The sequence below is a fragment of the Schistocerca gregaria genome, chromosome 4 (assembly GCF_023897955.1).
Source record: "Schistocerca gregaria isolate iqSchGreg1 chromosome 4, iqSchGreg1.2, whole genome shotgun sequence".
Classification (NCBI taxonomy): Eukaryota; Metazoa; Arthropoda; class Insecta; order Orthoptera; family Acrididae; genus Schistocerca; species Schistocerca gregaria.
The window spans coordinates 312,598,338-312,732,893 of record NC_064923.1 but is presented as its reverse complement, the minus strand read 5'-3'; the positions used below and the strand labels follow the sequence as shown (position 1 = coordinate 312,732,893).

General features: G+C 42.6%; 1 protein-coding gene across 1 annotated transcript; it reads left to right on the top strand.

Annotated features, from left to right (window-relative positions):
• The first annotated feature begins 79,187 nt into the window (after positions 1-79,187).
• LOC126267059 (odorant receptor Or2-like) lies at positions 79,188-129,225 on the top strand. Its single transcript, XM_049971898.1, has 5 exons — positions 79,188-79,978; positions 97,830-97,929; positions 104,398-104,499; positions 115,155-115,310; positions 129,142-129,225. The coding sequence occupies exons 1-5, from the start codon at positions 79,188-79,190 to the stop codon at positions 129,196-129,198; spliced, it is 1,206 nt and encodes a 401-aa protein (XP_049827855.1). The 3' UTR covers positions 129,199-129,225.
• Positions 129,226-134,556: the final 5,331 nt, after the last annotated feature.

The following is a 134,556-nucleotide window of genomic DNA, read 5'->3' as shown; positions in this document are numbered from 1 at the left end:
ATATTCACCTTAATCTTTTAATGTTAGAAAGAGTGATTCGCGGTCACATGAGTCATAGGTTTTATTGAAATTAATAGATGTGCGAACTTAATTTTTCTCAGAAATTTGTGATGTCTTATGATTAGCTTTAGGTTCAAGATTTGCTATGGAAACGAACATCCTGATCTTAATCCTGCCTGATATTCTCCAATTTTTGGTTCAAGTTGTTTATGTGTATGCAGCTAATATTAGCGAGACTCCCCTGCGATTATTTACAACTGTTCCTTCTCCCTTCTTGTGTAATGGTTGAAGTAACTCATTTTCGCAATCTCCTGGAATGTGTTTTATTAATTAATTATTATTATTAGGTTTGGTCCTCTAAAGAGCAGGCAGATTCATTAGCTAGCTATTGTTTCCTTGTCCTTATCTTCCCAAATGTGCTTCATCCCGTCACTGTGGATCTGTCATCTTTCCAGCATACATAAAGTGTTAAGTGTCATACTTCTTTCCCTTAGTTGTTTCGACGTGAGCTTATGAGAATCCATTGTCTATTCCTATGTCGTCCTTCTAGTTGCCACTGGGTCAACATCAACTTAATTCAGGTCATTGTCCGTGTCAGCAATATTACGTTGTTTATCGCGAGTTCTGTTGTGAAACATAGGCGCGAGAAGTGTCTGCATCTACATTTACAAAGTTGTTTGCAATCTACTGTGTAGTGCATGGCAGAGGATGCTTAGTGAGGTACTAAATGTTGGCGTTTTTCTCGTTCCCGTCGTGTATGATGTGTGCAAAGAATGTTCAACGCCTCTGTGCGTGCTGTAGTTAATCCGACCCATAAATTGTTACATATCGTACCAACACAGCCTGATGCCTTTTTCTTCCTCCTTGGAACAGGAGAAGTTTACACAAAATTCGTTTTCCATTCTAATCATTTACACTAACATTGTCTAACACTGTTTATCCGTTTATACTACATTTTATGTAAATGCACAAAGAATTGTAAGATCAAACTAATGAAGCATTTGATGACGTGCGTCTTGATTTTTTTCTTTCTTCTAAATCACATTAAATTGGGTCCTGATGAGGTAAGATGCATCACGGTGACCGTTGTCAGATCTTCTGAACAAAGCTGAAAAATTTCAGTAATTGTCTAATGATAACCAAAAGTAATTATTTTCATTTGAAACTAAATATTAATGACGTACAGATCGCCACTTATCCTTCAAGTATTTTCATTGGTTCATATCTGTATCATAATGCAAATAATTCGTATATTTGTTGTATCCCACCAATTTTGAATATATAAACGTATGCTTTCTCTCGTAGAGCAGCTTAAACAAGTTGATGTATCCCCTTAGAAAAATTATACATAACTGTGCTTAAACTGACACATATTATTTTTAGCGCAACGCAATCTGACTTTCAAAAATCCCTACGAAAGAATGGCCCTGACTAACATTAACCTATACCTTTCACAAATCACTTGCCTCACAAAAATCTTGGTTACTCGAACTACTGCAATACAGTGAGCGCCACTAATGCCAGCTAAATAAAAGATTCAAACTACGGAAGGCACTAACAACTGATAGGAATAGTTAGCAAATAAAAGATTTTAATAGAGAACGAACAATGTATTTACCTTAATAGTGTTCAAAAGTCATAATATATATAGCAGTTCTTGACATCCAGTCTTACAAATTTCAAAACTCCGCCATCTGTCTCCCCACATCGACCACTGCTGGCGGCTCACCTCCAACTGCGCAACGCTACGCGCTGTTAACATCCATCTGCCCAACACTACAATGGCAGACAACAATGCAAACTAGCCACAGACTGCGCAAATCACAGCCAGTGATTTTTCATATAGAGCGCTATGTGGCGTTACCAATGAGAAAACCTAAACAGCCTACTTACAAAGTTACCTGTGTGTAATAGCAAGATACTTGCGTATCAATTCTTTTTTGCTTTTTTCCACTGGAAATGTCATGTTCTTTTCAATTTAACTGACAAAGTAAATTAAACTAACTAAATCAAAAAGCTAGCGTGCTGGTCATTTGTGATTTCATACACTTCTGCATATGATAGGAAATCTTTACTGACTACATGATGGAAATATCCTATCGTGAAGCTAGGTATGTGCATGGGACAAGAAGAGAAGCATGCTACGGAGGTGGTATAGTTCTTCACAGGTACATTGTGGTGTGATTGCTGTTGACACATTCTACGATTGTGCAGTATTGAAAAGCACAAAAATGTATATTTCAGTGGGGTAGCAAAGTTTCAGTTTCACGTATTTGCAAACATCCCTCATCTGCATTACATCTGTAAATAAGATTTGAAGAATTAACAGTGTACTGTAACAAATGTTTCTCTGAAACTTGATTATGTTGTTTTTTGTTTTTGCATGTGCTTAGATTCGGTGTGAGTTATGTTGCCATGTGTATTCGTATTGGTCGCAAACGAGAAAACGCTTTAGTTATCAACTGAAGAGAAGCTCCGCCGCAGCCTAGTTGACATTCAGGAACAGGAACATCGCTACCTGTGAGTGCATCTTACTGTGTCTTGAAAATTTAGAAGCAGATAAAACTGAAGAAGACAAAAAAATTTTGCAGCGCTACTTGCAATTAAGAGTACTCTATACGTTGTTTTAAAAGATGTAAAACTTTCTGACTTTTCGTGACAGCGATAAATTTTTACCTCTAATATATGAAGGGCTTATTTCAATAGTAGTACAAGTTCATTTTTGTTCGATTGAGATACAGAGTCCTAAAGTTGAATGAGCGCTGAAAAATCTGTAGTTGAGATACTAGAAATATTCAAGCATATGGCCTCTTGCTAGGGATGAACCTTTCTTTCTGTTTGTTTGGATCATTAATGTCAGAAGCATTATAGACAGAAAAGGGGAGGTAATGAACTTGTACCACTGTTGAAATAAGTCCTTCACAGGCACCTTGTGAATATTGTTTAAGACTTTTTTAAGGAACTTTCTCGCAGCCGTTGTTGTAGTCTGGCGAAATTGGTACGTGATGTCATAATTGCAACAGGGACTGATGACGGCCTCCCCTTCTCATTTTGTATACGTACCGTGAAACGGGATCTTTGAAAGTGATCTGATCTTCCAGTTTATTTTATACTCACACCATACATGCGTCTCTTGCTAAAACTTTAGGCCTGTCTACTACAACGTCAAGAAGAGTGTAATAGTATTACGAAACAACCTGTATCACATTAATATAAATTTCTCTAATGACGATTGTCACAACCCCAAAACAGGTAGTCATCAGTACAATTAAAACTCATGCGATTTGGACTGATACTTTTTATTTATAATAGAGCTATAAAGAAGTGTACAGTCTTAGTGCATCTACAGCCATCGTCACGTTCAGTTACCATGCGTCACACTACTTCAGAAGTATCTACATTAACATGTACATGCAAACACTATAGGCACGATGAAGTGCGAAGAAGTGTGTACGTCCTACGCCCTACGTTACCATACGCTAAGGTTTCTTCCAATTCCAAATGCTCACGGAGCGCCTTAAGAATGACTGCTTTAATGCCTCTTTGTTTGTGTTAATTGGTTTACTCTTCTCTTCACCATCACTATGGAAGCCATATATAGGGGGATGGATAATATCTCTAGAACCTTCACTGGTTCTTTAAACTTTGTAAGTAGGATTTCACGGAGTGACTGGCGTCTGTGCCCAAGCGACTCACAATTCAGGTTTTTCAGCGTTTCGCACGCTCACCCGTGAATTAAACGTGTCACCAATGTTGCTGGCATTCTTTTTAAATCTTCAATATCCCCTTTTAGATCTGTTTGCTACGGGTAATGCTCCTACTTGCTTATTAACCTCATCTACTCATCTTCTGTTAGGTGCCGGCCGCAGTGGCACAGCGGTTCTAGGTGCTGCAGTCCGGAACCGCGCGACTGCTACGGTCGCAGGTTCGAATCCTGCCTCGGGCATGGATGTGTGTGATGTTCTTAGGTTAGTTAGGTTTCAGTAGTTCTAAGTTCTAAGGGACTGATGGCCTCAGATGTTAAGTCCCATAGTGCTCAGAGCCATTTGAACCATGCAACCAGTTATTCGAGTTGGCACTGATTGACGGAGTTGCTGGATGTTCTCCTGAGGGATATAGCGCCAAATTCTGTCCAATTGGCGCTTTAGGTAGTCAAAATTCAGGAAAGGTTGGAGGGGCCTTCCCATAACGTTCCAAACGTTTTCAGTTGGGGACAGATCCAGAGACCTTGCTGACCAAGGTAGCGTTCGACAAGGATGAATACAAGCAGTAGAGACTCTCGCCGTGTCCGGGCTGGCATTATATAGCTGAAAAGTAAGTACAGGATGGTTTGCCTTGAAGGACAACAAAACGGGGCGCATAATATAGTGCCATCCATAGTGATGTAATGTGCAGCGTATGACAACTGAAGGAGTCCTGCTCTAAAATGAAATGGCGACCAGACCATCACTCTTGATTGTTTGGCAGGCGACAGAGAAGTTGGTGTCTCGCAGTCGGGGCATCTCCAGACAAGGCTTCGGCCTGGAATCTCATTGAGTGGAGTAGAATTTTCTTCAGTGATGAATTCCACTCTCAATTATGCCCTGATGACCAGGGAAGACGTGTCTGGAGACGCCCCGGACAGTGATGAGATACCAACCTGACTACCGCTGCCATACTGCCGGACAACGAGGAGTAATGATCCGGGGTGCTATTTCTTTTCACACCAGAGGGCTCTGCTCTCACCCGCAGCACCCCTCACAGCACAGCGATACGTCAGGGACTTCTACGTCGCGTTTTGTTGCCATTCATCGCAATCTATCATTTCAACGAGATGCCCGCCCACACAAGGCGAGAGTTTCTGTTGCTTGTCTCCTTGCTTGTCAAACTGTAGCTTGGCCAGCAAATTCTCCGGATCTAACGAGCAACTTCAACAAAATTTGTCACGATATCCCTCAGGAGAGCAGCAATCCTGTCAATGGATGCCAAGCGGAACAATTCTTTGCTTAAGGGCCAAATGTCGACGAAGGCGTTATTGATTTCCCCTATTTGTGCAACTCTTTCTCTTGGATAAATCATCCAATTTTTATGAAACTGTGATTCAAATAGCGTCCAAGCGTCCGGAGTAAATTACGAGGAAGGACTGGACTGGATTCAGGTAAACATCATTTACCATTTTTAAAACATTTATTGCCAAATATTACAAAGTGAAAAATGATTATAAAGCGCAAATTTGCAGTTTCACATAAAGCAAACTTTCATCATATACCCACCAGCTACTAACACTTGATAAATTCAAAATAGAATGAATCCAAAAAATTCCTTAACAGTATAAGAACAACCCCACAGGACGCTTAAATAAAACTTGAAATGATAGAATGTAGCCTAATTTTGAATTTTTCGCATTAAAGAAAAGAAAAAAGCTGTCGTTTCTGAAATGAGGAATAATTATTCTAATAAAGACGACCAGCTAGGTTCTAGTATATTGTACCAAAATTCCAATTTGCAAACGATATACCGACTAATTTGAAACCTAGAACACGATGAGTAATAAAAGAAATGTATCCCCATTAACATACTTCCTCTACATCTGAAAATCCATTTAAATAAAATCATGGTCAGCGTCAGATAACGAAACTTTAAAAAAATTAACAAATCAAGAAACGGCCAATCACGGCTCTTCAGAAATTTAAACCTGGCCAGCGCCAGGTGATGAAATTTATGGAGATGTAACACTCCCGGCAACGGCCGGACTCTGCAGAACATTGACCCAACTGAGTGACGGTCTTAATCTCACGTTAATTAAAACACGAGATAAAATGATGTCACTTTTAGAAAAAGGAGAATAAAACAAGATATTACTATTAATGTGGCAGAAGCCAGTAACAAAGTTATGTAAATTCCTTGCGGCGTGAGTTGGTTCAGGAGACGGTAGTTTCGGCGAAGACGGTGTCGGCAACCAATGTATACAGGCTGTGGGCCGACAAGAGAACTATGGGGCCAATGGGTTAGATGTCCTCTGCGTGTGTCACAACAGCAGTGAGACTGGAACAAACCAAGGTGACGTATAATTTGCGGTTTGCGGCACCCTTTTCACAATCTCCGGTATTCGAGTGTTCAATTAAGAAAGGTACCAGGGACGATCCCCACCAAAGTCAACAGTTCTCCACACTCGGAATCAACAATCATTTACACAATTTTAAACACTTTTACGCTGTCAGATTTACTGCGGAGCGTATGTTTACTACAACCATATCTCCGGCAGTGCAGCCCCTGATTCTACTCAGCACCGGGAGGCAAGATACCGGAACAGGAAACAAATCCAATACCAGCAATAACATCTTCTTGTGACGTAGGCCTTCTAACATGCTTAACCAGATGGGCTCGAAGCTCACTGGGTCGACGAACAGCACAATGATCTCGTAATTCAAAGGCCGAAGCACCTAATGTATCAGACCCTCTAAAACACCAGACTCTCCGTACACTACTTCATGCAAACTGAATCCTCATATCAGAGAAAATGACTTAAAGGTACAAGTGAAACAAATTTTGGCGCTCAAGGAATGCTACAATAATGCGCAATGGGGAATAATGTCGGAGAACAGCGTTGTCAACAGGACTCGCACCGAATCCAAAAAGCCAACGTGACCAATCCTGGGTTCCGCGCAACTGTCCGACCAGACGCCACAGACCGCGCTGCCGCTGACTGCAGCCGCCGGGCCGCTCTCGGCGGTACGGCAGCGTCCCCTTATCGGAAGGCGCTCACTGTGGCGAGGAACCGCCAGTTCTCTGGTGCGCACCCTGTCAGATCTGAAAGAAGGAAGTCACCACGGCTTAGTCATCATTAGTTTACATCTGTCGTACTGCGGCTATGTTACAGTTACAAACCAGAGCTGTCGCCCAAGCAAGTTGTGCCACTGGATTAATGCCTTTTGCAAAAGATGGTAATTACACTGAAATAAATACTCAGCTAATGGCATCATTTGTATGTGCACCGTTCGGATTTTGTGTGAAAATACTTACTAAAAGCACGACTTCCTAGGAGTTTTAGAAGAATGTCACTTCTACGAATCGGTTGAAACTTTACTCTAAGGTAGATAAACGGATAAAGTCAAAACGAATACTTTTAATCTTTATCCGTTGTCGAAATACGACGGTGTAAAGCGGAGATAAATGTAAGACATAAAAATTCTCTCGTGAACTGAATGCACAGAAACGGTTTAAAGTGAAATAAATAAAAAATTGATTCTTACTATAAAACTAGAAATTTGCTTTCCAGAACCTAGCTTTATCCGGATTTTACGTTCAAAACACGTTTTTCATAGTTTTTTTATTCGCCCCAGTTACATGTTTCCGACATGCGCGATTCGATTCAAATTTTGTAAGAGGGTAGACAAACACGTGGGGTTTTTTTCTTCTTCATTTTGTTCCGTATTGTTAGTTGCGTTTGGTCTTGACGGAAGTCACATGACATCTGTTCAAGTTGATCGTTGATTCCTTTACTCAGTTTTTTTTATTACAGTGGGCGAGCAGCCCTCTGACCGAACACGCTGAGCTACCTTGCCTGCTTGTTGTTTACGAAACTTCCTGGGAGATTAAAACTGTGTGCCGGACCGAGACTAGAACTCGAGACCTTTCCCTTTCGTGGGATAGTGCCCTACCATCTGAGCTACCCAAGCACGGCTCACGCCGCGTCCTCACAGATTTAGTTCCACCAGTACCTGGTAGAGCACTTTCCCGCGAAAGGCAAAGGTCCCGAGTTCGAGTCTCGGTCCGGCACACAGTTTTAATCTGTCAGGAAGTTTCGTATCAGCATACACTCCGCTGCAAAGTGACAATCTCACTTGTGGTTAATGGTTGTCGTACTGTTTTGTGAAAGCTTTTTCTTTACCACGATAGAAGCAACATAATTCGACAGACAATTAAAAAAAACCCATATCGGATCAGTCGTCGGCCGAGTTAACAAAAATCTACATCGGTTGCCAAACTATGGCAATCTAATGTCAAAATTATGGTAAAATAAAACTTGAGAAGCAGAATGAAAAATACCACTACCATAGCACAATAAGAGGCTAATTTTTTTTACAAGTAATCCTACTTCCTCAGCGCAGTGAGTTATCTTAGCTGTAAGGTGTTGGAACATCTGCATCTCGAAATTTATAAGCTAAACTTCCTGATCTTGTGCCCAAAATCCAGAAGACTAGCTAGCCATACTAAACAATATATAATATCAATGTCTGAAGAGTATAAATGTAATAGCTAAAAAAGATTTTCTGAGGGGATAAATTTTCTGGAGGTGGATTTGCTCGACATCACATATCGTGTTGCTTTACTTGACACAATGCATTATATTACAGGACATGGCTACTAATATTAACAAGTAAAAAATCGGTAATGTGTTAAGATGTTTTTATTTAAATGTCTGTGAAGTTGCCAGATAATTCGGAAAGCTAGTTCCCTTCTTTTACATCCCCAGTTCTGCCCAGTAAATTTTCGTCTTTTTTTGTGCTACGATAGATGCATTTTTCATTCTGGGTCATAGATGGTCACTTTGAACTGTATTAATGTGGGATCAAGGCAGAAGACAACTTTGAGGAAGTGTGACTATTGTTTATTATTAATTATAGAGTGTCTATGTGTAGAGCATCGTTTTCGTAACAGAGTATGGTTCTCCTCCTTCTTCGAAACAAAATTCTCCTCAACACTGCTGGCGTGATACAAGTAAATGCATCCAGAAGTTCGTCAACTGTCTCGTAACGTGTGGCAGCAACCTCCTGTTTAATGAGTCCCCATAATGGATTTTCACATGATGACAGATCAAGACTTGCCACACCAAAGGTGCAGGCAAATGGACAGAACCACATGTAACCCATTTATTAGGAAACATCTCACTGAGCTGTTATCTAACTGCAGTAGTATTGTATAGTGGGCTGGTGCTCCATTCTGTTGGAACCATACACGACCGAGCAGTTCCAGATATTTCAGAGGTGGAATAAACCAAACACATTACATGGTGAGTTACGTGAGATTCACAATGTGATTTACAGCATCGTCAAAGAAATCTTGATGTACCAAGCGAATTGCAGACATTGCAGCCCAGAACATAACACGTGGTTCAAATGGTTCAAATGGCTCTGAGCACTATGGGACTTAACATCTATGGTCATCAGTCCCCTAGAACTTAGAACTACTTAAACCTAACTAACTTAAGGACAGCACACAACACCCAGCCATCACGAAGCAGAGAAAATCCCTGACTCCGTCGGGAGTCGGACCCGGGAACCCGGGCGTGGGATGCGAGAACGCTACCGCACGATAACACGTGTTTCAAATGTGGGTTTTCTATACTCCAGAATGGTTTCTCGCTTTTCCACTACGATGTGCTACACATTCGCCTGAAGGAAAAGAAAATTTTCCCCCTTGAAGGAAGAGCAGTAAAGACATAGAGCATTCGTTCATAATCCTGATGACGCTTTTGTATGTCATTATTATTCAGTTAATTTACAAACGAAGGTTTAATTGTCTTTAACTTCAAATCACTCCTCACATGTTTTTGTAATGTCGTGAATGGGACTCCTAGTTCCTGTGACCGCTTACGAATAGGCTTCTTCGGAGAACATTCTACAGACGCTGCAGCCGCCACACGTTTCCAGTCGTGTTGGCGTTTGTCCTGGGCGGAGCTTATTTTTTATGCAATGTGTTGCGAGGTCCTTGATTTTGGTGGGAGAAGTTTCTGAAACCCTACAGTGAAATCACACCGAATATCTCTCATTGCTTTTCCGGTACGGGGTCGTTCGTGAGCCCACGTGCTCATTACGGTCTGCTCCTCCATAATGTAAGTGGGCTCAGTCACTATTTAGATGTGTATCAGCACCTGCAACAATACGAAAAACAGTTCATTAACATGTGTGTTGAGCATAGGGGGTAATGGGACTTCGTGATCACTCTGCTTATCGTCTGTAAAAGTGAACAGGTATTGTTAGTTTGAAAAAGCTACAGTTAAGGCCATGCGCGTTAATTGAGAGTCGGGTGCGGAACACTGAACTGTACGGTTCGCTCGTGTTGAAAGAGAAGTGGCGGCGCTTGTCGTTATGCGTCTTTAATTTGTCGTAGACCGAAGCTGCGATGATCACATGTAACTGACCTCTGATATGAGCAAAGGGTACAGCTAGATAAGACGTGCTGTAGATGTAAATGAGATGAAGTGTGCTCAAAACACAAGGCAGTGTTCACGTACTGTAACTACATCACCACATGGTTCCGATAGTGCACCGCTTAAAAACAAATTCCACGTCAAGGATTAAATCTCAACTGCAAACTGGCCATCTATTTCATTTCAAGAGATTAAAATTAGTAAATGGAACGTTAATAATAAAAACTTTAAAACTTGCTTTCCAGTGGAATGATTTACCGATTACAAGAAATACAGTAAAACCTCGCTAACCCGATCTCGCATGGTCCGAATGCTCTCTTAGTCCAACCATCCAATGTTCATGAAGATAGTAACTGTTCTCAAGGAACAGATACCATTGATGACCGTGAAGCTTCTCTAGAATAAATGATAATTAATTGAAACCCTCAGCTGCCAACCGGTGTTGTTGATATACTTCGATGGGGACAGCTGAAAATGTGTGCCTCATCCAGGACTCGAGCGCGGGATCTCTGCGTACATGGCCGACGCTCTATTCATCTGAGCCATCGAGGACACAGATGAATAGCGCGACTGTATGGACGTATCCCCTGCACGCTTCCCGCGAGACAGACATTTACAACTGTCCACAATCTACATACGTAGTGTTCCTAATAGGTATTTATCCACCCACTCATTACTCGCGCCAACTAAGGTGACGATTCCCGTAAAAGTTCGGGCAACCTGTGCGTATTCTCACAGACGAAGGTCAATGGCCGGGTAGCCTTTAACTATATATGAAGACAGTAACTGTTCTGAAAGAAAAGATACCATTGATGACCGTGCAGCATCTCTCGTGGAAAGCGTGCAAGGGATAAGTCCCTGCAGTCGCGCTGTTCATCTGTGTCTTCGGTGGCTCAGATGGATAAAGCATCTGCATTTAAGCAGGCGATCCCGCTTTTGAGTCCCGGTTGGGACACACATTTTCAGCTGTCCCCATTGAGGTATATCAACGACACCCGTCGGGTGCTGAGGGTTTCAATTAATTATCATTCATCCCATGTTCGGTGTTTGTTTAGGCACACGGGCCTCTGCTACAGTCTATCATCAGCGACGTGTATCAGTCAGCAGTTGACCATTGAGGTATGTGATAGTTCGGTCAGTTTTAGTATGAAAGAACTTGTTTTCAACTCGATCAACAAGTGTTACTGTGCACTCATTTGTTTTACAAATGTGTAAGTAGGCTGTTTAGGTTCTTATATTGGTAACGCCGCCGCCACGTAGCGCTCTGTATGAAAATCACTGGCTGTGCTGTGTGCAGTCTGTGGCTGGTTTGCATTGTTGTCTGCCAATGCAGTGTTGGGCAGCGGCAGCTGGATGTTAACAGCGCGTAGCGTTGCGCAATTGGAGGCGAGCCGCCAGCAGTGGTGGGTGTGAGGAGAGAAATGGCGGAGTTTTGAAATTTTGAACACTATTAAGGTAAATACATTGTTTGTTCTCTATCAAAATCTCTCATTTGCTAACTATGCCTGTTAGTAGTTAGTGCCTTCAGAAGTTTGAATCTTTTATTTAGCTGGCAGTAGTGGCGCTCGCTGTATTGCAGTAGTTCGAGTAACCAAGATTTTTGTGAGGTAAGCGATTTGTGAAACGTATAGGTTAATGTTAGTCAGGGCCATTTTTTTGTAGGGATTTTTGAAAGTCAGATTGCGTTGCGCCAAAATTATTGTGTGTCAGTTTAAGCACAGTCTTGTATAATTATTCGAAGGGGACGTTTCAAATGAGTGACAGTGTTCTTCATACATATTAAAGTGTGTAAAACTAAATTATGGCACCAACTAGACGAAAACATGTGACGCTGTATTTACAGCCGGACGTTGAGCCCAGTGACGTGAGTCACAGCCGACGTTGACTGCACAACCGAAGAGGAATTAACTGAGCACCAACTCAATGAAGCCGTAACTCGAACAATACATGAAAACCAGAAAGGTGATGACGACTACTAGGAGAATGAACCTTTGGTTCGAGGCTCCCATACAACCGCTAAAAATGGATTTTATACAGTCCTCCCTTCAGTACATCGAACAAAACTCTACATCTACCCCAACAGACATTTTGTGCATTGGGAAACGTCGGAACATCGCTGCAAAATCAAGATTGTAATCTGCTAACCAAAAGAATACTAAACATTTTTCGTCATTATTTACCGTGTGATATATCAGTATTTAAACAGTTAAGTGAAGCTCAGTTGCTTGTCAATGCAATACTGTAGTTAAGTATATACAGATGTCAAGCTTTCACTCAAAGTAACAACAACTTGCAGTATGATAGAGATGTATTTTACAGCACAGACATTACCGTACATTACCCTTTGGTATACGATTTTTTAGTGTGTGAACGTTTTCATTTCGTTTTGTTACTGTTTAACCCGGAACAATATTTCAGACAGTACTTCTAGCCGAAAATTAATGTTGTAATGCACTGAACTGTGATGTTACGGGTCAATTAAAATGGTACTCTGATAATCTCACCTTTTTTGCGTTCCAACTTTTTTTCAAATCCTGTAGGGGACGGATTAGCGAGGTTCTGCTGTAATTTCTTCGTCCTTGAGAATCATTGTTATAAAAATACACGTAGTTCCTAAATTCATTAGTAAAATTGCTAAAGATATTTTGTGCTGTGTATCATTGGGCAAACAAATTAGATAGGAAGAGTAACTAAGAGCAACTGCAGTACTGCGCTATTGCTGTAATTATTGTTGTTCAAGTACCTACAGGGTGTTTCAAGAATGACCGGTGTATTTGAAACGGCAATACAAACAAAACGAGCAGCGATAGAAATACACCGTTTGTTGCAATATGCCTGGGACAACAGTACATTTTCAGGCAGACAAACTATCGAAATTACAGTAGTTACAAATGTCAACAACAGATGGCGCTGCGGTCTGGGAAACTCTATAGTACGATATTTTCCACATATCCACCATGCGTAGCAATAATATGGCGTAGTCTCTGAATGAAATTACCCGAAACCTTTGACAACGTGTATGGCGGAATGGCTTCACATGCAGATGAGATGTACTGCTTCAGCTGTTCAATTGCTTCTGGATTCTGGCGGTACACCTGGTCTTTCAAGTGTCCCAACAGAAAGAAGTCACAGGGGTTCATGTCTGGTGAATAGGGAGGCCAATCCACGCCGCCTCCTGTATGTTTCGGATAGCCCAAAGCAGTCACACGATCATCGAAATATTCATTCAGGAAATTAAAGACGTCGGCCGTGCGATGTGGCCGGGCACCATCTTGCATATACCATGAGGTGTTCGCAGTGTCGTCTAAGGCAGTTTGTACCGCCACAAATTCACGATGAATGTCCAGATAGCGTCATGCAGTAATCGTTTCGGATCTGAGAAATGGGTCAATGATTCCTTTGGAAGAAATGGCGGCCCAGACCAGTACTTTTTGAGGATGCAGGGACGATGGGACTGCAACATGGGGCTTAAAAATAAGCTTCGTCAGTAAACCAAATGCTGCCCACATGCATATCGCCGTCATCAATCCTGTGCACTATATCGTTAGCGAATGTCTCCCGTGCAGCATGGTAGCGACGCTGAGGGGTTGCCGCGTTTGAATTTTGTATGGATAGAGGTCATTTGGACTGCAGCTGCAACACGGCGAACGGAAACCCGAGGCTGCTGTTGGATCACCTGCTGCACTAGCTGTGCGTTGCCCTCTGTGGTTGCCATATGTGGTCGCCCTACCTTTCCAGCACGTTCATCCGTCACATTCCCAGTCCGTTGAAATTTTTCAAACAGATCCTTTATTGTATCGCTTTTCGGTCCTTTGGTTACATTAAACCTCCGTTGAAAACTTGGTCTTGTTGCAACAACACTGTGTTCTAGGCGGTGGAATTCCAACACCAGAAAAATCCTCTGTTCTAAGGAATAAACCATGTTGTCCACAGCACACTTGCACGTTGTGAACAGCACACGCTTACAGCAGAAAGACGACGTACTGAATGGCACACCCACAGACTGCGTTGTCTTCTATATCTTTCACATCACTTGCAGCGCCATCTGTTGTTGAAAATTGTAACTACTGTAATTTCGAAAGTTTGTCCGCCTGAAAATGTACTGTTGTCCCAAGCATATTGCAACAAACGGTGTATTTCTATCGCTGCTCGTTTAGTTTTTATTGCCGTTTCAAATATACCGGTCATTTTTGAAACACCCTGTATATTCAAATTATGAGTTGTAAATTCCGTATGTGTGTGTGTGTGTGTGTGTGTATTAGTATGAATGACGCGTAACTGTAGTTACATAAACGCCTAAATATATGGCTCACGTTCCGTTATGGTTGTAAATCCTACTTTATTTGGAACTGGTGTTTCGATCGAAGTGATTTCGGCAACGTAACTGATATATACGGACTTGCGACCGGTGTTGACATTTAAATTAGTTATGTCGTGCATTCCTGAGCATAAAAGTTTTAGTTGCGGTTATCCTCTATTGTTTTGGTGTTACATTGACTGACAGGAAAGGTGAAGCACGCAGAAACCATGGTCGAACCTTTCTGTAACTTGATACACGTACACAATATCGGCGGGTATGTAAATGGCAAGGCTACAGACCCATATGCGTTTATCCACCGGGATCTGAGGTAGAAAATCGCGTGTAATAGGGGCTGACCTCACAGCGCTGGAATAGGGTATTCGACTGGCTCCCGGAAATCGTGTTAAATTGTTAATTATGTCATTTTATGCTTATAGCAAACTTTTTTCCTTGTTTTAATTTCAGTAGTCTTTTATAAAAACGGAAATGAAATTCAAATAATTTGAAAGCCCGCTAAAACCATACTCTATTCGAGTCATGTGATGCCTGTGACGTCACTGGCTAGCTCGCTGCTCCTACTGTCATAATACTAATTCACAATGATGTCTCGTTTTGGTATTACCTTTCAGAAAATGGTTTAGAAATGGTGTGTAGTACCAGTCCATACAAACACATTCGTATAAACTCTTAAAAATATGTTTAGAATGTTCCAGCAAATGACAAGGACAGTGAAAAGTGATTGCACTGAACCAGTAAGATGCTACCACATCGATTCTCTATAACACATGTGAGACTGGTTCTGATCTGTCTTCCTACCAGAGTTGTGCAAGGACGCTCTGTGAGTGTTTTAGGAATTTGGTGTTGAGCCTATGGCCTACAAGGTAGGAAGATACCATCTCACCCATGCAGAGTTCAGAAGAGTGTAGCAGTACGGACAGTGATGTAATCACGCAATGATCTCAATGTCGGTTCCCATACACTCCCTATAAAGGAAACGTTATTGCTAACAGATATTAGTGTACAAGTTCAGACGTAACTATATGTTAGCAATAATAAACATCTGAGATAAGGTTTATTTTTACTCTAAGTATGATTTTATGACATAGCAATGTTATCAAAATTACATATAATATGGTAAAATATTGTTACTAGGTGTTCAAAACTGTGAAGCGAAATTTCTATTATAAGGTTCTTTAATGGTAAGATCGTTCATGACCATGTCTGGGGGTCGATATAAATACAAACAATTTGAATACAATTGGGGCAGAGATATCAGTTACGCTAAAATGCTCAATGAATATACGCAAATTGAATGGGGGTCGGTAAAGAGAAATAAAAAAGAAATACTCAATTAAAACAATTTCACAATCCATAGTATAGTGCAGTTCTAGGTGTTAATTGAATATCACTTGCTGGCGTTGCTCAAGTTCGCATTTGTTTACCGTAAGTCAGCAGTGGCAGTGACCTTGTTACATGCTATTTGGCTGGAATAGCGCGTATGTCATTGCCCTCGAATCGCTCACAAGCATTAACTCTGTGTGGTCGGTGCGATTTTCCGTACTAGGAGCCTCTGCAGTTTAACTTCGTATACATTGAGAAGAACCTGTGAACAGTTGTTCACATAATGGCATTCGCAATCGCCTCACTTCAGCGAGAGTCGTCCTGCTCAAACACTCAATGATTTTCTGCAAGAGAAGAGCGATTACTCTGTCTGGAATTTGCCTGTATCAAAGCTGGTGGCCACGCGTTATCTTTCTGGCCAACCAGAGCGTTCGTACTTGTTATAACTACACCAACTAGAGTTTTTGTAGCTTATCACAGGTGTCGTTTCCTTTGTAGGGCAGAGTTTAACTTTTGCTATGTAATACTGAGATAAACAGCTTTTCCTTTCATGTGTGATTTTAACCCAGGTGGGTACAATGAATTAGTTTTGAGTTGGGTTTCTCCGGAAGTTTTATCTGGCCCCTCCCGCCATGTTCCTGTAGAAGGGCTCTCTGAAAGGTCGTCTTTAAAAGTAGCGACAAGGGGTGACTGCGGTGTCTCATTGTGTCCGCTAGGTGCCCAACGGCGAAGGTTCGGCCTACATGGGACTTGCATTGCTATCGTAAAATTCACCTTTCCCTCTGAACTCCGTCTCTTAGGTTGTATTGCGGAAATTACTTGCATGCAGTTACTAGTGTGAGGGTTAGTGGTTTATATTTACGAAGTGATCGCTAATTTATTACACCTGCATATTAATAAAATACGTACAGTTTGTGTAGTGTGACGTATCGAGTTAACCAGACTTGTTTCAAGAATTCAATGTAACGTGTGTTATTTGTTTGACACCTTACATATCACCACCCTCCTGCGATAATTTTTGTACTGAAGTTAGAGAGTGGTTGAGGTGCTGTCTAAGTAAGTCAAAAATTATACTTTTTCTCTAGCATAGAATATTGTTTAGTCACTTGGCCTAGTCCTTATTGTATTTAATTCTGTTGGTTTGTATGCTTTAATTGTTAACATGGTTAACATCGTTACTGATTTAATTGACTTCCTTAAGTGAAGACTATAAATTTTTATGATGATGTCAATTTCCTTTTCTTATTTATTTAAATGAGTTGTGTGTGTTTTAGATGTTATATCAAAGATGAGAAGACTCTCACATCGATCTTTTAATACTATTTTCTCAACCACTTGCTGTTTAAATCAGCTTAAAAAGTTAAATACTTTTTACATACCGAAAAATGCAGTGTTTGCATTCTCATGTTTGTTTTCACAAAAATTATGATCCTAACAACTAATATAAGCAGTGTGCAAATTTATATCAAAAATATAATATAATTAATTAAACAAATTGATTTTTTTGCACAATTTATCATTTTGATTCCTTATAGATTTTTAAGCGAACGCAATGTCTTTCACTTTTAACATACATTGAGTCCTGTATTCGCTTTGCTGTTGAGATTTACACAAGTTGATTAAATGGTTCTCCTTCCGCCATAATTACTTCTCATTCTTGACTGTGTGAACAATATTGATTCTTAATTGGAATTCTTCTTCTGATACAGACAGCTGCAGTGACATAACATTGGGATAATGCGTAGAAGAGAAGAAAAGTTTCGTAGTTTTGCACAAAAACGAACTCTCAGACTTCATATTTTTATATAATTATTATTGAGACAAGATACTGTATCGCAAGAAATATGTCTTCTCACCACGAGAACTTAAGACATTGTCACTCTAATAATAGTCAAAAAAATGAAAAAAGATTCCATCATTTGTCTTTCGCCTTCCAGCATAGCAAAATATCTCTTTGCTGATGCTTACAGTGGCCGCACTAGTGTTTATTGTCACTGGTAATAACTTTTATCGTAGCGTGTCGGGGCTTTTCCTAATGTACCTGTACAATTGCCCCCACACTGTGTGGTGACATGCAATGGAGGCGCACTGTGTTTTCTATACACCTGTACAGCTTAAATCTAAATTTTTGCCGCAGGGGTACAATGACCTTTATTTGTTGGCGTATTTTTGTTTGTATTTTGGGTTGGAGAGTCAGCTTGTCTTGCTTACACATTATCTTACAGGAAATACACAATTTACATACGGAATGAAAATTCACTAAGTATTTACATGAGAGCGCTGCGATAGCAGGTACTTCTCCTTTTGGCAACAATGCCAGTCTCTGTGCGCAATGCGCACGAAATGTGTTTGTTGGCTGTGCAAGAGCCGTTAATACTCCATGCGTAATTGTGTACGGTCGTTCGCGCTTCCACTCCCGCTTTAGTGTCACTTTCACACTGAGTGCCGTACTATCCGTCAAATAATTTGCTGTGGCGTTGTCTTCAATTGTGAGTGTGGTGCATGTGCGTTTACTCTTCAAGAACTGATGCTGTGGCAGATAATTTACGTTTGATATGGCCTGGGAAGGATCTTCTCCATTGTATCCACATTTTCAATGGACTGAATACTTCACATCAACTCCCGACGTCAAGGTAAGTGATGTTTGCACAATTGTAGTTTGCTGTTTGATATATCAGACATTGCGTAGCATGAAATTACTACAACTGATTCGTTGCACTATTGCACATGCATTTGGATACGACCGTGTATTTCGTCGTTCATATTGGCTTGAGAATTGTTTTTAGTCCTTGAGGTTTTCTCCTTTTTTGTTAGTTTTTCAAGTTAATCTTTTACATATGGCTCGATATACATTCAAAATTCACATAACCATTTTAACGTTACAATGCATATTACAATGGCTTATATCTAAGACTGACACTCCACTCATTATTTCTATCAAACGTAGAAAATTCTCAAGGACTAATAACAATTCTGATGCCAAAGTTAACGACGAAATAGATGGTGGTATCCAATCGCGTGTGCAGTAGTGCAACGAATCAATTGTGGTAATGTCATGCTACGCAATGTCTCATATATTAATCAGCAAACTACAATTGTGCAAGCATCACTTACCTTGACATCAGGTGTTGATGTGCAGTATTCCTTCTTCAGTTACAGTTACTGGTTAGTATAGTTTGTTTGTTTAGCTACAAAAAAATTCCATTGTACATAAATACAAATAACTTATTTACAAATCCATTACATCATGTTACCATATATGTCTTTAATGCATCCACATTTTACTTTACAGTCATGCATACATCAGTTATGAGAGTTTAATATTTGTCTAGCGAGAAACTGAGAAAAACATATACATCAGGATTCTACATTACGTGTTGCTGTCTTAATTACCCTTTGGCGCCGCCTCCTGCGTTGGAGAGGGAATAAGGAATACTATTCTACTGGTTTATGATTACTAAGGAAATGATATTCGTCCTTTCTTAAATAACTTATCAGGAAACTCCTTTTTCATGGAACCGAAAATTATTAACGACTCATGCACTACACTCATGCTCATGAATTAAGGAGAAACAACGCTTTGGTGGGTGATTTGCTGGTTTAAATCACCTTGGGGTATGACCACGCTGTGCAGTTGACCTGCGATCTTCGCACAGTGGCGCAGGCAGCAATCCACGTACGCAAAAGTGTGTTGGTGCATGTCAGAGTACAGTGCAGCGAGTAAGTGTGCAGACGTTTTCAGACATGCTAATGGTGACCGTGTGTTGAAAATGGTTCAAAGGACACATAAACTGTAACAGGTCAGGTGTATCGGGACGTCATTTTGCACCAGTATGTCCGCCTTTTCAGTGGTGCATTGGGCCCACCTTCCTCCTGATGGATGATAACGCACGACCCCACCGAGCTGCCATCGTGGAGGAGTACCTTGAAACAGAAGATACCAGGCGAATGGAACGGCCTGCCTGTTCTCCAGACCTAAACCCCATCGAGCACGTCTGGGATGCTCCGAGTCGACGTACCGCTGCACGTTTTCACACCCCAATTACACTTCAGGCACTGCTGCAAGAATGGGAGGCTATACCCCAGCATCTGCTCGACCACCTTATCCAGAGTATGCCAACCCGCTGTGCGGTCTGTGTACGTGTGCATGGTGGTCATATCCCATATTGATGTTGGGGCACATGCGCAGGAGACAGTAGTGTTTTGTTGCACATGTGTTTCGGGACGGTTTTCTCAACTTATCACCAATACTGTAGACTTACAGATATGTGTCGTGTGTGTTCCCTATGTGCCTATGCTATTAGCGCCAGTGCCACGTTGTCTGGCACCACATTCTGCTATTATTCTTAATTTGTGAGCATGAGTGTATATACAATTGTGTTGTTTACAATTATTTACGTGTAGCTTTGTGTTCGTAACGAAGAAGTTTTTGCATTACCTCATGCTTACCTCTTTACGATTACGTGGAAATGTCGTCGTTTATACATTCGCCGTCTGTGATGCGATATGAATTGATTAGTTTTATTTGAGGTCACATGCCTCCGTGTTTGTGTGTACTTTGTAGTCAGTAGGTACGGGTAAATGTTTTGTAGTTGCACTGCGACGATGTATATTCTTATTCTTCATTTGTCTGATGACCAAAATATATACATAGCCATACTAATAACTAAATCATTTTTTTGGTACCTATAACACCCGTCGTAAATCTCTTCTTCTGCTCCGTGTCGATGCACTGGTCGCGGCAATGTAAAAAACTTAGAACTAACTTAAAAACTGATTGTGTTTCGTAGCTCATAGGCCACGCATATACTCGGTCATCACATTCATTCGCACTCTTTTTCATATTTCATTCTTATTTGTTTATATATTTATTTACTTGCATTTGTATTCCTTTTATTCTTTTACTGCAAAGCAAGTTACGTTGGTATCTTCTACGGTATCTGATCATTTATTAGACGTTTGTATTCCCTTTCACCCGCTTCAGTAGCAGATTTTTATATTTTCTCCATGCATCAATTAAATTCAATTTCTCCTGTGTTATTCAAGGATTTCTACTAGGCCTTTCATTTCACTTATTTGATCCTCTGCTGTCTTTACTGTTTCATCGTTTAAAGCTACTCAGTCGTCTTCTATTGTATTTCTTTCCCCCTTTGTAGTCAATCGTTTCCCAATGCTCACTCTGAAACTGACAGCAACCTCTGGTTCTTTTCGACCTATTAAAATCCCACCTCATTAATTTCCTACTTTTTGCGATTTATTTAGTTTTAGTCTACATTTCATAATCAACAAATTGTAGTCAGTCTACAGCTGCCCCTGGCAATTTAAAATCTGGTTCCTAAACCTAAGCCTTACTATTACGTAATCAGTCTGAAATCTTGTGGTGTCTCCATGTCTGTGCCTCATATATATCCTTCTTACATGATTCTTAAACCAAGTGTTAGCTGTGTAAAATTCTGCCAGGTGACTTCCTCTTCCATTCCTTTTCCCCAGTCCATATTCATCTACAATTTGCCCTTCTCTTTCTTTTCCTACTCTCGAATTCTAGCTCCAATCAAAATTACATTTTCGTCTCCCTTAAACTATCTGAATAATTCCTTTTATCTCGTCATACATTTCTTCAATCTCTTCCTGATCTGCAGAGCTAGTAGGCTATCTTGGCTGCAATAATGCGTTCACTATGGTGTTCATAAGAGCTTACCTGCATTCCTGTTTTCTTATTCATTATCAAACATATTCTTGTATTACCGCTATTTCACTTTGTACTCGTAACACAGTATTCACCTAACCAGAAGATATAAATTTAACTTATCCATTTCCCTTTATAAATGTCCTAACCCACGTGCACTATTAAGGTATCTAACATTCCATTCTCCGGTCTGTAGAACATCAGTTTTGTTTTTCATTATGGCGACATCCTCGTGAGCAGTCCTGGCCCAGAGATCTGAATGGAAGACTATTTTTACCTCCAGAATATTTTACCCAAGAGAATGCCATCATCATTTTCTCATAGAGCAACATGCTCAGCTGTAGCTTCCCCTTGCTTTCAGCCATTAGCAAAACCAGCACAGTAAGGCCAGATCGGTCAATCATCCAGACTATTGTCTCTGAATCTACTGAAAAGGCTGCTTCCCTTCTTCAGGAACCACACGTTTTTCTGGCGTCTCAACAGATAACCCCCCCCCCCCCTCCCCCGTTGTGGTTGCACCTGCGGTACGGTTACCTGTACCTCTGAGTCATGCAGGGCATCCCACCAACGGCAAGCTCCGTGGTTCATGGATTTATTCTATCATTTTAGCGACGAACGCGTCATCACAGCCCGTGTTGCGTGTCTTGTAATTGTTTTTTTTTTTAGCTTCAGAAACTGTTTTCAACTTACATGATGTTAATAATGCTGTAAACAGTTTCCACGATACTGATTTTAGGGACACAGCCTCGTGGCAGTATTGACTGCATTCGTAGACGCTGCATCATCATTCCCAACAGTTGTTTCGTCTGTCCGTATACTGCGAGACGACTCATCCGATTCTGGACAATCTAATAGGCACAGAACTAACTTTATCGGCTTGTCAAATTGTCACTTATATTTCTTAATTCAAAAAACAGCTTAGTCACGGGCAGCATGACGTTTGCTGCCAAAATGCTATGTGGCTTCCACACACCACTGACGCCTGCTGACTGTCTCCGATTGTGTTGTCACTCATCCCAACTAAAAGCAGCTTCCCCGTAAGAGAATGCCATTCCATTTTCTGCACTATATGTTCTCCCTTATTGGCTCTCATAGATTACATTTAATTAATACATGTAATTTTTAGATTCAAACTGTTCATTAACGTGATCAGTTATTTACAATACTTCTTATTGGCTTTCACAGTTGCTCATTTGTTTTATATTTCAATTTCCACTGAACCCTATTTCAAAATTAATAGCCTCTGCACTGTGTCTGCCAGTCATCAAGTTGTCCGACAATTGACCTGATACGGGCACAAGAAAGGTAACACAACATAATTCAGTCAAGGCGGGAAGATTCCATTTTACTTCGACAGTGAATATGTCGCAAAAAATATTAAATTTCTCGATATAGAGAAATCGTTACGAAATGATCCAGTAATATTTGGGAGAACGTGCCCACTTAATATCTCAGAAACTTATGTGCTCTATGTGTTTTCCTTGTCTATTTTTTCTATTTTACAACAGTCCATTTTTTGTGGTTGAAAAGAACGTCCTTAACGGACATTTTATCTGAACAATCTTGCAGAATTTTTCAGTCAGTTTCATATGTTAGATGTATGGGTACACACTATCATCATCATCATTTAGGACTGATTATGCCTTTCAGCGTTCAGTTTGGAGCATAGTCCCCGTTATAAAATTCCTCCATGATCCCCTATTCTGATGTTAAGCCTATTACTTCAAAATCAGTCTTAACTGAATCCAGGTACCTTCTTCTTGGTCTACCCCGACTCCTCCTACCCTCTACTGCTGAACCGATGAGTCTTTTGGGTAACCTTGCTTCTCCCATGCGTGTAACATGACCCCGCCTGTTCGTCCTGACTGCTACATCTATAGGGTTCATTTCCAGTTTTTCTTTGATTTCCTCGTTGTGCACACCCTCCTGCCATTGTTCCCATCTACTAGTACCTGCAATCATCCTAGCTACTTTCATATCCGTAACCTCAACCTTATTGATAAGGTAACCTGAATCCATCCAACTTTCGCTCCCATAAATCAAAGTTGGTCGAAAGATTGGATGGTGCACGGATAACTTAGTCTTGGTACTGGCTTCCTTCTTGCAGAAGAGGGTAGATCGTAGCTGAGCGCTCACTGCATTAGCTTTGCTACACCTCGCTTCCAGTTCGTTCACTATGTTGCCATCCTGTGACAATATGCATCCTAAGTACTTGAAACCGTCCACCTGTTCTAACTTTGTTCCTCCTATTTTGCTCTCAATCCGTTTATATCTGTTTCCCACTGTCATTACTTTCGTTTTGGAGATGCTAATTTTCATACCATAGTTCTTACATTTCTGATCTAGGACTGAAATATTACTTTGCAAACTTTCAATCGAATCTGCCATCACAACTAAGTCATCCGCATATGCGAGCCTGCTTATTTTGTGTTCACATATCTTAATCTCAGCCAGCCAGTCTATTGTTTTCAATATATGATCCATAAATAATATGAAAAACAGTGGAGACAGGTTACAGTCTCGTCTTACCCCTGAAACTACTCTGAACCATGAACTCAATTTACCGTCAACTCTAACTGCTGCCTGACTGTCTATGTAAAGACCTTTAATTGCTTGCAAAAGTTTGCCTCCTATTCGATAATCTCGTAGAACAGACAATAACTTCCTCCTAGGAAACCGGTCATATACCTGTTCTAGATCTCTAAAGCATATATACAATTCCCTGTTCCACTCGTAACACTTCTCCATTATTTGCCGTAAGCTAAAGATCTGGTCCTGAAAACCTCTAAGAGGCCTAAACCCACACTGATTTTCATCCAATTTGTTCTCAACTAATACTCGCACTTTCTTTTCAACAATACCTGAGAAGATTTTACCCACAACGCTGATTAAAGAGATACCTCTGTAGTTGTTACAATCTTTTCTGTTTCCATGTTTAAAGATTAGTGTGATTACTGCTTTCGTCCAGTCTGATGTAACCTGTCCCGACTCCCACGCCATTTCAGTTATCCTGTGTAGCCATTTAAGACCTGACATTCCACTGTATTTGATGAGTTCCGACTTAATTTCATCCACCCCAGCCGCTTTATTGCACTGCAATCTATTTACGATTTTCTCCACTTCCTGAAATGTGATCCTATTTCCATCATCATTCCTATCCCATTGTACATGGATATCTGAAACATTACTGATCGTATTTTCACCTACATTGAGCAACTCTTCAAAATATTCCCTTCATCTGCCCAAGGCATCAACAGGATTCACCAGCAGTTTTCCTGACCTGTCCAAAATACTTGTCATTTCCTTCTTACCTCCGTTTCGAAGACTGCTAATTACACTCCAGAATGGTTTTCCAGCAGCTTGACCCAAAGTCTCCAACCTGTTTCCAAAGTCTTCCCAAGATTTCTTCTTGGATGTTGCAATTATCTGTTTGGTTTTGTTTCTTTCTTCAACATAACTTTCTCTGTCTACCTGAGTTCTAGTATGTAGACATTTTTGATACGCCTTCTTTTCCCTTTTACAAGGTACCTTGACTGTGTCATTCCACCAAGCTGTTTGCTTCATCCTACCTTTACACACTACTGTTCCAAGACACTCTGTAGCCACTTCTAGTACTGTGTCCCTGTTATTTGTTATTACTGATCTTTCCTTGACTAAATCTTTTTCGGTGCCCATATGCTCCCAGTAACCAGTCACTTCTGATATTATCTTGTTCATTCATTGTGGTTTTAGGCCCTCGGGTAAAGGACTTGATGAAAACCCATGAACGAAGGTTCATTAACGTGATCAGTTACTTACAGTCCTTTTTATTGGCTTTCAAAGCTGCTTATTTATTTTATATTTAAATTTACACTGAACACACTCACGCCTTCTTTGACAGGCTCACGGAGAAATAATCAAGAACATACTAACGTCAGAGATGCTGTCAGCGATACACATCGCTACTGCTCGTGGACTACTATGGTGATAAGAGCTTTTGTACACTGAGCACTTGTGACAGATTGTGAAGTAGCTTTTGATTATATTTGTTATTACTGATCTTTTCTTGACTATGTCTTTTTCGGTACCCATATGCCCCCAGTAACCGGTCACTTTGCCTTGTAGTGTTTTATTATCATGTATTCCTCACGTAATTATGATATTTCGTAGATTTGGATCCCAAGATGTTGATTGGAGTTTCTAGCCTTTATGTGAATTCATATGCTATTACTGTGAGCTCTTTCCAGCAGAATATTTCCTAACTGTTTCGGCACTGATTACGATGAAATGTGTGGTGTGCTCGTAATTTGTTGGAAATTTTCTTAGTTTTGCGTAGGCTGTTGAGCACAAGCCTTTTTTCTAACAGGTTGTGACTTGTAGTGAACAAAATCGTCAGTTACCTTCAGATGCTGTATTTAAGCGAGCTTTAAAAAGAGTTCGCGATCCAGTCGTCAGAGGTGGTTGGTTATTGCCTGTTCTCTGTTTGCATTTCGTCGTTCTATGAATGTTATATAGGACGACTTTTTCTTGCAATTGACAGAGTTTTGTCAAGTTCTATTCCAACGCTTACTAGTCTCAACTATTACCAAGCATCTTTCCACTGTTTATTGGTAAATAAATATTGGTTACACGTTCCTGCTACATTGACGTTCATATTTCGTACACCTGGCTGAGTATTTCGAACGCGCAGTTACAGATGTTTGGACGGATAACCCATGACTGCGCCGACAGACTAATGAACCCAGGATCTGTGCGGCTTTTATGAAATAAGGATGCTGTATGATATTGTGTAGAAATGTATAGCTCCTTGAGGCAGTTTCGAGTGGTGTTATTTTGCTGATTGGGGGAAATCGTAACCGTCATACCGAGTACGTATGTAGAAAACGACAGAACTTCTAGAACGACTGTTTGTAGTACAACGTGTATATTGTATTTCACATAACGTCTTTCTCATGTTGTTTCACAATACTTACATGAAAGTGGGCTTCCCGAGATTTGCCAGCCGGAGTGGCCGTGCGCCTCTAGGCGCTACAGTCTGGAACCGAGCGACCGCTATGGTCGCAGGTTCGAATCCTGCCTCGGGCATGGATGTGTGTGATGTCCTTAGGTTAGTTAGGTTTAATTAGTTCTAAGTTCTAGGCGACTCATGACCTCAGAAGTTAAGTCGCATAGTGCTAAGAGCCATTTTTTTCCCGAGATTTTTCTAGAATGAGACTCCCTTTTCTCCTGAATGACTTGTCCTGTGGCGAACTATATGTAAAGTGTGATGAACATGTTTGCATTTACTTAAGAGTAATTAGGGTATAAATATTTCTATTTATAGTGTCTTATTAATTAGGATTCAAGTTTCTTTTAGCACTTATTCATCTCATTCCGTCTATGTCCGCATCCATTGCTTTTCGTAGAACATTCGAGTGAAGATTAAACATCTACTTTAGCAGTAGATTAGCAAAACATTCAGATACAAAATGCGTAAGTTTTGATAGCCGTATAGTCAGTCCGTTGGCACAGTTACTAGCTGCAAAGCACAATAAAACGTCGCTTTCTTCCCGCTATCTCAACAGGGCAGCTACATTGTTAAAAGTGTGGTTAGAGACAATAGAGAACATGGTATATTTGTCATGTGCAATCAACCACGTTATCTACATCTATGTTTTTGTTATAATAATAGTAAATTAATTCCGTCGCGTCTGGATATTCACTATAAGCCCGTTGTCCTTGTACATTCATTATCAGTCTATTGTGTAAGTGTATTTAACATCAGTCAATGTGCTTACGTAATCATTCTTCTTCAGAAGTTCATAAAAATCAATGTTGATCAGCTGCACTTGTCTACCTGGTTTAAATTATAATAAATCAATTCCATTCACTCATTGACTCCGGATTCAATTAGTGAAACATTCAACAGTATACTTTGGGATGAACGGCACCTACTTTGTACCTTTATCGAAAATTCTGTGTGTACTGTATACAGCCGGGTATCGGGTTCTTCAGTAGTGGACTGCTGCGGTGTCTCAATTCAGATAGTAAGTATCATAGCGTATCTACACCATTCGCCCAAAAAGGCTGATTTTATTCCCGGGGTAAAAGCGACCTTTGGCGACGATTATGCTCACCCTCACGTTCCCACTCAGTTCGACAATGAGACACTCATATCCGAATGCAGGCAGAACTGGATAGGCATGATTCGCCTTTTTTTTTGTTCATCAGTCTACTGACTGGTTTGATACGGCCCGCCACGAATTCCTTTCCTGTGCTAACCTCTTCATCTCAGAGTAGCACTTGCAACCTACGTCCTCAATTATTTGCTTGACGTATTCCAATCTCTGTCTTCCTCTACAGTTTTTGCACTCTACAGCTCCCTCTAGTACCATGGAAGTCATTCCCTCATATCTTAGCAGTTGTCCTATCATCCTGTCCCTTCTCCTTATCAGTGTTTTCCACATATTCCTTTCCTCTCCGATTCTGCGTAGAACCTCCTCATTCCTTACCTTATCAGCCCACCTAATTTTCAACATTCGTCTATAGCACCACATCTCAAATGCTTCGATTCTCTTCTGTTCCGGTATTCCCACAGTCTATGTTTCACTACCATACAATGCTGTACTCCAGACGTACATCCTCAGAAATTTCTTCCTCAAATTAAGGCCGGCATTTGATATTAGTAGACTTCTCTTGTCCAGAAATGCCTCTTTTGCCATAGCGAGTCTGCTTTTGATGTCCTCCTTGCTCCGTCCGTCATTGGTTATTTTACTGTCTAGGTAGCAGAATTCCTTAACTTCGTTGGCTTCATGACCATCAATCCTAATGTTAAGTTTCTCGCTGTTCTCATTTCTACTACTTCACCTTCTCCTTCACCTTCACCTTCGTCTTTCTCCGATTTACTCTCAAACCATACTGTGTACTCATTAGACTGTTCATTCCGCTCAGCAGATCATTTAATTCTTCTTCACTTTCACTCAGGATAGCAATGTCATCAGCGAATCGTATCATTTATATCCTTTCACCTTGCATTTTAATTCCACTCCTGAACCCTTCTTTTATTTCCATCATTGCTTCCTCGATGTACAGATTGAAGAGTAGGGGCGAAAGGTTACAGCCTTGTCTTACTCCCTTCTTAATACGAGCACTTCGTTCTTGATCGTCCACTCTCATTATTCCCTCTTGGTTGTTGTACATATTGTATATGACCCGTCTCTCCCTATAGCTTACCCCTACTTTTTTCAGAATCTTGAACAGCTTGCACCATTTTATATTGTCGAACGCTTTTTCCAGGTCGACAAATCCTATGAACATGTCTTGATTTTTCTTTAGCCTTGCTTCTATTATTAGCCGTAACGTCAGAATTGCCTCTTTCGTGCCTTTACTTTTCCTAAAGCCAAACTGATCGTCACCTAGCGCATTCTCAATTTTCTTTTCCATTCTTCTGTATATTATTCTTGTAAGCAGCTTCGATGCATGAGCTGTTAAGCTGATTGTGCGATAATTCTCGCACTTGTCAGCTCTTGCCGTCTTCGGAATTGTGTGGATGATGCTTTTCCGAAAGTCATATGGTATGTCGTTTTGTTGCGACTTCCCCTAATGATTTTAGAAATTCTGATGGAATGTTATCTATCGCTTCTGCCTTATTTGACCGCAATTCCTCCAAAGCTCTTTTAAATTCCGATTCTAATACTGGATCCCCTATCTCTTCTAAATCGAATCCTGTTTCTTCTTCTGTCACATCAGACAAATCTTCACCCTCATAGAGGCTTTCAATGTATTCTTTCCACCTATCTGCTCTCTCCTCTGCATTTAACATTGGAATTCCCGTTGCACTCTTAATGTTACCACCGTTGATTTTTTTAACGTCACCAAAGGTTGTTTTGACTTTCCTGTTTGCTGAGTCTGTCCTTCCGACAATCTTTTTCGATGTCTTCACATTTTTCCTGCAGCCATTTCGCCTTAGCTTCCCTGCACTTCCTATTTATTTCATTCCTCAGCGACTTGTATTCCTGTATTCCTGATTTTCCCGGAACATGTTTGTACTTCCTCCTTTCATCAATCAACTGAAGTATTTCTTCTGTTACCCATGGTTTCTTCGCAGCTACCTTCTTTGTACCTATGTTTTCCTTCCCAACTTCTGTGATGGCCCTGTTTAGAGACGTCCATTCCTCTTCAACTGTGTTGCCTACTGCGCTATTCCTTATTGCTGTATCTATAGCGTTAGAGAACTTCAAACGTATCTCGTCATTCATTAGAACTTCCCTATCCCACTTCATTGCGTATTGATTCTTCCTGACTAATGTCTACATCTACATGACTACTCTGCAATTCACATTTAAGTGCTTGGCAGAGGGTTCATCGAACCACAATCATACTATCTCTCTACTATTCCACTCCCGAACAGCGAGCGGGAAAAACGAACACCTAAACCTTTCTGTTCGAGCTCTGATTTCTCTTCTTTTATTTTGATGATCATTCCTACCTATGTAGGTTGGGCTCAACAAAATATTTTCGCATTCGGAAGAGAAAGTTGGTGACTGAAATTTCGTAAAAAGGTCTCGCCGCGACGAAAAACGTCTATGCTCTAATGACTTCCATCCCAACTCGTGTATCATATCTGCCACACTCTCTCCCCTATAACGCGATAATACAAAACGAGCTGCCCTTCTTTGCACCCTCTCGATGTCCTCCGTCAATCCCACCTGGTAAGGATCCCACACCGCGCAGCAATATTCTAACAGAGGACGAACGAGTGTAGTGTAAGCTGTCTCTTTAGTGGACTTGTTGCATCTTCTAAGTGTCCTGCCAATGAAACGCAACCTTTGGCTCGCCTTCCCGACAATATTATCTATGTGGTCCTTCCAACTGAAGTTGTTTGTAATTTTAACACCCAGGTACTTAGTTGAATTGACAGCCTTGAGAATTGTACTATTTATCGAGTAATCGAATTCCAACGGATTTCTTTTGGAACTCATGTGGATCATCTCACACTTTTCGTTATTTAGCGTCAACTGCCACCTGACACACCATACAGCAATCTTTTCTAAATCGCTTTGCAGCTGATACTGGTCTTCGGATGACCTTACTAGACGGTAAATTACAGCATCATCTGCGAACAACCTAAGAGAACTGCTCAGATTGTCACCCAGGTCATTTATATAGATCAGGAACAGTAGAGGTCCCAGGACGCTTCCCTGGGGAACACCTGATATCACTTCAGTTTTACTCGATGATTTGCCGTCTATTACTACGAACTGCGACCTTCCTGACAGGAAATCACGAATCCAGTCGCACAACTGAGACGATACCCCATAGCTCCGCAGCTTGATTAGAAGTCGCTTGTGAGGAACGGTGTCAAAAGCTTTCCGGAAATCTAGAAATACGGAATCAACTTGAGATCCCCTGTCGATAGCGGCCATTACTTCGTGCGAATAAAGAGCTAGCTGCGTTGCACAAGAGCGATGTTTTCTGAAGCCATGCTGATTACGTGTCAATAGATCGTTCCCTTCGAGGTGATTCATAATGTTTGAATACAGTATATGCTCCAAAACCCTACTGCAAACCGACGTCAATGATATAGGTCTGTAGTTAAATGGATTACTCCTACTACCCTTCTTGAACACTGGTGCGACCTGCGCAATTTTCCAATCTGTAGGTACAGATCTATCGGTGAGCGAGCGGTTGTATATGAGTGCTAAGTAGGGAGCTATAGTATCAGCGTAATCTGAAAGGAACCTAATCGGTATACAATCTGGACCTGAAGACTTGCCCGTATCAAGCGATTTGAGTTGCTTCGCAACCCCTAAGGTATCTACTTCTAAGAAACTCATGCTAGCAGATGTTCGTGTTTCAAACTCTGGAATATTCCATTCGTCTTCCCTGGTGAAGGAATTTCGGAAAACTGCGTTCAATAACTCCGCTTTAGCGGCACAGTCGTCGATAACAGTACCATCGGCACTGCGCAGCGAAGGTATTGACTGCGTCTTGCCGCTTGTGTACTTTACATACGACCAGAATTTCTTTGGATTTTCTACCAAATTTCGAGACAATGTTTCGTTGTGGAACCTATTAAAGGCATCTCGCATCGAAGTACGTGCCAAATTTCGCGCGTCTGTTAATTTTAGCCCATCTTCAGGATTTCGCGTTCTTCTGAACTTCGCATGCTTTTTCCGTTGCCTCTGCAACAGCGTTCGGACCTTTTTTGTGTACCACGGGGGATCCGTTCCATCTCTTACCAATTTATGAGGTACGAATATCTCAATTGCTGTTGCTACTATATCTTTGAATTTGAGCCACATCTCGTCTACATTCGCATAGTCAGTTCGGAAGGAATGGAAATTGTCATTTAGGAAGGCTTCTAGTGGTACTTTATCCGCTTTTTTAAATAAAATTATTTTGCGTTTGTTTCTGATGGATTTGGAAGAAATGGTATTGAGCCTAGCTACAATGACCTTGTGATCACTAATCCCTGTATCAGTCATGATGCTCTCTATCAGCTCTGGATTGTTTGTGGCCAAGATGTCAAGTGTGTTTTCGCAACCATTTACAATTCGCGTGGGTTCGTGGACTAACTGTTCTAAATAATTTTCGGAGAATGCATTTAGGACAATCTCGGAAGACGTTTTCTGCCTACCACCGGTTTTGAACAAGTATTTTTGCCAACATACCGAGGGTAGGTTGAAGTCCCCACCAACTATAACCGTATGAGTGGGGTATTTATTTGTTACGAGACTCAAACTTTCTCTGAACTGTTCCGCAACTGTATAATCGGAGTCTGGGGGTCGGTAGAAGGAGCCAATTATTAACTTAATTCGGCTGTTAAGTATAACCTCCACCCACACCAATTCGCACAGAGTATCTACTTCGACTTCACTACAAGATAAACCACTACTGACAGACACCAACACTCCACCACCAATTCTGCCTAATCTATCTTTCCTGAACACCGTCTGAGACTTCGTAAAAATTTCTGCAGAACTTATTTCAGGCTTTAGCCAGCTTTCTGTACCTATAACGATATCAGCTTCTGTGCTTTCTATTAGCGCTTGAAGCTCAGGGACTTTTCCAGCGCAACTACAACAGTTTACAACTATAATTCCGACTGTTCCTTGATCCAAGCACGTCCTGTAATTGCCAAGCACCCTTTGACATTGCAGCCCATCCCGCACTTTCCCGAGGCCTTCTAACCTAAAAAACCGCCCAGTCCACGCCACACAGCCTCCGCTACCCGTGTAGCCGCCAGCTGAGTGTAGTGAACTCCTGACCTATTCAGCGGAACCCGAAACCCCACCACCCTATGGCGCAAGTCAAGGAATCTGCAGCCAATACGGTCGCAAAACCGTCTGAGCCTCTGATTCAGACCCTCCACCCGGCTCTGCACCAAAGGTCCGCAGTCGGTTCTGTCAACGATGCTGCAGATGGTGAGCTCTGCCTTCATCTCGTAAGCAAGACCGGCAGCCTTCACCAAATCAGATAGCCGCTGGAATCCAGAGAGAATTTCCTCAGATCCAAAGCGACACACGTCATTAGTGCCGACATGTGCCACCACCTGCAGCTGGCTGCACCCTGTGCTCTTCATGGCATCCGGAAGGACCCTTTCCACATCAGGAATGACTCCTCCCGGAATGCACACGGAGTGCACACTGGATTTCTTCCCCTCCTTAGCCGCCATATCCCTAAGGGGCCCCATTACGCGCCTAACATTGGAGCTCCCAACTACCAGTAAGCCCAACCTCTGCGATTGCCCGGACCTTGAAGGCTGAGAATGGTCCTCTGAAACAGGGCAGGCAGCTGCATCTGGCTCAGCCAGAGACAGTGCCTGAAACCGGTTTGTCAGACGCACCGGGGAGGCTTTCTGGTCAGCTTCCGGGGACGCCTTTCGCTGCCTGCCACGCCTTGGAACGACCTCCCAATCAACCACAGGCGAGGGCTCAGCCCCACTGCGGGCAGCAACCGGGGCAACCACAGCGGCAGACCGATCTGGGGACAGACGGGATGAGGTTGACATCCCCGTGATACCCGAGTCCGGCTCCCCACAGTGGTGCCCATTGGCAACAGCCTCAAGCTGCGCGACCGAAGTCAGCGCCGATTGCAGCTGTGAGCGAAGGGATGCCAAGTCAGCCCTCATCCGAACACAGCAATCGCAGTCCCTGTCCATTCTAATCGATGTTTAACAACAGTTACTGAAACACGAGTCGGTGCCTAGATAACGCAAGCGGAACACGCAAAGAATGTATCAACTAACCTGTACAAATGCCTAACGACTGCGCTACAATCTGCTGAATTTACGATTACAGTAACTAAAACTCGAAATTGCACCTCCTATACGAAACTCACACGTAATTTAAATAAGAATCTACGAAGTAAACACTAAAGCGCGATGCTACAACTGTCAAATACTATAATACGCCCGAAATATATGAATTAAACAATGCAAGTACCCAAAAACACGCAAAGAAATTAATTAAACTATGTAACAAATAAGTAAGCTAGGGTTATACGACTTGCTGCTGCAGCTGTTTATCCAACGGCGGCAGGGAGCACACAGTCTTGAACTTCAGCCTACTCTTCATCACTACTATATTGTGATCTGAGTCTATATCTGCTCCTGGGTACCCCTTAGAATCCAGTATCTGATTTCGGATTCTCTGTCTGACCATGATGTAATCTAATTGAAATCTTCCCGTATCTCCCGGCCTTTTCCAAGTATACCTCCTCCTCTTGTGATTCTTGAACAGGGTATTCGCTATTACTAGCTGAAACTTGTTACAGAACTCAGCTAGTCTTTCTCCTCTTTCATTCCTTGTCCCAAGCCCATATTCTCCTGTAACCTTTTCTTCTAGTCCTTCCCCTAGAACTGCATTCCAGTCACCCATGACTATTAGATTTTCGTCCCCCTTTACATATTGCATTACCCTTTCAATATCCTCATACACTTTCTCTATCTGTTCATCTTCAGCTTGCGACGTCGGCATGTATACCTGAAGTATCGTTGTCGGTTGTCGGTGTTGGTCTGCTGTCGATTCTGATTAGAACAACCCGGTCACTGAACTGTTCACAGTAACACACCCTCTGCCCTACCTTCCTATTCATAACGAATCCTACATCTGTTATACCATTTTCTGCTGCTGTTGATATTACCCGACACTCATCTTACCAGAAATCCTTGTCTTCCTTCCACTTCACTTCACTGACCCCTACTATATCTAGATTGAGCCTTTGCATTTCCCTTTTCAGATTTTCTAGTTTCCCTACCACGTTCAGGCTTCTGACATTCCACGCCCCGACTCGTAGAACATTATCCTTTCGTTGATTATTCAATCTTTTTCTCATGGATCCCCTCCCGGAGATCCGAATGGGGGACTATTCCGGAATCTTTTGCCAATGGAGAGATCATCATGACACTTCAACTAAGGGCCACATGTCCTGTGGATACAAGTTACGTGTCTTTAATGCAGTGGTTTCCATTGCCTTCTGCATCCTCATGTCGTTGATCATTGCTGATTCTTCCGCATTTAGGGGCAATTTCCCACCCCTAGGACAAGAGACTGCCCTGAACCTCTATCCGCTCCTCCGCCCTCTTTGACAAGGCCGTTGGCACAATGAGGCTGACTTCTTATGCCGGAAGTCTTCGGCCGCCAATGCTGATTATTTATCAAAATTTAGGCAGTGGCGGGGATCGAACCCGGTACCGAAGACGTTTTGATTATGAATCAAAGACGCTACCCCCCCTTTTTTTAAAATCTTATTTTGTTCGGTTTTGTTCGTTGTGTCTGCTTTGGGGGGACGTCGTAAGAGATCCGTTTAAGTTCGTTGATGATCGATTAACTCAGTTTTTTTATTACAGAGGGCGCGTAACCTTATTACCGACACGCTGAGCTACCGTGCCGCCTCCCCTAGACCATGGGTGCTACTAGCTTGCTAAAAGGAGACTAACAATCAGGCCCCTTTCGAAAATTGTTATGTGGTGACAAAGCTGTTTCACAGAAATACGAGGCATCTCCCTGTCGCTCACAGTAAACACTCAACGTTTTGTGTTGTTCAACCCCCTTATATACCGCACCAGGCCTCCTAACCGTGATAATCATAAACAACACTAACGCTTTCTGGTGGCCGTTCTACCCGTCGTAGAGCAAACAACTCTAATCATTTACATGCTTGACGATGGTGTGTACATGTTCGAAGCTGACGTCTGACTATGTCGTCTGAGTGTTTCACTTCTAGTCAGGCAGTGCACGAGTTGTGTGAGAAAAGTAATGAGACCGACAACACTACGAGCGATCTGGTAACGCTGTGTTGTTCTACTTATTTATGTCAATGTGTTCTTCCCTTCCAGATGCTGAGTCAGAGTTTCACCTCCACTCAATCAGCACGTTATTTTTGAGAGCGCCATGAGTGAAGTTTAGAGCAACGTTATGACATCAAATTTTGTGTTAACTTGGAGAATCTGGGAGTGTGACCTTTCAAAAGTTGAAACAGACCTACGGAGAATATACCCCATCAAGACCACAGGTTTTTCGCCTGCACAAATTATTTTTGGGAGGTCGAGAACACGTTGGAGATGAACCTCGCTCAAGGAGACCTTCAACTTCAAAAACCGACGAAAACGTCGAACGTTTGGTTGATCTTATGACATTGATCCTCGAACACAGACTGTCAAAGTGTGTCAGAAAGACGTCCATGAACGGCTCAGACAAAGGATGGATCGAGTGTTTAGAGGACGTGGCAGACAAGTGGATGCTATCCATGACAACGCTTCATGTCACATTACTACTTCCATCACGGAATTTTTAATCTCAAAAGGCATCCCTGATATGACTTCTTTTGACCTATCTTTTCCTGAAATTGAAAAAAATCTTAAAAGGACATAATTTTGACACTCTGGAGATCATTTGTAGGAAAGTGACAGACATTTTAAAAGCCCTGTGTACATGTAGAAGGGAACTATAAGGGGTGTTCAAAAAGAAACGAGCCGGAGGCAAAATTACAGAAACCAGTACCTGTATGTTAGAAGTATTGACCCTGGCTGTTGAGACACTTGTCCCACTGTGACACAAGGCGGTGAATCGCTGTATTATAAAATTCCCGGGGCTGCAGTTTTAACCAGTTCCGTACGTACAGCTGGACGTCATGGGCCGAGGTGAATCGTTTACCCCCTAGAGCCTTTTTAGGGGGACCAAAAATGGCGTAATCACAGGGAGAGAGGTCCGGACTTATAGAGGGTGGCCAAGAACCTCCCATTTGAATTTTTGGAGGAGTGCCGCGACTGTGTTGGTCGTATGACGCTTCGCATTGCCGTGGAGTGGAATGACCCCATGGGTGAGACTGCCTGGTCGTTTTGGTTTGATCGCTTAGGCGAAGGGTGTTCTAGGTTTGCGAGTAATGCTGGGCATTCACTGTTGTCTCGTGGTGCAGGAAGGGGCTATCTTGGTCAAAAGAAGAACGTCAGCATAGGGACAACGATTCACCTCGGACGACGATCTCCAGCTACACGTGCGGAACTGGTTAACATCGCAGCCTTGGTAAATTTATGAGACAGCCTTTCATCGCCTTGTGTCACATTGGGACAAGTGTCGCAACAGCCAGGGTCAATACTTCTAACATACAAGTATTGGTTTACGTAATTTTGCCTCCGGTTCGTTTCTTATACTTTGAAGGGGTTAATATTGTTTGAAAAAAAAAAAAAAAACTTTGGTAGATAAAAAAAACCAGTCTCATTACTTTTCTCACACATCTCGTAGATTAAATCGTTAATGAGGAGCTTCGCTGCCTTCGGTATGGAAGAACCTGGATTCAAAAAATGGTTCAAATGGCTCTGAGCACTATGGGACTTAACATCTGAGGTCATTAGTCCCCTAGAACTTAGAAATACTTAAACCTAACGAACCTAAGGACATCACACACATCCATGCCCGAGACAGGATTCGAACCTGCGACCGTATCGGTTCCAGACTCAAGCGCCCTAGAACCGCTCGGTCACAGCGGCTGGCTGAACCTGGATTCGATTTTCCATAAATCTTCAATTTTTTCTGAGGTAGACAACTCTGAAACAGGGTACACTCTGTCTCGCCAGGTCAAATGAAGAGCTGCTTGGATAAAGGGATCACCTACTGGCAATAATAGCTGGAGGGATTGGCGAATTGCCGATCGCATGTCCCACGATTGTAGATCACTCCAAGAACTGCCTTGTGGCAGCAGTCTGTCAGTTGGATCACGCCGAAACCCTAATCCGTGAATAGTGTTTACGTATTACGTTACGTTGCGTTTCCTTACATTTATTGTTGTATCGTTTTCTTCTTTTAATTGATGCTCACTTGACGCCTTCCTGAGAGAGAATCTCCGCTCCTCCAAAGTTAACCATGTAAGTGTAGACCAGACGTGGCTTGAATGCAGAAAAATAGTATCGATAGCAATTGAGAGATTTATTCCAAATAAATTAACAAACGACGAAGCTGGTACACAAACCGTGTCAGAACACTGTTGCAGAAACAGCGGAAAAGCATGCTAAATTTAAACGAATGCAAAATCTCCAAGATTGACGATCTTTTTCAGAAGCTCGAAATTTAGCACGGAATTCAATTCGAGATGCTTATAATTGTTTTCACAACGAAACTCTGTCTCGAAACCTGAAATCGAAAGAGATTCTGTTCGTGTGGAAAGTATGCTAGCGGCAAGACGCAATCGATGCCTTCTCTGCGCTTTTGTGACAGATGATGCTCTCGTTTATCGTCGAGTAAAGTCATCAGAAGATCAAAACAAATTGCAAAACAATTTTGAAAAAATATCTGTATGATGCAAAAATTGGCAATTGACCCTTAATAATGAAAAGTGGCGTGACACTCTTTTTGAGTGCAGTGGTATTTTTCACATTATTTTGGAATGTATTACGTATTGAAAGTAAGACCGCCAGACCAATGAAGAATTACTTGTGTGACGTAATTTTGAGCTGACGTTGTAGAACCAGCATTGTGGCAGTCATGAGCCCAACGGCGAGCACCCTAAAACTCAACAACAATAATACGATGACAACGGAGACGTCCTCAGCTAAACCATTTGTTTTATTTAGTAGATTTGCATCCTCTCTAATGAAAAATTTCTTTGTTCAGTCGATAGTCTGAATAACAGTTTAAATATCTCAGTAACACACTATCACTGTCTGACTGTTCTGTAATACCAACTCTACTATCACATGTCACATTGCACTGAATCTGTCAGCCGGGCATGTGCCTCGGGCGTAGTCTGTCGACATCGGTCACCTGGCTTGTTTGATGCAGCCTACCATGAATTTCTCTCCTCTGCCAACCTCTTCATTTCGCAGCAGCACTTGCACCCAGCGTCCTTAGCATTTTGATGCATATACTCCAGTCTCTGTCTTCCACTACAGTTCTACCTTCTACACCTCCCTAAGGCATTACGAAAATCGTTTCTTGACGTCTTAACACAAGAGCTATATTCTGTGCATTCTTGTTGTCAGTGCCTCCCAAATGTTTTTCTCCTATTTGATTTACGTAGAACCTAATCATTTCTTAACTTATCACTCTACATAAATTTCAAAATATTGAAGCGACCCAGGGCAGGTATCGTGTTGCAGTCATGAGATCAAGTGAAAAACGGGTGGGTGGCCTGGAACACGCCTGGAGACGTCAGAGATACATCATTATCTGTAATGATGTTTATTGGTCTAGCAGAGTTTACACTGTCTTCAGACCAGCAGGTGGCAGACCATAGCTGTAGTATGTGTCGATTGGTGTCCCTCGGTGTTGAAGTCAGCAAGTAAATGGCCGGTTGGCGATCATCAATCAGCGTGTCATGGTTTCACTTGAACTCAACGTACTGTCGTTCTCTCAGTGTCTAGTGGCATGGACAGGACGATGTCATGGCAGAATGTTCTTGAGTTCCGAAAGCCTCTTTATTTAACGGGTCAAGCCTGCGTCTATGACATAGTGGCCTTAGTTCTGTGAATGCATTTGTCCCCCTTTATCGGACACATTAGCGTTCTTACCCCGAAGTGGTAATTTCGATAATGTTTCTGGGTCACTGAACTCAGTTCTTCCTGCCTATGTTTGACCTCATAGCCGTGCTCGGTCAGTGAAGTTACATTGTGTTATCTCACAGCGCCTTTTTAAGTAGTACAGTGGTGCCTGCTTTTGTGTGCCCTATTCTCAGGTCTGTGGCATAGGCAATATGTCGTGTTGGCATAACGACTGAAACACCAGCCCAGTTCTATCTTACTCTGTTCCGAACCCGTCTATTAGAACTTTAACGTAATTTTAAGCCTGCCCTATAAGGTTATTCTGCTGTGCAACAATATTAACATAGCATTACACTTCAAACACTTCGATACTCCCCTTCTCTTGTATTCTCACAGTCCATGATTCATATTGCAAGCTGCCTGTCAGTTAGAAGTAAACCGAGTAGAGGCTCTAAATGGTTCAAATGGCTTTAAGCACTATGAGGCTTAACATCTGAGGTCATAAGTACCCTAGCCTTAGAACTACTTAAACCTAACTAACCTAAGGACGTCACACACATCCATGCCCGAGGCAGGACTCGAACCTGCGATCGTAGCAACCGCGTGGTTCCCGACTGAAGCGCCTAGAACCGTTCGACCACAGTGGAGTGTAGGTTCAAATTCCCATGGAAATCTGCCGCGATGAAAACACCCCTTTTTCTATTAATTTAGACGCAACAAAATACTACACTCCTGGAAATGGAAAAAAGAACACATTGACACCGGTGTGTCAGACCCACCATACTTGCTCCGGACACTGCGAGAGGGCTGTACAAGCAATGATCACACGCACGGCACAGCGGACACACCAGGAACCGCGGTGTTGGCCGTCGAATGGCGCTAGCTGCGCAGCATTTGTGCACCGCCGCCGTCAGTGTCAGCCAGTTTGCCGTGGCATACGGAGCTCCATCGCAGTCTTTAACACTGGTAGCATGCCGCGACAGCGTGGACGTGAACCGTATGTGCAGTTGACGGACTTTGAGCGAGGGCGTATAGTGGGCATGCGGGAGGCCAGGTGGACGTATCGCCGAATTGCTCAACACCCGGCATCATGGTGTGGGGAGCGATCTCCTACACTGGCCGTACACCTCTGGTGATCGTCGAGGGGACACTGAATAGTGCACGGTACATCCAAACCGTCATCGAACCCATCGTTATACCATTCCTAGACCGGCAAGGGAACTTGCTGTTCCAAGAGTACAATGCATGTCCGCATGTATCCCGTGCCACCCAACGTGCTCTAGAAGGTTCTCCGGATCTGTCCCCCATTGAGCATGTTTGCGGCTGGATGAAGCGTCGTCTCACGCGGTCTGCACGTCCAGCACGAACGCTGGTCCAACTGAGGCGCCAGGTGGAAATGGCATGGCAAGCCGTTCCAAAGGACTACATCCAGCATCTCTACGATCGTCTCCATGGGAGAATAGCAGCCTGCATTGCTGCGAAAGGTGGATATACACTGTACTAGTGCCGACATTGTGCATGCTCTGTTGCCTGTGTCTATGTGCTTGTGGTTCTGTCAGTGTGATCATGTGATGTATCTGACCCCATGAATGTGTCAATAAAGTTTCCCCTTCCTGGGACAATGAATTCACGGTGTTCTTATTTCAATTTCCAGGAGTGTATTATAATACATTCTGTCCTCATGAATGGTTTATTACAAACCGTCTTTCTTAACTTGGCAGTAAAATTGGCTATGTGTACTGATAACTTCTCTGTAGTGATTAAGTTTGATATCCAAAAAATTAACATTGTTCTACATGTTCCACCTTACAGGTAAAACATGTGTGATGAGTATTATTGGCTCACAACAGTAATACAAAGCTCTCTTTTACAAGGACAAGGATGATATTGAACATTCATAGAATATTTAATGGGGCCTGTTATAATAAATGTGGCTGACGGTGTCAATAAGAACTTACTTTCCAGTAACTGGAAAAAAACCTACTAAGTATGTGGCTAGCAAATCGTACATTGTCGAAAAGTCTGTGGGACATGAAAAGCAATAATTGTCAATGAATAATGACTGCACTGAAGACACAGGACCACAGTTTCTGAATGATATGTAAGCACGTAGCCTCATGGTTCTTCAAAGACCATCATTATAAAAGTACACATATTCTCAATTTAAGGAAGGGAAGTTATATAAATAAAAGTAGAAAATTTTTTGTACCACTTGCTGATTGTTGGAAGCCGAAAGATACAGTTGTTTTATATGAAATACCAGTATCATTTTTAGAAGAATCACGTGATTCTTACACCATGCCAAGATAAAGACTTCATGCACAAAGTACTTTGGGAACCGTACAAATGGAAAGAATTGCCAAGTGCATGTGAATGTCTTCACTCAGTTTGGTTACGAATCAAATATACTGTATAGAAGAAGCAAGAACTACTCCATATGAATCGAAATTGCAAGTCCCACCTTATTTTTCATAATGTTTCAATTCAGAAAAGAACATATTATTTCAATATGTCTTGCCGAGCACACAATTGCAGTAAATATATGCTGCATGTCGTCGCTTGCACACAAAAAAAGTTAGTATTTCTCATAATCTTATCACAAATGATAATCCAGACTACAGTTACACATCCCTCTGCTTCCCTCTGAAAATTATTTTGTACCACACCATCTGATACACATGATCCGAACATCATCTGAGCGTGACCAGAATAAGAAACTTTGTCATGTCCAAATTAACAGGCCATACCGTTTTTCTGGCCTCCTATATTTCTCATTGGCAAATCCACCATTCACACCACAGACCATAGATAAGACAAACCATCCATGCGGCGTCAGTAGCGACTACGCAGATATTGGATAGTCGGCACAGACGTCACAGCGAATACTGCTAGTGAGTTGACAGACACGTAAAACATAACTACGTGTCTGACAACAATAAAAAATAGCTTTCAGCTTTCATGCAGTGCCATGTTGTAAACGTACATTACCAGAAATTTCTGCCTCAGATTAAGGCCTATGTTTGCTACTAACAGACCTCTTTTGGCTAGGGTTGACCTCTTTGCCTGTGGAAGTTTGCTTTTTATGTCCTCCTTTCTTCGTTCATCATGGGGAATTTGTTTCCAAGATAGCACAATTCCTTCCTCAGTTTTGATGTTATGTTTATCGCTAATCTCATTTCTGAAACTCCTAATTACTTTCGTCTGTTTCTAGGTGTGCCGTTCTCTCTTACTTTTGCTGAAGTCAGCAACAACACCATGAATTTTATCATAGATACCTTTTCACTTTGAATTTCAGTCTCACTCTGGAACTTTTCTTTTATTTCCATGGTTACTTCCGTGATATGCAAATTGAAGAGTAGGGACGACAAACTGCGTCGTGGCCTTACCTATCCCCCTTTAATCTGAGCACTTCGTTCTTCGCTTCTATTCTTACTTTTCCCACTTGGTTCTTGTACATATTTTATATTACCCACACTTTCCTATAGCTTACTCCAATTTTACTAGGAATTTCGAACATAAGAACTATTTTGCATTGTCAAACACATTTCCTAGGCCGACAAATTGTATGAAGGTACCTTCAATTTTCCTATATGTTGCTCCCACTATCAACCGAACCGCCAAGACTCATTGGTGTTCTTGTCTGTTTTAAAGACAAATTAAGCTTCATCTAACAGATGCTCAGGTCTCTTTTCCATTCTTTTGTATACTATTCTTGTCAGCAACTTGGATACACGAGATATTAAGCTACTGTGAGACAGTTCTCGCACTTATTTTCTTTCACTATCTTCGGGATTGTGTACATGATATTTTTGTGGAGGATCAGTGATATGTCTCCAAACTCATAGATTCTGCGAACTAACTTCAACAGCTGTTTGGCTTAAAATGATTTTGAAAATTTCGATGGAATATTGTCTGTACCTTCCACCTTATTTGATCGTAAGTCTTCCAAAGCTCTGTTTGACTCTTAATAATTAATCATATAGCTACATCGACTGCCATATCTTCTGTCATATCATCGGACAAATCTTCCGACTCATGAAGGCCTTTAATGTATCCCTTTCGCCTACTCGATATCTCTTCTGAATTAAACATCAAAATTAGTTTTTCACTTTTCATGTTGATCGATTTGCTTTTAACTTCACCAAAGGTTATTTTGAGAGTTGTATCATGCTCAGTTTATCCTTCTGACTACCCGTTCTTTCTAGATTTCTTCGCTCTTTTCCGGCAGCCATTTCACCTTGACATTCATAACCTATTTATTTTATTCCCAAGTAACTTCTGTTGTTGGTGTGTTTCTATCTTTGCATGAACATTTTTATGTTAAGGAGGGGACTGGAGTGTGGTAGTGCATGGAGCTCTCTTTCCTAAATAGCTACAGTGGTGTAATTGCTAGCACACCTGCCTCGTAAGCAAATAGATCTGGGTTCAACTTCTGTCTGTGGCACAAATTTTAATTCATTTCTTCATCTGCTATCATTATTGTAGATTTCCTCTTTTTGTCAGGCAATTTATGTTTTACCTCTGGGAAAGGGGGGAAGACATGAAATACTTTACGTGCCCATGGATTTAGATATACCACATGTGTGTAGGCTCTGGTGCATTTTTGACATTAAATTTGTATGCTAATTAATTAAATTGATCAATTAAACCACCACTTCCTCTCCTTTCCCCAAAAGCTATTCTTCTGCTAAGTGGTTTATGACTCCCTGGGGTTGATTTACGACCTTGTACGGATAATCCATCCTTCTAAGAAACCCCCAGCCCCCCCCCCCCCTCATCCTCCCCAACCTCCCAAACCCCTTAGGGAAAAGGGACACATTTTTTTTTACCCCTCACCAGTTCAGTTCCAAGCCTCTTTTCCCACTCCTGTGCAATCCCCTTGTCCTCCTCTCTCTCACTTTCCTCCCTCCCCACCCCATCTGGAAACTGATGGGGAAAAGATTCAATCTGTGCTGAGCTGCTGGAGAGGAAGAATCTCATGGCATAAAATTCAAATATTGTCAATTGCTATAATAATATATCATCCAATTTAGTTTGTATATTCTTTATTTAATCATTTTGCAGGAGAAGAGCCCCTCCCCTACCCTCCCCCACTTTCTGAGACATAATAACGGTAAACACTGAGGAATGGGCTGAAATGTGATGTATTAGCCCCTGTTTGGGTCACTCGGCTGTGCATCAGCCAGCCAGATGTTGGCGGGCACTCATCTGCTTACCATTAAGGTTGGGCTGCCACTGATGCTCTAGTTCCACACGCCACCACAAAGTGGCAGCAGCATCCCAATTGGCTTATATCCCTAAATTGCTCAGTATGTGTCGAGGAATCAGACAGAAAGAATCTCGCTATGGAGAACAGGTGTGATGATGAAAAAAAGAGAGAGATGTTGTGAGATAGTACGCATTTTGCTGGATATTTTTGCTCAGTTTGGAACTATTTTACGGCAGTGTTTCAGAATGCAGTCCTCTCCTGAGAAGATACTTTCATAATCTGTTCAGTTGATGAGATATTGGTGTTGGACTTGCAGAAAATAATGATGATGCAGTGGGATCCATTTCACTAATCACAGAGACTACTGTCAGTGCTGGAGCTGTTCATATTTCGTGAAATGGCCAGTCAGTCCAAAGTGCAGGAGACAACTTCACCATGTTGCATTACCTTAGACAGAATCCAGCAGAGACGTTTTCCTTGGTATAGGGCCTTGACTGAGGATGTTTGCAGGAGACCCTTGGGAAACAATAAAAATGCAGCGTTACCCCTCCCCCACCTGGAAATTGGCAGGAGCCAATAGGAGTGGTGCATCTGAACACATGATCATAGCATCAGGGGATGCACATGCAGTCGGAGTCAGTCAATGGAAGAACCTTGAAGAATCAACAGCAGCTGAGATCCTCACCTGCCCCCATCTCACAGAAGAAGCATAAAAGGAAGTATGTGTGGCTCTGCTCCACGTTTTTGTCTCGGGATTCTTATTGTTTCTTCTTCTTATTTGTTCTGGGGCCTCCAGTATGTCCAGACTATCAGCGATCTCCAGCATATCTGGACCTGAAGTAGCCATCTCCAGCTCATTGGGACCTGCAGCGACCTCAGGTGAGCATGGCAGTGGTGGCAGCACCGTGGGATCCAGTAGTGGACCTGACCAACATGTTGGAGCAGGATAACGAGCTGCTATTACCCGTATTGCTCGTCCATGACTCTCAGAAGAACTGTGCTGGAGGTACTACACCACATGGCACAGGTCAGTACTGGTCTCCAACGTACACACCATACCAGAAGATTCCAGCGTTGCTGCAAGGATGGAGTGTTTATGTGGTGGATGAGAATCTGCTAGTTTCACTGAAAGCTCTAATGTTACTCACTTCAAGCTACAATGCAACAGATAGTGCTTCAAATTGCTTAAATATTGGTACAGGAGCGTCAAAGGGCAGTGACTGATGTGTTGCATTAGAGACTGAAAATACACCGATAAGTGTTAAAGTGCGGGTTGTAGAGTTGGAACGGAATGACCTGTATCATGCAGAACACTACATCAATCACAGATGACCGAGTGTTGTCATTCTGTGGTATGGAATACATCGCTACTCAACATTCACCCACCTGAAGGTGAGTACCATGTCAGGTACGCACACAACAATTAAAGGTCAAATGTGGACGCATTTTAATCTTCTTGGCTCAAACGCATGGGTGGATATCCTCTCACAAATAATAGCACATTATAATCGAACCAAACATCACATAATAAAAATGAGACCAATCGATGCTCACGGCAATGGACTCCTAGATATGGTGTACAATTGTATTTAAAAAGTGTACCCACACAAACAGAAATTTAATGTAGGTGTCTTAGTAGATTGTTCATAACACAGCAAAGTAGATGAGAAGTCACACCTACAAAATTGGTCGATTGAGATATTCATAGTTTCCAAAGTGCAGAGAACAAATTCCAGAACCTGCATCTTTAAGGATAGCATTAGTACAGGAACTGCAGGATGCTTTAACACAGCAAAACATGAAGGAGAGCTAGGAAACAAATTTGTTTCTCATAGAGAGGGAATAGAGTTCTAGTTAAATGGCTTGGTTTTCCTGCACCAGAATACACCTGGAGCGACGCTGACGATTTGCTATGTAATGGGGTGCACAGAGAACAGCCAACACAATGTCATAACATGCGTGATAGGAGACGCATTATAGGGGGTGGTGGTATTCTCAACAAACTTTCAGATGAATTGCACATGGGGACCTGGTACAGAGCTTTGGTTCATAGTGATAAAGGAGATTGACCTGCTTTACTAGGCACTTTTGGAACACGATGCTGCATATGCAAAACATAAAGATCTCCCAGAACGTCACGCTGCAGGTCGAATTTTATGTGATAAATCCGAGGCAATAAGTGCAAAAAAGAATACTGGTATAGAGCAGCGCATTGCAATACTTGCATGGGAAAATGCAGTTGGGCTTGGATGAGAATTTCAAGTAAGTTATGAATGCTGCACATCATGCACAGAAGAAGAAGAAGAAGAAGAAGAAGAAGAAGAAGAGTAAGAAGAGGAAGAAGAGGAAGCCAGTGTAGGAGTGCTTAAAAACTGTATCCTGATACCGATGTATGCAGCTAAAAGCGCTCTGAAGCATAAGAGAGCGGTTAAAGCACCCCAGATTCTACCAGTACACAAGTCGGCAGCCATGATTATCCCTTCCCCAATTCTGCCCTCACAGGTCTCTCAGTGATGGGTTCACTGGCTGGTGGTTCTGTGGCTGTTGTCAGAATAGTCAAGAACGCACAGAACTCTCAGGAGCAGACAGAGTAACCAGAGTAACAAAAAGACATAACCATGCGATGGAAGCAGCAGCCACTGGAAAACGACTACACCTAAATCCATACAAGAAAGGACGTTTCTTCACAAATAATAAAAAAAGCCTGTCAGCCATCCTACTGGATAGACCACTTACAAATACAGACCTGCTCATGTTTTTTTAGGAAAAAATTCGCCATTCATCATTCCAAGGTTCTGTGAATTTTTTATGTGGAATACATTACCAACGACTATACTGAAATCTGGAGAATTTCGAATTGTGAAATTATATGTCACTGGGGGACCAAAGACCCACTGGATTGCGTATGTTAAGAAAAATACGGATAGTGACTAGTATTTTGACTCATTTGAAGACATACAGCCACCAGAAGAGTTACAACGATTCTCCACAGACAGTTGATGTGCGTTCTACAATTTTCACCACTATCAAAATTGTAGTACTTCCTTGTGTGGGCATCTGTGCATTATGTTCCTCCTAACGTTTACAAAGGAGGATATATAAGCAGGTGCATTAAACATTCACTTGTCAGTTGAGATTCAGTTGCTGTGGCATATCCTATGACTTAAAAAAAAGATCGTCACTATATGCGCGAATTGCTTTGCACCAGTTGATTTAAGCAAAAGGGAGTGGAATATTGTGCTGATTGGGCTGAAGACATACAACATAATTCCAGATATCAGAGATACTAAAATAAACACCATCTGGAAATAAATGGAGGAAAAAATACTTTGGAAACAGAACCTGGTGCATATGATATTGACAATTTAAACGACGTTTGGAAATGGTCTGGGAAACATCAACACACTTAAGCCAGGAATAAGTACACCGAATGCAGCGACTGATTTCAACTAGAAAGGTTCAGTAAGACGGCTACTGGGTTTCACGAAAGGACAGCTGTTTACGGATTCTTCCCATCAGTGGAAACAGGAAATAAGTTCATTAAGAACCCTATCAACGCTAAATACCTCCCAGTAACAGTTCATACGTTGGACTATCTGCAAATGCATATTGTGGACCAGGATAATCAACTCATCGACTTTCGTGGTGAGGAAATCATTGTACGACTTCATCTAAAGCAGAGCTACCAGTGACCACGAACGTGCAGAGACCTGGAAGCCATGGTGACCTTCAACTGGCCAGGACCTGTAGTGGACCCACCTTGCTGGGAAATCAGCACTGCGGCGACTCAACCAGCCATGACCTCTCAAAGGCAGAAGGGACAACCTTTAACTTGCTGGACTGGAGATGGCGGCGGCGACCTCCAACTAGTTGGTGACTTACAGGAGCTTCCCAACATCCTCATATTGTCAACAAAGACAGGATGGGTGTAAGGTATAAAATCAATGTGCAAAACGCACAGCTTGGCACTTCACAACAGAACAGCAAGGTTATAACAAGTTAAAAGCACAAGAAAAGAACGTGTTTTGTCCATATTACCAAATTATTCAAGAGAGTGATCTTAAAGTCTGAATCCGAATTTTATGAATTATAATGGACAAAATTAATGAATACAAAAGGCAATTGGAAGGATATGTTACACACATATAAACCTCATCTTTAAAAACTTAAATTATGATTTTATTGGCGTAATATTTAAAGTAACGTCATGTGTTACAATGAAAAAACGTGCTACTTGTATATGGCGAAACTCAAGATACTGTTAGAGAAACGTTATTTTTGGTTAAATATAATGCGTCAGATTATTTCGTAACGAAAAACAATATTTGAAACAATAAATATACTTCTTGGTAAGCAGATTTTCTTTGCTATTATACTTTATGCGATAATGTGGTAAAAATAGTAAAATATAATATAACTTTGCGCCAATATCGACGTGTCATCCTGTTGTAAAACTTTTATGTAAAGCATTCTAGCTCCTTGTCTGCAATACTCCTTCAAAACGTGGAGGTACTGATACTTTGCTTTTTATGTTGACAAACACGCATAAAGAGAAATTATTATTTGCCTTATTGTTAGTTATATCAGTATCATACAAAATTATTCTACAAATTTTTCATTATATTATTATATTTTACTTCTATAAGCAGGGGATTGATATTCTCCAGCGTGCTGCTCTTGAAGCTGTTATGAAACTCTCACCACCACTAAAATCAACGTTCATTTATAAATTACTCTATACCGAATGAGGCGGTGATGTTTTATTGTGATGACTACCTCTCTGATGCGGCATGTTAGGAAAGGACATTTCATCAGATATTCATTCTTCAGAAATGCCCATCAATTTTGTATCATATTTTATGACTAATTGACCACTGCAATAGCAAGAGGCTTAGGTTTACATCTACCTTCAACCATAATCCATACCCAATCCATCAGAACTTCTGTTACTTCTTATTTGTTAATCATTCCCATATTCTCAGCATACTTCATATAAAAATGTCCTGTAATAGAGGAAGCTACTTACACTGTCTCCAAAAGTTTCAGTTCACTTACAAGGTAATTAATATACCTTGATGAAGTGTAATTCTTGTTCTGGCCTAAGCACAAATCACAAAACCTTCGAGATATTTAACCTTCATGTGTTCTAATTATGTCACAAAGTGATTTAAAACGGAAACAACTACTTGGGCCTCTTATTCCAATACCTTCAGTGTAAGCGTAGAACATTGAAGTTGCATTTGAAAGCTGATGAATATTGAAATAATAAACAGACATCTGTCTTTTACAATAGATGTCATTAGTACTTACGTTAAGCATAATTTTTTCTGGTAGTCCATGCAGATTGCTTCTGTTTCATTACACTTTTTGCTTTTTAAACGAGAATTTCTCTTTCTGGAATAAAATGTTTCAGCTTTAAGTTCGTGTTCTTTTTTGTTCAATGGTGATCTTACTAATTTCTTTCAAGATCGGTTTCTTCACGTCATCTTCTAAATTTGCAGATAACATTGCATTGAACACTTTCATCTCAGCAGTGCAGTTGTTGCAGGCTGAGCATGTATCATTCCTTTGATACCCTAAAGCTATATTGAACTTGGTGCTGAGTACTGTTCTATGCATTTCATATGGAATGTCAAAAATCGGGTTTTTTTCCTGGATCAGTTCATGCAGTTCTTCTACCAAAAGTTCCTGTGGTAGATATAACTTCTTGGTCTTGTCTTTCCTATAACGGTTGGATCTACAGTTAAATGAATGACTGTGTTCATAAACTGCCATTCCTGCTTCTTCCTTAATTTTACATGATGCGTGTCCATGATTACCCGTTCTAGCCTACTTCCTAAACTCTCGTTAATCGTCGCCTTGTTACTCCATGTACTGCCATGATGGTTTCTCTTTGTGTAGGAATTTCATGTACAATGTCGTCACGTTTCACTTTTACTCCGTACCTGAAATTATACTCTCAGAACTATGCTTCATATTCATTCTTCCTTGATCATTTTTTATGAAGTAGAATTATTATAATGAGGCCTCTCAGATAAATGGTTCTTCATTTATGTCTACCGCATCACTAAATTTTCGTATAATATTTGATCTTCTTCAATACCTACTACCTCAAAACATTTTAACTACAGTTGCAATTTCTTTTAGTTCACGCGACCCAACCCTTAATTTCTTCATGACGGCATCCATTAGCCCTTGTAATTGCCTTTTCCTAACACGGTTGGAATCTGAAGTTCTTTGTCTTTCATCCTCAGGTGCAGTACTCATCATTAAGTACAAATAATGAACTATTTAAAGTGGAGTGAATAACTTAGAACACCTGAAACTAAAACAATTGTTTTCACTAGTATAAACAAAGCATAGTAAAGGGAAATTCTGTTTCTTGCTTCAACGTTGTTTGTCAACCAACAAGAAATCTATAACTTAATTCACAACACTGGACAAAGAACGTTTATTTCTTGTAGCGAGAGACATTGGCATGTTTTTTCCCTGCATGCGTAACCTAAAATAAGTTATAGAATATAGACTATTCATATTATCACACTGATCGATTGACAATACCAAGCCCAGTGGAACATGATGAGCGTATTATTTGCCAGGAATACTTCTCGCATAAAACTTATACCTCAACCACATTTGACAACAATGATGAAATTAGAATTGTCATCAGACACAAATATACTATAATCCTTCCATGCAAGAGTTTCATTCATCTTGATGGATCATTTACGAAAAGAAACGGTACTGCTACAGTGGCATCGAACCTTTCGTATAATGATTTAGCGTTCCTGTTCATGAGATTTATTGAGAACTAAACGGGGTCGAGACTGACTATGCGCCATATAGGCATAGCTTCAACTATTAAAACATAAAGCTCTGCTTCTCCCTCGGATTTGAACGATTTAGAAAATACCGGATGGTTCATAGACGAGTCAATGAGTAGAACAATGGAAGATTACAAGAGATTTACTGCATGTATACCTGCAAAACTGCGTATGAGATACTTTGAAGACATGTAACGAATTGTTTGGAGTGCTTAACAGGATATAATTCTGGTATGGACTGCAACAGATAACTACTCATACACTCAAGAAGCTCAAGAGGAGAACGAGATCACCGTGAATTAACGCCACACATCACTACATCATGTGCAGTGCATTTGAAGCATTTAAAAGTTATGAATGCCACTGTATTTTTACTTTTGTCATTCTATTCATGGGAGGTTTTCGAATACCCAATGCTACCTACTGCAAGTAGGCAAACGTGGGCTATTAAAAACTCTGCTCAACTGGAGACATCCAGGTTCATCACACTTGCGTTTTAGACCAATGTAGGAGGGAATATAGCAAATGAAATCACCAAAATTGACAACTGCAAGGTAACTGATGCCACGGATTACCTGCAGTCCGAATGCTAACTGGATGACAATTTACACCTACAGTGAAATGAAAATGTGTACAGTCTAGCATATGCGATGGATGCAAGATTCTGTGCTTCGTACTATGAAGAGGAAGGATGTCTACTCAGCACACAGAAATTCAAGGAGCTGGTGCCGATCATCATAACAGACTGCTCAAAACAGGACGAGGTTCTTAAATATGGATCTATAGCTGCACAAATTAAATTTGAATCTTCGTCAAATTTCCCAAAACACACTGTAGGATATGCTCTAGTTCTACATGACCTTTGGTTAACTATTGCCCATTCACCTGTGTTGCGGTGAGAGCTGTATAAAGGAACAGTTGCTGAGCCTCACTAGATCATTTCACAATGGCATTTCAAGATCTGAACCCCATTGCAGACGCTTAGGGTTTCTATGCAGACATTCCATACTTAAAGAAGTTGCGTTCGTAGCAAGCACAGAAGGTGACAGGGTAATAGAGACTTGCATCTCTGAGGTCTCTCAGGAATGTGAAGTGTCCTTAAACATGGAGAAGTGCAAAGTGGGTTAACATTTTTATACCAATGAATTCATTCTGATGATCCTAGTATGCCCAATAAAGGTATGGTGACGTCGCTTCAATTATTCATACACATGAATACCATCATCCATGTCAAAGGTGAGGAGATAATCACATCGTTTTCAAATCTTTAAATCTTCTGCTATTCAAGACGTTGATTTCTACGGATGTCCTGCTATCCATAGACTCAACAGGAAGATGTATGAAAATTATGTTGTGTCTGCTTATGAAAATGTAAAATTACTTTTAAGTTGTACTCGAAATAAATGAATTTTTCCTTACAATTTTTCTTCACCCTGATCTTTGATAGCACACGGCTCTGCCCACATACTGTGTCTGTAGTTTTCTTGAAGTACGGTTGATATAATTTCTGAAATGTTTGCTTTATGTCTTTGGAAGTGGACATGGGTACAGGACTCCTGCTCCCGTAAGCCAATTCATGCAGGACATTAGGCATAATCCCATGCAACCATTCTATGTATTTTGTTATCTTCTATGTTAAATTTCACCTTCATGTACATTGATTTGCGTCTTGCACGTCATATATGTATATGCTGAAAACTAATGCAGAGATACTTTCATTATTACACTACAACTAAATTCCACAGTCTCAAGTAGCAGTTACATGGTTGTTTTACAGCAACAATTGTGATTGACTGTGAACTATGTACATACATCTACAACTACTTGAACAGCTAGCGGCAGGTGAAACTAAAAAAGTATTATATTTATATGAGGTGCAAGGTGAGTGTATATAGTGGGTGAATATTAGGTGAGTATATATATTACCAACGCATTTTTTTTTTTTTTTGACGCACTTGATACACAGATATTTTACAAGTAAAAGTCTTGTTGACGAACACGTTTTGCATATTTTTTACAAGGTGTATATTTATGATTGTACGTAGTAACACAGTACATATTCCTAACACACGTGATATTCATATATAAATAAACATTTAAAGGACACACACACACAACTACTTACACTGTGATAAAAGCGTTATACTGTGCTGCAACATGTACACCCTCTCTTATTCTCCCCATCAGGAGGCGACAGGTCGCTGTTAGATTGCAGCACAGTGAACACCTCTTGTCCTCTCGATCGAATGATCGAATACTAGTTTGCTGTATCATCTGTTGCGGCGAACACCACCATACAGCACCGCAAATATTATTCTCTTGAGAGGACACTGGAAATAGTATTCAATAATTGAGAGGGCTCTCAATGTCGCATGACACACGCCCTTAGAGCACTACTGGGTGGTACCTTCGCCCTCTTCACAGCAACAAATCTGTGATTGTATATTGCGACCAATTTAAAATTTGGGCCGGCGCTGCATTTTCTTACAGCATAATCCCCATCCCATTCGGTTCTAATCAAAATTTCACTACCTTCACTCAAACTCCGAAAACTGAATTAATACTTAAAAAAAAATGTCAAAGTCACATGCCATGGAAGATCCCTGTTTGGTATTCAAATGAATATATTGGTTCAGCGAGGAGGATTACTTGAAGGAGATAGCCCAGGTCCTTCTGAGGAGCGTCATCCCCAGCCTGAGACATTGCTGGAGATTACGACAGCGAATAATGTCTCTCTGCTTATTCCCCAGTGGTTTCATCAGTTCTGGGCTGGAGCCTCCTAGCAGAACTAGTTGCTCCACACACAGTGGCAAATCGCTGTGCACCTGATTCCAGCGAATAGGGTATGTCAGTACCCTCCACCTCAGGATCAGCCCCTATACTCTCGTTTTTTTTCCACCCAATCTCTTGCATTTGGCTTCAGATATCCATCGGCACTTAATAGTGAGCAGTGATAATTGCATGGTGGTCCTGTTTAAGTTAGTGATATCCGGGTACATGATGTACTTCGAATCAAGAGAAGTGTTGGCGTGCCTATGGGCACATTGACAAAGTCCCCCATGGATCCCTCAGTCAAAGAAAAGAACCATGTCAGCATCGGTGAATAGTTTGAGCTGTGCTTCGTTATCTTGAACACAGAGTCCCAAAACAACACAGGGTTGTATAATAAAAGGCGGAATCCAAAGAATATGTTCAAATGGTTCAAATGGCTCTGAGCACTATGGGCCTCAACTGCTGTGGTCATCAGTCCCCTAGAACTTAGAACTACTTAAACCTAACTAACCTAAGGACATCACACACATCCATGCCCGAGGCAGGATTCGAACCTGCGACCGTAGCAGTCGTGCGGTTCCGGACTGCGCGCCTAGAACCGCGAGACCACCGCGGCCGGCAAAGAATATGTGATCATACACAGACTCCGGAATTTCTCGAAAACATCCGTGAGCAAGTGCACATGTGGGTCCATGTAAAGCTATGCATATTCTTCTAAAGTGGAATTGTTGAATGCCCACCAGACATTCACAGCTTGCTCATACTTTGCATCCGTAATGGAATCGCCTGTGAGGTTGCTGGAGAACACAGTTACGCTGAGTGGGCTGGTTTCGTTGAGTTTTGCCATACTATCCAGATGCGTATATAGAAAAACCCCTCCTTAGGCACAAGTTGAAATTTTCCTAGTCGGGAAACGCAGCTACAGTGATGTGCATATCCTTCTGAGGTAGAATTTCAACAAGTTTCTAGAATGATGCCTGCACAAAATGTAGCGAAGAAACGGAGCGGAATTCTCAGTGTCATTCGTTCGGAAAATGAAGTGTACTTCTCAGCACTCTTAAGCAGGACATTGACGCCCATCGTACCGAAATCAGCCAAGTGCTGACCAAGAAAGTGAGCGTCATACCCGCTTAACCGCTTAAATTATGAAAAAAGGCAGGTATATGTCGTGGTAATGATACGTCAAGTTGCATGTATTGTGAGCTATGACACGGAGCTTCCCCTAAGACTACAGTTGTCCCGATGAGTAGCTTCCTTTCTAACGGCAGCCAACAAATATGGCAGTCAGCCACGTTATTGTGCAAATCTTCATTCTCATTCGATTTGATCAGGGATATGTTGTCGCTGTAAAGCTTATCAACATCCTATGAAAGTCTTTCAAATCTCAGTGAGAAGCCAAACCGCAGGATTACGCCTGAAATAAGGTTTTTATTGGATAAGACTCGTACCATAAGACGATATCGCTTGGTATGCTGCTACATATAGTACTTCTTTTTCTGTGAAGCTAGTATCTGAGGCTACAGGATCACTTTCACATTGGGTCACAGGGGTGAGGAGGCATTCTAAGTCATCACAAACCACAAATGGGCATCGCTACTGATTGTGAGAATTCTTAAACTTTATGCATAATAACACTTACCCTGTTTACCTGTGCGTTTACTCATTTGGGTAGCATGTCACTGATCCAGCAGCAACGATGAATGTCTTTCTTCCTATTTTCCTCATCTGAGAATAGCATCACATGTGTGATGAGCTCATAGAGAAATTTTCAGAAATATGTGACGACTATATGTTTACCTGCTTGTTCTTCTCATCTGACTTATGTTTCTCTAGACCATAAACATGAACCGATATTCCAGTGTTTGGCTCCTCAAATTTACATATGTCGTGCTTGACAGGGAACTCAACACCATCAAAGTTGTAACACTTAGGAACGTCAATAATTATGTCATATCGAAATGTGTCTGTCCCCGGTAGCTGGGTGGTCAGCGCGACAGAATGTCAATCCAAACGGTCTCGGTTCGATTCCCCGCAGGGTCGGAGATTTTCTCCGCTCCGGGGGCTGGGTGTTGTGTTGTCATTATCATTTCATCCCCATCGACGCGCAAGTCGCCGAAGTGGTGTCAAATCGAAAGACTTGCACCGAGCGAACGGTCTACCCGACGGGAGGCCCTAGTCACACATTTATTTATTTATATCGAGATGTACACTGTGAACATTTGATGGAATGTCCTTCACAAGTTAGGAATGTCCATGCAAAACAAGCCTCATTGGTTTTATTTTTTTTAAATTAATACATGATTTCTTATCAGCTACATTCTTAGGAAGTTTGATACTTATGGATCCTCCATTTACTGGATGACAGACATGTGTACGAATGTCAAGATGTAGTATTCAGCTGAGTGCTTTAGTTGACCCTCTAACTTCTACCTGGGAAAACCGGTCCAGTACAGCACTCCTGGTGGACTCGCGAAAACACTCGGTGATTGTGAGATTGATGTGCTTCGCGATATCACGCCATTCCCCCCCCCCCCTCCCCCCTCCCCACGGTGATTAATGTGCTCCGCGATAAGATGTCATTTTTCCCCCAAAGATACTGAAGTCTTTGGAGGGAGGGTTGACCATGGACGCCAGAGTGGAAACGGTGCAGGGGCGGCAGCGGAAGGGGTGGCTACATCAGTGGCTGTCGCTTCTCTGGCTTCTCGTGCAGCAACAAACGACATATTACACGGTGGAGCATGCTGCACAGGACCGCTTCTTGTTGGTGGTTTCTTCGCCGGCCTCTGTATCCGCTCCATAATGTACTGTGATGAGGTACCTGCGGGAAGAAAAATTAAGTACTATGTTCTAGATATTGCTTGCCACTGCAGCTGCACGTAAAGAATGGTGATTACAGGTAAGTAGAGTGAGTATCTATATAAATTACCTATATTGCTCTGGCCCTGTGACATATCCTCTGGTCATTGGGAATCACCTCTGTCATCTCCTCACACTGACACATATCCCTCCCTATTTCCTCCATCCATTTTGGCATGTCGTCATTTTCGCCAAACCACCGTGGATCTATTGATCCATCTATCCTACATTACCTACAACAACAATATATTAATTTAAAATAAAAGAACGTACACACTTACACAAAAAAAGAAAAACTATTTTTTTACAATATACACCTTCATGATAACTGTGATGGGGAAAAGTATCACAACCTCGGCCCCTCCCCATTCCTCCACAATAACAAAGAATATATCTTACACAACAACATGTTACAAATGTACACAGCACTACAATGAAATTTTAGAAAGAACTTCTTTTTAACGGAAAGAATATGCCTCAGCAACATATACAGTGTGTTACAAAAAGGTATGGCCAAACATTCGGGAAACATTCCTCACAAACAAATAAAGAAAAGATGTTATGTGGACATGTGACCGGAAACGCTTAATTTCCATGTTAGAGCTCGTTTTAGTTTCTTCAGTATGTACTGTACTTCCTCGATTCACAGCCAGTTGGCCCAATTGAAGGAAGGTAATGTTGACTTCGGTGCAATCACGTCATCAACACAGATTTTCTGTGAACGTTTGGGCAGGCATTGTTGGTGATGTCTTGATTGGGCCCCATGTTCTTCCAATGGAGCACGTTATCATCATTTCATACGGGATACTCTACCTGTGCTGCTAGAACATGTGCCTTTACAAGTACGACACAACATGTGGTTCATGCACGATGGAGATCCTCCACATTTCAGTCGAAGTGTTCGTATGCTTCTCAACAACAGATTCGGCGACCGATGGATTGGTAGAGGCGGACCAATTCCATGGCCTCCACGCTCTCCTGACCTCAACCCTCTTGACTTTCATTTATGGGGGCATTCGAAAGGTCTTATCTACGCAACCCCGGTACCAAATGTAGAGACTCTTCCTGTTCGTATTGTGGACGGCTGTGATACAATACGCCATTCTTCAGGGCTGCATCAGCGCATCATGGATTTCATGCGACGGAGGGTGGATGCATGTATCCTCGCTAATGGAGGACATTTTGAACATTTCCTGTAACAAATTGTTTGAAGTCACGCTGGTACGTCCTGTTGCTGTGTGTTTCCATTCAATGATTAATGTGATTTGAAGAGAAGTAATAAAATGAGCTCTAACTTGGAAAGTAAGCGTTATTGGACACATGTCCACATAACATATTTTGTTTCTTTATGTGTGAGGAATGTTTCCTGAAAGTTTGGCCGTACCTTTTTGTAACACCCTGTACTGTATACAAACAGCACTATGAAGAAGAAAATTAGCAGTTACGAAGCTGATGCTGCTACTGCTGACCGGCCGGAGTGGCCAACCGGTTCTAGGCGCTACAGTCTGGAACCGCGCGACCGCTACGGTCGCAGGTTCGAATCCTGACTCGGGCATGGATGTGTGTGATTTCCGTAGGTTAGTTAGGTTTAAGTAGTTCTATGTTCTAGGGGACTGATGGCCGCAGATGTTAAGTCCCATAGTGCTCAGAGCCATTTGAACCATTTGCTACTGCTGCTGCCTCTCAGCTTCCATCTGATCCAATATTTCATGGACATACGCTGAAAGAAGAAAAAGCACGTATTAATACTATGAAATCGTTAGTGAAAAAATTGTTGATGAAAAAATTTCTGTTATCGATTAGAATATGTGCTTACCAGGTAATTCTCGTTGCCGAGAGCATTTGCCACCAGCACCCCTACTGTAGTGGCTGAGCGTTTCATCTTGCATTACCTAACTAATAAAGACACAGGAGTAGCACACAAGCAAGCAAAGACCTGCAATCCTGCTAAACATACAGCCAACCTGGTACAGCTACAGACGATAGCAGAATGAAGACAACTCGTGGCCGCACTGGTCCACCAATTCAGCATTAGGCAATAGGAACACAGAATCTTGCGGAAGGATGAGAACCTCTGTATTCATGTTTGGACAAGTTGGTCCTCTTAGGTGAGCAAACAGAAAGTAACTACTTGAGAGAGACAAAAACAGAAAGTGAGTCTGGTATTTTCTGATGAAAGGAAAGCCACCATCTAACGCTTTGTTCGGGGGCTGCGAGAACAAATGGTCGTCCCTCGGGCGGGTAGGTACACAAAAAATCGGAATGGTATCAGCTCGTGCGGCTCGCAGCAGTGGCTGGCTGTGCGGCCTCCAACAGCCGTTTCTCTGCAGCGGGTTGCGTGGTTTGCAGCACCAGTTTCTCTGTTCAGGATGGAGGATGAGACCACTGTGCCTACGTGGTCTCGCGATAATTCCGCTGCCTACAGTGTGTCAACGCCGGCGGCGCATGCTAGCTCTCGCAATCTCGGGGTGTGCAACTAGCCCGCGGTCTTCCTCTGCAAATGTAGCTCTCAATGACCGTTGATAGCAGTGCCCAGCTGGCAGACTTGGACAATAGCGCGTCCGGTGCCCAGCCGACTGACTCACGCACGGGCTACCCAAAAAGGCAGCTAATATATTGCACTTCATTCCATTTCTCGCTGCTGTGACCGTGTAGGCTGCAGATTCCTTGACTTGCGCCATCGGTTGGTGGGAATCCGGGTTCCGCTTAATAGGCCAGGAGTGAATACACAGAGGAGCGGCTACACGGGTAGGGGGGCTGTGTGGAAGGGACAGGGAGATTTTTTTAGGTTAGAGGGTCTCAGGGAACCACACAAGGGATCGTCTAAAAGTGGGCTGGCAAAACACAGTAAGGTAGTTGTAGAAACGATCGGTATTGTTGTTGTAAATTGTCGTAGCTATGTTGGGAAAGAACCAGAGCTCCAAGTCCTAATAGAAAGCACTGAAGCTCAAATAGTTGTAGGTACAGAGAGCTGGTACAGAGAGCTGGGTTGTGTGTGAGGAATAAGTTCAGCCGAAATTTTTTCAAACCATCTAACAGTGTTCAGAAAGGATGGATTAAATGCAGTTGGTGATGGAGTATTTATTTATCTCAGAAGTAGTTTGCCTTGTAGCGAAATTTAAGTAGATAGTTCGTGTGTGAAATAGTATGGGTAGAGGTTATACCTGACAATCGGACTAAACTATTAATTGCATCGTTTTACCGACCCCCGACTCAGAAAATATAGTTACTGATCAGTTCAAAGAAAATGTGAGTCCCATTTCAAATAAGTACCCCGCTCATACAATTATAGTCGGTGGTGACTTTAATCCACCCTGGATATGCTGGAAAAATTATACGTTTAAAGCCGGTGGCAGGCATAAAACGTCATCCGAAAGTGTACTGAATGCTTTCTCTATTTTGAACAATTAGTTAATGAGCCCACTCTAAACGTAAATGGTTGCGAAAGCATACTTGACCCTTTACCAACAAATAAACCTGGACAAATAGTGAGTATTGTGACGAATACAGGGATTAGCGACTACAAGACAGTTGCTGCTAGACTGAATGCCGTAACACCTACAACCACCAAAAAGAAAAGCAAAGTACATCTATTTAAAAAGGCTGATAAAAATGCTCTTAACGCCTTTTCAAGAGACAGTCTTCACTCCTTCCTATCTGATCATGTAAGTGTAGAAAAGTTGTGGAATGTTTTCAAAGAGATAGTATCGACAGCAATTGAGAGATATATACCACATAAATTAATAAGTGATGGTACTGATCCCCCATGGTACACAAAACGGGTCATATCGCTGTTGCAGAATCAGCGAAAAAAGCATGCCAAATCCAAAAGAACTCAAAATCCCTAAGATTGGCAAAGTTTTACAGAAGTTCGAAATATGGCGTGTACTTCAATGGGAGATGCTTTTAATAGTTTACACACAGAAATTCTTTCTCGAAATCTGGCAGAAAAGCCAAAGAGACTCTGGTCATACATACAGCACACCAGTGGCAAGGCACAATCAATACCTTCACTGCGCGATAACAACGGTGGAGTCACTGATGACAGTGCCACTAAATCAGAGTTATTAAATATGGTTTTTCGAAACTCCTTCACCATAGAAGACGAAGTAAATATTCCTGAATTCCAATCAATAACTACTGCCAAGATGAGAGACGTAGAAGTAGATATCGTCGGTGTAACAAAGCAGCTTAAATCACTTAATAAAGGCAAGGCCGCCGGTCCAGATTGTATACCAGTCAGGTTCCTCTCAGAGTAAGCTGACAAAATAGCTCCATATTTAGCAATTATATACCATCACTCGCTCACAGAAAGATACGTACCTAAAGACTGGACAATTGCTCAAGTCACATCAATACCCAAAAAGAGAAGTAGGAGTAATACGCTGAATTACAGGCCTATATCACTAACGTCAATTTGCAGTAGGGCTTTAGAACATATACTGTATTCGAACATTATAAAGTACCTCGAAGGAAACTATTTACTGACATATAGACAACACGGATTCAAAAAATATCGTTCTTGTGAAACACAACTAGCTCTTTATACTCATGAAGTAATAAGTGCTATCGGCACGAGATGTCAAATTGATTTCATATTTTTGATTTCCAGAAGGCTTGCGACATTGTTGCTCGGAAGCGTCTTCTAATCAAACTGCGTGCCTACAGAGTATCGCTTCAGTTTTGCGATGGATTCGTGATTTCCTGTCAGAAAGTTCACAGTTCGTAGTAATAGACGGAAAGTCATCGAGTAAGACAGAAGTAATATCCGGCGTTCCCCAAGGAAGTGTTATAGGCCCTGTATTGTTCCTGATCTATATTAACGACATAGGAGACAATCTGAGTAGCCGTCTTAGATTGTTTGCAGATGATGCTGTCATTTACCGTCTTGTAGAGTCATCAGATGATGGAAATGACTTGCAAAAGAATTTAGATAAGATATATGTATGGTGCGAAAAGTGGCAATTGACCCTGAATAAGGAAAAGTGTGAAATTATTCACATGAGTACTAAAAGAAATCAACTAAATTTCGATTACGCGATAAGTCACACGAATCTGAAGGCTTCAAATTCAACTAAATACTTAGGGATTACAATTACAAATAACCTAATTTGGAACGATCACATAGATAGTATTGTGGGTAGAGCAAATCAAAGACTGCGATTCATTGGCAGAACACTTAGAAGGTGCAACAGATCTACTAAAGAGACTGCTTACACCACGCTTGTCCGCCCTATTCTGGTGTACTGCTGTGCGGTGTGGGATCCGCATCAGATGGGACTGACGGATGACATCGAAAAAATACAAAGAAGGGCAGCTCGTTTTGTATTATCGCGAAATAGGGGGAATAGTGTCACAGACATGAAACGTGAATTGGAGTGGCAATCATTAAAACAAAGGCGTTTTTCGTTGCAACAGGATCTTCTCGTGAAATTTCAATCACTAATTTTCTCCTTTGATTGCGAAAACACTCTGTTGGCACCCACCTACATAGGGAGAAATGATCATTACTATAAAATAAGAGAAATCAGAGCTCGCACAGAAAATTTAAGTGCAATCGCGTAGATCTAGACGTAGATGTAGATGCTTACAACTATAACGTCATGGAAAATGAGGGAGGGGAGGGGAAGAGCTCTGTCTCGTACAAACTAATTAAATAAGAAAAAGGCAAATTGAACAATATATTATTATATCAACTGACGCTGATTTGAATTTCATGTTGTGAGATCCTTCCTCTCCAGCAGCTCAGCACAGACTCAGTCGTTTCGCGTCGAATTCCAAGTGGCGATGGGGAGGGCAGAAGTGGGGGAGGGGAGGGGACGGCAGGCGGATTTCCCACGAGGAGAGAAAGGGCCTCAGAGCTGAATTTTGGAGGAGAGACAGGAAAAAGTGTCCCTTTTCCCAAAGGGTGGTGGAGGAAGAGGGGAAAGGGAGGATGGGGTTTTCTCAGAAGGATGGATTATCCCCAGGGAGTCATAAATCCATTTCCAAATGGCCATAAACCACTTAGCAGAACGACTGGTTAAGGAGAGGGGTAGGGAGAAGGCTGGTTCGATTTGTCGATCTATTAACATATCAATCTGATATCAAAACTGTCTCAGAATCGCTTTGTTCCAATATTCAAGTTTCCTGGGTCATGCTAAATGACAAGCATCTAAGGCAGGGAGCTTAGCATTCGTTTCTCCAGCAGAAAGAGAATCCTACACAATGGTCTGAAGATGACCACAGTAGCGGTCGAAACCGGTCACCTTAATAAATAAATCGTGATCAAGACTGTTTTTAATAATAAATAGCATTCGTTTGCTGCATATGGGTTTTCTGAGATGGGTACTGGTGAGTGCTGCCAGTTCTCTGTCACGTTAATCTCTGGGCGTGCTTCAGCGACCACAGTGAGATGTTGTGTGTCACAGTGAGCAAGTATCTTGGCTACTACGCCGCTTGGGTCGCGAGAACGATACAAACCTATCTAAATCAACCATTAACCTTAAGCTGTGCAGTGTGGCAATGAGATGCACGGCAGTTAGGCACAACAGCCCCAAGCCAAGTGGGTGACCTCTTGAGAACCAGCGGCACATCAGTTGTACAAGGCTTACCCAGGCTAGTGGGACTCTGTCTAGAAGGACATCTGTTACCCTAGCTGCTCGTGATAGGGAATGGACTGTAAAAATGTTTTCGTGACTTTTGCTAAAGAGTATGTGTATTACATTACGAAAGGGGTAGATAGCATTACAAATGGCCTGACGTCAGTACAGAGGCTTTGTAAGAGTATATTGTTGTTCAAAAGTGCCACTTCAGGACAAGTGCATTAACTTCTCAATTCATTAGGTGAGTATCCTGTTGTTGCTATATTGCATACCACCTTCAATTCCAAATGCGTCATGTGAAGATCAAATGCTTGAAGATGTCATTCTCTTACAAAAGAGGTGGGCGGACGAAGGTGTTATGGAGGGCAGAACGTGATGAAGAAATTGTTTCAAGCCATGCAGCCCCCATCATTCGTTACATCATTGCATCAGCTGTGAAACAGCCCACAGTTAAAATTAATGTGTCAGCACTGACGGAAACGGCAAATCCCATTATCGACACCTGCTCCTGTTACTGCACGTTACGAACGACAGCTCCAGTAAACATGTGCCTGCCAAAGAATGTTTCGAAAGTGTACTAAGATGTGAATAGCATATGCCTGCCGAATAGGGGCACATTGACTTATTTTTGCACAGCAACTCGGTCACTTTCAGCCATTGATCTGACAGTCTGGTTTCTTGCTCTCGTCGATTCTGTCCAGTAGGTGGTGGACGATATGCACTCCAGTGACCGCTTCCCTATTTCTGACCGCCTTTTAAAAAGAACGGAGCCTGACAGAAAATCTCCCAAGTGGCTGCCTTGCAAGTGAATCTGGACGTTGTATGGTCAGTTGCCTCTACTTGAGTACCGGGTTAAGCTGGATGAGTCACATTACCAATGTGATCCATTCTGCCATTGATGAATGTATGAAAAAATCGTCACGCCGTCACAGGAGGCAAGCTGTTCCATGTGGAACTATCAATGTCGTAATGCTATACAGGGGACAGCGCTGTGCAGATTCAAGTGCAGTTCAATGACAGAGAATGCAGCAGCCTTATGGCTAGCGAAAGCAACGCCCAAACAACAAAAAGCGGTCATGGCACAAGTTTCTGAAGTCCACTAACTGGTCAACTTCCGTCACTGCGGTATGGGAATTAGTGAGGAAGATATCTGGGAAAAGTATGTCAAGTCGATACGATGTCATATGGGACAATGGAGTCCTGAAACCCATGATCGTCTTGATAGCATAGACCATGGTCCTTTTGCGATGTAACATCATTCATGAGTCCAGTTCCAGGTTTCCACCCCTATCGTGCAGTTCGGGAGAGGAGGCGCATTTATTTCTACTCAACAGTGAGGAAATCTACAATCTCACTTTGTTCAGGTCGGAACTGGGCACAGCCCTACGTTCAGCACGCGAGACCGCTGGTGGACTGGCCTTGATACATTCTGGCATGCTACGGCTTCTTAACCCTGAAGCTATGGAATTCCTACTTGCCTTTTATAATAAAATTTTAGTGATGGGGAATATCCTTGGAGCGAATCAAAAACGACATCTATTCTTAAACCGGGGAAGGACCACACATATACTGGCAGCCATCGTAGCATCGCTCTTATCAACTGTGTAGGAAATATTCCTCCTTGTTCGGGCTCTAGAATCTAGGGATCTCCTGAGTTCTTTCTAGTGTTGGTTCGCAAGCTATCGTTCCACTCTTGATAACCTCACCATATGGGAGATATAACTACGAAATAAGCATTTAATATAACTATTTTTCGACAGTGAAAAGGCATACGACACAAAGTAGAGGCGCAGCACCGTCTGCCACTTACACGAATGGTGGGTCTGTGGTCGACTCCCAACATTTTCTGAGGTTCTTCCTCGCCGAGCGTCATTGTAGGTACACGTCAGGAATGCTCTTTCCGATAGATTTCCTCAGTTTCATGATATCACAAAAAAGAGAGTTTTAAGCATGATTCTATTGTCAGTTGCAATTAGTGTCAAATCGTCTGCAGTGAGGAGTTTTGTGCAGTGCTCATTGTTTGTGGATGACATCTCCATTTTTTGTTCCACTTCTAGTCCCACACTTTCCTCTCGTAAATTACAGGTGACACTTAAGAGGCTAGAAGAAAAATTCTCAAAGCACGTCCGACGTACCCGAATGCCACCATTCCAGGACGCTGCATTGGAAGAGGGGGAGCAGAAGGTGAACTTTATCGCCGGTAGCCTCTCAGGTCTCCAGACCTCACACCTTGTGACTTTTCTCTGAGGAATTGCCTAAAAACCGCGATTTTATCCCCCATAAGCCTGACTCTCTTGAAAGTCTGCAACATCACATTTTTGAAGCTGTGAACTCGATAACAGCTGCTTCTTGTGTGGCAGGAAACGAGCCATCGTTTTGATATTTGTCGGGTAACACGCTGATGCATAAAAATTTGAACGTCTGAACCGCACGAATTGTGTTTCTTCGTTTTGTAGTTTGGGAGTAATAAATATTTGGAATCTGTTCCTTCTTTTTGAATAGCCCTGTGTAACTGTTGGAAACAGTAACCGCTGATGGTAAATTAGCTCTCTAGTTATGTAGGCTAATTTGTTCGGTACTTTGTGCATCGACTGATTGTGACCTGAAGTACTTTGATCAATGCAAAAAATTCTCATAGCACAAACGGTATGTGGTATGAGATTTGTGTACCGTGTGTGTATTGTATTGTGTATTGAACTGGAGACTTAGAAACGACGGAGAAGCTTCGTCCCATCGTATCCCTCAGTGGTTCACAACCCCACAACAGGCCACAGCAGTACATCCACATCACCGCCGCCCCACACTGAACCCGGGGTCTACTCCCCTCTCTCCCCCTCCCGGGAACGTCTCATGCCAGACGAGTGTAACCTCAAATGTTTGCATGGTAGAGTAATTATGGTGTACACGTGTGATTCAGTGTGTTTCAGTGCACGATGCGCTAGCCTCACGGCATACAGCGGACGAAGGCCGGCCGGCGCTTTATGCAGGTGACACAGTTTTGCAACGAGCGTCGGTATGTGTGTACATACGTGGCAGCCAGCAACAGCCAGAACGCAGCATTAGCAGAATAATGCAGGCGCGGGCCGCGCGTGGCGCGGTTGCGTTAGCCAACTCATCGGGAACAATTTAATAAACACGGCGCCGCTAAGCGGCTGATTCAGCAGCGGTCTGCACTATTTAAGGGCATCAGAGGTGGGCGAGGGCATTGGTTCGACCGATTGGGCGTTCGGTCGCTGTCAGTCGTCGTCATCAGTGACGCTGTCCCCGAGGACCGGACGGTGGAGGGCCTTGTTCGCTGCTGAACCGGCGACTCCCGGTGTTGTCACGAGCCGCAGGGTCTGCAGGAGGCGAGCTAGGCCAGGCCTCGTGCTGCTAACTTCCTACCGCCTGCGCAGCTGCTGATCGAGCACGGCGTCACATTCTCCGGGCTGTGCTCATCAGCACGTCTCCACTACGGCATGAGCATCGGGGCTGAGCTACCTGAAAATGTATTGGAAGAACCAACAATAAAGAGGAAGATTGCTAAAAACAGCCACCTTCTTCTACCCAGCCACGCCCTACAACCCCGACCATGTCACCCACTCCGGTCATCCTATTACAGTTGAAACATGTTTGTGCAGCAATCGCTGACATAGTGTGACTGACGTGGAATAAGGAGGATCATCCCGCATTCGCCGAGGCAGATGGAAAACCGCCTTAAAAACGATTCACAGGTTGGCCTGCCCTCTGGACCTCGACCCAAATCCTCCAGGCGGATTCGTGCCAGAGACTGGCACGCCTTCCCTCTTGGGAAAAAGAGCGTTAGACCGCGCGGCTAGCCGGGAGGGCATATCATGTGTATCGACACTGCATTTTCTTCAGATGCCAAGATAAGTTAATAAGAAAACTAATTTGTCATACATTTCAACCACTGAGGCAGTGTCTCATAATTTAAAGTTTCTGCGGTTTTTACTAGTATGTTATGAAGAATCGCAGCTGCCTGACCCTATGTCACACATTATTATACAATTGTAAACACAGGAACCAATTAGTGACTGACCTGTGGATGGATCTCGAGTAGTAAATATGCTCAAATGTGTGTAACTGCATTCCTTAACACCATGCACATGTTGTGAGTTTTGTAAACTGAAAGAAGTTATGAATTCTGTCTGTCAACGTTTCCCCTGCCATCAGATTAAAATGAAATTACCTAATAGTCTTCTGCTTCCTGTACGATGGAGACATCAGACGACTTTTCTTATAGGAGGGAGTGCTTTTATTGAGTGATTAATTTGATTAATGAAGGAAACAGAGGGGTACTACAGACCAGTAACATACAGAAAAGTGTTACTGAATTCTTTGTAATCTTGATTAGATATAGAAATGTGAAGTAACCAATATTTCGGGCTATTCGATGAAACGCAAGCTTGCTGTGGATCAAGCCAAATGTACATAAAAAGACATAGAAGCATATGAGAGACAATGATAAGTTGTCCAGTCATTAGAGAGGATATTGATAAGAAAAATAGTGAACCCAGGGAAATTAGAATCACTAAGGAAAGTAATTAGTCATAATAATTGCATAATGGGAACAGACGCTGGAACAAAGCGTCAAAGATCACCTCTCTGCCATTGGTGGAACCGTAATGCTGATTCTAGTGGGGCATATCACATGTTTCAATCTTAATCAAGGACGCATTTGCTACGAGGATTTTACTGTGAATGTCTTGGTTAAAGCTGAAAAAGCTGTACATGGCTACTTACTAGATAGGGAAAGGCAACACATGTATTGGGAAAAAATGGCAGCATTTGATGCCTACTGTTAGTCACAAAGCGAAGCCTACGAAGAACAAACGGGAAATCCGGTCTGGAGTCCAGGTCGGGCACAGATTTTATTTTGTCGCTAATGGGCAGTAGATCTACAACTAATACCGCAGACGTCAAGCAATTCGCAGCGAGTGAATTAATTTATAAAGTATTTCGTACAACTGGGATCGTAAACAATGCCTGTTACTCCTCAGATATGCATCTAAGTATTATTGGTTTGATGCATAAGTCAGTCTGCCAACGCTGGGGCAACTTTCCGATTCTGCGACTGTAAAACTACGTGGTTTTGAGGCGGAGAACTCGTTGAGACTTGTTAGGAACGCGTCTTCATCCAGAAAGGAAGTTCCTTGTAGGTTGTTCGATAGAGAGCGGAAAAGGTGAAAATTTGAGAGGGCAAGATCAGGTGATTAAGATGACTTTACAACAGAACTTCTGTATGTGCTTTCTGTCAGTCTAGCAGAACGCGGGAGGACGTTGTGTAGTAGCATCACTTCACGCAGTCCCCCTGGGAGATGTTCTTGGACTGAGTCTGCAAAACTTTTCAGTTGTCGACAGTAAAAGTCAGCATCGATGGTTACACCTAGGGGACGCAATTTGTTGTACACCACACCGACGCTTTTCCACCACGTTCATAACATTATCATTGGTGGATGCGCGCAGCTCTTTGTACGGAGAGTTGCTGCCGTATTCTTGGACTTCCTTTTCCTTATGTTGTTATAAAGATATCATTTCTCGTCACTGGTAACGATACAGGAGAGAAATGGTCGGCGTTGTTCACGAACCAATGGATGACGAGCAAGGAGAGATGCATATATGACCACCCGTTTTTTTGTCCCTCACCACTACATGCAAATGTCGCACGATGGTAGAGTGCATCACATTTGCAGTCAGTTGGCAGCGACCGCGTGGTGAAGAGATTTCGGGGCTGGACTTCAGTTAAGTAGTTTTAATTCGACATGGTACCAAGGTACTATAGGTTTTAATTTTAATGTTGACTGTGCCTTACTCTGGCATGTTGTAGTAATTTTATGCTTCTGAAGAAGGGTAGACTAATTTAGCCGAAACGTGATATGGACCAGAAAATTTGCGCAAAGGAGGCTGATCCTTCAAAATATTAGTCTTTCACAGTTGCTGACGGGGCTGCAATTTCTTAAAAATTCTTAAATGAGGTTGTATATTTACTCGTGTTAGATTTGTAAAAAGAACCGCATATCATCTGTTGGGGTTTGGGTTGTTTGGCGGAAGAGACCAAACTGCGAGGTCATCGAACTCATCGGATTAGGGAAGGACGAGAAAGGAAGTCGGCCGCGCCCTTTCAAAGGAACCATCCCGGCATCTGTCTGGAGCGTTTTAGGGAAATCACGGAAAACCTAACTCAGGATAGCCGGACGCGGGATTGAAACACGGTCTTTCCGAATATCGTCTGGTATTACAAAGTAGTATCCTTCAGTATCCCAAAAATTTCTTTCTTGTTTTATTGGTGGTATTTTAATTTTTAGCTCTAAATTATCACAAAGTTTTCCAGTTATAAGATGCACTTGAATAGACTCGTCGATAAATTTTTTAACCTTACGTGTAAATTTATTTTAAAAGATATAGAGTCATTTACAATATGTTCTATTTGCGTATTTGTCTTTATTCCTACTGTTACAGATTTCATATTATCTGTGTATGGTTATTTGAAGTCAGAAATTTTTTGCTAAGTAAGCCGAGTAAAAAAAAATACTATTGTAACGAGTTCACGAATATCAGTCTGTATCAGTCACTGAACTTATGCTCTAAATTACCCGTGCTCAAAATGTATTTCTCTCTATAATACTCTTGGTAAGAAAAGCTCTGGCGAACATCATAATGTTAGGTCTGAGGCATTAGGAAAGATATCCAAACCACTTGTATGCGCTGATATGAATATATTGCCTTGAGGAAAATATTATTGATGAAATATGATGGAACGTGGCGAATTTAATTACCGACGTAACAGTCGAGAAGCTATGGTTTCTTATACAATATTTTCTTTCTTTGTAGAGAGCCTATGCCGTAAAGTTGTAAAAAGTTTCATGTTAAAAGAGTAAGTGGATAAACTTGTTGAGCAATGACTCCAAATTGTAAACTGCATGCATCTAACGGTGACGAAGGGAACGTCACAGAATTGCAGTACTTAAGCGCGATAGTGTTTTTTTATTTTCATGTGTCGTTATAGTTTTCACAAATTTTACATTCAGCTACCTTTTTCTAAAGAACAATTATGATTTGTGGTATATTTTATGCTAACGGGGATAATGGGAAAACGAAATGCTGTATCATGAAAGTATCTAGGAAATATACCGACTTCGAATGCGTGAAACGGTGAATGGGGTCACACGGCGAAGTGTCGTGTAATTTGAAGGGCGGGAGGGAGAACAGACTTAAAGGTTTCGTCTCCAATAAGCTCACTAGAAACGAAGAAGGACGGTGTTCTTTTCGAAGGAACTTTCCTATCATTTGACTAAAGAGATTACCGGAAATTAGGGAAAATCTGTTATTCACGCACTCCAAGCTGATAACTGGCGCGGTCGATTATAAGAATGACCACACAGACATTCCCCATTTACTATTTCTCCCATCAGCCATAGCTCTGAGTATCAGCTCAAAATGCACAAGTAGTAAATCTGAATGACAAAGTGCGAATTTGAACTACTTTGCTCTCGGATTCCAGCCCATTGGCTTACCACTGCACCTATTCGTTCGGTTACCCTTTGTAAGATAAGGAAGCACAGAGCAGTCTCTCGACTGAGTCTGTTGAGGTACCGCCCATGACACTGTTTAAGATTGCAACAATTGATGCATATACATATTATCGAATACATCTGAGACTGGACATAGGTAGGTCCTGAATTCGCACCACGGACAGTTTTGTAGCGACCGTTATCATCCACGAAAGTGTGGCCATTGCCGTATGGTCCAAATTAAAGTCGGTTTAAGGCGACATATCATATATATGTACCCACAGTACTGTTCCTGTGTGGGAATACACGGTGGCATTCTCGCACTGATTAGAACACGTGCCCAAACCATGTCCACCCACTGACTGTGAAATGAAATGGGCCACAGTTACAGCCAAGCATAACATCAGGGTCATTAGGGTCTACGCCATCTGCAGCCAATCACCTGGTGATGAGGGACCCACTCTCATGTAGCAACAACCACGCCTAGGTCACTGGCCACTATTCGAGATGCTTCTGTGTGACACAGAAGGTGTTGTCTTCCACATGGTCAACCCTGGGCTAATGTCTGTAAACCCCCTCTGATCATCCTGTCTTGGTCGAACAGCTGATCTTTGGTATGACGTCCAGCACGTAGCCTGCAACAGCGTACCAATAATGCACCTACCACCACCACCGCCGGCCGCGGTGGTCTAGCAGTTCAGGGGCTCAGTCCGGAACCGCTCGACTGCTACGGTCGCAGGTTCGAATCCTGCCTCGGGCATGGATGTGTGTGATGTCCTTAGGTTAGTTAGGTTTAAGTAGTTCTAAGTTCTAGGGGACTGATGACCACAGATGTTAAGTCCCATAGTGCTCATAGCCATTTGAACCATTTTACCACCACCACCAACACCGGAACTCGAACTTTTGACAGCTGCTTTGATCACTTAGGTGCTTTGGCAGATGTGCCGAGGTTGGAATGGAGAACCCTTCCGCCTTCTGTCACTGGGCAAGATGCAACCTGCCATATTCTAGGGGACAGCAACCGACGCTATGGCTAGCCTGCTATCACTGAGGAACACAACCCATCCTCTGACACAGAAGCAGCTATTGTGCACGATATGCGCTACCACTGACCGGGCCAGACTGGGAAGCTAACACACTAGGAGTTTCTTTGTCCAATCACCGCCCACACAAAGCCACCATAGATAACGGTTCCAACAGTATCACTAACACCCAGTATGGCTTGGACAAGACAATTAAACTATTTGACACCTGAATGGATGAATACAATGATTTAGTCAAAGTAGTCACAGAATAATAAGTAAAATAAGTTGTAAACCATCCATTCCGAGTCAGAGTCCATGAGAGGCTAAAAGAAAACAAAACAGTTTAACCAGAATGTCTAACAACCCAGAACCAACTCTTAAAAGATCACAAACGGGTCCAGTGTAGAAATCAGGTACGCATCCAAGTTCAGAGGCTATCGGAAGGTTTCTTGGATCAGTTTAGGCACTTCCTTTGCACATCCCTATAAACTGCCCACACGCTGCAGTTGAGGGAATTTGGAAATTTGTGCTAAGTTCCTATAGGACGAAACTGCTGAGGTCATCATTCCCTAAGCTTACACGCTACGTAATGTACCTTAAACTAACTTACGCAAAGGATAACACACACACGCACTCTCCTACGGGGGGAGCCACGCGAAAAGTGGCAAGGAGCCCTTGACATCGCGGCTACCCCGAGCAGCTTCAGTTGAGGGCACAACTTGACGTGTTGTGAGCGCCTCCTAATACGGACCACAGTGTCTCGATAACGAAATCTGAAGTAGAGCTTGAGTCAACGTTAAGCCGGGATACAATAGAAATGGGTTCACTGTTTTCTATGCAGCGGGTGATAACCCAAATTCGCACTTTGTACTGAAGTGGGAATCACTATGAACGAATGTCAGACGTTCCAATCACTATAGTGGCTTCCAGTTTCCGAGCATTCAGATCAACACCATCAATTAAAAAGGTTCTTGCAGAAATGAGAGCGTCTATAGCACCACCAAAGTCGGAAACAATTTTTGCAGGCTAACTTTTCTGCAGCTGTACCGAGTATTTATTTCATTTCTCTATCTTACACCTTCATTCACGTCATCAACAGCACTTCCATCACATGTGAAGCCGAGCAACGAACCATTCAGTTCTAGATACATTGAGATTGTCTTTTTTAGCCATTTTAAAATAAATTATCTGGTGAACTTAGCAGCTTCACAATCAGAATTTATGTCAGATACAAAGTTTTACTCTGACCGCGATGTACTAGATGACTGCAGAAAAGTGAAACCCGATGGCGTTGTTGCGTTTGTCTCTGGTACATATAGCTCTTCAGTCATTTGGTACCCTCTGCTAATAGCGTAGAGCAAATAATAGATATTGGGACGTGGTTTCCAAGCATTTGCCAAACTGACTATATTGTCTTATGCTGGATATAAGGATTTTTCATATGAAGTAGTTTATGTGCGATTGCTACTGAGTTAATGTTGTTTGCTTTGCTGTGGACTTATCACGCGACTTTCTTTTCATAATTCCAGCACCTATTCATAATAATTACAATTTTATAAATGATGGAACTCTTGCCACTCCATCACACAACAAGACAGGAGAATGAATCAAACGAAAAATTACATTTGTAAGAAAAATCCGGAGCTTCTTTCCATTAACCTGTAATCCTACAATTTAGATAAGATATTCGTGTTAGTATAAATAGAATAAGAATGCACACTATGAGTGTTCGTATAAAGTACAGCCGCACTTGGAACTTGCAATGAAAGACAACGTCATTCCATCTTCGCTTTATGAAAAGCAAAGATGTTACGCTTACTGTGTCGTATACAGCCGTGAGAATTCACTACGTCGATGTTTGACTGTGAGGCGGAGGAGGAGGAGATTAGTGGCTAACGTCCCGCCGACAACGAGGCCATTAGAGACGGAGCACAAGCTCGGATTAGGGGAGGATGAGGAAGGAAATCAGCCGTGCCCTTTCAAAGGAACCATCTCAGCATTTGCCTGAAACGATTTAGGAAAATCACGGAAAACCTAAATCAGGATGGCCGGAGATGGGTTTCAACAGTCGTCCTCCCGAATGCGTGTCCAGTGTGCTAACCACTGCGCCACTTCGCTCGGTCTGACTCTGAGAACAGGGACATATTGATGAGTGAGAAGACGCTACTTATGCTGTATGGCATAAATACGTTAAAACTGCGACAAAAGAAGAAGAATAAATAGAAAGATTTACTTAGTGTGGTTATACAGTATGGCAGGAAGAATACATAATTAAACTCCTTGTAGAAGAGTAGCGACACAGAAATAAGATACTAGAATCGAATTAGTGTTGCAATCCCCCTTCTAGAGTTACGTCCCCCATGGTCTCCACAAACCACCTAAATCAAATATCGAGACATTTCTTTCAGAAAAGCGTTTCCAATACAGTTCACTCTCTTGCTCCAACAGAAAACTATCCTTACATACACGTAAAACCGGTTGTATGAATGTATGCTCGATTTCAACATATACTGTTTGTTATATGAGAAACAGCATTGTCGGGGGGGGGGGGGGGGGGGAGGGCTAGGTACTATCACCATACCTTGCAGAGGTTACATGAGTGGATGGGCACAGCTGAGCAGAGAGAGAAGGGAGGATGAAGTGAAAAGAGGTAGAAGAGGATGCACAGAGGGGGAGTATGAGATAGACAGAGAGAGAGAGAGTAAGTAGTACAAGATGGACAAAGAGGAGAGGAGATGTGTTGTGTACAGGAGGTATCGACATGCCTTACAGGGGCTACTAGTGTGGATGAGTATAGCTTAACAGAGAAAGCGAGGGTTGGAAGGAGATGGATAGTGAGAGGGAGGGGAGGAAGATGAGGTAGACACGAGAAATAGAGCAGATGGACAGTCTGAGAAGGGACATGAGATGATGGACACAGAGAGTTGGAGGAGGGTATGGACAGTGAAAAGGAGGAGGATGAGATGGACAGAGAGAGTGGAGTGGAGGAAATGGACAGCGAGAGGGGTGAGAAGACGTGGACACAAATGGAGGTGGGAGGGAGGAGATTTGTAAAACACGTGTTTCGAATGCGTACACTAGTGAAGCTTCCAGGGGAAAGGCTGCTGCATTATAAAAATGCATGTATGTGTGTATAAGGTATGCCCAGTATGAAAGGAAACCTTTACTGTAACGGCGTTGTATGAAATCCCAGCAGTGATTGTTTTTACCGCGAGGTGGTGTGTTGTTACTCCCAGTTGCACAAGAGCAGCAATTACTTCATATCTGGAGAGTTATTTCCGTAGTCTGTTGCATGATGAATTCCTACAGATCAGCACAATGAGCGATTACCCAATTTCTTCGTGCAGAGGGGAGCGTGCTTCACAAATTCGTAGCGAGATGAAAGAGGTGTATTGAAAGCAGTGTCTCGCACGGTGCCTAATATTCCGGTGTATCACTGTTATGAGGCGAGATGTATGGCCAAGAAAATATTGAGCTCCTTCGAAAATTTCATAACATCCTCCTTACAGCACCGATTTGCGCCCATGTGATACGCGTATCTTTGGCCCCATAAAACAATCTTTGAAAGGTCAAAGATCGACCTGTGACATGGAAGCGCAGAACATTAGAAAACTGGATCTGTCAGCAACTCAGGAGTTTCTGAATTGAAGTTATCCACTCCTTTCATGTGCACTGGCGATTATGTACAATTGTGTTGTTCCACATTATCGTAATTATAATACTGTTGTTAAGATTTCTTTACCTACAACTGTAGTCTCGTTATCATCACTTCCTAAACTATTGCACACTTTTCAATCAAACTTGGTACACATATCGATTACTACCTGGAAAAAAGCGCTGTTGAGATAAGAGCTACCTGGCGCTGAGGGTGAAAAAGAAGCATAACAAAGCGCACCCAAATCCCAGATTATACTTGTTCGGCATCTGAGATTGAGAGCACTTTGTGGCTTGTAAAAATCTTTACACATGGTCTGAAAGCCATATGAAACTTTTTCTCGCTGACACCCCCCTAAAATTTTCGTTTTTCTTGCAGCACAACTGCAAAATCACGCATAACGTTTTTATTTATTGATTTGTTTACTACAGACTCTATTCGAAACAGATTCTGTAGACTGTATGCAGATACGCTGAGGTGACAAAAGCCATGGGATACCTCCAAATATCATGCCGGCCCCACTGTCGCCTATGGTAGTGCAGCAGGAGTCTGCAAGTCGTTGGAAGTCCCCTGCAGAAATATTGAGACATACGTTCTCTATAGCTGTCCAAAACTGCGAAAGTGTTTCCAGCGCAGGATTTTGTACGCGAACTGACCTCTAGATTATGTCCCACAATTTTTCGATGGGTGGCCAGATCATTCGCTCGAATTGTCCAGAATGTTCTTCAAGCCAGTCGCGAACAATCGTGGTCCAGGGACATGGAGGATTGTCATCTATAAAAATTACGCCGCTGTTTGGGAACGTAAAGTCCATGAATGACTGCATATAGTCTCTAAGTAGCCGAAAATGAACACTTCCAGTCAATGATCAGTTCAGTTGGACCACAGGACCTAGTCCATTCCATGCAAACACAGCCCACACAAGTTTGGAGTCCCAACCAGCTTGCATAGTGCTTTGTTGACAACTTGTGTTCATGGTTTCGTGGCGTCTGCGCAGTACTGGAACACTACTATCTGCTCTTGCCAACTGAAAACGGTTTTCCAGTGGTGTACTGGCCAACCGATACGGCCATGAGCCGAAGAGAGCCACTGCAGGCGATGTCCTTCTGTTATCGAACGCATTCCGTTGCTGCCACTCATTCCAGAGGGTATTTTCTGACAAGATAACGCACACATACTGTTTTTGTAACCCAACATGATCTACAAAGTGTTGACATGTTGCCTTGGCCTGCTCGATCACCAGATCCTTGTCTCCAGTCAAGCACATATGGAACATCATTTGACAACAACTCCAATATTTCTATGCATCCTTGTATTGACAAACGAAGTACAACAGTCAGGGAATTCTATCTAACAAACTGTCACAGGCTACTGTACAGCATAATGCATGTACGTTTGTATTCTGCATTCTGGCGGTTACACCGGCTATTAATGCACCAGCATTTCACTTGGTATATTTAAGTAAGTCACTGAGTTCTTCAACATTACTCTCGTATGCAGCTACTCTTATTGTTTGGATCAGTTGTCTCCCGTAACTGAATAAAAATTGATCCCATTTCAATTACTTTTATTATGAGTAAGATTTTCATGATGCTATAACGTTACGCTTGTCAGTAAAACAAGTGCTGGAAAAAGAGATCTTTTTCCACAGTTTTCCAAATTGCTCTCCGCTTGACCTAATCTGGAATTTGTCTGAAAAAATAACAGTCACACAATTCGATATGCTATCTTGAGGGAGAAATTACTGAGAATGTATGTCTGGAGCACTGATTGCATGGTAACGGAACGGTGACATTTAAATAAATTCCGTTTCACCCCTATTTTACATTCAATGATTGCATTACATTTTCATTAATATCATCATTTATTATATTATACTTAAAAACTGGGAAATCCTGAACAAAAGAGAATCGAAGTATTTGAGATGTGGTACAACAGAAGAACATTGAAAATTAGGTTGACTGATAAAGTAAGGACTGAGGAGGTTCTCTGTGGTATCGGCGAGAGAAACTGACACTAACAAGAAGAAGGGGAGTGATGGTAGGACATCTATTAGAATATCAAGGAACAGCTCCCGTGGTACTAGAGGGAGCTGCAGAGGGTAAAAATATAGAGGAAGACAAATATTAGGTATATTCAGCATATAACATAGGACACAGGTTGCCAAAGAAAAAAAATCATCAATTAAGAGAAGTTACCTTATCTAATCCCTCAACGTAGTCTAGTAGTCCATAGGTTAGGAAACTTATTTAGACGTTTTTGGAGTTCATGGAAAGCGAAACGCAATGCATGCAAAAATGTTGTTGCTCCTTCTTATAACTATCGTGGGATTCAAACATACTACGAAAATCTAACAATAAGAATCGGTTTAGACCTTTTGTTTATAGTTATTAGTACTTACATAATACTGAAATAGACGAACGATGCAATTTCTTAAAAATTAAATGCAGGTGTAGTTGTAATCAGATCTTTCCTCATGTCAGCAGTGAGACTGTTGGACTAAGTCTCTATCGGGTGTTACTTACACGGTATTCCTAAAAATTCATTATGATTTGATTTACAAGTAAAATGAAGTCTAGTGCGGTACCAGCTCCGAACTCAGATATACTTGCTTCAGCGCGTAGGTGACTTTTATTTGACAGCAGAGGAAAGTCAGCTGCATTATCGATCTTCCATTCATCTGTTCAGAGAAACAACGGTACTTCGTCATAAATTAGGAAGCAGGATTTCAAAATGTTTCATTAATCAGTTTAAAATATAGATATAGCTGTACAGAGCTAGGCTGTGTTTACAAATGGTTTGTAATTACACGTAATGTTAAGTGCGTCTTGTTAACTATTCACTCGTGAATCTTCTCGTGGCGTGGGAAGTAAGATTTGTACCGAGAGTAATATTCCCTTTGAGCACGATATTGTAATGAAACCTCACGAAGCAGACCTCGATATCAGGCTGTATCACTTATGCATTGTCGCATATAATTCTAGTTACTGCTACACAACAGTTAACGTATAGCAGATGTTCTAAGCTACGTACGTTGTTGTGATGTAAGACCACTACTGTCACTGCACCATACACCTTTAATTAAGAAGATTCTGCTAAGCTGTTTAGGAATTCTCTTTATGGTGCATTGATGTCAGCACGACGGCACGTAAGCGGTGAACGAAAAATGCTTACCGTCTCCGTATTGATCTCTCGTCGGTTTCCACTGTACGAAAAGTGTTGGTTCGGAGGAGAACACATCCACTGGGTAGGACTCTCTTCCGCATTGTCCATCTGTGGAGCTGACAGCGGAATAGAGCTTAAATCTAAAGGTATTTACTTCCACCCGGACAGTCTGGTTTAAGCTGTTGTCCGCCCATGGGCTGGGATTCGGAAGGAAGTCAGCCACTGACGTGGCAGTACACGGGGACCTCCGTGCTCAAGTGCGACCTGCGCATGCTGCATCTGATTGGCGTGTGGCCCCTTTCAGGTTCGCGGCTGTATCGATGCCTGGTGACCGTCGTCATCGCTCTTTGTTTCGGGCACTTCGTCGAGGCCGTGATCCACCTCTGCACGCTGGACGGATATCTGGAAGACTTCACCTTGGCTCTGTCCAACATCTCGGTTGTTATCGTGGGTGTCCTCAAAGTGACCTTCTTCTTGAGGCACGAGCGTGCCTACTGCCGGCTGGTGAGATGGCTGGACGACCTGGTGACCGGTCAGAGGGAGTACACACGAGGAAGGCCACAGCTCGAGGAGGTTTCCGCTGGAGCCCAGAGGCTCGCTCGGCGCATTACCAAAGCGTTCACCGTGTACGACGCTATTGTGGTCCTCGCCTGGACACTGGTGCCACTTACAGCGCCACCCGAAGCCAAAAGATTGCCTTTCGAGCAGCTGCCCTTAACGGAGGAGAGCCCGCACTCCCTTTACGCGCTGTCCTACGCCATACAGGGCGCCTCCACGTTCTGGATCGCTGTAATCAGCGTTCAGATGGACTGCTTCTTCACGGCCGTCATGATACACGCCGCTTCTCAGCTCAGGATACTATCCTTGCGCATATCTGACCTACAGCTGGGAAACGGTCACCTGCAACTTGAGGACAATGGCTCACTTGATGGCATGTACGAGGAACTGCGTTTCTGCATACACACTCACCAGGATATCGCAAGGTACATATAGGCAGTATCACTCTTTGCAATAGCTCATTGATGTTATATAAATGATGAAACCGAACTCAACCGACTAAATGTCGATTGTTCGGGAATATTTTCGGAGTATTTGGTACAAGGGAACCATAGTCTGGTGGCTCAGGAAAGAGAAATTAAACAATTATACTTTATTCGATTTCTTGTCAGAATTACCTAAATATCTGTGTAAATACCTTCATAACTGTGGGAAACATTTCAGTATGCAATCATCTGAACTCGAAAGGATCCGGCTCCTGTAGGCACTTTTTTACAAGCGAAAAGCACTGCAACATAGTTGCCACCTCAGAAAATCAGTTTATATGCCAATGACAAAATTCACGTGATATCTCCTAAAATGGCGTCGGACCTCCTTTCTCCTGGCGTAGTGTAGCACCTCGACGTGCGTGACATGCGCTCAACAAGTCGTTGGGTGACCCCTGCACAAATGTTGAGCCAGGCTGCCTCTATAGCCGTCCACAATTGGGAGAGTGTTGCCTGTGCAGGTTTTTGTGCACGAACTGAACTCTCGATTATGTCCCATACATTTTCGATCGGATTCATGCTGGGAGACGCGAGTGGCCAAATCATTCACTCGAATTGCCCTGAACGTTCTTCAAAAGAATAGAGAGCATTTGTGGCCCAGTGATATGGCGCATAGTCATCGATAAAAATTCCGTGGGTATTTGACAAGTTAAAGTCCATAAAAATGGTCTCCAACTAGCTGATCATAACCATTTCCTGCCAGTTTTTTTACGTTAAGACAGCTCACAAACGCAGAAGGACTGCGACGCAGTTGTCTTACTGTATCAGCTCAGTATATAGTTTTTCCGTCGATTTCGTCTCCACTGGACTCAGAGAATGCGGATTTCGTGTAGATCTTCACCAGTAAGCCTATCAGTACTGCTGTGCATCACTGTTACCATACAACTAACACTGCCGGAAAGACTAACCCGAGAAATAATCCATCAGTTATAACAAAATAGTCAGAAAATATCTCTTAACAACCTCTGACATTCAGTCGGAGGTGTTCTGATTCATTCTCTATATTTGATCCATTTGGTTGCAACAAATTTCAAGTTTTGAATTCTTAGTTTGTCCTAGAAAATTACGAAATGCCTCGGGGAAACAATCTGCTGATACACATCATGCCGGCCGCGGTGGCCAAGCTGTTCTAGGCGCTTCAGTCCGGAACCGCGCTGCTGCTACGATCGCAGGTTCGAATCCTGCCTTGGGCATGGATGTGTGTGATGTCGTTAGGTTTACGTAGCTCTACGTTCTAAGGGACTGATGACCTCAGATGTTAAGTCCCATAGTTCTTAGAGCCATTTGAACCATTTTTTGATACACACCATAGATTCTGAAAATATCGTTCTCGTGAAACACAACTAGCTCTTTATTCTCTAACCGGCCGGGGCTCTCAAATTGATCCACTATTTCTATATTTCCGAAACGTTTTTGATACCTCTCCTCACAAGAAGCTTCTAAGCATGTCTCGAGCTTGTGGAGTATCGTCTTAGTTGTGCTACTCGTTTCGTGATATCCTGTCAGAAAGGTCAGCTCTGGTAATAACTGATGGAAAGTCATCCACTAAAACAGAAGCGATGTCTGGAATTCCCCAAGGAACTTTTATTGGCCATATGCTGTTTCTGAGTTATATAAATGTGGCAGGAAACAATTTGAGCTCTCATCTCAGAGTTTTTTTACAAATGATACTGTCGTTTACCGTCCACTAAAGTCATCAGGTTATCAAACCAATTGCAAAATGATTTAGTCGAGACATCGGTACAGGTTTCAGATTGGTAATATACAGGGTGTTACAAAAAGGTACGGCCAAACTTTCAGGAAACATTCCTCACACACAAAGAAAGAAAATATGTTATGTGGACATGTGTCCGGAAACGCTTACTTTCCATGTTAGAGCTCATTTTATTGCTTCTCTTCAAATCACATTAATCATGGAATGGAAACACACAGCAACAGAACGTACCAGCGTGACTTCAAACACTTTGTTACAGGAAATGTTCAAAATGTCCTCCGTTAGCGAGGATACATGCATCCACCCTCCGTCGCATGGAATCCCTGATGCGCTGATGCAGCCCTGGAGAATGGCGTATTGTATCACAGCCGTCGACAATACGAGCACGAAGAGTCTCTACATTTGGTACCGGTGTTGCGTAGACAAGAGCTTTCAAATGCGGCCATAAATGAAAGTCAAGAGGATTGAGGTCAGGATAGCGTGGTAAGGCCATGGAATTGGTCCGCCTCTACCAATCCATCGGTCACCGAATCTGTTGTTGAGAAACGTACGAACACTTCGACTGAAATGTGCAGGATCTCCATCGTGCATGAACAACATGTTGTCCACATGTTCTAGCAGCACAGGTAGAGTATCCCGTATGAAATCATGGCGGTGAATCGAGGAAATACAGTACATACTGACGAAACTAAAATGAGCTCTAACATGGAAATTAAGCGTTTCCGGACACATGTCCATATAACACCTTTTCTTTATTTATGTGTGAAGAATGTTTCCTGAAAGATATGATGCTGCGTGAAGAATTTGTCAGAGCTCTGAAAGACCTAAGTCGAAACAATATATGCCGAGAAAACCCTATACAGCTTGACATTTTATTATTATATGGTCTTGTGTTGGTCTTTCTACTTTTGATGGTACTGTTTTGTTGGGGTGACATGAAAATATAGAGACTTCGGAACCAGATTTTAAATTGTAAGACATTTCCAGGGACAGATGTGTACTCTGACCATAATTTATTGGTTATGAACCGTAGATTAAAACTGAAGAAACTGCAAAAAGGTACGAATTTAAGGAGATGGAACTTAGGTAAATTGAAAGAACCAGAGGCTGGAGAGAGTTACAGAGGAAGCGTTAGGGAACTGTTGACAAGAACAGGTGAAAGGAATACAGAAGAAGAATGGGTAGCTTTGAGAGATGAATAGTGAAGGCAGCAAAGGTTCAAAATCAAATGGTTCTGAGCACTATGGGACTTAACATGTGTGGTCATCAGTCGCCTAGAACTTAGAACTACTTAAACCTAACTAACCTAAGGACATCACACACATCCATGCCCGAGGCAGGATTCGAACCTGCGACCGTAGCGATCGCGCGGTTCCAGACTATACCGTCTAGAATCGCTCGGCCATCCGTTGAATTTAATTGATGAAAGGAGAGAATATAAAAATGCTTTAAATGAAGCAGTTGAAAGGGAATAGAAACGTCTAAAGAATGAGACTGACAGAAGTGCAAAACGCCTGAGCTGGCATGGCTTGAGGACAAATGTAACGATTTAGAAGTATATACCTCCAAGGCAAAGACAGATGCCTCCTACAGGAAAATTAAAGAGACGTTTGGAGAAAAGAGAACCACCTGTATGAATATCAAGAGCTTAGATGGAAAGTAAAGTCCTAAGCAAAGAAGGGAAAGCAGAAGGTGGAAGGAGCATATAGAGGGTCTATAGAAACGAGATGTATTTGAGATCAATATTATGGAAATAGGAGACGACGCAGATGAATATGAGATAGGAGATATGATGCTGCCTGAAGAATTTGTCAGAGCTCTGAAAGACTTAAGTCGAAACAAGGCCCCGGGAGTTGACAACATTCCTCTAGAACTATTGATAGCCTTGGGAGAGCCACCCATGACAAAACTCTTCCATCTGGTGAGCATGATGTATGAGACAGGCGAAACACCATCAGGCTTCAAGAAGAATGCAATAAATCCAATTCCAAAAAAAGCAGGTGCTGAAAAATATGAAAATTTCCGAAATTGCAAAATACTAACACGAATTCTTTAAAGAATAATGGGAAACCCAGTAGAAACCGACCTCGGAGATGATCAGTTTGGATTCCGGAACAATGTAGGAATACATGAGGCAATGCTGATCCTATGACGTCTTGTAAAGGATAGGTTAGGAAATGCAGACCTACGATTATAGCATTTGTTGACTTACAGAAGGCTTTGGACAATGTTAACTGGAATATTCTCTTCCAAATTCTGAAGGTGGCAGGGGCAAAATACAGGGAGCGGAAAGCTATTTACAATTTGTACAGGAGTCAGATGGCAGTTTTCAGAGGAAAGCAGCGGTTGGGAAGAGAGTGAGACAGAGGTGTAGCTTGTTTCCGATGTTATTCACTCGTTGTATTTAGCACGCAGTAAAGCAAACAAAAGAAAAATTTGGAGTAGGAATTAAAGTCCAGGGAGAAAACAAAAAAACTTGGAGGTTTGCCAAAGACATTTTAATTCTGTCAGAGACAGAAAAGGATTTAGAAGAGAAGTTGAACCGAATGGACAGTACATCGAAAGGAGGACATGAGATGAACATCAACAAAAATAATACAAGGATAATAGAATGTAGACGAATCAAATTAGGTGATGCTAAGGGAATCGGATTAGGAAAAGAGTCATTTAAAGTAGTAGATGACCTTTGATATTTGGGCAGGAAAATAACTGATGATGGTCGTAGTAGAGAGTATTTAAAATGTAAACTGGCAATGACAAGAAAACCGCTTCTGAAGAAAAGAAATTTGTTAACATCGAGTATAGTTTTCAATGTCAGGAACTCTTTTCTGAAAGTATTTGTATAGAGCTTAGCGATGTACGGAAGTGAAACATGGACGATAAACAGATTAGATAAGAGGAGAATAGAATCTTTCGAAATTTGGTGCTACAGAATAATGATCAGATCACGTAACTAATAAGGAGATACTGAACAGAACTGGGGAGAAAAGAAATTAGTGGCACAACCTGAACAGAAGAACGGATCGGTTGGCAGGACACTAATTTAGCACTGGAGGGAAGAATGGGGGTAAAAATCGTAGAGGGAGACCAAGAAATGAATAGATTAAGCAGATTCAGAAGGATGTAGGTTGCAGTAGTTACTCGGAGATGAAGAGGCTTGCACAGGATAGAGCAGCATGGAGAGCTGCATCAAACCAGTCTTTGGACTGAAGACCACAACAGCAACATGTGTATGGTGCGAGAAGTGCCTATTGACCACAAATAATGAAAAAATGTGAGATCACTCGCATGATTACTAAAAGGAATACTTAGAAGATGCAACAGATCTACCAAAGAGACTGCCTACGCTACGCTTGCTAGTTCTCTGCTATAGTATTTGCTGTGTGGTGTGGGATCCTTACAGATAGTACTGACTCAGAACAAGGAAAAATTCAAAAAGTGCAACCTGCATTGTATTATCGCGGAGTAAGGTAGAGAATGTCACCAATATGATACTCGAGTTGGGGTGTTGTTGTTGTTGTCTTCAGTCCTGAGACTGGTTTGATGCAGCTCTCCATGCTACTCTATCCTGTGCAAGCTGCTTCATCTCCCAGTACCTACTGCAACCTACATCCTTCTGAATCTGCTTAGTGTACTCATCTCTCGGTCTCCCTCTACGATTTTTACCCTCCACGCTGCCCTCCAATGCTAAATTTGTGATCCCTTGATGCCTCAAAACATGTCCTACCAACCGATCCCTTCTTCTAGTCAAGTTGTGCCACAAACTTCTCTTCTCCCCAATCCTATTCAATACCTCCTCATTAGTTACGTGATCTATCCACCTTATCTTCAGTATTCTTCTGTAGCACCACATTTCAAAAGCTTCTATTCTCTTCTTGTCCAAACTAGTTATCGTCCATGTTTCACTTCCATACATGGCTACACTCCAAACAAATACTTTCAGAAACGACTTCCTGATACATAAATCTATATTCGATGTTAACAAATTTCTCTTCTTCAGAAACGCTTTCCTTGCCATTGCCAGTCTACATAAACTGCAGAGTAATCATGTGGGTGTAGATTCGGCTCATTTCTCGCTACATTATAGTTTCCTAGTTCCCCCCTAACCCAAACATAACCGCACTGAGGGAAAAAATTCCAACATCAAGAAGAAGTTGTATGAGGTAAACGGAGGTTAGTATATGGGTTACTACATCTGAAAAATGACGCCTATTCAAATTTCGCGATAGTTGCAAGAGAATGACAAGTGTGTGGATGCAAAACAGTTTTTCTTTAAATACACGCTGTAAAGGCTGTGAGCATTAGTTACCTTTGCCTGACGCAGTTATCAACACCTCACTGAGGTTGAACTGACACATCAAAAAAGTTTTGCATCACCACGGCTTTGAGAGGTCCAGAACCTGTACAGAAAAGTGGAATAGAGATCAACATAAACATCATTTCCGCCATTTTAATTGCTCATAAAAACCAGACGTTGCATGTTATACCACCGTACAGCTAAACCTTCAGAGGTGGTGGTCCAGATTGTTGTACACTTCGGTACGTCTAATACCCAATAGCACGTCCTCTTGCATTGATGCATGCCTGTATTTGTCGTGGTATACTATCCACAAGTTCATCAAGGCACTGTTGGTCCAGATCGTCCCACTCCTCAACAGCGATTCGGCCCAGATCCCTCAGAGCTTTTGGTGGGTCACGTTGTCCATAAACAGCCCTTTTCAATGTATCCCAGGCATGTTCGATAGGGTTCATATCTGGAGAAATTCTGGCCACTCTAGTCGAGAAATGTCTTTATCCTGAAAGAAGTCATTCACAAGATGGGAGCGCGAATTGTCATCATGAAGACGAATGCCTCGCCAATATACTGCCGTTGTGGTTGCACTATCGGTCGGAGGATAGCATTCATGTGTCATAAAGCCGTTACGGCACCTTCCATGACCACCAGCGGCGTACGTCGGCTCCACATAATGCCACCCCAAAACATCAGGGAACCTCCATCTTTGTGCACTCGCTGGACAGTGTGTCTAAGGCGTTCAACCTGACCGGGTTGCCTCCAAACACGTCTCCAACGATTGTCTGGTTGAAGGCATAAGCGACACTCGTCGGAGAAGAGAACGTGATACCAATCCTGAGCGGCCCATTCGGCATGTTGTTGGGCCCATTTGTACTGCGCTGCATGGTGTCGTGGTTGGAAAGATGGACCACGCCATGGACGTCAGGAGTGAAGTTGATGGACCTCGCCATGGCTGTTAGTAGTGAAGTTGCGTATCATGCAGCCTATTGCGCACAGATTGAGTCGTAACACAATGTCCTGTGGCTGCACGAAAAGCATTATTCAACATGGTTGCGTTGCTGCCAGGATTCCTCCGAGCCATAATCCGTATGTAGCGATCATCCACTATAGTAGTAGCCCTTGGGCGGCCTGAGCAAGGCATGTTATCGACAGTTCTTGTCTCTCTGTGTCTGCTACATCTCCGAACAACATCGCTTGGTTCACGCCGCGACGCCTGGACACTTCCCTTGTTGAGAGTCCTTCCTGGCACAAAGTAACAATGCGAACGCGATCGAACCGCGGTATTGAACGTCTAGGCGAAGTTGAATTAGAGATAATAACGGCCTTGTACCTCCTTCCTGGTGGAATGACTGGAACGCCGACGTGTAATAGGCTCTGCTCATGCATGGTTGTTTACATCTTTGGGAGGATTTAGTGACATCTCTAAACAATGAAAGGGACTGTGTCTGTAACACAATATCCACAGTCGATGTCTATCTTCAGGAATTCCGTGAATCGGGGTGATGCAAAACTTTTTTTGATGTGTGTAGATTGTGTAATAAGACTACGAGAAGCTGGATGTTCCCTCCGCGATATTACATAAAGACTTGGCAGAAATGTAACTGCTGTACATGATTGCTTGCTGGAGGTCACGGAAAGGTCACGTGAAGATCGGGCTCCGGACGGCCACTTGGCATCACTGACATGGAAGACAGTCGTGTTCGGCGTATTACTGCGCCGCATCGTACTGCTTCTGCAACAAGAATTCGAGCAGCAGTTGAGCCCCCGTGGCACAACAAATTGTTACAAATCCGTTGCTTTACGGACACCTCCGAGCCGGATGCTCTGTCGCGTGCACTCCACTGAACTCAAACATCTGCTGTATGCGACTCCAGTGGCGTCATGCGAGAGCTCGTTGGATGGTGGAGTGAATGTCTGTTGTGCTTTCTGACAAAGGCTGGTTCCGCTTCGGTGTATTGGTTAGAAGGAGGCTAGGTGAGCAGCTGCAACCAACCTGTCAGCAGCTGACAAACACTGATCCTGCACGCTGGTTTACAGTCTCGGTTGCGATTTCTTATGACGTTAGGAGCACTGTCGTGGTTATCCCACGCAGCCTGACTGCAAAAATATACGTTAGCTTGCAGCACTTGTTGTGCTGCAGTTATGAACAGGATCCGTTGATATACATACCTCTATTTTAACCCAACAAGGCCTAAAAAGTGCCAACACGTTGTCTTGGCCTGCTCGAGATTTGTCTCCAACCGAGCACATATGGGACGCCATCGGACAACAAACCCAGAGTCATTCACAACCAACATTAACCATCGCTGTGTCGACCGTGTAAGTGCAACAGGTATGGGACTCCATCCCACAAACTGACATCCTGTTCCTGTACAACACAATGCACGCAAGTCTGTATGCTTATATTGAACATTCTGGCGGTTACACCGGCTATAAACCTACCAGCTTATCTTGTGCTAACATTAACCTGTGAACTTGCAACATTAATCATTTAAATAAATTACCCAGATAAATGTATCGCGAAATTTCATTACACTATATCATTTATTCCTTGGTGTTAGAATTTTTATTCTTATTTGTACGTAAAGAGCACCGTTAAATATTCGAATTAGTACAATTCTTCTGAAGGTATGTTCCAGTTTGCGATGTACAAGAATGTAGCACGATTTCAGATCTTGCTGCAGAGGTTCAGAAGGGAATGCTTAACCTCGTTCGTTATTCACTGACGGAAACGGCAAGCATCACACCACGTGCACCTTCACAACAGGTTACCAAAGTGATGCTCCAGTATTTCTATGTGGAATTTGTTGATTAAAATTTCATCCTTGTGCTATCTGTTTTTCAGTTCACATGAAGTTATCCCTACAAGTGAGGAAATATGTGAGTACCAGACCACGATTGGTTATGTTTAACGGCTCGGGTGGTTTTTAGCTTGAGACTGCAACATATCGTGCCCTGGACTTGGAGGAGGAATCATTGACATGAAGGACTTGGGAGCATCGTACAGACAGGTCATATAGCTGTATTGGAATGACAGTAGACAGAGTGTTGACGATAAGGACATAGGATTACAGTGTGTCAAAAATAGGGACAGGTCCCTGCAGAAGGACTACTTCACGAGAACGTCATATGCTTGTTACACTGGCTGTGCTGAATAGACGATGATAACCGCTGAAATCCAGGCAGATAGTGTAGACAGAGCGTTCTCGCTAACCGTCGGGTTGAGATCTGGAGATCCCCTTCGCCGATTACCTCTGACACTCTGCCCGAAAGCCTGGTACACTACTAGCGACAAATTCGCACGACACTGTATATGGTTAGTACCGGCACGTTGTATCGCGACAGTCTCTATGCAGTGTCGTAGGTCCACAGCTTCAGAGTCAGCTAAACTACTGAAACAGGAAAATGTGAAAAGAAACTGGTTATAACTGGTATCAAGCGGCAAAGATTAGATAACCAACAACAATAGTGGTACAAAATCATCTATTATACTCGTAAAAGGCAACGTGAAATCCTGGTACGATCGGAGTAATAGCCAGAATGTTTGATGTAAGCATGCAGATGTGCATGCATTGTGTTGTACAGATGCCACATGTCAGTTTGTGGGACTGAATTCGTTGCCTGTCGCACGTGGTCGGTCAATATAGGAACGGTTAATGCTGTTGTCGATGTCGCTAGAGTTGTCGTCCGGTGATGTCCTTGACCTCCTTCTAACCAACACACGACCATCACTAGCACTGAAGCACATCCTACTTTCATCAGAAAACACAACAAATCTTCACCCTGCACTTCAACAAGTTCTCGCTTTTCGCACTGAAGTCACAAAAATATGTGATTTTGGGTCAGTGGAATGCACGCTCTAGATCGTCTGGCTCTGAGATGTCCTTGAAGTAACCGATTTGTAACAGTTCGTTGTGTCACTGTGGTGCCAACTGCTGCTCAAACTGCTGGTGCACATGCAGTGCAATGCGCCAGAACATGTTATATCCATGGAAGGCAAGTAGAAACTGACTCGGAAAAAGTATAGACTAAAATGAGTCAAGTTCCATTGCCGCATGTTTCCCGCTTCGATGGGGAACCTGAGACTTGTTTCGCGACAGTCGCGAAACATGAGAAAAATGTCGCGGAACAGCCTGAAACTTGTCCCGCTACGTGTATACGATGCTATAGACAATAAAAGACTTGCTTGGCATAGACCCAGAGTCAACTGGAACGCTGAATGGCGTTCCTGAACGGTCAGTGATAAAGGTCGTATTTGTGGCCGTCAGATCAACACAGATCTGACCGGTAGACGGATTGTAGAAAGGTCGATTACGAGATAGGACATCAGCGATTCCTAGAATCCAGGAGTGAGGAACTGTCGAATATGGTTCAAATGACTCTGAGCACTACGGGACTTAACTACTGAGGTCATCAGTCCCCTAGAACTTAGAACTACTTAAACCTAGCTAACGTAAGGACATCACACACATACATGCCAAAGGCAGGATTCGAACCTGCGGCCGTAGCGGTCAAGCGGTTCCGGACTGTAGCACCTAGACCGCTCGGCCACTCCGGCCGGCTGTTGAATATGTAAAGAATTTGTAATTTTTAAACGGAGACCGAATGCTCGCTAGTATGTAGGATGTTGTCGTAGCCTTGATGATTGGCGTCCCAAATGGCACATTCCAGCAGGAAGCTGCTAGGACCAATATTGCAGTTCACACCACGAATACACAGAATTTCACTACTGTTTGGAAAATGTGAAACTCCAAGACCGAGAGAGATGATCACACAGAAATTTATTCGATCGATTAGAGACATGAGACAAGAAAAGTGATTAGCATTGCCGGCCGGAGTGGACGAGCGTTTCTAGGCGCCACAGTCTAGAACCGCGCGACCGCCACGGTCGCAGGTCGAATCCTGCCTCGGGCATGGATGTGTGTGATGTCGTTATGTTAGTTAGGTTTAAGTAGTTCTAAGTTCTAGGGGACTGATGACCTCAGAATTTAAGTCCCATAGTGCTCAGAACCATTTGAAACGTCCGCCTAGAAAAATTATAAATGACTGTGCTTAAACTGACACACAATATCTTTAGCGCAACGCAATCTGACTTTCAAAAACCCCTACAAAAGAATGGCCCTGACTAACATTAACCTATAAGTTTCACAAATCATTTACCTCACAAAAATCTTCGTTACTCAAGCTACTGCAATACAGCGAGCGCCACTACTGCCAGCTAAATAAAAGATTCAAACTACGGAAGGCACTAAATACTGATAGGCACAGTTATCAAATGAAAGATTTTGATAGAGAACAAACAATGTATTTACCTTAATAGTGTTCAGAAGTCATTATATATATATATATATATATATATATATATATATATATATATATATATATATATATAAATTTACTCTCTCTGATAGGCTCACATGTCGAGACCATCCGCTCTCAAAACTCCGCCATCTCTCTCCCCACATCCACCACTGCTCGCTGCTCACCGCCAACTGCGCAATGCTACAATAGCAAATTCCAACAATGCAGACCAGCCACAGACTGCACACAGCACAGTCCGTGATTTTCATACAGACGTTACCAACATTAAAACCTCAACAGCCTACTTACACTTTTTTTGATTAGCATTGCAGAGCTGTACAAACACTGAGACTAGAAGATCAGTATGGCTTAACGGTACCACGTGCTTCAGTCACTAGACATCGTGGCACGGAATCGAAGAGGGCCTGAATATGTTGCTGGGGAATACTCTGCCACGCGGTTTCTAGACGCGTCCGCAACGCAGCAACTCCGGCTGCAGGATGACCTAAGCGAAAAAGCCGCCGACCGACCATATCCTAAAGATGTTCGATGGGCGATATGTCAGGCAGAGACGGGCAAACCAGAAAAGCAGTGGTACATGACATTCTTCGACGAAGACTTGCACCTTCCTCTCTACATGCGGCCAGCCATTGTACTGTTGAAATATGGCATGTGGAATGGCCTGCAAGTAGGACAGTGCCTCGGGCTGTAAAACCTAATGTAGTGGTAGCTATTCAGACTTCCCTCTAGACGTAGGAGGCAAGATCACGTGTTATAGGCAATGGCGCCCCATACCATCATATTTGCCACATGTCGCTATACCGCTCAACAATATAGTCTGACCGACTACGTTCACCATGGCGATGTCGAACGCTTATGCGGCCATCACTGTTGGACAAGAAGAAACGGGACTCGTCTCATAACGCTACATTGTGCCACTCAGCACGCCAGTGTCAGCGTTCACGTGCTCATTGCTGTCTGTGGCGGAGGTGTGTTCTGGTCAATGGAAGCAGTTGCAATAACATGCGTGCCACCATTCCAAGCCATAGGAGATGATGTAGAACCGTCAAAACAAACATGTCCATATCCATTGCAGTGCTCCAGTGTCGTGCCAACACTGTGGACAAGATGGCGGTCGTCTCACAATGTGATCCCATTGTGTCACCCAATAACCTGTCGGCGCGGTGTATGGCCCTCTCCTCTCCTTTGGTTCTACATACATCTCACAGTTAAATTAGCGTCCTGTGTATTAACTTCAGTGTCACAGAACGACAGATCCGCATCCCAAATACCAATCATTCAGGCTAGCCGATGTGACCGAGTGGTTCTAGGCCCTACAGTCTGGAACCGCGCGACCGCTACGGTCGCAGGTTCGAATCCTGCCTCGGGCATGGATGTGTGTGATGTCCTTAGGTTGATTGGGTTTAAGTAGTTCTAAGTTCTAGGGGAGTGATGACTTCAGATGTTAAGTCCCATAGTTCTCAGAGCCATTTGAACCTTTTTTTTTAAACCAGTCATTCTACCCCTCTCGCACGCTCTCACATGCCGATATTACACTCTGTGGTGTCAGCGAGACATAGTGGCACCTGGTTACACTTTTTCACTTCGTATGCTCGCTCCGCACCGACTGAGCGTGGTGTAAGTTTGACCTGTTTGGTCACACAAAAGGGGCCGATGTTGGGCCTACGTGCACGCCACCTGTCTGACATTTAAACAACTTATTATAGTTCCACTTTACTGTACTTCCCCTTATCGTGGCCTGTTGCAGACCATTCCTACTGAACGTTTCACTTTCCACAAACGGTACAGTATATATTGTTCCTTTACTGCCCTGATGGATCCTCTTATTTCGCAACTGCGGAGCATGTATGGGATGCCATTGGAAAGTGTATAGTTTCATGCCAGCTTCCAGCCAGCAGTCTCCATGTATTGACACAACATGTGTTTCAAGCGTCGCTAGAAAGTCCTGAAGATGACTATCACACGCTGTTTGCTTCCACGTGACAATGGTTATACGAGAATGTTCATGTCCATGGAGGACACGCCTCACACTGGAAATAACGATGATACATATCGGTTCTTAATGGAAGAAAAGGTTAATCATTTAATATCCATTATGCGAGCACATCTCCATAAAGCCTGATAAATATCAAGCTGGTGTTTCATGTTGTAATATTTTCCATTTCCATCAGGAAGTGAAAGCACTTGAAACAGAATATTAAAATACTGCAGTGACACCTGTTAACAATACGGTCTGAAGTGCATGGTGCATAACTGCAGCATGCATGGTAATGTGGAACAGCAACACACTTTAGACTGTAATGCGAAAAGAGACAGCCAGAGTCGCGACTAAAGTGGATATTTATTTAGTTGGTTGCCAGTTTCTGGCTATGCCCATTCTAAGACCAATCTATGCACGAAAGTAAAAATTACAATACATCCAAAAGCACGTTCACACTAAATACGCATGCAAAGCATAACCGGATTCCATATGGCAACCAGTACATACCAAAGTCTGCCAAGTAAAATGTCTGTCCAAAATAACAGTAAATAAAGTGGCTACATATGTGTATGATTCCCACTAATGTTTGTTAACGAATGATGCTTCCAACTTGATCATCAGTTCCCCACTATGACGTTTATAACATTCTAGCTCCAACAGGAACAGAGATACTGGAATTAACGTGTTTTTTCCAGACTCTGGTTTATAGGCTTCCCTGCATAACAAGCATGTTGTGTGGAAAAAGTATCGACCTGCCTAAACAACTTTTTTTGCAGGGCAGCCTGCATGTCGAGTGCAAGATGTGGTTTTCTGGGCTCTGACATGTTGGCTGCCTTGGGTGACAGGCGAGTTGTGTTGTAGTAGTATAAGCCTACTTTATATACCAGCGTTGCCTGGTAAACTGTATGCTAGGAGCAAATAAAAGATTTTTAAGCTGCAGACATATAGGCTGCCGTGCATAACAGGTGTGTCCTGGGAGTAGTATCAGCCTACTGTATTGAAATGTGTGGCAGATGAGCTGGGGTCGAGTTGGGTTGTTTGGGGGAAGAGACCGAATAGTGAGGCCATCAGTCCCATCAGATTAGGGAAGGATGGGGAAGGAAGTCGGCCATGCCCTTTCAAAGGAACCATCCTGACATTTGCCTGGAGCGATTAAGGGAAATCACAGAAAACCTAAATCAGGGTGACCAGATGCGGGATCGAACTGCCGTCCTCCAGAATGCGAGTGCAGTGTGCTAACCACTGTGCCATCTCGCTCGGTTAGATGAGGTGATGAGCATAACTAGGGAGGGGATGAGGTGGATAGAGGAGGGAATGAACAGTGCGAAAGGAACAGGAAATTGACAGAGAGAGGAGGATATGCTCAGGGGGAGGAAGAAAAAGATAAAGTTGGAGAAAGGGGGTGTGGATGATGTGGACAAAGAGAGGGAGAATAGGAGATGAAGAGCCAGAGAGGGTGGGGAGGGGGAGACAGAGAGAGGTGGAATGATGAAGTGGACAGACAGAGGGAGGAAGAGGTGGACACACAGAGGAATGGGAGAAGGATATGCTTACCACAATATGACGACCGCACCGCTGGACTATTTGACACTGTCGCCCATAGCAGCTAAATGAAATCAGCTATGTCTTTTTAAACACATCAAATTTGATGGGTATTTTAAGTGCTGGATAGTCACATCGGGGAACACTTTCAGTGTGTTACATAAAACACTACAGTCTACACCTGGGATGGCTCAGGGTGGTTTCTTAGGTTTGCTCCATGCAAAATATGTGCGTCCATTTCTACATCTTCACGGCTTAGTTAGACAATAAGAAAAAGGTTTTGTATCACCGATAAATCATGGTAATATGCCTCCATAGCTGAGTGGTCAGCACAGACAGCTGCCATATAGAGAATATGGATTCAATCCCCAGTACTACCAAGCCTTATTCCTTGGTGGGAGGACTTGTGTGAGATGCACTCAGCCTCATGATGCCACCTGAGTGTGAAGTAGCTGCTCTATAGGCTGGAAAGTGGCTGGGAGAGCACTGTATTGACCATATGCCCTACTACCGAATCCAGATGACCTCGTAAGTCAGAGGATGGCACGGCGGCCGGTCGACATCTGTTGCGTGCAAAAGGAGCTCGCTTTCCTTTTTTAAAAAACAAAGAAACAAAAACTAAAGTATTATGTGAGGAATACGAACGAGGTAACCTCGACGAGTTAAGATTGAACGTAAATGGAGGATTGCAATGTCGATTGTCATGTGGAATGGCCGTTGGTTTAGTATTTGGTTCATTTTTTGTTATTGTAGGCTAGGTTTCGGCGTCCTAGTATTGAAACTCTAACGACTACGAGTTCGGTAGACAAAACGATTGTGCTCTCGGCTACACAGTGAATACATATTCTGGAGGTTAAAGCTTCAAATCGCTGTCGAGAAATTATAATTCAGATCTTCCTTCCGCTAGTTACTTAAATAACTTCATGACAACTGATTTCTTCTCCAACTTTTATTCAGCTGAGCTAAAGATATGAGTCTAATGTCCATGACAACGACGGGATTTTAAACTCTGGCCTTGCCGCGGTGGCGGAAAATTGAGCTGTATCTAACATTAATTTCCAAGGACGTAAACAGACGGAAGAACTGACCACTATCTTGCTGAAGGATATTACTCCACAATGACGCAGGAAATGCACGAAAAAAAACTGATTAGATGGCTGGGTAGAAATCTGAACATAATATCTGAGTGCAAAAGACATAATTTATTGTAGAAGTAGGATAAAACAGGCTTATCTTTTTTGTGAATGTTATGTTGGACTTCACTTCAACTTCAACTGATTCGCAGTATTTTCTCGTGGAAACGCAAGTGGATATCTGTAACGAACTTTATTTTACGTATCTTGCAACATCTGGAAAAAAACTGACTCAGAAGAGGCTACTAAGGCAACAGGAGAGTTCTATAACAGAAAGTAAACACGAAAACATCTGTATTGGTATGATGACTGTGACATTGTGTAGTGGAATACAATCGAGAGTTAAGATTTTTCTTACTTGCGGAGACTTGCGTAACTCTTGGAGGCACGTATCGTCAGTGGTGTTTGAGATCGATTAAGTGCCTGTGCCTCTTTGTAAGCGTTTACGAGGTAGTACCGGCTGGATGAAACTTGCAAACTGCATCAGTACCATAGCACTTCTGTACGCGAAGAAACAGATGAATAACGATTAGATATCCTCGCGAATCGCCGTTCATACAACTCATCTCGTGACACTAGAAGAAATATTTGTAAAAATTGCCTGATAAACGGAGAGAGCAACGTGTCGAACACACTAATCTGACACAGAGGCAGATATCTCTCAGGCAAACTGCAAAAAGACTAGTCATTAGCGTTACAGAGGAAAACATGCTTGTCATCCTTGGTTCCATAGGCTTAAGAGGATTTATAGGAAAAACTGGTGACTGAATTGTGGGTAATAAGGAAATGGGATGCTTATTGTCACCTGCGACTTTGTTAAAGCCTTATAAGCAATTCTGCAAAAACGGGAGAATTTGACGATGATCGCCTGCTTATTAGAAGTCATAAAAATCAAGGTAATGTGGTAATATGAAATGAAAACACTAATTCAGAGTATACCCTACCTCTTGCTTGTGTCACAGGTAACGTGGAACACAGTGAATGAGAAAAAAGTTTCAGTAACTGCCGAACAACAAGCTGCCGTCGTCCGCCAAACATTGTGCACATCAATCCAGAAAAATAAAATAATCCTCGTTTCTCCCGGAAAATGTCCATTTAAACATACTTGTCTCGTTCTAGTAGGAGACACGTTTTAATACAGCGCGAAAGATATATGGTATATGTAAGGTAGCACATTCTGTGCAGTGTATTGTGACATTTTGTATTTTATACGTTTAGAAGAAGGAGATCTGAAGCCTACCCAGTGACTTACACTGAATTGTAGGTGATAAGGATGAGAGAGTATATTGTGATAAGAAATTTTGTGTGGAGTCAGGGATCCTCCCAAATTTGATTTAATGGATGTTGTGTTTCAGGGCGTCTCATTAGGGCTTTATTTCAGGGATCAGTCCAACTTCCATGTGTGCTGTGTTGTTGCACCAAAGAATGAAATAATTTCTTTAAACAGTTTAAAGGACTCTCGAAATAACTGTCAACAGACGTCTGTGAGTTTAGTTTGTCTAACAGTACTAATGTAAACCCTTAGTGTGTGCTTTCGAGTGTATTTCGCATACTTTTAGAATTTTCTGTTTTGTAGGTGAAGCTTCCTTCAGAAAAAGTGACAGTTCTAGAAGTTGCTTTACCTTAGTAGGGTTCCTGACACACAACTAAAACGGTAGTGAAATTGCTCGAACATGAATTATTTAACTTAACACTCAGGACCCTCAAAATTGAATAAAAATTGTTGTCATTTTCATTATTCAATGCAGATGGATAAAATGCCTAAGCTACTTGTGTTCTACCCTGAAATCGACTCGTCTTTGCAGATTTGTCAAGCACCTTGAAAGCGTCATGAACCCTATCGCAATGATGCAGCTCGCTGTTGGAGTGTTTAACGGCTGCATGCTGATATTCCCGGCGACGTACGTAAGTACCATAATATATATTACACAAGAACTCGGTTACTTTCTTAGATATCAGAAGAGAAAAAGTTACGTACACGTTACCGCCAATACTCGTCACTTACAGATATCCTGAAGTCCTCAATAACCGCCTGCTATGTGAATATTTATGCCAAAAATTTATTTTCTACTGCGTGAACACAGGAGTGCATTTCTTTTTTTGTGGACTGCTAATGTGTGAGGTCGTATAATCGGAAGACCACGCGCCGATAATGAAAGTCGCTGTACGTATAACTGTAGTGAAAAGGCTTGGTACATTCTCCCAAAAAGATAAAGAAATTCCTCCACCTAATATCCAAATCAACAAATATAACAGTATCGATATACTGTGATTTTAAATTCACCACTGTGTCTGTGCACAGCATTTCAAGTGCTATGGTAACTATTTCAATTACTGGTATGAATCTTGTGTGTTTGTGTGTGTGCCTGTGTGTACATGTGTGTGTGTGTGTGTGTGTGTGTGTGTGTGTGTGTGTGTGTGTGTGTTTCTGATTGTCTGTGGCTATAGAACATCGAAAATAATTAATGAAATATTGAAATAAGTGTAATCTCTGTGTTTTTTATCTTTGAATGTAATTCACAGTCTATATACTCGAGTATGTGGACGAAATTTTTATCTAACACAAATAGGAACAGGAAATCTTTTCCAAATAACAGAGAAAACTCTTTCGGACGAACTGTCGGAAGTCTGAAACTTGCTGCCATAAAACAGTTTTTTTTTTAATTTTTTCTGTTTATCATTCAGAAATTACACTATAACCAAAATCTACGTTCATGACCTACATACTTTGTGATATTGCTTTTGCGCTAAAGCGAAACTCCGTCGTCTATACCAACATATTTTGCAATGTTACTACAAAGAATAAGGATTAAACAGTGGTAGCAAACTTTGCAGGGCTCTTCAGAAAAATTCAATAAGAAGTACAGATATCAGATGTACTATAATAAAACTAATGTAACAAATTAAGAGACAGGTTTTCACTTTTTTGTCATATTACCTTCACTTTTGATTCTATCGTCTATAAAACACTTATTAACCTCAGCTTTAACTCGGAGACTAACACTTTAATTTAAAAACCGTTGACCAATGTTTATTTTAATTAATACTTGAGTCGGAAGTAACAATGTGAAAAGAATATTTCCTGACGTTTCATTCTCTAAGTGTACTGCTGGGGGGGGGGGGGGAGGCGGGAAGGGGGGGGGGGGGGCGGGAGGGTCGTAGTACATACAGGATTATTCACAAGCACCTCAGAAGAGAACTACGAGATATATTGAAAACAGACAGACACACAGACACTCATCAATGTAGGGAGCATCACCCGAAGTTTGTAACTCACACTGCTGGTGCTCAATATGGGCTTCGTTTGTGAAGTGGCAAGCGTCAGTTCGTGGTTGCAGGTCGTGGCAAAACGGCGACGAGAGTTAACAACGAAAGTTGAGGACAGCACAATCTACAGATGCAAGGTGTAAGTTTAACAGTTCTGCTAACCTTTAGTAGGCTTCCCTTTACCAGTAGGACATTGATACAAGTTGGAGCAAATTCCAAGTGGTTCTCTGGTAACCTGTCATGGGACACATACGTCCTGATGGAAATCAGAGGGAGACATGCGAACCTATAAGCTAATAGCAACGTGTTTTCCCTAACCTATTTCGTCCCAGTGTTGTGTACATCAGACACGAAGATTACTATATTATTTTTTTTCAGAAGGTATTATACTAATTGCGAAATACAAAAATCATAGACATAGAAATTGTGAAGCTCTTTCAATACTTGGATGATGAGTTTTATATAATAATATCATTTAGACTGCACTTTGTGACGTTAAATCTCGTTTTTCGTGTACGCAACGCTGGGAAGGAAAGAGTTAAATGTAATTCTATACAGATGCCTACAGTGACTGAATGCGAGGGTGGATTGATAGTCTGTAAACAGCGTGGTATTTAACACTGTTTACGACAACTAATATTTGTGTCTCAAGCTTCATTACCCTCACTAGACGTGGCCCAATGAGATTTCAATATTTATTTTGCCCCAGAAAAGAAATGTGTCTTTAAAGTCCCACCTTACTCATGTATAACAGGGATAGCGTCTTCGGTCGACGAAAACTGGAACCGTGAAAGACTTTTTTTGAGATTAGGAAACAAAAGAAAGCCGAATTGGTCAGTAACTGGAAAATACGTCGTGTGGAACCTTGTTTCTAAGTCTAATTCGGGTCCGATTGACACTGCAATCGCCATTACGTGAGCTGACTCACACTTCTGATTCGCGAAATCTTTTCACGCCACACACGTGTTCGCTTCTAGTTCAAATGATTACATAATCAGTACTGTAACGTTGGATAGTAAGAATTCATAACTACTTTACCATTTTCGAAAGAGTACGTACACACTAAGAATCTGAGTAAGACAGTCTAGTTTTCTATTTTCGTTGTCAAAATGGCTTTCACGTTTTTAAACTCATTTTCGTTTCATCCAAATGCTGTGATGAGTACAGTATGGTCTCAAGCGTGTAGCAGAGGATCTTAGTTTCATCTATTTTCAATGCTGGAAGCCATTCGCATTATGCTTAAGCTATTCCAAACAAAATTTTGAAATGTCGTTCCTCGAGTGTTTTGTATCCTGTGTCGCATACTCAGTTTTTGCCTACCCATATTGTGTATCAGTTCGTGTAAGATGTTTGCCACCTCAATATTTTTACGAGTCTTATTATTATCCTATGAAGGCAGAGGATGAGAAGGTGAACCCTTTACCAGTTCATGAGTTATTAGTGTGACGTAGCAAGAATACGTGATTTAGTCGGTGGTTACTAAGATCACGAGTATTAAATTCCTTAGAGTTAACAAATAACGATAATCACTGATTAATAAAATATATCATCTTGTAAATTAGTGTTTATTTGAACCCACATACACTTCCCATCCCCATCTTCATATTCTGAAGATAAAACAAATGGAAACAATCAAGCTGTGGATTCTAATATGTCCACAAAATATGTATAACACACATGGAAGTTATTCGTACAAATGCCACTGTAGTAATAGTATTTCTAATTAAAAGGGACAAGAATAAAAATATATTTCCTGCTAAATGATCCACTAATGATACAAAACTTTATTTTTGAGTGTAAATAAATTGTTAGCGGTGAAGAGTATATTGGAAAAATAAAAAATCGATATAATGTAAGTCCGCAGCTCGTGGTCGTACGGTAGCGTTCTCGCTTCCCGCGCCCGGGTTCGATTCCCGGCGGGGTCAGGGATTTTCTCTGCCTCGTGATGACTGGGTGTTGTGTGATGTCCTTAGGTTAGTTAGGTTTCAGTAGTTCTAAGTTCTAGGGGACTGATGACCATAGATGTTAAGTCCCATAGTGCTCAGAGCCATTTGATATAATGAAAACAATGACACTGCAACCGGGCTGCGTAATTGGTGACAATACGTGTTGTGGAAAAGTTTTTGTGAAATCAAATTTTAGCATGCTGTGAATATTTTTGCGGGAAAAGATTATCTTTAACGTGCGTTTAGCGACTGAAAACTATAATTTCTTTTCTGTACATGTTGTGCTGTTCAATGATATATTGCGCCCAAAATCCAACTTTTTGAGCAATTTAGCGAGAGAGTATCAAAGCTCTACCTACAGTTGCTTATAATTTGGGGTAAATGCGTCCTAAAAAAGACGGTGACTAATCGTAGTTTCTTAAAATTGTCGGATCAAGACACTGGAACATCGTTGGACCAAGTGTATTCATCTACAACGAGACTACACTGAAAAATAAAAAAGCTTCAGTGATGTAAGTACTTTTTTTCTACTCCGCGTCGAGAATTTTTCAAACCACCCTCGTAATTTGGCTCTGATAGACGATAACTAATAACAGAAATGTGCCCTGATATTAATAGTTTTTTTTTACTGTCTGAAGATAAATGTAAAAAATATTTAATTTATGTTCAGTAATGTAGCATATCTTTCAAAAAGAATAATTTTACATTACCATAATTACAATGCCGGAAACATTAGTACACCCTTTGAGATGTTTCCAGTTCACTCAAGATTTATTGTTGCAACAGTGCGTATGGAGTACTTGAACTGACTACATTTACATTCTGAGATGCCAGGTATCGATCCATGTTGAAACACCCATATTAGTGTGTGGTGTATCCTCCACGGGCAGCAATACATTCAGTCGATCGTACAGATCGCGAATACTGTCCTGAGATACGTTATGCCACACCTGCTCGACCTGTTCACGTAGTTATGTAAGAATTGTTAATTTACGTGTCGCACGAATCACTTCTCCTCCCCTCATACCCCGCAAGTGCTCGATTGGAGACAAGTCCAGAGATCGTGGTGGCCAGAGAAATTGATGCACGTTTTGCAAAGCACGTTGATTTACACGGGCAGTGTGTTTGCGAGCATTATCCAGATCGAACAATACATCACCCTCCTGTTGCGAGAACAGCAAAAAAACGGGTTTAAAAACATTCTGCATGTACCGAGCGCTGGTCAGGGTCCCTTCCGGAAACACCAAAGGTGAACGAGAGTTGTAGCTTATTGCACCCCAGACCATAAGGCCTGGGATGGAACCAGTGTATCTTGGACGAATGCAGACAGCGCTCACCAGGTCTACGTCGCACTCGCAGACAATAACTTGCGAACAGGCAGAATCTGCTTTGATCGCTGAGGGCCATGGCGTGCCATTCCATCTTCCAAGCGATCCTATGACGGCACCAATAAAGCTGCGCCCTTCGATGCTATGGTGTTAATGGAAGACGGCCTAGAGGAGTATTTGACCATAGTCCGACTGCTAATAACTGATCTTCAATAGTTCGTGTTGACACGTCTGGTTTCACAAGCCCCTTATCTACATCTACATCTACATCCATACTCCGCAAGCCACCTGTCAGTGTGTGGCGGAGGGTACCCTGAGTACCTCTATCGGTTCTCGCTTCTATTCCAGTCTCGTATTGTTCGTGGAAAGAAGGATTGTCGGTATGCTTTCGTGTGGGCTCTAATCTCTCTGATTTTATTCTCATGGTCTCTTTGCGACATATACGTAGGAGGGAGCAATATACTGCTTGACTCTTCGGTGAAGGTATGTTCTCGAAACTTTAACAAAAGCCCGTACCGAGCTACTGAGCGTCTCTCCTGCAGAGTCTTCCACTGGAGTTTATCTATCATCTCCGTAACGCTTTTACGATTACTAAATGATCCTGTAATGAAGCGCGCTGCTCTCCGCTGGATCTTCTCTATCTCTTCTATAAACCCTATCTGGTACGGATCCCACACTGCTGAGCAGTGGGCGAACAAGCGTACTGTAACCTACTTCCTTTGTTTTCGGATTGCATTTCCTTAGGCCTCTTCCAACGAATCTCAGTCTGGCATCTGCTTTACCGACGATCAACTTTATATGATCATTCCATTTTAAATCACTCCTAATGCGTACTCCCAGATAATTTATGGAATTAATTGTTTCCAGTTTCTGACCTGCTATTTTGTAGCTAAATGATAAGGGATCTATCTTTCTATGTATTCGCAGCACATTACACTTGTCTACATTGAGATTCAGTTGCCATTCCCAGCACCATGCGTCAATTGGCTGCAGGTCCTCCTGCATTTCAGTACAATTTTTCACTGTTTTGAGGTAGCTGTACGATCTGCAACTACTGACCTTACTATACGACGATCTTGGCGACCGTCTGTGGTGCATGGACAACCGGAACCTCTTCTATCAGTGTGAGAATTTTCACATGACCACTGATTCCAGCAGGGTTGTGCAACTGACGCAGCAAGTCCAACATGTGTGCCAATTCACCGAAAAGACCATCCCTCCACTCGGAAGGCCACAACTTGACCTCTTTCAGAATCACTTAGTTGCCTATAGGAAGCTTGGTTGCCTGCTTGCTTCACACGTTTGCACCATATGGAGCCTTGTGGCTATGAGAAGTCCCTATTAAAGGGTAGACTCAGATGACACTTGGTAGCTATGCCACCACGCTATCTGTTGCAGGACGAAGATGAAACCATTATCAGTGCACCTACTATCTCTGCTATCCCCCAGGTGACATATGGCGTCAATGGATCAAAATCGACGTCATCTTTCCAGTTGTAGTATCTTTTCCGGCAGTTTGTAACGATGATCACAATATATTCAGTTCTTCTCAAAGAATACAGCACAGAAGAAAAAGTTTTAATAAATTGTGTGTGCGTGCGTGTAAGAGAGAGAGAGAGAGAGAGAGAGAGAGAGAGAGAGAGAGTGAGAAAGAGAGACAGTGCGTGTTTGTTCGTTTTGGGAAAGGGAAGTGAGGAGAGATGAAGAGAGAGGAGGAAGGGAGACAGATATTGTAGTTACAAGTGGTGGGCGCTCCTAATAATATGACAGGCTCCTCATGAGCTGAATTCGCAGCTTCACTGATTGAAGTACTTTTTTGTGTGTGTCCACAGAGCTCGGAGAACGAAGCCCTGTTGAAGTGCGTGGCTGCCGCCCCCACCATCAGCGCTCAGCTGCTGCTCTACTGTCTGGGGGCGCACAGCGTGCGAGAGCAGGTTAGTAGCAGCTGCGTTCGCCATTTTGTTTCTCTCTCTCTTTCCTGTAGAAGCGAATAATGCCTATAACCAAAATACTAGCTGCTGTCCAAACATTCCAGAAATTTCTATTTGTACGCAGTGCTTTCCGGTGTAATTTACTGTTTCCACGAGTTGTGAAAATGACTTAACTGTATCTGAATTATTTTCGGATTTGTTGCGCACTCTGTATCTGTTGTTATTCTGGTGAGACAAAAAGTTGCGTAAATATGAGCTTTTGTCTGAGAAGAGGACCTTAATGACTGGGCCACCTCGAATTCTTTTTTAACTTATAAGACTTCCTGAACATAAATCTGTTAACGCAGTCCGAAACAATACTCAAAAAAGTCACGTTAGAAGATCTCACGCTGTTAAGTGGAAACAGTAGTTATTGACATAGCCGTTGCTAGCTAAGTGCGCTGCGTCAAGTCGGACGATTGCTACGTCGCTGATATGTGTCTCGTTACTATGAACTTTGGTTTAAATTCTGTATTTAATAGTATATGGAAATTGGAATAAAAATATTCAATCATTTTCCTGGAGAAAACAACATATTCTTAGTTTTAAAACTATAACAACTTTCTAATTCAATTTTTTTTTTAATTTTAGCCTACTGGCAGTTACTATGGTACAAGAGCCTTTTAATAAGTATTCTCAAAACACCTAAGAAATTTACGCACTCTCACTCTCTACACTATTAAACGAATATTACAATTAATGCAAACGGCATGCAAATTTGCCTGCCTGCTGCATGTCTATGCACAAAAGTACGTAATTTAAAAATTTGTAGACATGTTACTTATATAATTGATCACATCTGCTTTAGTGTCCAACAGGGCCAGGGAGTTTCCAGGATACACATTTCGAGGGCAATCTTTAACAGTTTTTCTGACAGTTTGTCTAGGAAAACGTCAGATACACTCCGCAGTGAATGCATTTCGTTATCTGTGCAATAGGTCGCCGGGTGTCCCGTAGTTGGTCCGGATCCTGTTAAATGTACTCCATATTCTACTGGTTTGTTTTGTACTTGGAGAAAGTTATGAACCTGTGGTGGTGTGTTATACCATTACTGTGCCCAATCTTGATGGAGATTGAAGTTATGGACAGCCTTGCTGCTAGCTGTGCTGAGTGGAAAATGTCTGCAGCGGAGTATGCTGATTTGGACAGCAGTTATGTCCTGATGAACTGGCGGCTGCTGATTTGGCACATTTCTTACACTCCTGCAAAAGGATATTATTGCTTCTCAGGTTAGGTGGTGGACTGCAGCTCAGGGCAAGTATCCAGAACACTGGAGTGAACTTAATTGCAGTAACAATCCGCACCGTTTTTGATTTAGTTGCGCACCTGTTAATTTCGTGTAGCTTCCGTGTATTCAGTTAGGGCTGCTGTACTCTGCCGCTGAGTGGAGAAGGTCAAGGACAGATGATCGTAAGGTCGGAGCTGCAGAATTCCATGTGGCACCTCACATTTTTTGCAGATTGTAGCGCAGTCGTTAGGCATTTGTACAGGTTAGTTGATACATTCTTTGCGTGTTCCGCTTGCGTTATCTAGGCACGGACTCGTGTTTCGGTAACTGTTGTTAAACATCGATTAGAATGGACAGGGACTGCGATTGCTGTGTTCGGATGAGGGCTGATGAGGCTGACTTAGCATCCCTTCGCTCACAGCTGCAATCGGCGCTGACTTCGGTAGCGCAGCTTGAGGCTGTTGCCAATGGGCACCACTGTGGGGAGCCGGACTCGGGTATTACGGGGATGTCAACCTCGTCCCGTCTGTCCCCAGATCGGTCTGCCGCTGTGGTTGCCCCGGTTGCTGCCCGCAGTGGGGCTGAACCCTCGCCTGTGGTTGATTGGGAGGTCGTTCCAAGGCGTGGCAGGCGGCGAAAGGCGTCCCCGGAGGCTGATCAGAAAGCCTCCCCGGTGCGTCTGACAAACCGGTTTCAGGCACTGTCTCTGGCTGAGCCAGATGCAGCTGCCTGCCCTGTTTCAGAGGATCATTCTCAGCTTTCAAGGTCTGGGCAATCGCAGAGGGTGGGCTTACTGGTAGTTGGGAGCTCCAATGTTAGGCGCGTAATGGGGCCCCTTAGGGATACGGCGGCTAAGGAGGGGAAGAAATCCAATGTGCACTCCGTGTGCATTCCGGGAGGAGTCATTCCTGATGTGGAAAGGTTCTTCCGGATGCCATGAAGAACACAGGGTGCAGCCAGCTGCGGGTGGTGGCACATGTCGGCACTAATGACGTGTGTCGCTTTGGATCTGAGGAAATTCTCTCTGGATTCCAGCGGCTATCTGATTTGGTGAAGGCTGCCGGTCTTGCTTACGAGATGAAGGCAGAGCTCACCATCTGCAGCATCGTTGACAGAACCGACTGCGGACCTTTGGTGCAGAGCCGGGTGGAGGGTCTGAATCAGAGGCTCAGACGGTTTTGCGACCGTATTGACTGCAGATTCCTTGACTTGTGCCATAGGGTGGTGGGGTTTCGGGTTCCGCTGAATAGGTCAGGAGTTCACTACACTCAGCTGGCGGCTACACGGGTAGCGGAGGCTGTGTGGCGTGGACTGGGCGATTTTTTAGGTTAGAAGGCCTCGGGAAAGTGCAGGATGGGCTGCAATGTCAAAGGGTGCTTGGCAATTACAGGACGTGCTTGGATCAAGGAACAGTCGGAATTATAGTTGCAAATTGTTGTAGTTGCGCTGGAAAAGTCCCTGAGCTTCAAGCGCTAATAGAAAGCACAGAAGCTGATATCGTTATAGGTACAGAAAGCTGGCTAAGGCCTGAAATAAGTTCTGCAGAAATTTTTACGAAGTCTCAGACGGTGTTTAGGAAAGATAGATTAGGCAGAATTGGTGGTGGAGTGTTTGTGTCTGTCAGTAGTGGTTTATCTTGTAGTGAAGTCGAAGTAGATACTCCGTGCGAATTGGTGTGGGTGGAGGTTATACTTAACAGCCGAATTAAGTTAATAATTGGCTCCTTCTACCGACCCCCAGACTCCGATGATACAGTTGCGGAACAGTTCAGAGAAAGTTTGAGTCTCGTAACAAATAAATACCCCACTCATACGGTTATAGTTGGTGGGGACTTCAACCTACCCTCGGTATGTTGGCAAAAATACTTGTTCAAAACCGGTGGTAGGCAGAAAACGTCTTCCGAGATTGTCCTAAATGCGTTCTCCGAAAATAATTTCGAGCAGTTAGTCCACGAACCCACGCGAATTGTAAATGGTTGCAAAAACACACTTGACCTCTTGGCCACAAACAATCCAGAGCTGATAGAGAGCATCATGACTGATACAGGGATTAGTGATCACAAGGTCATCGTAGCTAGGCTCAATACCATTTCTTCCAAATCAATCAGAAACAAACGCAAAATAATTTTATTTAAAAAAGCGAATAAAGTGCCACTAGAAGCCTTCCTAAAAGACAATTTCCATTCCTTCCGAACTGACTATGCGAATGTAGACGAGATGTGGCTCAAATTCAAAGATATAGTAGCAACAGCAATTGAGATATTCATACCTCATAAATTGGTAAGAGATGGAACGGATCCCCCGTGGTGCACAAAAAAGGTCCGAACGCTGTTGCAGAGGCAACGGAAAAAGCATGCGAAGTTCAGAAGAACGCGAAATCCCGAAGATGGGCTAAAATTTACAGACGCGCGAAATTTTGCACGTACTTCGATGCGAGATGCCTTTAATAGGTTCCACAACGAAACATTGTCTCGAAATTTGGTAGAAAATCCGAAGAAATTCTGGTCGTATGTAAAGTACACAAGCGGCAAGACGCAGTCAATACCTTCGCTGCGCAGTGCCGATGGTACTGTTATCGACAACTGTGCCGCTAAAACGGAGTTATTGAACGCAGCTTTCCGAAATTCCTTCACCAGGGAAGACGAATGGAATATTCCAGAATTTGAAACACGAACATCTGCTAGCATGAGTCTCTTAGAAGTAGATACCTTAGGGGTTGCGAAGCAACTCAAATCGCTTGATACGGGCAAGTCTTCAGGTCCAGATTGTATACCGATTAGGTTCCTTTCAGATTACGCTGATACTATAGCTCCCTACTTAGCACTCATATACAACCGCTCGCTCACCGATAGATCTGTACCTACAGATTGGAAAATTGCGCAGGTCGCACCAGTGTTCAAGAAGGGTAGTAGGAGTAATCCATTTAACTACAGACCTATATCATTGACGTCGGTTTGCAGTAGGGTTTTGGAGCATATACTGTATTCAAACATTATGAATCACCTCGAAGGGAACGATCTATTGACACGTAATCAGCGTGGCTTCAGAAAACATCGCTGTTGTGCAACGCAGCTAGCTCTTTATTCGACGAAGTAATGGCCGCTATCGACAGGGGATCTCAAGTTGATTCCGTATTTCTAGATTTCCGGAAAGCTTTTGACACCGTTCCTCACAAGCGACTTCTAATCAAGCTGCGGAGCTATGGGGTATCGTCTCAGTTGTGCGACTGGATTCGGGATTTCCTGTCAGGAAGGTCGCAGTTCGTAGTAATAGACGGCAAATCATCGAGTAAAACTGAAGTGATATCAGGTGTTCCCCAGGGAAGCGTCCTGGGACCTCTACTGTTCCTGATCTATATAAATGACCTGGGTGACAATCTGAACAGTTCTCTTAGATTGTTCGCAGATGATGCTGTAATTTACCGTCTAGTAAGGTCATTCGAAGACCAGTATCAGCTGCAAAGCGATTTAGAAAAGATTGCTGTATGGTGTGTCAGGTGGCAGTTGACGCTAAATAACGAAAAGTGTGAGATGATCCACATGAGTTCCAAAAGAAATCCGTTGGAATTCGATTACTCGATAAATAGTACAATTCTCAAGGCTGTCAATTCAACTAAGTACCTGGGTGTTAAAATTACGAACAACTTCAGTTGGAAGGACCACATAGATAATATTGTCGGGAAGGCGAGCCAAAGGTTGCGTTTCATTGGCAGGACACTTAAAAGATGCAACAAGTCCACTAAAGAGACAGCTTACGCTACACTCGTTCGTCCTCTGTTAGAATATTGCTGCGCGGTGTGGGATCCTTACCAGGTGGGATTGACGGAGGATATCGAAAGGGTGCAAAAAAGGGCAGCTCGTTTTGTATTATCGCGTTATAGGGGAGAGAGTGTGGCAGATATGATACACGAGTTGGGATGGAAGTCATTAGAGCATAGACGTTTTTCGTCGCGGCGAGACCTTTTTACGAAATTTCAGTCACCAACTTTCTCTTCCGAATGCGAAAATATTTTGTTGAGCCCAACCTACATAGGTAGGAATGATCATCAAAATAAAATAAGAGAAATCAGAGCTCGAACAGAAAGGTTTAAGTGTTCGTTTTTCCCGCTCGCTGTTCGGGAGTGGAATAGTAGAGAGATAGTATGATTGTGGTACGATGAACCCTCTGCCAAGCACTTAAATGTGAATTGCAGAGTAGTCATGTAGATGTAGATGTAGATGTATTATTTCTGGACCTGAGTTTAGCTGCAGTCACTGTATGATGCTGTTTAAATGAGTGTTCTGTCAAATGTAAGTGGATATTTGTTGTGGGCTAGACGATTACCCTAGTAATATGTATCCATTTCACGGCTGCCTAGGTTATTACTCGGGTGAAACCATGGGGATTCTGTACGAAAATATTGTCCCGTTATACTTAGAGCCTTTCTTGCTACATTTTTGGTGACCCCTGTTTGTGCCGTGTTGCTGTCACATGTTATCAGCATAATCAAAATTGCTGGACTCGGTATCTGAGGTAACTGCAATGACCAAGCTAAACAGTAGCGGGACTATGACTGTGCACTGACGTAGGCCGCGGTTACGGCTCTTCTCGTCAATAGCCTCTTTGCCTGTTGTTACATGAAATGGTGTGTCAAGCAACATATTGTTGAGGAGTTGTGCTACTCTTCTACCCAGATTCTACTACGTAGTACTACAAGCTGCAGACAGATCAATAAATACTGCATAGGTCTTCAGTTGTTTCTGGAAGTCAGCTTCCACCTAAGTTGACAATGAAAGATCTTGATACACACAGTTTCGGTTTATCCGAAGTCCGGCCTGTTCGACGAGAATGTTTCCAAGTATCTAGATGCGTATTCTGTCATGTAGCAGTCTCTCAGTAATTTGTATGTCATATTCAGAACATAGGACGCAAGTTTGACTTTATTTTGGGTTTACGTGGTTTCGAGACACCAGAATCCTATACCTGTTTCATAAGTTGCGGAATGGATTCTGTTTGCAGAATATTTCAGAGAAACTGAGTTAGCCATGCCTTTGTACACTTACAATAGTGCATTACACTTACAATAGTGCACGAAGGAATCCTGGGCGTATGCCATTGAAACCTGTAGCTTTACCTGATCTGAGTCAAGCCGTGAAATGTCTTCAGTAGTGAATGTAAAACGATATTGGCTATGACGTGACATCCTGTCATCATGGTTCTCAGTTCTCAGTTCATTTTAATGGCATGAGGACGGGAGAGAGATAGTTCAGATGTTGAGTTGATGTGTGCAGCAAATGTATTCTGTTTTATCGGGTTGTTATTGCATATTATTCGATTTACACCTCTAAAGTTACGTAACAGGTCTAAATGTTTCTGGCGGGTGGTGGCGCTGGGCGCCAAGACAATATCCACACGATATTTTTTATTCTCCAGTTGAGAGGAAGACCGCATGCACCATTGGCTCACACAGTTTACGATAACCTGTTAACAAACAACCAAGACCTATATCGACTCAGGAAAAGCAAAGAACAGCCACAATTCGAGGAACCAAATGGTGGTAAAATAGATCAGCTAGGAAATCGCAATGATCGCAGCAGACGTATAGCTACAATAAGACCTCAAAATCTAAAACTTAACTGATGTTCACTTATCGAAGTTGAAGCTTGCCGGTTCCAAAGTTCTCGCACTGGTGTGCCACGTCCCAGAACTGGGTGGCCAGGCTACGCACGGAGACGGCGCTCGAAGTCAGCCATCGATTCAGATCGGCCCACAAATATGCCCAGCAACCACTCGCCGGACCCCGTAAGCAAAACGCATGGGCGAGTGCTCGCCTTGCTCGCACACCGTCCTCCTTGCTCTCTTACCACTCCCCAATTCGCCACCCCACAACGCGCCCCGTCCCCTGTCAACAATCTCGAGCAAAGATCTTAATAGCCTCAAACCAGAAGGACATCACACATCGAGTTAGTGGCGCCAGGAATTCGCAAGGCGACTCCAGCAAGCCACCACAGCTCAATTACAATGGACTTTCCAAATCTTTGTAGTTCGTTGTAGTGGCGATGTTAGAATATCAAATAATAAAAGTGGGAAAGGTGAGCTCATTTGTTTCAGAATGGAGATAATGGGTGAAGGAGAAGCTGCCTTGAAATCACACAAATGGGCAATCATCTCAAAGAAACCCCATGAATAACGATGAGTCTTATGCTACAGTCACTTTACCATTCTTTGCTCTCACATAAGTAACATGCAGTCAACAGTGAAACATGATAAAGGTTTTAAAGAAGCTTATCATTTAAGAACTGTTGTTCTGCCAACCGGACACGAGTCTAAAACTGAGAAACGATTCTGAGGTGGTGATTTCTACTAGAAAATAGGAGTAGCAAACGCGTACCGCAGACCTGTGTTGTTCAACAAAATCATCATTAGTGCTACCCTTTCTTTAGCTACCATGTTTTGCTTTTCCATGTTGAATAATTTCACCTAACATACCAATGAAAAAAGTGAGTCACAGTTCACACTACCTTTCCACTGTTTTAGTACCTGCACATAGAAAATGTAATCATATCTCTTTTTGTCTATGATTATTTCCAGTTGTTCACTTTAATTCGTATCCCATTTGTATACCTGTCCATAAAAACAGTGTATGTTCGCGTTTTAAGTGTCAGTGGCTGCACAAAGATCTTTATTATTGTTTTTGAAAGTTAATTTCAAGTCCGGTTATGAAACTTAAAAATACGGTGGAGTGCAGAAAAGTGATACTCCATCATTTTCTTATGGAAAAGCCATTTAAATAACACAAATACTATTTACACTTCTCGTCTTTACTCTTCATGTCATATTTACAGCCCTCTGACCTTGTAGCGTGTAACATGGCTGTGTGTAACGTAACTCTGTCGGAGCGTCAGAAACAGAAAGCTGTAATAGAGTTTCGAATTGGAAGAATTCATCGACCCAGGAAGCACCCTCTCCATCCGCATGCCAAAGCCAGACTACACACGAGCGCTGCAACATCTGCAACTTTCCGACGCCTTGGACTGACTGTGATCGTTCATTCTCCATACAATTCCAACTCGACCCCATACGGGTTTTATCTCTTTCCGAAACTTAAAAGAACAGTTACGACGACTTAACTTTGATGAAGCAGTGCAAGCAGAGATGGGGCCGTGGTTCCGTCAACAGACATTCTACAATGACAGTATCAGCAAATTGGTTTCTCATTGTGTGAAATGTGTTCATCGTCGGGCTAACTATGTTGATCAGTAAATAAGCAGACATGACGAATAAAAAAGATGTAGACTGTTTATGACGTTTGTTTTATTTAAAAAGCTTTAAGAGCTTACATATATAAAATTCGAAAGCATTACTTTTCAGCACGCCCTCGTATTAAGTACAATGATCTTGATCTTCTCAGGTGTATCCCAGCTCCAAACACCAAACTGAAACGCAATCACAATCAGCACAGTTAACATCATGACCGTGTCTCGTACAAGTGTGGGTGGAACTCACTTACTTCGCTGCAGAAATCTGCATGTTCTGGGGTTCTTCATACAGCTGCAAGGTCACAATCTAAAGAAACAGGTTGGACACAAGTTTTAGAATTTTGAAATAAGTTATATTTTCCGAGAGAATTTGCAAAAACCAAACACTTCACCTCTGAAAACTGAACCAGTACTACCGTTCAAGTGGCTCCATCCAAGCCTCTTCATTTGTATTACAACAATGAATTGCTGTTGTTGACATTCTTGATTGCATACTTTTTGTGAAAATATTATTATAGTTTGGATAATTAACGAATTTCGAGATGAAAACATGGTTGACGGTTTCGGAAGCACTTTAAAAGATAATCATTTCATGAATCCATCAACATTTCGACACACAAATATGTAACATATTACTAGCAGGTAAGAAATACGGATTACTATTACTCTGAGATGACGAAAGACAGAGGATAGAAGTATTCACATATACAGATGGCGGTAGTATCGCCTAAACTAGGTAGAAAAAGCAATTCATTGGAGTTGCTGTCATTTGTGCTCAATCCACACGACGGGAAGTAACAAACTTTGAATGCGGAATGGTAGTTGGAGCTAGACGCGTGGGACGTCCCATTTCGGAAATCGTTAGAGGGTTCAATATTCAGAGATCTACTGTGCCAAGTGTATGCCGAGAATAGCAAACTTCAGGCTTTACCTCTCACCACGGACAACTTAACGACCGAGAGCAGCGGCATTTGTCTATAACTGTCAGTGCTAAGAGACAAGCAACACTACGTGAAGTAACAGCAGAAATCTGTATGAGAAGTACGCAGAACGTATCCGTTAGAACAGTGCAGTCTTTGTCATTAACCGATAATTGATTGAAAATGTATTTGTTCGGCTACTTGGAGACCATTTGCATTGGACTTCAGGTTCCCAAATAACGATGTCATAGGACCACAGCTGTTCGCGATTGGTTTGGAGAACATTCTGAACAATTCGAATGAATTATTTGGCCAACCTAATTGCCTGTCATGAATCCCATAGAACATTTATGAGATGTAATCGAGACATCAGTTCGTGCACAAAATGTCACACCGGGAACACTTTCGCAATTATAAACGGCTGTAGAGACTGCACGACTGAATATTCCTGAAGTGCATTTCCAACAACTTTTTGAACGCATTCCACATTGAGTTGTTGAACTATCCCAGGGAAAAGGAGGTGTGACACGATATTATGAGGTATCCCATTGTATGTTACTATAAAGAAAACAGTACTGACATATTCTCCGTTATTTCACAACAATTACTTTTTTACTGAGACAAAGTTTTTACGTAGAAAGGTCATTAAATCTCAATTTACAGTTTGATTATGTTCTGACATTGATGTACCGTTTTATAATCAGACGATTTTGTGAATATTTCATCATTTTCATTACTTAATAGGTTAATTACGAATTCTTAGTAGTAAAGGTGTTCCGTTCTTAAGTATATAATGAATGTGAAACTAAAAGTTGCCTCCCATGAATAAATACAATATGCGGTATGCGTGTCACAATCTCCAGTTATAAAATTCATCAACTGATTAATTTTGTCCAACCCCATTCAGCCACATTTCAAATGTTAGTGGTCTAGTTAGGTAAAGTGGATGGTTGTGGTTGGTGAGGGGGATGTTCCAGGGATCGAAAGCTCAGGTGGTTTTCTTTTCCTGGGTTTTTGCGGCATTGATATTTATGTACCAATTGCTACCAGGAGTGAAATTACTGAGGTACCACCTCCAAACGGACCAGTGGTATTGAAAGTTAAAACCAATGTTTGGGTTGAGGGCAGCTATACTTTTACTGATTATTACTGCATAAGAAAATCCTATGCGTGTGGGCAGGAACAGTGTACAGAAGGAACTATGTAGGCAGCAGCTGGGGCTCTGTGTCCGCAGGGAGAGGCGGTGTCGCTGGGGGCCTACAGCTGTGGCTGGCCGGACGCGAGCGCCGGCTTCCGGCGAGCGCTGCTGGTGGTCATGGCGAGGGCGCAGAAGCCGCTGACGCTCACCGCTGGTGGCATCTACCCCATACAGAGGGCCACCTTCCTCTCGGTAGGCGCCGCACCAGCACGTCCATAGATTACGATTCTGGTGATTAGGGAGACACGCATTCTCTTGAGAGTTTTCCATGGGCTGGCTTAGTATTGTCCCACTGCCATGTTTATCCCACCACGAACGAAAATTCATTTGAGTACCCCAACATTCATTTTTAGATAGGTGTCGGAGGTGGAGGACAACACTCCTTCTGTTATGATGTGGCTTGGTATCAAATTACCACCGAATCTCTAACGCCATCATACAAATTAATCACCAGTCATATGTTTTATACAATTCCAAACATCAGTAGCGTACTCCCGTCGACTACCTGCGTCCCCACGGATCGTACAACTTAACTGTCTTGTTGTAGACTTCCACGAGTGAGTAGTAACTTACATAGGATGAACATTCAAACAGTGAGATACCACTACAACATGAACAGTTTATACAGATACTAAGCACGACTGCTTCCCATTTTTACCTTTAACATCGGACGTCTATGTTAAAATATCAGTATTCAATGTGATTAGCACACACATTCTATTTATTACAGAAGTATTAGCTCCCTACTTTTACAGTGAAAACTGTTTCTCCTAGACTGAGGTAACGAGTCTTTTGCTTATTTCAGATGGAAATGTCTTGGGTTGAATCTCACCTTGAAAATTATTTCATCTTGAGTAAATCACGTAACTGTGACCAGTTACATTTATTGATCTTCACGTCCTGTGTTTCAAAGAAGCATACCTACATCAGGATGTGGAATTCTTGAAAAATCAACTCCTAAACATTTCGTCCATGTCATTTTTCTGGGCAGCCTTTATCACTACCTCTCAGTGCCTACAAGCTGCTTTTCATACCGCATCTGACATACACCTTCTACACTGAACTGCCATAGAAACTGGTACAGGCATGCGTATTCAAATACAGAGATATATATAAAGAGGCAGAATACGACGCTGCGGTCGGCAACGCCTATATAGTCGTAATCCAAGTGTCTGGCGCAGTTGTTAGATCGGTTACTGCTGCTACAATGGCAGTTTATCGAGATTTAAGTAAGTTCGAACGTGGTGTTACAGTCGGCGCACGAGAGATGGGACACCGCATCTCCGAGTTACCGATGAAGTGGGGATTTTCCCGTATGACGATTTCACGAGTGTAACGTGAATATCAGGAATCCGGTAATATATCAAATCTCCGACATCGCTGCGGCCGGAAAAAGACCCTGTAAGAACAGGACCGACGGCGATTGAAGAGAATTGTTCAATTTGACAGAAGTGCTAACCTTCTGCAAATTGCTGCAGATTTCAATGCTGGGCCATCAACAAATGTCAGCGTGCGAACCCTTCAACGAAACATCCTACATGTGAAATTTCGGAGCCGAAGGCCCACTCGATAACTGCACAACACAAAGTTTTACGCCTCGTCTGGGTTCGTCAACACAGACGTTGGACTGTTGATGACTGGAAACATGTTGCGTTGTCGGACGAGTCTCGTTTCAAATTGTATCGATCGTATGAAAGTGTACGGGTACGGAGACAACCTCATCAAGCTGGTGTAAGCCCTGTAATGGCGTGGAGCGTATGCAGTTGGAGTGATATGGGACCCCTGATACGTCTAGATACGACTCTGACAGGTGACACGTACATAAACACCCTGTCTGATCACCTGCTTCCATTCACGTGCATTGTGCATTACGAGGAACTTGGGCAATTCCAGCAGGACAATGCGACACGCCACACGTCTAGAATTCTACAGAGTGGCTCCAGGAACACTCTTCTGAGTTTAAATACATCCGCTAGCCACCAAACTCCCCAGACATGAACATTATTGAGCATACGTGGCATGCCTTGCAACGTGCTATTCAGAGGAGATCTCCAACCCCCCCGCCCCGTACTCTTACGGATTTATGGACAGTCTTGCAGGATTCATGGCCTCAGTTCCCTCCAGCACTACTTCTGACGTCGAGTCCATGACACGTCCTGATGCTGCACTTTTGCGTGCTCGTGGTGGCTCTACACGATATTAGGCAGGTGTACTTGTTTCTTTGGCTCTTCAGTGTATAAAGTCTTCATTGTTTTAGTTTAATGTGTATACAATGTTAATATGACTCTAAATACTGCATCTAACCACTAACAGACACTCCCACATATTGCTCAAAAATGTCTTATGAACAAAAGATCTATAGGTTGTTAATTTAAATAAATCCATCAGATACCAGAGTTATAATCCTCCCAGTTGCGCAATATATACAAACTACAACTGCAAGACGCCTGCCGAGTTTCTGTTTATCTTTAGGCTTATCTCACGAACTACTGTAGAGATTTTGACGCAATTAATAGGCTGATTCACGGGGAAGGTTGGCGAGCATAAATTACTACCGCTGTGATTATGAGTGTGCAATGTATATATTGTTATGCCTGATGTATCAGTAGCTGAGGTGATTAATTAAGACAGACATGCACTCGGAGATAACACATTTGAGATATACATATCTCTGAAGTTCTGTAGGTGCTTCTGTTGTGCTGGGTCATATACAATGAGAGCAGTCTTCTTGATAGTAATAAATAGGTGTGAAAGCTGATACAATCGGATAAGTCACTGGCCCATAGAAATGTGTTTCCTCACTGCTGTCTTCTGTATTAATGTTGATATGAGTCTGAAGATCCAATGAGTCGTGGGCGAAGCTCTGAGAGCAAAGACATGCCAGCCAACCAGAGTCGCAGGCTAGTAATTTAGCATCCTCTGGTGATGTGTATGCCCCTCCCGACCCCCCCCCCCCCCCCTCCCCTCACCACCCCCAGCCACACTTCCCAACTGTCGGAGGCAGCGAGCGATGGAAGATCAATCTCACCTGTGGCGCTCTGGCAGTGATTTAAATGTGCTGCGAGCGACATGCAGCGCGCTGAACGCGGTCGACGGAGATGCCGTCGATATTGCACTCTGTTTCATATTTAACTGGCGTCCGGAGTGACCTCTCGTGGTAATGACAGGAGCTACGAACAGGTCAGCTACAGAGGAGGCAGCATCTGGAAGGAAATGCAGTAAACGGGCGCCGCAACTCCAGACAGATATGTCTGTGATTGTGGACTAATTGTAAAGTACATTCCGGTAGGCTTACCCGAAAGTTCGTTGGATCGTATATCGATTGCACTACAGATTTTTAGTCTGCTATATTACTTAGTGTTCGCTCCTCAGTGGTGCTGGGGATTCCCCAGAAATGATATATTGCACATACGAGTATTCCACATTAAACTCTACGGCTCCTATCCCTGGTTGGATAACTGGGGTTGGAGACATACAAGTCACCCAAGTGGTGTCCAATTGAAAGATCTGCAGCAGGCCCTTGAGCCATACGAAATTACTACTATCAGAATCCGTACGTCTCTATATATCCTTTCGGTGCTTCCCAAGTGAAATTGGGCCACTAGCGAATTTTAAATAAGGATGGTTACAATAATTCAATTTTCAGTTGATCTGATAATCCTCTCCTTTTCGAAAACAAAGCAGACGAAGTAGAGTTCATGTTTTCTCTTCACGGTGACACACCCTAATTAGTAGCTGCAGCTAATTTTAAGGGATTGTTTTTAAAATTTCTTCCATTCCATCGTTGCAGCTGATATAGCAGCCATGTTGCGAATACATCGATGAACTGTGATTAGGATATTATACACAGAATCTTCTATGTTTGTTAGCGGGGCCGCTCACAAGTGTTGTGCTTCAGCTTCGTGAAGCTGTGCTACACGTCTGTTCATGACATGTGCGGCGTCCTTTAGGCATAGCAGTGAGTAAGTAACCCATTTGATAGGCACTGGGGATTTTCAGCTTTTTCAAATACTAGTTGATTTTTGTCGATTTATTCGTATGTGTAATCATCTTGATAGACGACGTGCACCGTGACAAGTTTCTGCAATCTGAAGACACCTACCACAGTTGTCACGCCTCAATGATATTTGAGAATAAAAACCTCCGCAATCAAGGCTGTATTTTTATTTCGAACATTTTTAAGTAAATTCCTTAACCTGACTGGCTCCAAGTGACTTATTTCCTCTATTCGTATGTAACAATTTTTAAAGTATTATACAGGCTGAGTCGCAAAATATACTTACAAACTTCCCGAGTTTGATCAATGTTATATGCTGCTCTTGTGCGAGTCTATGGCCTCGAGTGAGTCGTTACAGCTTAATTCATACTTTTATTTATCTCAGATACCTTCTACAGTCTACTGAACTTAGTATATCCGAACACTGGTGGAAATACACTGCCTGATAGTAAAGCGAGGCACACAGTCGGATATCGTAATTTCTTGCACATACACATCAATGGGGTGTCTATAAAACATTAAGAGTTACAATTCTTTCTGACAGGTAGGATGGACACCAGAATATATCAGTACGATATTGCAGTGCCTATTTTATTCTGGATGCATGTCCAAAGGCTGTATTGGCAATTGCGAACAACGAGAACCATCAGGTATAGAATGGAATGATGGCAATGAAAGTCGTAGACGCATGGTTGACGACGTATGGAATTTTGAGTCTGGCCTCGACTCGTGCACAGGTAGCCAAATGGTAAGACGACCGTTCGCGATAAGAGGGAAATCTGGGTTCGAGACCCGGTTCGGCAAAGATTTTAATCGTCGCCATTCCATTCCACAGCTGACTGTTGTCATTATTCGCAATCGCGAACACATTTAATGTATAGAATACATTAGTGTTGGTCTTGTTTAGTGTTGTTACCATGTCTGATACTGTATATAAGGCGAGCGAACAGTGTCAGATGTTGAGTGACCACTGTGAACGACACGAAGAAGCCATGTACTTACGTGAGGCGGCGTTACCAGCACCTGAAAGACGAGATGGTCGAATACTGCAGGATAGAGATCTATGTGGCATTTGGAAGTAACAATGGTCCGATGTTGAACTGCTTGGTAACGTGAGGTCAGGCATACCCGTCGTCAAAGCTCCAGTCGATCATGTCTGATCACCACGAGGGAGAACTCTGTACCTATCACATCATAATCCCTTCACATACGCTCCGGCCATCCGAAAACAAGTAATAGACATCCTGTAACATATTCACCATTGGTCGTAGACTCGCAGCTGGAATAGAGAATGGGCGCTTCAGTCTGGAACCGCGCGACCGCTATGGTCGCAGGTTCAAATCCTGCCTCGGGCATGGATGTGTATGATGTCCTTAGGTTAGTTAGGTTTAAGAAGTTCTAACTTGTAGGGGACTAATGACCTCAGATGTTAAGTCCCATAGTGCTCAGAGCCATTTGAACCATTTGGTATAGAGAAATACCATCCCATGTGATGGCCGTCATTGACACCACAACAGAAATGGCTGCGTTTGGAATGATGCCAAAACTGGGAAGGATGGGCTGCTGCTGAAAGGCGTCGCAATGTTATATTCAGTGATGAACTGCTGTTCTGCACTATCTCGATGACCATCGTCGGCGGCCTCGGCAGAACTCATTCTTCCAATATTCTGGAGAGCGACAGCGGTGTTATTCCTGATGTTATGTCGTGCGAAGCCATCAGGTATTATGACTTCAAGGCACGGCTGGTAGTGCTTTAGGGGTCTCTAACGGTACAGTGTTACTTGAGGGACATGTTGCGTCCTCATGTATTACCTCTCATATCACGGTACCATTTTTCAACAGGAAAGACTTCGACACCACATGGCGTGGATCCTTATGATCAGTCCGTGTGATTTTGAGGTACCCTCATGGGCAACAAGATTCCCAGATCTGTCCCCAATAGAACATGTGTGTGGAAAGAGCTTGGACGTACACTCCGTCCATACAAACGATCAGTTTGATAGTTATGTGCCGTCTTGCTTCAGGAGAGGATATAACAACTTTTTGTCAGACTTCCCAGCCAGATCAGTGCACGCATCCACGCCAGAGCAGGTGCAATCTCATACTGATGAGTGGGGTCGTAGTGCCAAGTTCTTGGTAAAGAAGTAACACCATACCTGCCGTAAAGTTTTATTAAGTTTCCTCCTCCTCTTCGGGGTGAAACACTCTTTTTGTCTGGCAATGACAGTGTAATACGAAACGTGTGTCGTGTTTGCAAAGAACGCGTTTACATCCACTCAACACGTCGTTCTGTTACTTCAGTTGTGTACTGTTCGTTCCTGTATGGACTTTAGTTTCTAGCATAGTTTGTTGTACGTAAGCTGTGATAAATATACACTCCTGGAAATGGAAAAAAGAACACATTGACACCGATGTGTCAGACCCACCATACTTGCTCCGGACACTGCGAGAGGGCTGTACAAGCAATGATCACACGCACGGCACAGCGGACACACCAGGAAGCGCGGTGTTGGCCGTCGAATGGCGCTAGCTGCGCAGCATTTGTGCACCGCCGCCGTCAGTGTCAGGCAGTTTGCCGTGGCATACGGAGCTCCATCGCAGTCTTTAACACTGGTAGCACGCCAAGACCGTAGGATCCTACGCAGTGCCGTAGGGGACCGCACCGCCACTTCCCAGCAAATTAGGGACACTGTTGCTCCTGGGGTATCGGCGAGGACCATTCGCAACCGTCTCCATGAAGCTGGGCTACGCTCCCGCACACCGTTAGGCCGTCTTCCGCTCACGCCCCAACATCGTGCAGCCCGCCTCCAGTGGTGTCGCGACAGGCGTGAATGGAGGGACGAATGGAGACGTCTTCAGCGATGAGAGTCGCTTCTGCCTTGGTGCCAATGATGGTCGTATGCGTGTTTGGCGCCGTGCAGGTGAGCGCCACAATCAGGACTGCATACGACCGAGGCACACAGGGCCAACACCCGGCATCATGGTGTGGGGAGCGATCTCCTACACTGGGCGTACACCTCAGGTGATCGTCGAGGGGACACTGAATAGTGCACGGTACATCCAAACCGTCATCGAACCCATCGTTCTACCATTCCTAGACCGGCAAGGGAACTTGCTGTTCCAACAGGACAATGCACGTCCGCATGTATTCCGTGCCACCAAACGTGCTCTAGAAGGTGTAAGTCAACTACCCTGGCCAGCAAGATCTCCGGATCTGTCTCCCATTAAGCATGTTTGAGACTGGATGAAGCGTCGTCTCACGTGGTCTGCACGTCCAGCACGAACGCTGGTCCAACTGAGGCGCCAGGTGGAAATGGCATGACAAGCCGTTCCACAGGACTACATCCAGCATCTCTACGATCGTCTCCATGGGAGAATAGCAGCCTGCATTGCTGCGAAAGGTGGATATACACTATACTAGTGGCGACATTGTGCATGCTCTGTTGCCTGTGTCTATGTGCCTGTGGTTCTGTCAGTGTGATCATGTGATGTATCTGACCCCAGGAATGTGTCAATAAAGTTTCCCCTTCCTGGGACAATGAATTCACGGTGTTCTTATTTCAATTTCCAGGAGTGTAGATAGGTGTACATAGCTATGGGGTTTCTTGAGAGTATGCGAGGCCCGCCTTTAAATTATCGCAAACAATCACTAGGTGGCGCTAGGGGGACGTAATGTTATTATTATTACTTTAAACTTTGTTATTTGTTGTTAAAAGAATGGTAACTCAGAAACTGGCCGAGTAGATAGTTTACAGTGATCGTCTGAAGAGACAGCGTTTTGAAAACAATGGAAATTTCACTTGAATGATTTTAGTAAAGGCATAACTGAACAGTAACGACTCCGATCGATTCGTCCAACTTTTCGTAATCTGCTCCATGCAGAGACGACTGTTTATTAACGACCTGCATAATTTCCTCATTCTAGATCTTTCTTTAGTGATGCATGTTGTGAAGGTCTTCAGAAATGTTACTGTCCAGAAAATATTGCCACAGATGCTGCTTTATGGCACCATTGTAGTAGTTAATAAAAAAGAAAAAGAGAAGAAAAGAAAAGGTTGAAAATGTGGGAAGAAATGGTGAATAAAAAAAGGGTTTTAAAATCGTTAATGACCTTTGAAAAGGGGAAGAATGAAATGCAAATCGGACTTCGTATTACAGAAAAGCTATCGGACTTCGTGATTCGGAAAAGCTATTGTTGGAGTGGTCCTTGTGGCGTTTCTGAGCAAAGGTCAAACCAGTTTCTACTACAACAATTATTTGAAAGAGAACAGAAGATAACAAAATGTGATTAACAGGGGGAAATGGCGTAGATAAGAGTTCATTCATTACCAAGTAAATATGTCTTCTCTCGTGCGGCGTCCAGGTCTTGTTCTCCAACAATCTTCTGCTTCATTTCTACATGAAAAAGTCGTAGCTGCTCCAAAATCTTGCAGTAAATTTCATCGTACAGGAATTACTAATGTCTACGAATTAAAACCATCTTGCTATTGAATGCAATGTATTTTACGGCTGCTTCCATCCTCCAAATTTCATACAAGCTTCCTCAATACAATATGTCTGCACATCAATAAGTTTTTACGTCTTTATCAGACCAAGACTAACGAATAAGTTTTTACGTCTGAATCATATCAAGACTAGCGAATAGGTGAAGTTAAGTAACTATTTTTGTACCTTCACTTTCTTACAAATATTTTGTCTGCCGTCGAACGCTCATACAGCTGCGACGGTATAATTTATATATGAGGGAACGAGTGTAGTGCGGCGAAATTCAAAGTCCCGCTACACCATGCATTGTCATGCTAATACAAACCAGAATCATTTCCGAACTGTTCCTCTGCTGTATGCTGTACACGAAGTATAAAATGTGTTTATAATCATCCACATTTAGTTTTCCATAAGCTCAATAAGTCGACTACACCATTACCGTAGTGTGTCACGACCAGACGAAACTACAACTATCCAGCCATAACGTTGGGTTCTCTGACGGAACTTGCTGTTCCCACAGGACAATGCATGTCCGCATGTATCCCGTGCCACCCAACGTGCTCTAGAAGGTGTAAGTCAACTACCCTGGCCAGCAAGATCTCCGGATCTGTCCCCCATTGAGCATGTTTGGGACTGGATGAAGCGTCGTCTCATGTGGTCTGCACGTCCAGCACGAACGCTGGTCCAACTGAGGCGCCAGGTGGAAATGGCATGGCAAGCCGTTCCACAGGACTACATCCAGCATCTCTACTATCGTCTCCATGGGAGAATAGCAGCCTGCATTGCTGCGAAAGGTGGATATACATTGTACTAGTGGCGACATTGTGCATGCTCTGTTGCCTGTATCTATGCGCCTGTGGTTCCGTCAGTGTGATCATGTGATGTATCTGACCCCAGGAATGTGTCAATAAAGTTTCCCCTTCCTGGGACAATGAATTCACGGTGTTCTTATTTCAATTTCCAGGAGTGTATATCAGAATGACGCAGTATGGAAGAAGATGACATGAAGGTTGGTTGGAATCTCCCGCACCTTCCTCTGGTTCTAGGACTTATACTGAAGGGCTTTTTTTATGATATGTGGCCCACGCACGCCGTCCTTCGATGACGTTAGTTAATCATGGATACCAGGTTTGTGTAAGTAGAACAGTAAAGGAGACTCACACCAACAGAGAGAAGACCCTACTAAGACCAGCGCTTGGAAACAAATACTTTACAGCTATAAATGGTCCTATAGCTCGTAGCTAGAAAACTTGCTTGCTGTAGGAGGGGTGCCGAGTTTGATTCCTGGTACTGAAAAAGTTATCTGTGTAAAATAATGATTGTCCCTGACAAAACAATACGCCCGAGAGCCAAAGCATATTAATTGTCTAAGACGTATCAATATACAACAGCTAATTTATTAACAACACATAACGCACCAATTCGTGCTTCACAATTGGAAGTATTACACAAATGCTACCATATCTTTACTGCAATAGAAACAGTGACTATAATGAATCTCACAACTGTTGTTCCTTTAAACCTATGTTGCAGACTGATACACTGAAGAGCCAAAGAAACTGGTACACTTGCTGGCCTCCGCCAGCACGCAAAAATGCCGCTCCACGTTGTGGCATGGACTCGATTAATGTCTGAAGTGTTGCTGGAGACAACTGACACCATGAATCTTGCAGGACTGTCCACAAATCCGTAAGAGTACGAGGGGGTGGAGAAATCTTTAGAAGAGTAGGTTTCAAGGCATCCCAGATACGCTCAGTGATGTTCAGGTCGCGCTAGCGGAAGTGATTAAACTCAGAAAAGTGTTCCTGGTGCCACTCTGTAGCAATTTTGGACGTTTGGAGTGCCGAGTTGTCCTGCTGGAATTGCCCATCCGTCTGAATGCGCAATAGTCATGAATGGATTCAGGTGATCAGACAGGAGGCATGGTACGTATTACCTGTCAGAGTCGTATCTAGACGTATCAGGCTTGCCATAACACTCCAACTGTACACGCCCCACACCATTACAGAGCCACCACCAGCTTGAATAGTCCCCTGCTGACACGCAGGGTCCATGGATTCATAAGGTTGTCTCCGTACCCGTACACGTCCATCCGGTCAATACAATTTGAAACGAGACACTTCCGCCCAGGCAACAGTCTAATGTGTATGTTCACGGATCGAGAAGAGGCGTAAAGCTTTGTGTTGTGCAGTGATCAAGGGTACAAGAATGGGCCTTCAGCTCCGAAAGCCCATATCGATGATGTTTCGTTGAATGGTTCGCACTCTGACATTTGTTAATAGCCCGGCACTGAAATCTGCAGCCATTTGCGGAAAGGTTCAATTCTGTCACATTGAACGATTCTCTTCAGTCGTCGTTGGTTCCGTTCTTACAGTATCTTTTTCTGGCCGCAGCAATATCGGAGGCTCGATGTTTCACCGCGTTCTTGATGATCACGGTACACTCATGAAATGGTCATATGGGAAAATTCCCACTTCAATTCTCTCTCGGAGATGCTGTGTCCCATCGCCCGTACGCCGACTGTAAAACAACATTCAAACTCACTTAAATCTTGATAAGCTGCCATTATAGCAGCAGTAATTGATCTAATAACTGCACCGGAAAATATTTGCCTTATGTAGGTGTTGCCGACCCAACGCCCTATTCTGCCTGTTTACATATCTCTGTATTTGAATATGCATGCCTGTACCAGTTTCTTTGGCGGATCTGTGGAAATCCTGACATTGCATTTGTAAAATTGCATTTCTAAAATTGCACTGATTGCACTGATGTAGGCGCCTCTCGATATTAGCATCGACACCTCTTAACATTTATATAATACTGCAACATAAATCCAACAGTACGTTAACATTTTCGTTTATGCTACATTGTACATATGCGTTATTTTATTTAACCTATGCTTACCATGCGTGGGATTTGCCCCAAAATACTGAATAACGTTCCAAGCAACATCGGGTGCGTCGCGGTTTGTTCTTGCCACAACAATTTGTACCCGGAAAGCTCCCTCGGTTCTTAAACGCATCTCCATATGTTTAAAAACATGCGTAGAAGGTAGATGTCACTTTGTAAAACGTTGTGAATACAACCTTTGGTTCTCAGCTGCAAGGCGGCGCGTCTCCCCATAGATCATATTGGTATAGTCATCCCTGGAGTACGTTGCAGTTGTTACCTGTATGACTGTATGACCCGACTCGAGCTACCAGACAGATGACCACGAGATCTTATCACACCAGGAGGAAAACGCACGCTGCGTCACAGTTCGGCGGAGGCTCGCTTGTACGTGCACACACACTTCGGACGCCAGTGACGAGGCAGGCCTTCTTGCACTAACCTATTCGTGAAACATAAAACTACAGAGGATGGCTTGCGTGGTCTAAGTGGTATGTGTCTTACAGAAAACTTGCCGTATAGCTTTGTTCAGAAGTGTAAACAACATTGTCATTGGTCTGCAGAGAGGGGAAGGAGACTGTTTCACGAGGGATGCGTCGCATTGGACGGATTTGTACTTTTACTGGGCGGGGATGCATGACAGTGACCTCAAAGTGTTGTGGCGACAGTCCAATTCGAGGGAAACACTCTGATGATGCAAGGGCTATTTCTTGTAGTTTCGGCTCGGACTACTAATTTTCCGTGATGGGGAAATATGCACTGGTATTGTGGGAAGAGGTTGGACAACATCTGACCTCTCATTCTGTGGAGTGAGACCTTTTCTGTATCAACTTGATAATGCACCAGTCTTTGATACATCGATTTCAGAAAGTGAAGGGCGTGGATTTCGTGGACCTGCCAGCGTAAGATTCACCAGCTGCGTCCAAATTCAACCAAATACAATGAGTGGACAAAAGTCGTGGGATTCTTCCTAGGACCATGTCGGACATCCTTTTGTCCAGCTTAGTGCAGTAACTTGATGTGGCATGGACTCAACAAGTCACTGGAAGTCCACTGTGGAAATATTGAGCCGTCCACAATTACAGATTTGTTACTGACCAGATCACTCGCTCGAATTGTGCAGAATGTTCTTCAAACCAGTCGCAAACTCTGGTGACATGGCACATTGCCATCTGTAACATGAAGTCCATGATTGGCTACAAGTGGTCTCCAAAGAGTGGAACGTAGCTATTTCCTGTCAATGATCACTTCAGTTGCACCAAAGGATCCAGTCCATTCCCTGTAAACATGGCCCACACTATTATGGAGCTACCACCATCCTGCACAGAGCGTTGTTGGAAACTAGGATCCATAGTTTCAAGGGGTCTACGCCACACTCAAACCATACCATCACATCTTAGCAACTGAAATTGGAACTCATCTGACGAGACTACTGCTTTCCAGTCGTTTAAGGTCCAACCTATATTGTCACGAGCCCAAGAGATGCGCTGCAGGCGATGTCGTGCTGTTAACAAAGCCACCAGCTTCGGTCGTCTGCTGTCATGTCACTAACGTCAGATTTGGCCGTACTGTCTTAAAGAACACGTTCGTCGTACGTATGACATTGATTTCTGCGGTTATTTCACGCAGTGTTGCTTGTCTGTCAGCACTGACTACTTGAAGCAAATGCCACTGCTCTCCGTGGTTACGTGAAGGCCGTCGGCCACTGCGTTGTCCGTGGTGAGAGGTAATGCCAGAAATTTGCTGTTCTCGGCGCACTCTTAACGCTGTGGATCTCGGAATACTGAATTCTCTAACGATATCAGAAACTGAATGTCCCATGCATATAGCTGTAACTACCATTCCGCGTTCAAATTCTTTTAATTCTCTTCATGCAGCCAAGATCACGTCATAAAGCTTTTCACATAAATCACATTTTCTTTTTTTCTTTCTTTCTGGGGGCTTTTGTTCCACTTCAAAGCGAAGTCAGCCGTGTTACTACTGATTTGGCAGTTTTAGTTGCAGAGGGTAGCTGGATGCCCTTCCTGCCGCCACCCCAAACCCCTGGGACGGAATTAGTGTACCCCAGCTGTCTGCGACTAGTGTAAGCCATGGAATAGTGCGAACGTTTGGCAAATGTCTGCGAGTCGTGTAACTGAGACAGTACGTGGGGACGTGTCCAGTATTCACCTAGCAAGATGTGGGAAACCGCCTAAAAACCACATCCAGAGTGGCTGGCATACCGGCCCTCGTCGTTGATTCGTCGAGCGGATTCGATCTGTGTCCGGCGCGCCTACCCGAGTCCAGGAAGCAGCGCATTAGTGCTCTCGGCTACCCTGCTGGGTTTTCACATAAATCATGTATGTACAAATAACAGCTTCGCCAATGCACTGCCTTTATACACCTTGTGTACAATATACTACCGCCATCTGTTTATGTCACCACAGTGTATGTCAATAACTATTGACTGTTCTTCAGAACTCAGTACAAATATTTTCCTGAAGATTAAACTATATAATAGTAGCAAAGTAAGTCGATTGCGCTACCATGTACACGTATGACCGCGAAAGAGTATGCTTTACTTTTTGAGCTAACTTATTTAGAACCTGAAAGTTGGAAATAATGGTGTCGTATTTTGTCTAAGTCTATCTGTTACGTCGCGTTCTGTTGCAGCTGCTCAACGCAGGATACTCATACTACGCCGTGCTTCGGAACTTCAACAGCCATTAACAACGCAGCATCCAAAAGAAGTAACATATTCTCAGCATCTGTCGCCAAGAAAAGTGAGTCCTTGTTGGCTTCACTACAATCCTACAAATCCTCTGCTGTAGGCGTGTAGTGTTAACCTCAGTAACTGTAGAAATATGTATGCCATCAATAATGTATCACAAAACAATTATTTAATGCATGACAGTCACTCAGAACTATCGCTTGTTACAATCTATAGTCAAATTGATGAACAAACATTAAGATTTCCTTCCAACAAACAAAGAAAATGTTTCCATAATACGGGCAGATTTATCAATGAATATTATATATGTTACAACATGTATGCAAAAATTTCTGATGTAATATTGCCGAAATACAAAGCATGCTTCTTCAGATAATTATATTTTTCCTTCCGGTGTGTCACATTGTCTTAAAAGAAAACGATGAATGGGATCTTAGTTGTTAATTTCCAGCGTCCAAAGCCGGAGAAGGTGTAAAGCAACATTACTCCTTATCAGTTCTGGTGCTGAAGAGGCAGTAAAATGGCTCTGAGCACTATGGGACTTAACATCTGAGGTCATCAGTCCCCTTGAACTTAGAACTAATTAAACCTAACTAACCTAAGGACATCACACACATCCATGCCCGAGGCAGGATTCTAACCTGCGACCGTAGAGGTCACATGGTACCAGACTGAAGCGCCTAGAACCGTTCGGCCACTGCGGCCGGCGAGGTAGTACAGGGATATAAATAACTTACTAGATGTGGTATTCGTTTACCATGGTTAGACAACAAGTGTGATACAATTGGGAGACGAGGTAACAGTGGTGCTAAAAGTGAATAGGGATTGAGCTGGAAGCTTTATGAAGCGGAACATGTTTTGGCTTTGCCTATAACATGTACACCAATAAAACAATAGCGTTAACGTGGTGATATGCTTGCAGTGTATTGAAACGTTCCTCTCTGGAATTTACTGTACAAGAGAAAGGTCTTGGTTATTAGAATTATGAAAACTATTTCCAATACATCACGGAAAATAGAAATATTATTATGCAATTCCGTGACAATCGACCGAAACGTTCAACGACTACAGACCTGAGCTAAAAGCATAGATGAACGAAATTAATGATTAGACTGTCAACGGATGTCACTCACGCATTCACGTAATTGAGAGTTTACAGTCTATTAATATCGTGAGAGACGATACATCAAGCCACTGAAGCGACTGTCGACGTCGTTGATCGAAGGTAATCCACCGGTCAGCGTAACATGTTTCAAATGTAAAAAATATACGTAAGGAACGAAAATAAATGATCGACAACTCGATCTCAGGCTGGTTCCGCTTGAAGATATTGAATGGGCAACGAAAGAACAAGTAACCTGTTCGGTAGTCCTACACACGAGCAAATCGTCGCAAGTCCTTCCTTTACGACCTCTGAAAGGAAAGATACAAAAATTCATACAAATTTATGGTTATTATGATGGTATATTATTAGGTTTGATACCGTAATTCAGTTACACTTACATATTTGAAAAAAAAGTCTTATATTCTATTTAAAGGCAAGGTATGTAGAAAAGTGTGCTTAGTCTGCAGCAGCAAGACAAGACAAGATATCACAGAATGGTGAGAAGATATGAAATGCCGCATCTTTTGTTTTACAGCAAAAGATAAACAGAGGTCTTTTCCGTTTGACCTCCTTAGCAAAATTCTCTGACCAAGCGATTTTATTACATTTAATCACAAAATGTACTTTTATATAGAAAAACAAAAGCATAAATTCAGAATATATCAGTGTATTAATATGTTTCTATTGGTACTTTTCATCTCAGTCTTTACAATGTTATGAGGTCACATGGGGGCAATGTATATACATATTTCATGGCTAGAATATAAAACGTTATAATGTGAGTAGTATAGAGACTAGATATTAATCTTGCTCAAGAGATTCTGGCGGAGGTGGATTAATTTTCTTTCTTTAGAATATTTGTTAAAGGGTGATGTAAAAACCCTAACACAACAGATTGCACAAACCGAACGGACTTTTTATGAAACTAAACCACCATCATAAAAAACTGAAACTTTAGATCCAAAACCGTGATGATCTTTTATTTAGCTGGCAGTAGTGGCGTTCGCTGTATTGCAGTAGTTCGAGTAACGAAGATTTTTGTGAGGTAAGTGATTTGTGAAAAGTATAGTTTAATGTTAGTCAGGACCATTCTTTTGTAGGGATTATTGAAAGTCAGATTCCGTTGCGCTAAAAATATTGTGTGTCAGTTTAAACACAGTCGTGTACAATTGTTCAAAGGGGACGTTGCAGATTGCTTTATTGCATGCCGTTACCCCGCGAAGATCAGCCTGTTCACAGCTTTGGATGACTGTGCTTGTAAGTTGTCAAGCTGTGATCATGGGCGGTGAACGGCCGCTACAGGACCTTAACTTTTAAAGAAGCTTTTACATTAGATTTTGAAGATGGCAGACACTTCAGGAGGAGTTCTTGAAGAAGGTAGACCTGCCTGTGGTAACATGTGTTATTTATTCATATGGTTGACAGATTCTAGGCGGTGAACGGCGACTAAAATACTTTAATTTTCGATGGGATTTTAACTATGAAAAAGTCTGAATTTACTCAAGTACAGAACATTTAACTTTTCCGTTTCCATGTCGGAAATGAGTTTAGACACACTACGAATTCCTATGTGTAATTCGTTATACTGAACTGTGAACTTCTGAACTGGCGAATAATTTGTGTCTTGCACTTAGTTTTTTCGAGTCTCGAATGACTATTTAGCTCCGGGATTCTGTAAACATTCCCATTACGCTCTCAATGCAACTTTACGGCATTTAATTACGTTATCACACTATTTGTAACATAGCTGGCCATCGCAGGATCACATTCCGTTGACTTGAGTTTTACTTTCTTGAATGAACGTTATTCATCCATTCTCTGTCCTCTATACCAATTACAGACGTTAGAATACTACCCTTTTCTATTAATTATTCGTATATATTTTATTTTATTTGTCTGTTTATTTTATTAATTCGCAATGCTAGCCAATGCATAGACTGTTTGGCTGCAGGATCACAGCTACAGGTTATTATCTGCAGCGAGATAGCTGCTGGGTATGAAAGGAGACGTGTGGAACTCGACCCTAAGACGTTATAGAGCTATTCTAAACAGATCCGTGCGTTGGCCAGTTACCTAAGGTACGAGTAACCGCATGCGAAGTCATAGTTGGTTTCCTCCAGTTTCTGTCATACGCGACCACGAGTCGTGTTTTTTAAGTAAGTACCGTTTTGAAATTAAAAAAAGACGTGGTAGGCAATCTCAATAATTTTATTTTTACATGAAAGCCTGTACCGTAATGTACTTTTCTACAGAATTTCCGTCAATATTGAGGCACCTATCATGACGTTGTACCAGTTTTTGAGTGCACTCCTCATAGAAGTCTGCCGCCTGCCTTGTTAACCACTGCATTATCACTGTTTTGACTTCGTCATCGTCTTGAAGACGCTGACCACCCAGGCGTTCCTTCTAGTGCAGGAACAGATGGTAGTCGCTGGGCGCAAGATCGGGGATGTACGGAGGATGGTCTAGAGTTTCCCATCGAAAAGATGTGATGAGATCTTTGGTCTGATTCGCCACATGCGGACGGGCATTGTCTTGCAGCAAAACGATGCCCTTGCTCAACTTCCATGGACTGTTGCTTTGATTCTGGTGTGACATAGGCCACCCATGTTTCATCGCTCGTAACAATTTGGTTTAAGAAATCATCACCGTCATTGTGGTACCGCTCAAGGAAAATCAATGCACTATCTAAACATTTGGTTTTGTGCACATCCGTTAACATTTTCGGTACCAAACGTGCGCACAATTTTCGGTAATTCAAGAGCTCGGTCACAATGCCATACAAAACACTACAAGAAATATTAGGAAAGTCATCCCGCAAGGAGGAAATCGTATAGCGTCTGTTTTCTCTCACCTTATTGCCCACTTCCTGCACCAAACTTTCATTAACGACCGAAGGACACCCACTCCGTTGTTCATCATGCACATTTGTGCGGCCATCTTTAAATGCTCTCACCCACTTTCTTTCTATTCCGTCACTCATAAAGTTTCCTCCGTAAACTGGACCGATCTCACGATGAACATCGATCGCTTTTAGGCCTTTAGCACGAAGAAATCTTATAACAGTCATCGGGACTCAAGATTATCGGAGGCATCTGAAACACTCAGTACACAACGTAAACACGGAAGAATCAGACTGTAATGGCGTCAGTGCGTAGAGTACGGTACAGGCTTTCATGTAGAAATAAAATTATTGAGATATCTTAGCACGTCTTTTTTTAATATATAAACGGTTCTTACTTAAAAAAAACACGCCCCGTATTTTTGTTCTCTACAGCTTCATTTAGCACCATAGAGATCATTCCCTGATGCCTTAACACCTGCCGTGTATCGTCGTGTGCCATATGTTCTTTTCTTTGCCGATTCTGAGGAGAATCTGCTCATTCTTTATTACTTTATTATCAGTACACCTGATTTCAACATTATCTTGTAATTGTAGAATGAAGGCTTTCACGACCGGGTGACATGGCTGTTGATATACTTTCCGGGATGTGAGGTCGTGGTCCAAGAACTTTTTCTGCTCCTTACGTTTCGTCCAGGACTGCGCTGGACTTCCTCAGAGGCGCTGCTCCGCTGAGTCTTGCCGACTGACTGGTCGGGTGTCTGAGAGCGACTTATATATTGTGAGAAAGGGGGGCGTGGTTCAGGTGACACGTGATGAGCAGTGATAATCCATAGCAAAGATAAGGTTGACTATCGATTACAACCTTGTCAAGACAAAAATTGTTAGCAATTTTGTAGAGCCACTGTCCAAATATCGCTGAGTTTCATAGCCTCCTCTTTCCTATTAAAATTATCGTGATGTTTATAAATTTCAATAGCTTCTCTGTATAGGCGTGGATAGTAATTTAACGTTGTAGATAAAACTTCGGTATCCGAAAACTTTACTTGGTGGTTTCCTGGTTGAAGAGCATGTTCCGCTACAGCTGATTTTTCTATTTTTCCAAGTCGACAAAGACTTTTATGATCTTTCAGTCGCGTAAAATAGAAAAATTCGTAGAAGTGATTTTGTTTGTGTTCTTTGAAGTTTTGGAGGACACGGATCGTCAACGATCTGAATCGGCACTTATTAGCATCTGTGAGTTACGTAATCCCAGCACCAGAAATTAAAATTATATTCATATAGATCATATGTACTTCTACAGTGCTCATAGCGATGTTCTGTACACTGTCACAAAGATCTTTTACAAGCTACTTGTGAAAACAAAGCAAGAAACTAGAAATTCCAAAAAACCAGTAAGGAGATTATAAA

What these genes read in the sequence shown, in the direction of transcription:
- LOC126267059 (XM_049971898.1), top strand. Translation starts at nt 79,188, where the DNA reads ATGGGCTGGGATTCGGAAGGAAGTCAGCCACTGACGTGGCAGTACACG. An exon ending in ACTCACCAGGATATCGCAAG is followed by an intron (nt 79,979 to 97,829) that starts GTACATATAGGC and finishes TCGTCTTTGCAG; the next exon opens with ATTTGTCAAGCACCTTGAAA. An exon ending in AGAGGGCCACCTTCCTCTCG is followed by an intron (nt 115,311 to 129,141) that starts GTAGGCGCCGCA and finishes GTTCTGTTGCAG; the next exon opens with CTGCTCAACGCAGGATACTC.